Below are 144,179 nucleotides of genomic sequence, written 5' to 3'. Positions count from 1 at the left end.
GAGGAATTTTTAAAATTATTTTAAAAATATTCTGTGGTCTATTTGCCCAGCAATCCCACTGCTGGGCATACACACCGAGGAAACCAGAATTGAAAGAGACACGTGTACCCCAATGTTCATCGCAGCACTGTTTATAATAGCCAGGACATGGAAACAACCTAGATGTCCATCAGCAGATGAATGGATAAGAAAGCTGTGGTACATATACACAATGGAGTATTACTCAGCCGTTAAAAAGAATTCATTTGAATCAGTTCTGATGAGATGAATGAAACTGGAGCCGATTATACAGAGTGAAGTAAGCCAGAAAGAAAAACACCAATACAGTATACTAACACATATATATGGAATTTAGAAAGATGGCAATGACGACCCTGTATGCAAGGCAGGAAAAAAGACACAGATGTGTATAATGGACTTTTGGACTCAGAGGGAGAGGGAGAGGGTGGGATGATTCGGGAGAATGGCATTCTAACATGTATACTATCATGTAAGAATTGAATCGCCAGTCTATGTCTGACGCAGGATACAGCATGCTTGGGGCTGGTGCATGGGGATGACCCAGAGAGATGTTATGGGGAGGGAGGTGGGAGGGGGGTTCATGTTTGGGAACGCATGTAAGAATTAAAGATTTTAAAATTAAAAAAATAAAAAACTTAAAAAAAAATATTCTGTGGTCTATTTGAAGTGCTCTAAAAGACAATTTTGCAATACAAGAAAGATTACTTTAAAAGTCTAGGCCAAAGCCAGCTTTGTAAAACATTGCAAGGAAAACTAGGGTAGGTATAAGTATAGACACAGATCAATGGAATAGAATTGAGAGTCCAGAAATAAACCCCCAATTTATAGTCAGTTGATTTTTGACAAGGGTGCCAAGGCAATTCAGCAGGAAAAGAGTAGTACTCTTTTCAACAGATGTGCTATGACAACTTAATACCCATATACAAAAGAATGAAGATGAACTTATAACTCATACCATATATAAAAATTAGCTCCAAATGAGTCAAAGACCTAAATTTAAGAGCTAAAAGTCTAAAGCTCTTGAAAGAAAACATAGGCATAAAGCTTCATGATGATTTCTTAGATATGACCCAAAAGCACTAGCAACCAAAGGAAAATAGGTAAGCTGAAATTCATCAAATTTAAAAATTTTGCACTTCAAAGAACACTGTCAAGATGAAAGACAACCTTCAGAATGGGAGAAAATATTTGCAAATAACATATCTGATAAGGGACTTATATTCAGCATATATAAAGAACTGTGCTGCTGTGCTGTGCTGAGTCGCTTCAGTCATGTGTGCCTCTGTGACCCTATGGGCCGTAGGCCTCCAGGCCCCTCTGTCCATGGGATTCTCAGCAAGAATACTGGAGTTGCCATGCCCTCCTCCAGGGGATCTTCCTGACCCAGGGATCAAACCCACGTCTCTGACATCTCCTGCATTGGCAAGCGGGTTCTTTACCATTAGCACCACTTGGCAGGCCCATATAAAGAGCTCCTACAACTCAATAATTAAGACAACCCAATTTTAAAATGAAAAATCTGAATAGACATTTCTCCAGAGATTTATACAAATAACCAATAAGCACCTGAAAAGATGCACAACATTAACTATCAGGGAAGTGCAAATCAAACCCACAGTGTGCTTCTACTTCACACCCGCGAGTCTGGCTATAATCAAAGAGATAGTTAACTAATTTTGACAAGAATGTGGAAAAACAGGATCCCTCATACCTTGCTGGTGGGCCACAATGTAAAATAGTACAGCCACTTTGGAAAACAGTCTGGAAGTTTCTCAAAAAGTTAAAGTTGTCATATGACTCAGCAATTCCACTCCTATGTATGTTCTCAAAAAAACTGAAAACACTCATCTACACAAAAACTTCCGCACAGATGTCCATAGCATCATTATTTATAATAGTCAAAAAGTGGAAACAACCCAAACATTCAACAACTGATGAATAAACAAAGTGATATGTATACATACACTGGAATATTATTCATCAATAAAATGAAGCATTGATTCATGCTACCACATGGATGAACCTTGAAAAAAACACTGTGTTAAGTGAGAAGGGGATGACAAAGGATGAGATGGTTGGATGGCATCACTGACTCAATGGATGTGAGTTTGAGCAAGCTCCGGGAGTTGGTGCCCTGGCCTGCTGCAGTCCATGGGGTTGCAAAGAGTCGGACACGACTGAGCGACTGAACTGAACTGACGTGAAAGAAGTCAGACATAAAGACCACATATTATATTAGTCCCCTTATATGAAATTTCAGAATAGGCAAATCCAGAGAAACAGAACGTAGATTGGTGGGGCTGGAAGGAAAACGGGAGGAGATAAGAGCGGACTACTATTGGGTTTGCAGTATCTTACTGGGGTGATGAAACTGTTCTAAAATTGATTGTGATGATGGCTATACAACTCTATGAATAAACATAAAGCCACTATTATACTGTTTAAATGGATGAATTGTATGACATGTGAATTTTCTCAATAAAGTTTTTTTAAAGAAAAGTTAATTTATTAAGCTGCAGAGGTAAATTTAACACATAAGTAAATTATAGCTTAAAAGGTAAGGGGAAAAAAATCATTACCAAAAAAAAGGTAAGGGAAAGGAAGAAAAGGAAAATGGAAGCGGAGGTGACAGGGAGAAGTGGCTTCCTGATTGGGTTGAGATAAATGTAACAAATAGGTGGTTGTGATTTTTCCTACTCTGCTCTCTCCAGAGAAAAAATTAGAAGGAAGCAGGAGTATTCAGAGTGCTAGCTGATAAAGAAACAGAAAAGCTGAACTAAGGACTTGCCCGTAATTCATAAAGCACAGTCATCAGTGAAAACCGCAGAAGAAACTGGAGCATCGGAGGAAGGTGGAGAGTACCATGAATGCTCTGTAATAAATGATAAATGGCCAAGAAGTGTTCAACTCAAATAAGGCCAGAAACAAATTAAGTTGTTGGCTTTGATAACATATACTGATTATTTTCCATCGAATTATCTCACTCAGTGTTCAGAACAGTCTACTGGCTTCATTCTAAATATAAATCAGAACATGGCACTCTTTTACTCTCCCTCTCCAGAAGCTTCTCTTATAAACACTTAGGGTAAAACCCCAAAACCTTTTACCACCACTCCTAAGACAGAGGCCAGCCCCTGGACCTCAACACCCACCCTGCTCAGCCATTCTGGCCTCCTTGCTGCTCCTTACGCCTGTTTCTATGCCAAGGGCTTGGCACTCCCAGTTCCCTCTGTCTGGAACATTTTCTCCCCAGGTATTTCCCTGGCTCACTTCCAGTTTCTGCTCAAATATCACTGCCTCAGAGAAGCCTTTCCTGACGGCCCATTCAGAGTCATCTCCATCACTCAGTACCCCCAGCAGTCTAGTCATCTACTTCACCGTTTGTCCCTCTCCTACATTATGAGTCCTATGAGAGTAGGCTCATCTTCTGTCCTGCTCTCTGCCTGGAACTGAGTCTGGCATATAGGAAGCACTCAATAAATACTTGAGTGAACATGGTCTGTCAATACCTGGGACTGAGTCTGGCGCATAGTAGGTACTCAATAAATATTTGCATAATCAGTCTATCGGTATTTTATGTGATTGTTTCCTTCTTACTTTTAGTAACGTTACTGTTGGGACCTTCTGTTCTTGTTTTGTCTCCAGGAATGTTTTGTTTGAGGGGATGGCTGAGTCTGCCACATTTGAACCAGAGCATAAAAAGGGGCCTGGCATTCCCTGAGGTCAGCATGATGGCAGCAGCAGGGACAAAAAAGAAATCGCCGCAGGTGCTGGTCCTGTGATGAATTTAAGGGCAAGAAGTTGGGCTCTAAGGGTCAGCCACCTGTCCTAGCACAGAGCCCCACATGGTTATTCTCTTTCTGCTGCCAGTTACAGGTTGTTCTGGAGGAAAACTAAGTTGGCTGTGGATTTCATCACGCCTAAGATTTGGGCTTCCCTGGTGATTCAGCTGGTAAAGAATCTTCCTGCAATGCAGGAGACCAGGGTTGATCCCCGGGTCAGGAAGATCCCCTCGAGAAGGGAACAGCTACCCACTCCAGTATTCTTACCTGGAGAACTCCATGGACAGAGGAACCTGGCTGGCTACAGTCCATGGGATCACAAAGAGTCAGACATGACTGAGCGACTAACACTTTCACAGAATTTAAAACAGTAATCTTTCTGTTTTCCCTTATTATTTCTTATAATAATCAGGAGAAACAAAGAAATCAAGGAGAGCTGGGCTTAGAGCATAACCTGGGTTGGTTCAAGGAGGATAACCACAATCTAAGTCAAAGGTTCTCCTCCATGATGGAGCATTACATTCACCTGGACTCATCTCTCAAGGTGGAGCCCAGCATCTGTAGTTCTTAAAACTCCACAGGTGATTCTCACATGCATCCTAGTTTGAGAGTGTGAAGCAAAGTTTCTCACATTTATAACTCAGATCCCCGAGGGTGTGTGCAAAATGGTAAATTCTGATGCCAGAGCTGTGGGCTGGGGTTCAAGATTTTGCACATCTGATCAGCTGCCAAATAATGCTGATGCCACTGGTCCATGGACCAGTTTTTTGTGAGGCAAATGTGAGATCAAATACTGGCATTGGCTCAGGTTCTCAATTTTCAGATCTAATGCTTGGTAATCTGGACATTATTAATCCACGTGTTCTGCTAATTCCTGGGCATTCCAGCTACTTGGCAGACATTGTTCTGTTTGCTCTTTCCAGCTAGGCCCTTGCTGGGGAAATTTAAGTCTCACCTCTTGCACCATTCTCTGCTCAATGCTGTCCCCAATGTTTCTCAGCTGCACGGCCAACTTGTGAATTGTTTCCTCCTGGTGATGGTTCTGGCCAATACTATCCTCCTTGGGCTGAGAAGGTGGATTGTGATCTACATTGATAGAAAAAAGTTCAAAGAGATAACTGCATTAACTATCACTCACCACTAGTCACTTAAAACTGTCTTAGACAATGAGAGGAATGAAATCCCATCATCATAGTGATTATTAAAAGCAAAGCCTTGCAATGGAATAAATAGCTCTGTCCAGTAGAAATATAATTCAAGCTATATATAAATTTTAATTTTTCTAGTGGTAAAATTAGGTAAAAAATAATTTTAGTAATATATTTTACTTAAGACAGTATATCCAAAGTTCAGTTCAGTTCAGTCACTCAGTCGCATCCAACTCTGCGATCCCATGAACTGCAGCTCCGCCAGGCCTCCCTGTCCATCATCAACTCCTGGAGTTTACCCAAACTCATGTCCATTGAGTCGGTGATGCCATCCAGCCATCTCATCCTCTGTCGTCCCCTTCTCTTCCTGCCCCCAATCTCTCCCAGCATCAGGGTCTTTTCAAATGAGTCAGCTCTTCGTACCAGGTGGCCAAAGTATCGGAGATGCAGCTTCAAAATCAGTCCTACCAGTGAACACCCAGGTCTGATCTCCTTTAGGATGGACTGGTTGGATCTCCTTGCAGTCCAAGGGACTCTCAAGAGTCTTCTCCAACACCACAGTTCAAAAGCATCAATTCTTTATACACTCTCACATCCAAAGTATTATAACATATAATCAATATAAAATTATTAGTGATATGTTTTGCACTTTTTAAGCTTTCAAAATCCAGTGTTTATTTTATACTTGCAACACATCTCAATCCAGATATTAACTAATTTCATTGGAAAACCTTGTATTTTATTTCATGAAGTGTTGATTTGTATTTAGATTTAATGAAGTTTACAATTAAAAAGTAAATTCATATATCCAAGTTGTTCCACACATACCTAAAACTTGTCCAACAACTAAATCAAGTATCAGTTTTTTAAACTTAATTAAAATTTTTAAAAAACTTAAAATTCAGTTCCTCAATTGCACTGGCCACATTTCAAGTGCTCTATTATATTCCAATACTGAATTTTTAATATCCAAAAGGAAAAATTATCTCACTTTATGTTGAAAATTGTGTGGATATATATATATCCACATAAAATTCTAAAAATAAAACTGTCATCTAAATGACCTAGTGGGGAATTTGGAAAAATCTCATCGTTAATCTTTTCAAAAGAATAATTCCTTCTTAAAGCAAATAACAAGCCTCGGTGTATTGGGACTTTAAAAAATGTTCTATCAACATACAAAAGGTTCTTTCTGTTGCACTTAGGAAAACTTTCAAGCAAATATGACTTTAAGGTTTTGTAAGTGCTTTTCCACTGCCAGCTATAACGTGAATATTTTATTGTCTCAGATGATGGTCATCTTTTTATAATCTTGATTTCATTTAATAAAAAAGAGAGATCTAGGGCCTTCTGGTATAAAACTGAGCACAAGCATTGGCCTTTCCATTTCTCCTAGTCCCTCCCAAGACCTCACCAAAATGAAAGTATAAAAAAGAGTAAAACTGCAACAGTGAAAAGAATGGGAAGCAAAGTCAACAGCAGATGAGAGATCTATACGTGTTTCTAGAAGGCAGAAAGAAGAAAAGACAAGATATAGACGAGTGAGCCAGAAAGAGAAAGTGCCAAGAACCCAGGATAGGAAGCCCCTTCACTCACCAGGACGTGGAAGCTGGAAAAGGGAAGCCTGCCATTGGCTGATGAGGATCTACTGTCCCGCTTGGCGCCCTTGGCAACCCCAGCCCACTGGACCCATCAGATTTCAGGTGGAAAATCCAGACCACTCTTCTCCAACAGGAGAACGAATCTTGTGGAGAGAGCTAAAACTTCTTTATGAATGTTGGTGCCTTGTTCTGGCATTTGAGGGCTGTGGAGCCAGAAAGTCAGCTCCCCTAACTCATCACCCTAAAACTCCCCCAGTTCAGACCCCCTGTTTGAGTCCCCATTCAGTGAGGAGCCCTGGGAAGCAGTGAGGCATAGTGGTAAGATTCTGAAGCCAAATCATTTGGGTTCAAATGTAAAATCTATAGATAAAACTGTGTAACCTGGGAAAGTTATTTAATCTCTCTATGCCTTTGTTTCCTCAACTGTAAAATGGGAATGGTACTATCTTATTTTATCAATTCTAAGATTTTATAATGCCTCCAAGAATATGTTTTATAGTCTATGGCATGTCATATTCCAACAGCATTGTTTATTTCCTTAGTAGGAAACAAAATTATAGTACATTTTACAATTGATGGAATTAAACTTAATGAGCAGAGAAGGAAATGGCAACCCACTCCAGCATTCCTGCCTGGAGAATTCCATGGACAGAGGAGCATGGTGGGATACGGTCCATGGGGTCACAGAGTCAGATATGACTGAGCACACAGCACAAACTTAATAAGATACCATAGTAACTACCTTGTAGAGGGGTTGTTGAAATGATTGAGTTAATACATTTAACCTGTGCAGGACCACACCTGGAATATGGATAAATGCTATATGAGTGAGTTAACTGGTCAGTATTTTTTTTTTTTTTAAATAACAGAAGATCACCAGGCAACTGAGAAGAACCATAGTATGAAAGAGAAATACCAGATAAACAAACAAAATAGTGATCCTGAAGAAAACAGATGTAATTCAGGAAACAGAAGAGAATGTTTGCAAGTTCTAATGTATATCTTTAGAGTGATTTAAGAAAATATTACATTTAGCGACTTCCCTGGCGATCCAGTGATTAGGACTCACCTTCCCCAGGGGTTGTGGGTTTGATCCCTGGTCAGGGAGCTAGGATCCCACAGGCCTGTGGCCAAAAAACAAAACATAAAAACAGAAGCAATATCATAACAAATTCAATAAAGACGTTTAAAAAATGGTCCACATCAAAAACAAAATCTTTATTTAAAAAAAGAAAGAAAATATTACATTTAGGAAACAAAAGAAAATGCTATGAAAAAAGATTAAACCTACAACAAAATCTTTCAGTTTTTAAAAATATGATTGCTAAAATTAAAAATACAATTGACTGTCTGAGAAAAGAAAATCACTCAGAAAAAAAATCAGAATTTTTAAATAGGCGAGATAAGATAGGTGATATACAGAACCAATCTGGAAAGACCAGCACCAGATTAGTAAGAGTCACAGAAAGAAACAGAGGAGGAAAATTGTTAAACAGCATAAGACAGCTTCCCAGCACAAACTTCAGACTAGAACATCTCACCAAGAAAAAAGCCCCACCAAATTCTCAGGACAACAAAAGGGGAAATAAAATCCTCACCTCTGGACCATACTGACATTTCAAAAGATGTCATTTTGACTAAAGATGCTAAAGATCTCCAAAGAGAAACATGGGTTAGTTTGATGACTGACTTCCCATCAGTAATGGATTCTAGAATCTAGTAGAACAATTAATACCCTCAAGAATTTTTATTTTTTATTTTTTTGGTCATGCCACATGCTTTGCAAGATCTTAGTTCCCTGACCACAGAGGTTGAACCCTGGCCCTTGGCAGTGAAAGCATCAAGTCCTAACCACAACCACGAGGAATTCCCACCCTCGAGGATTTTATAAAAAATTCTCTTCAACCTAGAAGTTTCCGCCCACCTAATTCTCGATAATTTGTGAGAGGTGAATAAAGACATCTGCAGACATGCAAGGACTCAGGAAGTTGTTTTCCCATAAACAATTTCTTAGGAAGCCTCTTGAGGAGGTTTTCCAGTGAAACAGAGTATGACTAAATCAAGGGGAAAACAAAAATCACCGAAAGGTGGATCCAACGCTGGGAAGGGAAGTCCCAGGATGACAGGCCCAGATAGTGATGAGATTGGAACAAGAGAACAGCTCTAGAAGGGAAGTCCCCAAGGAAAGGGAGATTTGATCGAAAACATAGCACGATTGAAAATTTGGGAAACTTGTAGATATCATAACTACAAATCGTGTCAGCAGCGGAGGAGAGGCAGTGAGAAAGTTCAGAAAACAAAGGTAATACAGAAAGTTTATGGTGCAAATGAGAAGCCAATTAAGATGTGGCTTAAGTTTAAAGATTTCCTTTAAAGCTTTAAGCTTAATTGATAGCTCAGTTGGTAAAGAATCCGCCTGCAATGCAGGAGACCCCAGTTCGATTCCTACTAATAGCTCAGTTGGTAAAGAATCTGCCTGCAATGTAGGAGACTCCAGTTTGATTCCTCGTTTGGGAAGATCCGCCTGGAGAAGGAATAGGGTCGCAAAGAGTCGGACTCGACTGAGCAACTGTCACTTCCATGACCCACTACTTGTAGATCTGGATTATGTAAACTGTCAACAATCCATCCTTTAATGTACAGCATACTGTCTCAAAACCATACGTAACTGTGCTTTGACCTTTAATGGACAGAACAGTTCTCAGAGTTTTCTGAGAGGCTATTCCAGGGTTATAATCTTCAGTTTCAGAGAAGGCAATGGCACCCCACTCCAGTACTCTTGCCTGGAAAATCCCATGGGCGGATGAGCCTGGTAGGCTGCAGTCCGTGGGGTCGCTAAGAGTAGGACACGACTGGGCGACTTCACTTTCACTTTTCACTTTCATGCCTTGGAGAAGGAAATGACAATCCACTCCAGTGTTCTTGCTTGGAGAATCCCAGGGATGGGGGAGCCTGGTGGGCTGCCTTTTATGGGGTCACATAGAGTCGGACATGATTGAAGCGACTTAGCAGCAGTAGCAGCAGCAATCTTCAATTTGGCTCAAAATAAAATTTCTGTTTCTTTCTTAGACCAACTGATCAACTTTTTTTGTTGGCACTCAGCCTGATTTAAGCAATCACAGCTTTAATCCACTATTTCATTACTTGGAGATGTTTATTCTCAGGGAAAATCACTTCAGTACCTACGAACTTGATTGGTGGTAGCGACCACTCCTGAATCCCAGAGCCTTAGGAGAATGTGAAGAGTATTTGCATAGAAATGAATCGCCAGTCTATGTTCGATACAGGATACAGGATGCTTGGGGCTGGTGCATGGGGATGATCCAGAGACATGATATGGGGTGGAAGGTGGGAGGGGGGGTTCAGGATTGGGAACTCATGTACACCCGTGGCGGATTCATGTCAATGTATGGCAAAACCAATACAGTATTGTAAAGTAAAATAAAGTAAAAATAAAAATTTTAATAAATAAATAAATAAAAATAGAAAAAAAAAGAGTATTTGCATAACCTTTTACCTTTGTAACATAGCAAGTGGAGAGAAGAAAGGGCAACTGAGTGGGGAGACCTTCCAAATGAGTATCATCAACTTCAAAATGGGTTTAGGACCAGCCCTACCTGTGCCAATCAAAAGCATGATGATTTGCAACTATCATTTTAACTGACTGTCATCTGGGAAGTACAAAATCTAGTATCTTCAGTATGAAGATGGAATGCAAGTTGGGTAAGTTCCAGTAATGGACGCTGGGAGAAATGGAGCTATAAGAATGCTAACAAGCCTTGGGTATTTCAGCTGGGTAGACAAAGGGGCAGAGAAGGAAGGACCTAGAGATAGAACACAACAGAAGACTGTGCTCAAAGCAAGAAGTGTGTTTTGTATTCTGGAACTCAGCATAACAACTATTCGTATTTCGTGCATGTCTGAACAATTAACTGGTGAAACACTTGCAGCGTGGCAAATGCGTGTGTGCTCAGTCATGTCCAACTCTTTTTGACCCCATGGACTGTAACCTGCTGGGCTCCTCTGTCCATGGGATTTTCCAGTTGTGGATACTGGAGTGGGTTGCCATTTCCTCCTCCAGGGGATATTCCTGACCCAGGGATCAAACCCACATCTCTTGAGTCTCCTACATTGGCAGGTGTGTTCTTTACCACTAGCACCATCTGGGAAGCCCAAAATAACAGAGATGATACTGCATATGAGATGTGTGTATCAGCATACTTACCTATTGGATACACATTGTCTATGTCAGTAATTATGGGTCACCGTTACTCCCTAAGAACTTAGAATTAAAAGAAAAGAGTATTTTCTGAGAACTTAGAGGCAAGATCAGTGTATGTTTAGTGGAAATGGGTGAGATGAGCAGTCATCGAAGGGGAAAGGCTACTAGCTCTCCCTTGCCCAAGCCATTCCCTCTCCCTGCAACTTGCACCCTCCTTAACCCCCTCAGGTCTCAGTCCAGGGTTACGTCTCCAGGGAAGCCTTCTCTAACCTCCCTCCTAGGCCAAAGCCCCATTATAGCATCTGGACCTCTTAGCACCCTATCATATTACATTTAACATTGGTATATGTGATTGACTGCTATCTGCCTTCTTTACCTGACCATCTGTGCCAGGAAGGAAGGGGCTGTTGCTGTTTTTGTTTATTATTGTCACCCAAGTATGTAATGCAGTGCCTAAAATACAGTTGGCCCTAGTATTTTTTATTTTTTATTTTTGTATTTTTTAAAATGAATAAAAAAAGTCAATGTGTCCATCTAGAGGAGGAAAGAGAGAGATGGTGAGCCTTAGGAGCACCAAAAAAAGAAAAAAGCATAAATGAGCATCCAAGGGACTTTCCTGGTGGTCCAGTGGTTAAGAATCTGTCTGCCAGTGCAGGGGTCCAGGGTTGATCCCTGGTCTGGGAACTAAGATCCGACATGCCATGGAGCAACTAAGCCCATGCACCACAACTACTGAGCCCTTGTGCCCTGGAGCCCATGCTTGGCAACAAGAAGCAGGCACTGTGACCGGAAGCCCATGCACCACAACTAGAGAGTAAAAAATAAATATATTATATATATATATTATATATATATATATATATATAATGAACACCCGAGTGTTGCCGGAAGGGGGACCCTGGGGGGCCCCCCTTTCTGCAATACAAGCACTCTCAGAAGCAGGAAGAAGCTGAAAACTGGACCCTCTTCTGACTTCTACAATTAATATATCCCATTTACACTACCTATATATCTATGAGTGTCTCTGTGTTAGTTGCTCAGTTGTGTCCAACTCTTTGTGACCCCATGGACTTTAGATCACCAGGCTCTTCTGTCCATGGTATTCTCCAGGCAAGAATACTGAAGTGGGTTGCCATTCCCTTCTCTGGAGAATCTTCCTGACCCAGGGGTTGAACCTGGGTCTCCTTCATTGCTGACAGACTCTTTTTCGGCCACACCCCACACCTTGTGAGATCTCAGTTCTCCGACCAGAGACTGAACCCGGGCTTCTTGCATTGGGAAGTGCAGAGTCCTGTTGGATGCCAGGAAATTTTTCTATGTGTGTGTATATATGTCTGCCCTTTCCTATCAATAGAGAAGGAAATGGCAACCCACTCCAGTATTCTTGCCTGGAAAACCCCATGGACAGAGAAGCCCGGCCAGCTGTAGTCCACAGGTCACAAAGTCGGACGTGACTGAGTGCACACACTTTTCCTATCAATACTTTTTACATTTTTAGAAGTGGGCAGGGCCTCTTTCCACTTTTAATCATTTTTGTTTTCCCAAGAGTGTCCAATTTATCTTAAACGATGTATCAGGACGGTTGCTCTGGACTTCTCCAAATCCTATGCACCTCCTCAACTTTTCTAAGTGTCTTTTAGTTGTACATGGGCTTCCCAGGTGGTGCTACTGATAAAGAATCCTGACAATGCAGGAGACCCAAGAGATGCAGGTTCGATCCCTGGGCTGGGAAGATCCCCTAAAGGAGGAAACGGCAACCTACCTATTCCAGTATTACTGCCTGGAAAAACCCCATGGACAGAGGAGCATGGTGGACTATAGTCGGGGTTGCAAAGAGTTGGACACAACTGAGCACAGGTGTATGCGTGTGCACACACACACATTCTGCATACAAATACTAAGGGTTCCTCCTCCCCCAGCACCAAACAGATATGTTCAAATGGCTAGTGTTCAGTTCAGTTGCTCAGTAGTGTCTAGCTCTTTGCGAGCCTATGGACTGCAGCATGGCCAGGCTTCCCTGTCCATCACCAACTCCTGGAGCTTGCCCAAACTCATGTCCATCCAGTCAGTGATGCCATCCAACCATCGCATCCTCTCTAGTCCCCTTCTCCTCCTGCCTTCAATCTTTCCCAGAATCAGGGTGTTTTCCAAGGAGTCAGTTCTTCGCACCAGGTGGCCAAAGTATTGGAGTTGCAGCATCAGTCCTCCCAATGACTATTCAGGACTGATTTCCTTTAGGATTGACTGGTTTGATCTCCTTGCAATCCAAGGGACTCTCAAGAATCTTCTCCAACACCACAGTTCAAAAGCATCAAATCTTTGGTGCTCAGCTTTCTTTATAGTCCAACTCTCACATCCATACCGTAGCTTTGACTAGACAGACTTTTGTCAGCAAAATAACATCTCTGCTTTTTGATATGCTGTCTAGGTTAGTCATAGCTTTTCTTCCAAGGAGCAAGCGTCTTTTACTTTCATGGCTGCAGTCACCACACGCAGTGATTTTGGAGCCCAAGAAAATAGTCTGTCACTGTTTCCATTGTTTCCCTATCTATTTGCCATGAAGTAATGGGATCAGATGCCATGATCTTAGTTTTCTGAATGTTGAGTTTTAAGCCAGCTTTTTCACTCTCCTTTTTCACTTTCATCAAGAGAATACCCCAAAGTAACAGGTAAGTTTGGGCTTTAACCGGTCACTTTCCAGCCAACAATGGCTTGTGATTTTCATTTTCAGTCTGTATTGCAGCCTGGGACAAAAGCACTAAGAGGAGAAAGGGATCTTCTCAATCAGCTTCTTCATTAAGAGTTCGCTCTATCTAATTTATCTAACCTATCTAATCTATCTTTGTCATCCGTCCATCCATCCAATCAGGTGCCCAGCAGGAGAGCTTCCCAGGGTCCTCCACGCGACCAACCACACCTGGATGACTGCGGGTTCAGGGTTCTCCTCAGACGCACTGCCCAGACCCCGTCGTCGGCCGGAAAAACCCTTGGGGCGGGGCTGGCAGTAGAGGTCACGTGAGCGGCTGTGACCAATGGGAAGTGCACACGGCGCGGTGTGCCCAGAGGGGGTCTCCGGCGCCGGGGGGTGGCGCCCCTTGTTCGTTACTACTACTAAGTCGTGTCAGTCGTGTCCGACTCTGTGCGACCCCACAGACGGCAGCCCACCAGGCTCCCCCGTCCCTGGGATCCTCCAGGCAAGAACACTGGAGTGGGTTGCCATTTCCTTCTCCAGTGCTTGAAAGTGAAAGTGAAAGCGCTCAGTCACGTCCGACTCTTCGCGACCCCATGGACTGCAGTCTACCAGGCTCCTCCGTCCATGGGATTTTCCAGGCGAACTTGTTCGCTACCTGCTTCAAATCCGATTGAGAGGGAGGGAGACTAGGTCTTCGGGGTATACCACCAGGCCCCTCCAGTGACCCTGGCTTTAGCGTTCTCGACGTCATAACAACTCAGTGTCCCTCACAATGCCCCCTTCAGTCTGCGCGTCCCCATTCCTTCAGCGATAAAAGAGGAGAAACACGACGCTTCTTGCTGAGCCTGTGAGGGAAGGAAATGGGAGCCGGGGTGGGGCGCGGCTTCTGGCCGCTACCGCCTCTGACTGGGCGGTAACCGGCGGCCGTGGCTTGCACTGTTGGCGCACCAGACAAAAATGCCAGACACAAAGATTTTACATACGTAGTAAAATGAGAACTCTATGCAAAAAAAAAAATATATATATATATATATATGCAGATTAGGCTGTTGGCTGTCACTGTAACTTAGTAGCATTAGTAATTCTTCACCCTTCTGCTTTTTTTGAGGTGAAACTAATTAGGAAAGCTTTTGGGGTAAATGTGGCAACCGCCCACAGTGCACCTCAGTTTCATAAGGATCGGTGAGGATTAAGTAATACAGTGAGTGTGAAACCATTGGAAAAGTCTTGCAGTAAAAGACAAGTTCTACAATAGTGCGCGGCTTTGTGAATATACTAAAAGCTTCTGAACTGTGTGCTTTAGAAGTGTGAACTTTACGGTACGAGTCACATCTCAACTTAGAAAAGCGAAATGTATGTTCTATAAGGTAATCATAGGTGACACAGTCTCGGGTTTGGAGATATCATTGTTGACACCTGTCCAGATGAAAATTCAAAATTTTGGTCAGTTGAGTTCTTTTTAGAAAATGGATACCATATTTGATGTGGCGGCCAGAGTCTCATTAGGATGCTTGAAATTTCCGCTTTCTTAGTGGCATGTAATTCTTTTAAAGTGGAAAATAGTTTGAGATTAATTTAAATCCTTTCAGGTGTCTAGCATGTTTTTAATCTAAAAGTCTAAAACCACATGCATTTAACTCTAACATTCTTTAATGCTTTTTCAAACACAGCACTTTAATTTTCCAACATTTTGGGACATTTAGGAATCATACATTTTTGAAAAACAAAATTTCAAGTTTATCTTTCCCTCATGTTCTTTCCTATATTGACAATATCAAGAAGGAACCTACACTGAATTTTCCCTACCTCAACAATGCAGACATTTTCAGGTCAAGTTTAAAGGTATATTTTTTATTAAAAGATGAATTTGATCTATTTTAGTGAATTTGGGATCATCTTAATTAGTTGTCACATCAGTGATTCAGAGCTAAAAGAAACTAGGAGGTTTATACCATGAAGCAAAGTCAGTTTTAGATTTTTACTATGTAAGAACTTCGATGAATAGATTTACACTACTTCTTAATGTTTAAATACTCCAGTGCCCAATTTTATATCTTCAGTACCAGGAAAAATACAAGCTAAATAGAATATTTAACTTAGTTTAATACAAATAATATCTTACCTGGGTTCCTTGACATGGCTGAAACTGGCTGGGAGCTGACAAGTTGGGTCATGTAAACATTCTGAAAACTGTATTTCACCCACAGTGATTTGCAACAATTTGTTACATTGGGAGAGGGATTCAGAAGTTCTTTAGGTTCATAAACAATGGCATCATGTTTTTTCTTCTTCATGTGTTTTTCCTGTTAAAAATATTTTCAGAGGATTTCTCCCATTTCTCAGTATATATTTGGTATGATAAATGAATACTGATATTTTAACACAAACAGCTTTTATTCCATATATAAAAAGATTTTGCATTTGGATGGAAGATGGAACAGGGTGATCTGTAAGTTCTTTTTCAACTGAAGTAAACATCTATGTTGTTTGGTCTTTAGATCTGATACATTACCCTGTATCCTCATCTCCCAGCAGTTTCTCGTCATCTTAATAGTTACATTCCATCCAGGGAACAGTCTTAAATTAGTACACATAGAAGAGAGACAAATTATTAATAGTATAGCCAAAAGAAAAATAGATTTAAAAAACCTAGACAGGTGGGGAAGATTGGAGATGGAATATATTCTTCTTCCTACTGCAGGGGGTGTGTGTGTGTGTATTTCCTCCCCAGAATGGCTCTTGCATTCCCTCTTTAATACTCCATATACACACAGTCCATCTCTGCAGACGCCAATGAAGGCTATTCTTTGCACACTCCTCCCTTTTCTTCTAATATTAAACCACCAATCGGAGAAGGCGATGGCACCCATTCCAGTACTCTTGCCTGGAAAATCTCAGGGACGGGGGAGCCTGGTGGGCTGCTGTCTGTGGGGTCACCCAGAGTCGGACACGACTGAAGCGACTTAGCAGCAGCAGCAGCAGTAAAGCACCAATCCAGTAAGTTGAAGAATGGATGATTTTCATTGTCTATCAGTGTACTTACTTATCTTATCTTAAAGGTTGGCCACAGAGTTTGACTTGCTATTTTACCTTCTAAATCTAAGCAGTTAACAGAAAATCAAAGAATGACTGAGAGGTCAAACCATAAAAAAACAACTAAAGGTAGCAGAGGAGGCCTTCTGAAGCATTGCATCAGTACTGTCCAATAAAAATATGTGAAACACATATGTAACATTAAGTTTTCTAGTAGATACATTAAAAAGTGAAAGGGAATAGGTAAAATGAATTTTAATGATATGTTTTATTTAACCAAATGTATCCCTAAATAAATTTCAGTGTTATCGTTTCCACAGGTAGTCAATATAAAACTTAATGAAATATTTTATATTCTCATTAGTGTACATCTTCAAAACCTGGTATATATTTTACAGTGCATCTCAGTTCAAATTAGCCACACTTTGGGCACTCAGTAGCTACATTTGGCCAGTGGCTACTGTATTGGACAATAAATATGATAAAGCTGTATTGCAGCTTTAGAGGAAGAAGCAAGAACTGAAAATAAATGGCTTTGAGAGAATGACAGTAAGCAGCAATCTCAGCTAGAAAAACTAAGTTGGGGGATATCATCAGGTAAAATTCTCATTTTTTAAAATTAGAGGATAATTTTAAAACATTGCTTTACAATGTTGTATTGGTTTCTGCCATACAACAATGCCATCAGGTAAAATTCTGATCTCATCATTATGCAAATGTATGACATTTTCTAGTGTAGGATGCTATTACAAATTTTGATTACTGTAATTTGGGCCAGATTTGGGGTGTGGGAGCTGTGGGATGAAGTGTAGTGTGTGCCTGGTCATTTTTGATGCCTAAGGCTGCCTGACATTTTAACTGTTCTCATCAGGCAATCTTCTAACCTTTATTTGATTTCTCAAGTTAACTTTCCACTGGGAAAAGGACATCCTCTCCAGCTAATGCCTCAGAGCCAGATCAGAACCTGGATACAATTATTAAATTGCTAAATGAGCAAAATTGACAATCAAGATATAGTTTTGGGGTGAGAGTCTTGTCTGAAAGAGCCAGCTGACAGTGTTACCCACCAGCTCATTGTGAAATTGTCATTTTGTACTGGTTGTTCTCATGACATTGCTAGATAATTGAGAATAAAGTATCTAATTATGGCCTGTTAAAGTAAATAATTGAGCATATTAGACTTCATTTTCCCCAAATAGGTTTTTATTATTATTATTTATTATAAGTAATTCTGCAGGATGTTATATTTACTGAAACATAATCAGTGCTAATTATACAGCCATCTTTTGGTATCCATGGAGGATTGATTCTAGGATCCCCTTTGGATATTACATCCACAGATATTCAAGTACCTTATATAACATGGCATAGTATTTGCATATAACCTATGCACATCCTCCCATATACTTTAAATTATCTCTGAAATGAAGTGTTAGTTGCTCAGTTGTGTCCGACTCTGCAACACCATGGAGTGTAGCCCTCAAGGCTCCTCTGTCCCTGGAATTCTCCAGGCAAGAATACGGGAGTGGGTTGCTATGCCCCCATCTCTAGACTACTTATAATACCTAATACAATGTAAATACCATGTAAATAGTTGTAAATATAATGTAAATACTATGTAAATAATTGCTGGCCTAAAACAAATTCCAAGTTTTTTTCTTTTTGAAACTTTCTGGAATTTTCTTTTCTGAATATTTTCTATCCGGTGGTGGTGGTGGTTTAGTTCCTAAGTCATGTCCGACTCTTATGACCCCATGGACTGTAGTCTGCCAGGCTCCTCTGTCCATGGGATTCTCCAGGCAAGCATACTGGAGTGGGTTGTCATTTCCTTCTCCAGGAAATCTTCCTGACCCAAGAATTAAACCCAGGTCTCCTTCATTGCAGCAGATTCTTTACAACTGAGCTCCAAGGATGCAGAACTGGTGACTACAGAGCACCAGCTACATTTTTCATCTAAAATTTATTTTTAAATATATCTAAGAAAAACACTAAACTCTTGTTAGTAACAACTATACTAACATAGTTGTTAGTATAATTGCCTTTACAAAATGCTGTGACTACCTGAAAACTTGAGGAAATCCGAGGATTCTGAAAAGCATAGTCATGGGAGGTATATGGAAGTCTAAGTAATTATTGAGCTGATATATGTTGTCTATTTAATAATCATTGGTTTACATTAGGTATCTTATTATTTCAAGGCATAGTAATGATATTTTTCATTTATTTATCTACTTTGGAGGTTGTTCTAATTTAATGTTTTAAATGTATGTGAGTCAAGTTTTTATCATTTCCTGCAGCAACTAATTCATCTGTGGGTTCATATTTTGTTGTCTCTGTGTGGTAGGCTGAATAAATGGTCCCCCTGAAGATGTCCACGTCTTCCCAGAACCAGTGAACGTTTTCCTTTATACAGCAAAATGGACTTTGCAGATGTGGTTAAAGCTATTGAAAAGCAGAAATTATTCTGGGTTATGTGAACCTGAACTAATCGTATGGGTCTTTATAAGAGGGAGGCAAGAGAGTCAGAGAAGGAGATGTAACAGTGGACGCAGAGGTCAGAGTGATATGCGAAGGAGTGCAGGCAGCCTCTAGAAGCTGAAAAAGGCGAGGAAACTGATTCCCTCCTAGAGCCTCCAGAAGGAATGCAGCCTTGCCAACCCATTTTAGATTTTCTACCTCCAAAACCATGAAATAATAAATTTGTGTTGTTTTAGGCCATCCAATCCGTGGTCATTTGAAACAGTAGGAATGGAAAACCTATACAGTATGCTGATTTGAGGGCATATTATGTTACTGCCAGCACACGATTTGCGTGTGTTAGTCACTCAGTTGTGTCTGACTCTTTTCAATCCCATGGAATGTAGCTCCCCAGGCTCCTCTGTCCGTGGGATTCTTCAGGCAAAAAAATACTGGAGTGGGTCACCATTCCCTTCTCCAGAGAATCTTTCCAACCCAGGGGCTGAACCCAGGTATCCTTCTTTACCATCTGACCTACCAGGGTCATAATTTAAAGAATGTTCATTGTACAATAAACACAAGAGTCCATATTATGGTGTTTTCATATTAATAGCTGGACTATTATAATAATGAGGATTATTGAATTAAAAATAACTACTTATTGGTAGCAGCAACTGTAAATTAAGCTACAAATCTTTATAATGAGCAATATATGTTATCAACAGTAAGAAAAACATACCGATCCCCTACTGAATGCTAAGCATTACACTAGACACTAGCAGCCAACAAGACAGAAATAGTCCCTTCCCTTGTGGAGGTTAGCAGAGGAGTTAGGCATGTACATTAGAGTCATGGCAGGTGTTATGTAAATCTACCATAGGGAGTGTACTTAACCTAGTCTGGATGGCCAGGAAGGATTCATCTATGAATGATGTTTAACTGGGACCTAAAAGATGACTTGGAATTGGCCAGGAGGGAAGATGAGGGAGAGAAAAAGAATATCTCAGAGAGCTGGAACACCAGATGTAAAAGACCAGCAGCGGTAACGAATTCAAGGCATTTGAAGAACTAAAAATAAGAAGTGAAGAGTTTTCAGTTCAAGGTTGTGAGACCTTACCCAATCCACTTCTCTCAGAAATAATAAGGAGAACAACAACAAAAAAAACCCCACAAATTTCATCTTTATTTAGAGTTGATAATCACCCTAAACTACAGCACATGAAAATGGAAAATGGATGGAGGGTGGCAAAGGACTTAGAAGACCCAAGGAAGGTCAAATCTCAGTGGTGAAGGAGAAACCACGGAGAAACAAGGCACGTCACCAGGAGGAACCCTGCAAAGGCTCCAGAATTGGAAGCAGGTAAAACACAGAAGGAAGTTAGAGGAGTGGAGATGGAAGGACTGTAGCACTGGAAAGAGAGCTTTGTTTGAAAATGTTTAAGAAAGTGATCAGATCCCCAGGTCCTGAGTCCACCTGATATAATCAGACTACTACTTTTACCATCATGTGAAACAAGAAATGTCACCTCTGGAATAAGTAAACCAAAGGAGTTCTAATATGGGGACACCAGGCATAGATTAGAGTCGGAGTGAGACATCTTAATGAAAAGAGAGGAGCCGAGTCTGAATTTGAAAAGGAGACACTAGAACTCTTCTTATTCTCATAAAGAACATCACAGCCACATTCTTATCTCTAGCAGAAAATAAAGGGTGCTTCTCAGGAAAAAATAACCATGCCAGAAAAAGACCCACAGATACTGACATTTATGAGACCCATAGGAACAGCCTACAGTGAATCCCTTCAACTGACAAGACTCAAACACACACTTGTGGCCCCTGATCAGCTTTGGGGCCTTGTCTCTTAAAATATAAGTGGACAACAATCCCTCCAGGGGCCCCTGGCGGACTGTAGCCCGCCAGGCTTCTCTGTCCGTGGAATTCTCCAGGCAAGAATACTGGAGTGGATTGCCATTCCTTCTCCAGAGAAACTTCCCAACCCAGAGATCGAACCCTAGTCTCCTGCATCGCAGGCAGATTCTTTACCTTTGGAGCTACAGGGAAGTCTGTAAATACTGGATTTATGTTGAAGATTAACTTCAACATAAAATAATTTAAAATCTCCAATACGTAAAAATCAGGGGAGAAAGGAATTGCAAGAAACAGAGGAGCATAAAAAGCTCCTTGCAAAGCGAGGAGCATAAAAATACTTCAAAAAAAAAAATCATAGTACCATCAGAAAAGCATTACATCCACGAAACAAGAACAGGATGCTAGAAGAAGAAATAATCTAAGAGCAGCTGGAAATTGCAACTACCTTAAATAATTAAAATTCAGTAAAAAAAAAATATGTACTGAAAGAGACAAATAAATCCTCAAAGTAGAATGGCCTTGGAAATTGTTACAAGTCTGAAAGAGTCATGAGAACATTCTGCAAGCTAACTGGCTGATCTGTTTTTAAAAAGTGGTATTATGGGAGATAAAATGGTGGGCAGATGGGGAGCATTGCCCTAGATTAGAAGAGGCTAAAGAAGGAAAGCAACCAGATGCTGTGTGTGAACTTTGGATCCTGGTTTTAAAAAAGAAAAAAAAAAAACAAACCTGCTATAAAAAGTATTCTGATGCAGTCAAATGCATACTTTGTGGAGTTCAAAGTAGTTAGAGGAGCAAGAGATGAGGAAGGGGCTTAGGTGTTCATTGGAAGGTAGTTTTGCTTATTAATTGCTAGTTAAGTGTGTGAAAAGCTGGGCTTCTTTGTTATGGGACTTATTTTGGCCTTTAATATGCCAAATTAAATTTGGGGTCTGAAAATGGAAATTATACTACATTACACTAACTTATTTGACTCTAGGATAGAATCATCTTTAATATCTCCTGAGATGTTCATGTTTAGAAGAACATTTTCGTGTGTGTAGGTTCCTTCAGAATAGAGACACTGTCACAATCATCATTTAGCATATGGTGTTTAGGGGCTCAATGAATGGTTATTGGATCGAAATGAATTATGAATTAGAGGCTTTTTAAAGCATTTGTCAGAGCCTAACAATTACATAAGCTTTTATTTTGTATTGGAAAAAGCATGGATGTTCCATGTGAGTGATTTATTTAGGAACTTTGGGAAAGTATCCTTGTAACTTGAACTTCCTGGGACTTTGCTGAGTACTGTCATAATTATTTCAAAGCCAGAATAATAAAGTATTATCTGAATATGAAAAAAAAAAAGTGTTCTAGAGAATTCCCTGGTGGTCCAGTGGTCAGGACTCTGCACTTCCACTGTAGAGGGCACAAGTTGGATCCCTGGTCAGAGAACTAAGATCCCGCAAGCTGCATAGTGCAGCCAAACAACAACAACAAAAACAAAATGTTTGTGGAGGAGAGGTGACTGTATAAATTGTATAAATTTGAATATGCTGAGAGTTATACCTTTTATATGATATAAAATTAAATGTAATTATTGATCTTGTTTCTTTACCCTGAATCCTACATCTCTGCCATGACTTCATGAGACAGAGGCAGGACTGACAGTGGGTTAGTTCCTAGGCCTGGTGTGTTTCTGCCTGTCCTTTTGCACCTTTGCCATCCCTATGGAAGGGTTTTCCCTGGGGAACTGCTGCCCTTCAGACTAAGCATCAGAAAGAATGGAACAGGAAAGGCAGCAAAATGGCAACAGGCTAGAATTAGACTCTCTTTTTACCCTGCCTCTCTCCCAGAGGAAGAAAATTAAGAGCTTTATCATCCAAATCTTCTGAAGAAGCATAAATTACTTTCATTCTCGGGGAGGGGGGGTGGGAGGGAAGTACTAAAGAAATGAAATAATGAACCCTTTGTGCAGTAGAGTAATTCATATTTGTTTCTTCCAAGAAACGACTATATCAGAGTGCCTTGCACACAGTGGATGGACAATAAATATTTGTAGAATGCAAAAAGAAACTCAAGTTAGCTTTCCTGACTTCTGCTGCAATTCTTTGTTCTTAGTCTTTCCTTCCCTTCTGAGACTAGCTTCCTCCCTCTCCACTCCCAGTTTCTCTCTGGCTGTCTGATTCCTCCTTCTCCTTCCCTACCTCTTTGTCATTCTCTCTTTTCCTTCTCTCCAACTCTTTTTCTTCCTATATTTCTCTGCTCTTCTTTCTTCTTTCTCTTTTTTCTTTTTAGTTTGATATTGCCTCCACCTTTCCTTCTTTCCGCTCGCCTTCTATTCCCTTGGGATTTCTCCCTCTTAGCTAAACATACTAAATAGTTATCTGTTTGTTTTTCATTATAAAGTTTCTCAGAGAGCAAAGGGACCAGGACACATGCTTTGGTAAACAAATTTTGTCCTTTTTTCATTTACTGAAAGTTTGGGGAAAGGAGAAAGTGTGATCTGAGCAAAGTAAAAGAACCTCAGGGTTTTATGTGGTGGCTCAGTGGGTGGCTGGAATCTATTCTGTGAGCCTAAATGTCACTGGTTCAAATCCTAACTGAAGAATGTATATTTGGGCACTTGCCTTTTTGTTTTCTTTTCAAAACGCAGTTTATTTAAAACCCATATAAGGTTAAAAACAAAAAACCTTCCAGCATTCTCAGTATTGAGCTTGAGAATGAGACTTGTTTGTTGGTAAACAGGGGCAGTGGTCAGAGCTGGTGGGTGGGATTGGAAGGTCTGAGTCTGTAAACTGGTAAAAAGGATAATGAGAGATAAACATATCAATGGTTTACACACAGCCTCTGCTGAAGCCTGGGCTAACGTGTATCTACATTTTTTGACTCTCCAGTCTGAGAACCCACAGGACTTATGTTTAAGACGATTGTTTGATTCTTGACTCTCAAGCTGAGCATTCTCTTCTCTGTACTTTTAAGAAGTCTTAGAATTCTGAGATGAAAGTATCTTCCAATGTAGGATAGGAAAGGGAGGGAATTCTTGCCCTCAACAAAAATCTCAGTGGGAAGTGTTAATCACTCCCCTTATCTTTATTGGAATTTAACCATTAAGCATAAATAAATTGTTCTAGTCTCCTTATGTTTCCTCATTCCATTTTACCCCTTTAACACTCAAAATACACTCCTACCTACTTGTCCATTATCTTCTAAAAACGGACAGTATCTAAATAAAATTCCCAAATTGTAATTCAACATGGAATATCTTTCAAAAGTTTTCTAAAAAGCATTTATTTTTCTTTTTAAAGTAATTTAACCTTAATATTTTCCCAGGAAACCAAGTGGATACATTTACAAATGGCTCATTGTGAAGAAAATATTATTTCTGCTCTTGGGTAGGACTGGTCTCTAGTTCCAAAGCTTTTCTTTAAAAAAAATTTTTTTATCATAAAACACAGAAACCAAAGACAAGACAAAGAAAATGTTTACCTTAATCAGTAATTCTAAGGCAAACACTATTTCAAATCCTGAAAGATGATGCTGTGAAAGTGCTGTACTCAATATGCCAGCAAATTTGGAAAATTCAGCAGTGGCCACAGGACTGGAAAAGGTCAGTTTTCATTCCAATCCCAAAGAAAGGCAGTGCCAAAAAATGCTCAAACTACCGCACAATTGCATTCATCTCAGACGCTAGTAAAGTAATGCTTAAAATTCTCCAGGCCAGGCTTCAGCAATGCACGAACCGTGAACTTCCAGATGTTCAAACTGGTTTTCAAAAAGGCAGAGGAACCAGATATCAAATTGCCAACATCCGCTGGATCATCAAAAAAGCAAGAGAGTTCCAGAAAAACATCTATTTCTGCTTTATTGACTATGCCAAAGCCTTTGACTGTGTGGATCACAATAAACTGTGGAAAATTCTGAAAGAGATGGGAATACCAGACCACTTGACCTGCCTCTTGAGAAACCTGTATGCAGGTCAGGAAGCAACAGTTAGAACTGGACATGGAACAACAGACAGGTTTCCAAATAGAAAAAGGAGTACATCAAGGCTGTATATTGTCACCCTGGTTATTTAACTTCTATGCAGAGTACATCATGAGAAACGCTGGGCTGGAAGAAGCACAGGCTGGAATCAAGATTGCCGGGAGAAATATCAATAACCTCAGATATGCAGATGACACCACCCTTATGGCAGAAAGTAAAGAAGAACTAAAGAGCCTCTTGATGAAAGTGAAAGAGGAGAGTGGAAAAGTTGGCTTAAAGCTCAGCTTTCAGAAAACTAAGATCATGGCATCTGGTCCCATCACTTCATGGCAAATAGATGGGGAAACAGTGGGAACAGTGGCTGACTTTATTTTTCTGGGCTCCAAAATCACTGCAGATGGTGATTGCAGCCATGAAATTAAAAGACGCTTACTCCTTGGAAGGAAAGTTATGACCAACCTAGACAGCATATTGAAAAGTAGAAACTATACTTTGTCAACAAAGGTCCATCGAGTCAAGGCTATGGTTTTTCCAGTGGTCACGTATGGATGCTAGAGTTGTACTGTGAAGAAAGCTGAGCACTGAAGAATCAATGCTTTTGAACTTGAGAGTCCCTTGGACTGCAAGGAGATCCAACCAGTCTATCCTAAAGGAAATCAGTCCTGAATAGTCATTGGAAGGACTGATGCTGAAGCTGAAACTGCAATACTTTGGCCACCTGATGGGAAGAGCTGACTCATTTGAAAAGACTCTGATGCTGGGAAAGATTGAGGGCAGGAGGAGAAAGGGATGACAGAGGATGAGATGGTTGGATGGCATCACCAATTCAATGGACATGGGTTCGGGTGAACTCTGGGAGTTGGTGATGGACAGGGAGGCCTGGTGTGCTGCGGTTCATGGGGTCGCAAAGAGTCAGACATGACTGAGCAACTGAATTGGAACTGGAAGGCAAACACCCTTGTAACCACCATTGAGTCAAGAAACAGAACTTCAATACCTACCCTTAGGATTCCCTTCTATCGCTTCCCAATCACAACCGTTTCACCAATGAACAGGTAACCATTATAGTAATCACTTTCACTTCCTTTTTAAAAATGATTTGACCACCCAAGTGTTCTCCCCTAGACAGTATAGGTTTCCCCCTACACACATACATGCACTTTTGAAAAAATTGAATTTTTAAGTCTTTTTTTAACTTTACAAGTTTTCTCTTGAAGAAAAGAGGCCTTTTGACCTGTAGCCCTCTGCGGTCAGGACTTCACAGATTGTGTGATTCACAGTGCAGTTCAACATGTCCTTCTGTTCTCTGTTTCCTATAAATTGGCAACTATATCTCAAGTCTAGACCCACTTTAGGTTCCGTCCGTCCAGCAGCATTTTAGGTGGTGGGGTGGTCTCGGGAGGCATATAATATCGAATTCTCTCTTTTTATAATTTTAGGACCTATTGATGCATAATACCTATATCTATTAATTCACAGCGGACTGAAAAATTAGGATATTCTGTCATTTCTTTTTTACTTCATAGTGGAATATTCTGATGTAGGTTCACTTCCCTTTATCTCCTATTTTGGTTACCAAAATAACCAAACTTAACTTTTTAAAGTTCCCTTAGAGAAAAGACCCTGTGGTTATCATCTTTGTAATTCTCTTGGGGTTCTACACCTTTGGACTATGGCTATATGTTTATTGAATTTGCAGATGAAACATAGTCCTATAAATGAGACTAAATGGCATACTGAAAGTTGTATGTAAAGCATATGTACGTTAATAAAGATTTAGTAGCAAATTCTAGTCACCAGGAACTTAAAATTCTTGTTTCTCTGGTTGATTATGTACTTAAGGTCCAGTCTGTTTCCTGTTGGTCATAAGCCTTTGTGACTTTCATGAAGAGATTGTTACTGAAGGTGAACAGATGAAAGTGAAGTACAAAAGATTCTTGTGAATCTACTTTGGGTCAGTATGCAGGGTTCCGGCCCCCTCTAAAAAGTCAGAAATTAAATAGTCATTTGCATCTATATTTGAGCCCAGTTTTGGACTCCCAAACAAAAGTGATTATTCTTTCATAGAGACTCATAAAGACTTTATTCTTTCATAAAGTCTCATTTGATATGTCTGCAGATCTAGAGATTATACAACCTAAAGCATTTAAAGAAATTGTTTTTGCAAACGTAAGTCTTTTGAGTGAATTAAAAAATCTTGGCATTTGGGGGTTTGTTTTTATATTTACTACATACAATGTAGTATGTAGAAAAGATAATTAGTTTCTTATATGATTAATTGATAATAGCTATTACTTTAAAATATTTTCATTCTAAGAGTCAACCTTAATTTATTTGGTTTTAACAGTTGAAGGCCTTTAGGGTGCCATCTAGAAGTGCTCCGGAGTTCACCTAGAAGCAGGTGGAGCTGCCACTCACTCAAGGAATGTCAAGCAAGAACTTTGGGGTCAGCTGGTCTGAGTTTTCAGCCCACCAGAACCACTTAGTAGTTAAATGACCTTAGATATTTTACTTGTTTATGTCTTGTTTTCCTTGTTTATGAATTTGAGTAGTAAAATCTGTCTCTCAGGTGTCAACCAAAAGCTTATGCAGGAGGCTACAAATAAGAAAAGTTTACTTAGGTCTAAAGAACTGTAACTGGGAACACATAGATTTGGGTAACCCTGAAGGAGTGTTCCTGGTAAGAAAAAGAATCAGAGGCTTATAAACACAAAAAGCCATGAGGTTGTTAAAAGTTGTCTGGCAAAAAATGGTGATTAACTCCAATGCAAGTCAGAAAATATTTGTCTTTAAGGAATCATGAGTTTTTTAGAGTGAGAGTCCAATCAGTAGATAGACTGTCAGCAGTTTCTGGCAAATGTTCTGGATTACTTCATCAGATCAAAAGGTCAGATTCCTTCCAGACTGAGCACGTGTAAATCACTTTGCCTCAGTGGCCTCCTGGCTCCATTTTAGAGAGCTGTCTTAGCAATACCAGCTTCATTTTTATTTTTCTTTCACACAAGGCTTTTGAGAAGTTGTCATGAGAAATACTGTGGAAAGTGCTTTGTAATATTTACTGGTAGTAGATGTTATATTTCGGAGAAGGCAAAGGCAACCCACTCCAGTACTCTTGCCTGGAAAATCTCATGGATGGAGGAGCCTGGTGGGCTGCCGTCTATGGGGTTGCACAGAGTCGGACACGACTGAAGTGACTTAGCAGCAGCAGCAGCAGATGTTATATTTAAGGAACTTAAAAAATACAATAGAACTGTATTGCCTTTTGAACTGGCCATTGTGATAATCGAAAATTTCTGGTATGCCAATTTGACATTAGAAATGTTTCAACTCCAGATACAAACACATCTGAGAGATTCAGGTTTTGGAGATTCATTAAATTAGAAATAAATTGATAAACATCAGCTTTCTGTGATCATACAGTTTTCATACTCCATCTCCTTAAAGTCTACCCCTAAAATATCAGATCTGATATGCTATCCGTTATATGAAATTTGTTTCTGTTGTTTACTTGCTCAGTCATGTCCGACTCTTCGTGACCCCATGGACACTCATTAACAGTATATGAAATTAGAAGCAAAAATAGAATAATTTACTCTTAACTCCTAATTAAAAGACACAATAGTTAGCCTAATTCTCCAATGTTGGGGTCAGAGTTTTGTAATATATTACAAATTTGCTGAGAGAAACCTTTCCATAAAGGGAGAATTTGTTTCAGGAACCGCCTTACGTGAACATCAGAGAAGTTTTTTCTTTCTTTTCACTCAAAGGACATGAGAAGTGAAATATTTCCTGCCATATCAGTAAACAAGGATGTCACAGTTATCAGCAATTGCAGCCCTCAGTGTAAGCCAGTGAGCTTTGAGGACCCTCAGGAAGGAGAAGAATACCTGCTATCTAGCAGCCATCAGACAATGGCCACTTCCCACAATGAGCCCTGAGGAAAGGAAGCTCAAGACATGTAGACCTTGGATACTAGCCCCAGGTGCTGAGGTGCGTATGAAAGGAATGATTTCAGTGAGCCCAGACTCTTGGATCTTCCCATACAGAGAAAAGTGCTAAATTCCTTAACTTGGAATATTTGGTTTTCTTTAATTAACAATAATCATTTGATGTTCAGACTGCCTGCCCTTTGTTGCAAAAAACATATAACCTGGCTTGTCTCCCTCACCTCCTCACTCAGCAGTAACCCTAACATCTCAAGTAACCCTAACATCTCAGGGTTACTTGAGATGCTTGCTGTCTCCTGGGTTTGAAGTCCTAAAACTTCCCACCGAATAAAACATAACTCTCAACTTGCAGGTTGTGAATTTTTTTTTTAAGTCAACAGACATAACACTATACTATATAGAAATGGAAATAAAGGCTTTAGTTTGAACAGTTCTCTATGTTACTCTGGTTGTAAAGCTTGGATCCTGTAACACTTTCAAATTGGTTTATATTTATCTTTACTATTGAACATTTTGAGAGAGACAATGCTGTGTTTACCAAATCTTTTTTTCTTGTTCCTTTTCCCCAGCACACAGGAAGTTGTATCTCCCAGCCTTCTTGGAGTCAAGTCAGGTTTGGGCATGTGACTAGCTCAGGCCAATGAAAGGTCAGCAGAAATGAAACGTCCATATCTGGAGGAGGCAAAGAAAAGCCTTTGCAGGATCCTCCAGTGTAGCTCTTCTGCCGTCTCTGATGTGGAACCTCACATTGGGTTGGCAGAGCCAGAGATGGAAGCAGCTGGAAATGCTGAGTCACCACATGGAGATGAGCTGCCTCTAGAGTCACCTGACCTACAGGTGACTGAAGGGGTGAAGGGTAAAGTCGCTCAGTCGTGTCCGACTCTTTGCGACCCCATGGACTGTAGCCTACCAGGCTTCTCTGTCCATGGGATTCTCCAGGCAAGAATACTGGAGTGGGTTACCATTTCCTTCTCCAGGGGATCTTCCCGACCCAGGGATTGAACCTGGGTCTCCCGCTTTGGAGGCAGACCCTTTAACCTCTGAGCCACTAGTGCAGTACTATAACCTATCCCATCCTGATTCAAACACATTTGTTGTTCAGTTGCTAAGTTGTGCCCAACTCTTTGCGACCCCATGCCAGGGGACTGCAGCATGCCAGGCTCCTCTTTCCTTCATTATCTCCCGGAATTCGCTCAAATTCATGTCCACTGAGTTGGTGATGCTATCTAACCACCTCATTCTCTGCCACCCTCTTCTCCTTTTGCCTTCAATCACTCCCAGCATTAAGGTCTTTTCCAGTGAGTCGGCTCTTTGCATCAGGTGGCCAAAGTATTGGAGTGTCAGCTTCAACATCAGTCCTTCCAGTGAATTTTCAGGGTTGATTTCCTTTAGGATTGACTGGTTTGATCTTGCTGTCCAAGGGATTCTCCAGAGTCTTCTCCAACACCACAATTCAAAAGCATCAGTTCTTTAGTGCTCAGCCTTCTTTATGGTCCAACTCTCTCATCTATATATGACTACTGGAAAAACCATAGCTTTGACTGGACGGACCTTTGTCAGCAAAGTATAGTCTCTGCTTTTTAACATGCTGTCTAGGTTTGTCTCGGAGAAGGCAACGGCAACCCACTCCAGTACTCTTGCCTGGAAAATCCCATGGATGGAGGAGCCTGGTGGGCTGCAGTCCATAGGGTCACGAAGAGTCAGAGGCAACTGAGTGACTTCACTTTCACTTTTCACTTTCATGCCTTGGAGAAGGAAATGGCAACCCACTCCAGTGTTCTTGCCTGGAGAAGCCCAGGGACGGGGGAGCCTGGTGGGCTGCCGTCTATGGGGTCGCACAGAGTTGGACACGACTGAAGTGACTTAGCAGCAGCAGGTTTGTCTAGCTTTCCTCCCAAGGAGCAAACATCTTTTAATTTCATGGCTGCTCTCACCCTCCACAGTGATATTGGAGCCCAGGAAAATAAAATCTGTCACTGCTTCTACGTTTCCACTTCTATTTGCCATGAAGTGATGGAACTGGATGCCATGACCTTAGTTTTTTGAATATCGAACACAATGCTGGATGCTTTACAGTCATTATAAGTGAAGTGAAAGAACAGAATTCGGTAATGATCCTCTCTACACCTCTAAGATAAAATTATAATGAACAAACTATAGCTTCGACTTTTTAAAGTTGTTGCCCTTAATGAGGCAGTGTTGCTATACAAGTATCCAGCAACACTGCAAGCTACTAGAATGAGATATTTTCTATTATTCCTTCCACTGCAACTCTAACCCTAACCAGCAGCCCTAAACTAGTTCTTAGACTCTTAAGTAACAAAAAAAGTGCACTCAAAATTTAAGAAATTGTGCCATTATTAACTTAACTGGTTTCTGACAATTTTAAAATAATACTTTGATAATCAGTATAACTTTTATTAACTTTTAAAAGTGTAGAGCATGGGAACCCACTACAGTATTCTTGCCTGCAGAATCCCATGGTCAGAGGAGCCTGGCGGGCTACAGTCCATGGCGTCGCAGGGTTCGACATGACTCAACGACTTAGCACACAGCATGCACTCAGTAGAAAGCACGACAGAAAGGACTGACGCTATTTCTGTCCTTTATAGGTCATGGAGTATACATAGATTTTTTGAGTGTTTAAGTATTTTACTCATAACACAGTTTTCCAATAATTTGCTTTAGGGTGAATAAAAATTTGTAATTCAGCTCTGTTTTCCATAGTATGTAGTTTCATTAAACTCAAGATTTGAGAAGAACGTGGAACTTTTCACCCTCCTTTCGGTCAGAATGCATATCCAGTATAGGGATTTCCAAGCAAAACGTGTTTTAAAGAACTTCAAAGGAAATGGCAGTCCACTCCAGCACTCTTGCCTGGAAAATCCCATGGACGGAGGAGCCTGATAGGCTACAGTCCATGGGGTCGCAAAAAGTCGGACACGACTGAGCGACTTCTGTTTCTTATTATTTTATAAACTTCTCCTTCCAGATGTTATGTAAAGATCCAGGCTTCACAATTTTCTAAAAGTGTTGGCTGTCCTCGGTTCGATCCCCGGGTTGGGAAAGTCCCCTGGGGAAGGAACCGGCTGCCCACTCCAGTATTCAGGTCCGGAGAATCCCAGGGACAGTATGGTCCAGGGGGTCGCAAAGAGCCGGACACGACTGCGCGACCTTCACACCCACTCACACATTGGCTGTCCCGGGGCTGCGCGCGCTTATTTTTCAATTTAGATAACTACTAACTTTTCCGTTTCAGACTTTCAGTAATTGAAACGGCATCCGCAGCTCAGAAATTGACCTCTGGTGGCTGTGCAAGCTGGGGGAGCGCCCTCCCTGGCGCCGTGGAGCGTGTCGGGAAGGAAAGGGGACACCCCAAGGCCTGCGGCCCAGGGGGCGGGCCGGAGCCCGGCCTTCCCGGCGTGCCCCGCGCGGCGAGGGGGACTCTTAACGTGAAGCGCCGGGTGACTCAGCCGCGTGGCCGCGCGGGCCGGGGGGTTCGGGGCGCGCGCCGCTGCGGCACGGCCGGTCCCCGCGGCGGCTGCTGGCGGCGCCGTGAGCGCGCGCGCCTCCCGGGCGGATTCGGGCCCCGGGCTCCGGAGCGCGGCGGGAGCGTTAGGTGAGTGGTCCGACGCGAAGAACCGGCGGGGTGAGTGCGGCGGCGGGCCTGGCCCGGGGAAGTGCCTTTGTGTCGGGGGGTAAGGGGACCCGCTCCTCAGGTCGGCGCTCGGGCGGCAGCCCTCCGGGTCGTACCCCCATAGAAAGGCCGCGGCGCTGCAATCATCTCGAGGAAAAACGTTGGCAAACGGGTTCCGGGCGCCGGTTTTCGTGCTGAGGGTAAAGCCTGGTAATCTGGGGAAGAAGGGGGGATCGCTTTGCGTGGATATACGTCTACAGAGTCGGGGGACCCCTGAAGTATAACTTGACTTTCCCGCAGGCCTTTGGTGTTTTTATCCCAAAGGAGGAGAAATAATGAGAACCCGGGAGTGTTTATTGATAAAACACTTGCCTACGTGTTTTTGTTTTTGTTTCCTGGCAGTTCATTGAATTCACTAAAAATTAGGTAGTTGGGTCGACTTCTCGCTCTTTGTACCCCTTCAAAGTCCTCCTTCTCTGCCACCCACAAATTACCAGCTTTCATCGGTGCTGAAGAGCTGGGGGAGACTGAACTGGTAATTTTCTTTTAAATAAAACCTTACTTTTTATAGCGTTGACTGTCTTCAGTTCTGCACTATTCAGAAGAGCTCTTCTCTTTTGGAGTTTGTGATTCTTTCTGAAAATTCCGGGATTAATCCGATTTATTTTTAAATGAGAAACCAGTGAATAAACTAACAAGATAAACAGGCGGCAAGGAATTGTTAAACCCGGTTATGAAAATGCATTTTTCAGGCCCTTTAATTGTCCCCCTGTTAGCTGTTAAACAACTAGCAGCAGCTGTTACCTGAGAAATTAAGAGTTTTTAATGGTCCCCAAACAGTGCTGTTATCACAGCTGAATTTGATTAATCCAGTCAAAAGAACTTCATCCTCAACTTATTCTCACCCTCCCCGCAACGTCTTGGACATTTCTTAAACATGAATTTGCACCTTGAAAATGTAAATACCGCCCCCCAAAATGTAAATACCCGTCTCCCAATTTTTTGTATATATTAAAATTGTTTATATAATTTTAAAGATTACTTTCCACTTGCAATTATTACAAAATATTGGCTATATTCCCTGTGTTGTACAATACATCCTTGAACCTATCTTACACTTGGTAGTTCGTACTTCCCACTCCCCACTGCCACCCTGTGATCACTAGTTTTTTCGCTATATCTGTGAGTTGGCTTCTTTTTTGTTATATATTGGTTGTTTTGGTTTTTTTTTTACATTCCACATATCAGTGATAACATACAGTATTTCTGTTTCTCTGTCAGACATTTCACTTAGCATAATGCCCTCCGAATCCATCCATGTTGTTGCAAATGGCAAAATTTTGTTTTTCATTTTTAGTTGAGTATTAGTCCATGGCATATATTTACTACCTGTTTATCCATACATCTGTTGATTGACATTTAGATTCCTTCCATATCTTAGCAATTGTAAATAATGCTGCTATGAACATTAGGGTACATGTATCTTTTCCGATTAGTGATTTTGTTTTTTTTTTTTCAGATGTATAGCCAGGAGTGGAATTGCTGGGTCACATAGTAGATCTGATTTTAGTTTTGAGAAACTTCCATGCTGTTTTCTATAGTGAGTGCACCAGTTTACATTCTGACCAATAGTGTAAGATGATTCTCTTTTCTCCACATCCTTGCCAACATTTGTTTGTGTTCTTTTTGATGCCAGCCGTTCTGAGAGGTGTGCGGTGATAACTCATGTGGGTTTTATTTGTACTACTCTCAGAAATTTGATTCTGGAAATCAGTGATGGGTCCTGAGTCTGCATGTTAAGCAAGCACCCGCTCTCTTGGTCTGTTATTGGTGATCCAGGGACCACACTTAGAGAAACAGCAAAATAGACTGGCCTGAGAATTTTTAGAACTGGCCAGCTTTCTTATCCTTTTGCTGATTTTTATTCTCCTTTGCCCCCTAACCAATCATAAGCCAAGAAGGTCTGAGTCTTTAGAAGGAAACTAAAGAGTGCTCTCTTGGGCTCTGCCATCAGGGTGAGTGTGTGAAAGTCACTCAGTTGTGTCTGACTCTTCGAGACCCCATGAACTATACAGTCCATGGAATTCTCCAGGCCAGAATACTGGAGTGGGTAGCTGTTCCCTTCTCCAGGGGATCTTTCCAACCCAGGGATCAAACCCAGGTCTCCCGAATTTCAGGCAGCTTTTTTGCTGTCTGAGCTACCAGGACATTGGGGTAGGAAATACATATTCTAATGCCTTAGAGATGTGTACTGTGTACCAAGTTGCTTCAGTCATGTCCAACTCTTTGCGACCTGATGGGCTGTAACCTGCCGGGCTCCTCTTCATGGGATTCTCCAGGCAAGAATATTGGAATGGGTTGCCATGCCCTCCAGGGGATCTTCCTAACCCAGGGATCAAACCTGCCTCTCTGACGTCTCTTGCATTGGTAGGTAGGTTCTTTACCACTAGCCCCACGTTGGAAGCCTGCCTTGGAGATAATCAGTGCCTATTAATCTGTCCTTTTATCTTTCAGGGGCCTGCTTCCAATATCATCAGCTTATTAGAAATGCCGTTAGGCTAAATCTCCCCCCTCCCAACTAATATCAGTCGTCTTCCCTTTAGAACCAGGACAGCTAATGCTGTGTAATTCTCATGGCCTTGAACTCAGATTTCCTGTTATGTAGCAGTACCAGTAGCATTTAAGAGGGCTTTCAGTTCATCTGAACATTAATTCAGGCATCAGATACCCCAGTAATGCCTATTTTGTAGTAGGCCATTTTAGCAACAACATTACAAAGATGTCACAGAGTTGCATTGCTCCCTTGAGGCAAATATGAAGGCTGGATAATCTCTGCTGCTTTTTCTGTTTCTTCGTCCTTCAGATATTAATAGGTGTGTAGGGATGAGGTTAGAGTTAGGCTATGTGTTTTCCGACTTTTTTTTTTTGGTCTTTGGTTTCTTCTTAGTGTCTCACTTTTCTTGCTAACCTATTTCTGTTGATTCACAAAATACTGTTGTCTTTCCTGCTATAACCCTGGGCTTCCTGATTATTGCGCCTTCCGCTGCCCCTGAATCTGTGCATGCCTCCTCCTCCTTAGCTAACTGGGGTAAAAAGCGTAGGGAAATTGCTGGAGTGCTGCGTGATTTCTAGCTGGAAGGCCCAGAGTCATGGGACTGTGAGGCTTAGAGATATAAAGGAACCTATTACAAATTTATGTGGTGCAGTCCTCTTGCTTTTTTTCCCCCCACCTCTTGGCTTTTAAGATGAGGAATCTAAAATGAGATGGCAGAGTGAGGACCCCTGGCTCCTAGCCCAGTGTTCTTCCCACTAAATCATTTCAAGAAAAATGCTTCAAAAATGAAAACAGTTTAGAGAAATTCAATTATAAGTAGGTGAAGAAAACTGAGACTTTCACATGAATACAAAAGCAATATTTGGAAAAATGGAGATGGAAGGAGAGCGTGTTCTAACCACATAAACCACGAAGAGTAGGAATACTAAAATAAGGAATTCTGAAGCTTGAAATAATGAGCAAATAGTTCTCTTGTAATCCCAAGAAATGTTATGAAGTTGGTATTTTTTTTTTTTGATTCAGTAAAGATTAAGATAAGTACACTGAATTTTTATTAAATGTTGGATGTTTAAGCAAAGTCCAGAATTTTTTGAACTTGCTATGTAACTATACTGTTGTCTTTACCCAAATTATTAGGTATCTCTGTTGGAGACAGAAAGTAAGACTGATCCAACTGCTAATCTGATTCCATATACCTCTTATGAGAAATGAGATTATTGGAATAGTATATGCATTTCTGGAATAGTAGGAAGGAAAGAAGTACAGATGAAAGAAGAGAACCCCATGCTATTTTTTCTTAGAGTCCCCAAAGTAGACATTTTGGGGTTGTTCTTGTATATTCATGAAAGTAGAATGAGAAATAGTAAGGATTTGGAACTTTCCTGGCGTCTTCACTTCCCCAGCAGGGAGTGAGGGTTTCATCCTTGGTGGGGAAACTTAAGATTCAGCTTGCACCAGGGTGTGGCCAAAAAAAGAAATAATAAGGACTTATTAATTAGTAGACATTGTTATGTACCAGATTGATTAGTAGACATTGTTTTGTACCAGACACTTCGCTCAACGTGTCTACATTTCTCATTTAATTTCCTCCATTTTATAGCCAACGAATCTAAGACATAAAGAGCTTACGTTTGCCCAAGTCACACCTTGTGAGTGGCTGAGCCAGCATTCAAGCTTAGACGGACTCCATCAATTAATATTTATGCTCAGTAGTGCCCTCCTTATTCTTCACTGGGCAGTGGTTAAGAATGTGGGCTTTGGAGCCAGTTTTTCCTGGGTTTAAATCCTAGCTCTTTCATTTACTAGCTTGGATATTCATCAGTTTCTTTCTCTGAAATAGAGGTTGTAATAGTAGCTACCTCAGAGGGTTATTAGGATTGAGTTAATTCATGTAAAATGCTTTGATCTATACCTGACTATTGGGAGTTCTCAGGAGATGCTGACTGTTAATTGGTTTTTAAAAAATAATTTAAGATACTGTTGATATTTTCTTTAGATTTAGATTGTCCTTTCCAGTGTTAAAATGCTAAGGCTTTTATAGTGTAGATATAAATTAACTTTATCTCTTTTCTGTAACATGGGGGAGGCAGGGCTTACTAAAATTTTGGAAAGCACTGGGGTGTAGTAGAAAGATCTGTGACATGATTTGGTTAAGGTTACTAGAGAAAGTTCACCTTAGAATAAAACAACTAATGATCTTTACTTCTGTAGGAAAGCCACAGTATACCTTAAAACCATGTAAGACTCCTTCAGTGTATTTGCCTTAAATCTCTTTTGGTGGGAAAGGATAAAATTTTAATTTTTGCAGTTATATCTGTGTATTAGTTTGCTGGGACTACCATAACAAAGTACCACAAACCGTGTGGTTTAAACAATAGAATTTCCAGAGGCTGGAAGCTCAAGTTCAAGGTGTTGGTGGGGTTGGCTTCTTCTTAGGACTTGCTCCTTTGCGTGTAGGTGGCTGCTTTCTCCCTGTCTTCACATGGTCGGTCTTCCCTCTGCACCTCTCTTGTCCTCATCTCTGCTTAAAAGGACACCAGTTGTATTGGATTAGGGCCCACTGATGACTTCATTTAATCTTGAAAAGTGGGTGTTAAGTCACTCAGTCATGTCCACTCTTTTAAAGAGCCACCACCTCTTTAGAAGCCACATTCTGAGGATTTAGGATAACAGACTTCAACATACAAATTTTGAAGGAAACACGATGTAATTTAGCTCATGACAGTCTGTTTAGGGGGTTGAATGCTGGGTAATTTAAATGCCAGGTAATCTGTCCCTGGTGGCTCAGCCAGTAAAGAATCTGCCTGCAGTGCAGATCCCTGGGTGGGGGAGATCCCCTGGAGAAGGGCATGGCAACGCACTCCAGTGTTCCTGCCTGGAGAACTCCAGAGGAGCCCGGTGGGCTACAGCCCATGGGGTCGCAGAGAGTCGGACACGGCTGAGCAGCTAGCAGAGTCTGAGCCTTCTGTTGCGCTTGTCACTGAGCACCCTCCGCCTTGGGACCTGAGGGTCACGTTTTATCCTGTGCCTACCCACATGCCCTGCCTTCCGCCTGTTCCTTAGAGCTTGCTGTTGAGTCCCCTAAGAAGCGTATCACGCCTCCAGTTAAGTCCTTGTGTTGGATTTAAAGCTATCAAGATTATTCTGTCATCCTATTGAGTAATCTGCTTGAGAAACTATTTCATGTATTTAACCTAAATTCCTAATTTGTCTGGTATTCCTAATATTTCTTCTTGAATCTAGATGGAAAAAATGTCAAGATCTCTTAAGTAGTGATATGTCATTTTCTTCTTAAACTTCAAAAAATTTAAAGTATTGTAAGATTTTTTTTTAAAACTTCAACCATTTTCTCAAAGAGTTCCCTGTTTTTAGAGGTACATTTTCCTTTTTTTTCCTCTCGTTTTAAAAGTAGTTAACACATTCATTTTAGAGACTTTGGCATATTCAACAAAACAGTTTTTTAAAAATCACATGATAAGCCTGTAGTTAAGGTGGAATATTAATATCTTTAATCTTTTTCTATGACTAGGTTTTTTCAAATTGCCTTTTTAAAATCTAGTTTATCAGTACTATTTCATGCTATTTTAGTTATTATAAAACATTTTTTAGTCTGTTCATGTGATGAATTATATTAATTTTTAGAATGTTAAGCCAACCTTTGTATTATCCTTTTATATATATATATGGGTTTGATTTTTTTTTTAAATAATTGGTGTAGGATTTTTGTGCTTATGAGAAAAAGTGGTCCATACTGCTTTTTGGTAGTGCTCTAGTGAAGTTTTGAGTCAGTGTTGTTATATGCTGGCCTCAGAAAACGAATTGGGATGTATGCCCTGTTTTCCTGTTCTCTGTAAGAGTTTATATTGTTAAGATTGATATAATTTCTTCCTTTAAAGATGTGGAAGAATTTACTAGTCAAGCCACTTGGTCCTGGAATTTTTTCTAAAGGATGGTTTTAATTGTGGATTATGGTTCTGTGTACTATTTATATACTATCAAAATAATCTATATCATCTATTTGTATATAAATACAGGCACAAATATATTAAGCTATTTGTTGAAGGGTGTTAGTGTATACCATGTGGGGATTGGACTAGGGCATTAGGAAGGGCAGGCTGGGACTCTGGGCAGGAGTGGAAGCAGTGTTCCAGTCAAATTTTTTCTTTATCAGAGAACTTCAGTTCTGCTCTTAAAGCCTTAGAATTGGTTGGATCAGGCTCACCCACATTATCTGGATAATCATCCTTATTTAACCTAAAATGGTTAAATACTTTAATCACATCTACCAAAACCCATTACAGTAACACCTAGATTAGCATTTGATTGAATAACTGGGACTGTAGCCTGTGGGTTGACATATAAAACTGACCATCACAGCCTTTCCACAGTCTTGGCTCTCTTGCTAGTTGCCTAATGCCTTCAAACAGATGTGGGGTTTCTGTTTTTTTCTTTTTTGGCTTCACCCATCCCATTCTGATGGATGCATTATTCTAGGGGATAGGACTTACCAGTGCATAGAAGTCGTGGTGGGAACAGGGAGGAAGGCAGACTTAACTGGGCACAAAGGGAAAAAAAAAAATTTTTCCCCCCAAAGCATTAGTGGCCAACAATAGGGTGAGCTAATAATAAGAGATTCTTTATTTTGGAATATTTTTTAGTTAGACTGGACTGAACTAATAGTGTTTTTGTAGTCCTAGAGGGAAGGTGATTTGGACCCCAGATCTTTTTGAGATTTATGATTGTGGGGGTAAAATTGGGAGCCCATCATCAGGTGACCAGCATTTAAAAAAAAAAAAAAAAACACCTATCATTTTCTGTCACCATTATTTTATAAAAGAAAAGACATTTAATATAAAAAACGAAGTAAAATTTAGTTTAGGTACCAAGAAAGCATTAAACTAACACCTGCCACAATTCTTTAGTTCACATTTTAATATTTTTTAAATCAGGCCATGTCTTAAAATCAGGGGTGTGTTAATATAGTACTTTCTTGAAACAGTGTTATTCGGTTGATGTCTTAGTCCATGTCAGTTGTCTCAGAATTGGGATAGTAATTGTGTTTGTATGTTTGTGTGCGTGCGTGACATTATCTCCATTGCCCTCATTTTTGCTGTCAGTGAAAACTTTCAACACTGATTAAGACTGACGCTGGTGAATACTGGCCCTTGAATCATCTTCTGACACAGTGACTGTGGACTGTCTCCAGAATTCTCAGCATTTGTTCTATTGCTACAGTGCTGCTTTATAGATCTGTCCCCTAAGACCTTCAGATCTTGCCGTACAAGAACTTAGCCTTTCTTATCAAATGGCCTGCTATGTTGAATAAGACATTTAAAATTAAAAAAAATTGTACTCCCTTGTACTGTTTAAGACATCATTGCTAAAAGTATAGATCTTGGAAATTTCCTGGAAGTTTGCCAGTGAGTAATCTTAACTTCAGTGTCTCTTCCTGTTATATACCTTGGATTGTTCGTAGCTTAAAGTTGTCATTAGAATGAGCATAAGTAGTTGAATCCATCAAAAGATAGAAGCACCCTGTGTGGAAATTACAGAATTTGATCTACTCTGGTTTTAGGTAATAAAGTTGAGAGTTATAACAGAATTAAGTAAGGTCTTAAATTGAACTCTGAACTCAAGATTGTAAAATCAACCACTATCTGGAGTTCACTGATTTAGAGGTTGTTTCAAAGCAACTATCTAAACAGAAAAGGTGCTAGGAGTGTTCATTACTGGTACAGAAAGGTCATATGTCTTGGCTCCAGATCTTTGGCTTGAGATCATATCTCCAAACTTGGGAAACTTAACATAGAATTCATGAAGGTAAATCAGAAGTAAATCTCCGATAGGCAGAGATAACACAGCTTAAGGGTAACGTGTTTGACTACGAAGCCAGAAGCCTGTGTTTGAAGCCTGGCTATACTATTAGCTGTGCGACTGTGAGAACTTCTCTTAACTTCTTTATTCCTCAGTTTCCGTATCTGTAAATGAGGATAATAATAGCAGCTACTTCATAAAGGTTTTTTTGTTGTTTTTGTTAGTATTAAGTTAAATAACATTTATAAAGTACTTAGAATAACATGTAGCAAATGATATATGTTAAAATCAACAAAGGTTAGTCCATCTAGACTTAAGATGGACTGTTTGTGGTAATTTGGCATATTGAATCTCAACTGATTAATTAGTGATTCTAATGTAGAATATGTTCTTGAGTAATTGGGTTTAGATTTGGTTATTTAAGGATGTAAGAAAACTGCATCTTGAAAGGGGTTGCAGTATTTAAAAACTTCTTTAGATAAATTAATGAATCTAAGTTTAAGGATTTACTGAAGGTTTTTTGAGTACTTTAAGATTGGCTTGATAGGCAGTTGAAGTACTAAAACAAAAAAAGAACATGTTAAAAGATTATAAGTATCATTAAAAATGAAATATCAAACTTAGGATACTGGGGATTCAACTATATTTGTCTCTTTTTTGTCTTATTTTATATTTTAAACTGAGTAGTGAGTAAAAAAGTTATTCTCTAAATCCTTTTGTGTAATAGTTCTTTTAATTAGGTGATTTGATAAAGTTGTAGAGGAAATTGTTTAAAGGTCTTTAGACAGTTATAAGGGAGAAGGCAATGGCACCCCACTCCAGTACTCTTGTCTGGAAAATCCCATGGACGGAGGAGCCTGGGAGGCTGCAGTCCAAGGGATCGTGAAGAGTCGGACACGACTGAGTGACTTCACTTTGACTTTCCACTTTCTTGCATTGGAGAAGGAAATGGCAACCCACTCCAGTGTTCTTGCCTGGAGAATCCCAGGGACGGGGGAGCCTAGTGGCCTGCCGTCTATGGAGTTGCACAGAGTCGGACACAACTGAAGCGACTTAGCAGCAGCAGCAGACAGTTACAAATTGAATGTAAGGTCTTTAAGTCTTAATTTAAATTCAAGTAACTGTAGTATAGTCTCTTCTGGTACAAAAGCTGTTTTTGGACCTAAGTTTATTGATAGAAAGGTTATCAGAGCAGTAAGTTAGGAAAGTCAAGTAGAGAAGACAGGGAAATGTATCTAGGCAGTGATAATCTCGTCTCTACCATCCTTGTGCTTTCATCCGCCAGTCTGCCAGCCTGGCCTCTGCTAGCAGCTCATACACGAAAATGAAGGAAGGCGTGTGGACTCGGAGGCGCTGCCTTTCTCTCCTGCATCTCCTAGGTGCTCCCCTTCTTGCTGTCAACCCACTGAGATGCTGTCACACCTAGACAGTTCCAGTAGCCTCTTACTCCACTTGTCCATCTGTGGTTATATTTATTTTAAAGCAACATGTTGAATATGAAACTTCTCTATGTAAAAACTTCACCTACAAGACAAAGTCCTTCACTCTACTTGACTTTATAATTCAAGGCCTCTGTAAACCAGCTGCAGCTTGTTTTTCACCTGCTGTTCTGCACAGCCATCTAAGTTGTGTGTTGCATAGCTCCTTAAGGGGTGGTGTGCGTGGGGTTAGCTGTATGGTATGATGGTTGCTCTGTTTTCTCCCACCCTTTTGTATTAATCCTTCACTCTAACCTGGCTGGTCTGCCCCTCCACGCCTTTCTTACAATAAAGCGCCTTTTCACTCTTACTTTTCTACCTGTTATACATCATTCACCCTGTTTTATGCCCTCTCTTTTCTTTAATAGGTAGAACCAAAGAGTGGAGTATTAAACAGCCATTAAAAGAATGAGGAAGATTTCCAGTCACTCCTATGGGGTGAATTTGAGATATATTGTTAAGAAAAATAGCAAAGTACAGAACTGGATATGGTATTTCATCTTTTGTATGAGAAACAGAAGAATTAAGAATTTATATGTATAGACACACATTATCTATAAAGAGAAACATGAAGGATATACAGATTAATAAAACTAGTTATATGTAGGGAATAGATAGGAAAATATTGGAGGGGAAGGGAGAGATATCTCTGAGCATTCCTTTTTTGTAATACTAACTTTAGAACCATGTAAATGTTTTACATAATCAAAAGTTAAAATAATGAAAAATAAGCTATAATTGAGTGATTAAAAAACAAAAATGAACCTAAATTACAGGACATACAGAATAAAATAACTAAAAATAAAATAATATAACTAAAAATAAACATAGTATGCTGAATATACATCCCTAGTGAAATGTAATTCAAGGACAAAAAGAATTAGCCCCCAAAAGACACTTAAACTTAGTGGGTTTAAATGTTAGTAACATTAATGTTATAGTTTTATTTATCTATTTATTTTTAATTTTTATTTTTACTTTATTATTTTGCTTTACAATACTGTATTGGTTTTGCCACACATTGACATGAATCAGCCACGGGTGTACATGAGTTCCCAATCCTGAACCCACCTCCCACCCAATGTTATAGTTTTAAAACTGAATTATGAACCAAGATTTTCATTGTGAGAGAAAAGATACAGTACTAATAGAAAATAAGTAAAGAAAAACCATAATGTCGAATTTGAAGTGAAAATATCAGTATAAACTCTGTTTGTGTTTTAAAAAAGCTCCAGGTTTGCTTCTAAACCATTTCAGTAGACTGTGACACCCCAATATATAAGACACCTGGTGTTCAGATCTTGATTTATAAATGCTTTTGTCCACTAAAAAGAAGAAAGGCTTCTGGAGAATTGGCTGATTGTAAGTCAAGGTCAGAGATGGTGAAAGGTGAGCTTAGAAAACATATAGGAAGTAGCCTCAAAAAACCAATAGCTGCTGCTGCTGCTAAGTTGCTTCAGTCGTATCCAACTCTGTGCGACCCCATAGACAGCAGCCCACCAGGCTCCCCCCGTCCCTGGGATCCTCCAGGCAAGAACACTGGAGTGGATTGCCATTTCCTTCTCCAATGCATGAAAGTGAAAAGTGAAAGTGAAGTTGCTCAGTTGTGCCCAACTCTTAGGGACCACATGGACTGCAGCCCACCAGGCTCCTCTGTCCATGGGATTTTCCAGGCAAGAGTACTGGAGTGGGTTGCCACTGCCTTCTCCAAAAACCAATAGAATTGTGTTTAAATGACAGATGAACGCTTGAAGGGAATCCCACTAGCCGTACCTGGGACAGTTTGAACCAATAATTGGAGAAGTTAAAAAAAAAAAAAAGATGGTAATGGATCATTTTAATACATTAGATTAAAACAAATCTTTGACTTCATAATTAAACTTAAAAAGGAAGATACAGGGAGAGTGAAGTAGGAGTTCTACTTAACAGAAGAATGCTAGACAGTAAATGTAGGAAGAATGATAAAATTAGAAAGTCCTCATTTTGTAGTCCCCAGTGTATTAATAATTGGTTCGGGCAAGAATCTTCAATAGATGCTGAAACCACTGGATGAAAAGTTATTGGGAGATAGGATATCAGATCTCTCTTTACAACAGAAAGACCTGTTGTCACCACTTTAAGCACATAATCAGACATTCCCTGTAGTGGGGTAGCCTGGCATTATGTGCCTCTGATGGGATGGCAGTTTCAAGGACACAACTGTATTCTTGTTTTAAAAAAATTTAACTTGTATTTCATCACATGGAAACAATGAGATGGATGTTAAAACTGACCTAGACTTTTTAATTTAAAATAATTTTTATTGAAGTATAGTTGATTTATAATATTTTATTAGCATAGCAAAGTGATTCAGTTATATATTTTTTCAGATTATTTTCCATTGTAATTATTATCGGCTACTGAATGTAGTTATGTGTTAGATGGTGAATCCTCGTTGCTTATCTATTTTATGTGTAGTAGTTTGTATTTGTTAATCCCATTCTCCTAATTTGTCACCCCTCCTCTTTCTGCTTCCATAACCAAAGTTTGTTTTCCATGTCTGGCAGTCTGCTTCTGTTTTGTATATAGGTTCATTTGTATTATTTTTCAGATTCCACATGTAAGTGGTATCATAATTGTCTTTCTCTGACTTAGTATGAAATTCTCTAGGTCTGTCCTCCATGTTCTGCAGATGGCAATATTTCATTCTTTTTTATGGCTGAGGAGTATTCTTGTGTGTGTGTGTGCGCACATCTGTATGTATATATCACATTTTCTTAAGTCAGTCATCTGTTATGGTCCCCTGGGTTTCATGTCTTTGCTGTTGTACATAGTGCTTCTGTGAACACTGGGGTACGTGTATGTTTTTGAGTTAGTGTTTTTGTCTTTTCTGGATATGTGCTCAGGAGTGGGATTGCTAGATCATATGATATCTCTATTTTTAGTTTAAGGAACCTCCATACTGTTTTTTTTTGTAGTTGGCTGTGCTAATTTATATTCCCACCAACAGTGTAGGAGGGTTCCCTTCTCTGACCAAGACTTTTTTTAAAAAGTCAATTTCATGTAAAACAACTGTCCCCCAAATTGGGGGGGTAGGGACAGCAGGGTGCAGAATATGAAAGATTCAGAACAGCCAAATGTAAGGAATGAGCCTGATTGACTTATGGATCCAAAAAAAGATTATGCAGGAAAATATTAGGCCAATTGAGTAAATTTGATTATTGGTTATATATTAGTATTATGCAAATGTTCATTTTCTTAGATGTGAGAGCAATACTGCTGTGTGATTTTTTAAGAGAATGTTCTCATTCTTAGAATGGGCTTGCTGAAGTAACTTGGGTGAAGTGTTGTAATGTTAACTTTTAAGTGATTCAGAAAAACTTGTGTGGTGGGGGAGCAGATGATCATTGGTAAATCTGAAGGATATATAAGATTTTACTGGTTATAATGATTTTTTCAATTTTCTATAGATTTGAAAAGTTTCGGAAAAAAAAAGAAAATCTGCTTCAGAGCCCAGCTCAGATTTTATCTCATATGAAGGCTTCCTTTTCCCAACCACACTGTCTAGAGGTGATTTTCGCTCCAACTTTTGTGTTTATTTTATAATCCCCAAACCTGAGTGCCGAATAAGAGCTGCCTAAGAAGTTGACTGTTTAATTTTTAATTACAAATTCCAGACTCGTTGTAAGAATAGGCCCAAGAATCTGGAACCACTGGTTTGAACCACCTGTTCTGTATTTATTACCTAAAGTTGCTTGTCTTTTTCATATAGCTCTACCTACTCAGTGGGAGCTTGGGGCCAACCCTTGAGAGCATTGCTCAGTCCTTTGTGTTGCTCAGTGCTGTGTGCCTTCCACACAGTAGGGGTTTGGTAAGTATGTGCTGACTATAATATATAGGTTGGGACTAATTTGTTGATCATCTGAAGAGATTACCAGAAACTTCTCCATGGTTTTGAGAGGTTTTTAAAAAAAAGAAACCTAGCTGATAAAAGCACTTAGTACAAAAGGTCCATTAAAAAGATGTATAGTTTTTAGTTCTAAAACTACAGGTTTGGTTTATAGAAATAACATGTTTGTTACCAGCAAATGTTTGGAATTAAAGAGTTAACAATGGTATCATAGTTGAGTTTTATTACCTCTGCAAATGGATATATAAAGACTCTAGTACTTGATCTCTATAAAAATACAGATACCCAGAGATACAGTTTTCTCCCTTCTACACTTATTGATATGATTGACACATGGCACTGTATATGTTTAAGATGTACAACATAATTTGACTTACATACATAATGACATGACAATAGGTTTAGTAAACATAGCTCTCATATAGAAACATGACAAAAATAGAAAAAAGATTTCTTTCTCCCTTGTGATAAGAACTCTTAGGATTTACTCCCTTAACAGCCTTCATAGGTAAGGTAAAGAAAGCAGTGTTAATTATCTGTATCATGTTGTATATCTCCAGTACTTATTTATCTTATAACTCGAAATGTGTACCTTTTTTTTAATGCTAAGATGATTTTTTTTCATTGGATAATTGGAATTGAGATAATGAATGAAGATTGAGGTTAGGTGTTAATGCAGGAAAGAAGAAACAATTAGATTTAAAAAATAAAGTCTTTGAAGATTTTTATAGGCTTGAAGCTGGTTTTGAGTATATAAAAAGGAATAATGGCTAACTTTTTTTTTTTTTTAGTGTTTACACATGCCATAGATTGCGTTGGCTGAAGTATCCATAATCCCTAAAACAGTTCTTCCAAGTGGATATTGATGTATAGATGAGAAAATTGAGTCTCAGAGAAGTTTGTCATGTGCCTAGACTCACAGCTAGTACGTGGTGGAATCAAGAACCAAACCAGGCAGTGTGGGTTCCAAAACACTTGCTGGTAAATATGGGAAGCAGGATAGCTTATCACTAAATGTAGCTTCCCTTAATTTGAGACTTAATGAGTATGGGAAATGGGAGAACATTTCATAGCATTAGTTCTTTGGAAAGAAAAAAAAGAGAGAGAAAGGAGTTAGGGGAAGGGAACTGATCTTTACCAGGGATTAATTATACAGTTGCTTAGACCCACAGGAAGAGTATATTAAAAAGGCAGGTGTATGAACCTTGACCAGTATTCAAGAAGAGCAAAATCTTGCACAGAAGAGTATTCTAGTATAGCTGCATTAACCTAGCCTATCTTTAAAGTATATAATGTATTTATGTGTATTAAAATAGCTGAAATAGGACTTCCCTGGTGGTCCAGTGGTTAAGAGTCTGCCTGCCAATGCAGGGGACAGGAGTTCGATCCTTGGTCGGGGAAGATTCCACAGAACACAACTACCAAAGCCCATGCGCCCTAGAGCCTGCGCTTCGCAACGGGAAAACCCACTGCAGTAAGAAGCGCGAGTGCCACAGCTAGCGAGTACACCCACTCGCTGCACTAGAGAGAGGCCTACGCAGCAGCGAAAGCCCAGTGCAGCCAAAATAAGTCAATAATTGACAAAATAATAAAACAGCTGAAATAAACATTTTTGCTTTGAATTAAAAACTTGATTCAACACTCTTAAAAAGAAATAGTAAAAATGCTCTAGTATTAATATATCTAATTATCCACACATTTAAAAAATATTTCATTGGAATGAATTATGGCAGTAATATTTTTGGGTAAAGCAAATTTTTACTTCCATATAGTAAGAGAGCAAACAAAGCTACATTCTGAATAATAAACTGGTATGTGTGCAACTGCCATCTCCATTAAATTTAATGCTTTATGAGATTTAATTATTCTAAACTAGCAATCGTTGCAGAAAAAAAATGAGTGGTTAAGATATAATTTTAAAGATTAAAAGAAAAAATTTCCCTGTTGACAACTTAAAACCATTCTAGAAGTTCTAGATAAATGACATAGAGAAATGATGTCAAGATTGTTAAATTAGACATTGTATTGACAAAGAAATAAGATTACTCAGTGGAACAGAGTTTAAAAACCAGACCAAGCATAAATTATGTTAGTATTTGATTAAAGTGCCATCTCAAATCAGTGTGGGAAAAAAACAGACTCTTCAGAATATATTAAGGGAGTTAGTTGGTTAGCCATTTGGATTTTGTTAGATCTATACTGACTGGGCTTCCCTGCTGGCTCAGCCTGCCAATGGTGGGAGACAACAGTTCAGTCCCTGGGTCGAGGAGATCCCCTGGAGAAGGAAATGGCAACCCACTCCAGTATTCTTGCCTGGGAAATCCCATGGACAGAGGAGCCTGGTGGGCTATAGTCCATGGGGTCACAAAGAGTTGGACAGGACTTAGCAACTAAACAACAACAAATTCCTGAGGGAAAAGTGGAAAGACACAAAAGGTCAGGTTCAAAGGGCAAGTTAGGCAACTGAGGCAAAAAATAATTCAGAGAATTCTAAAAGCAGCAGTTGTTTAACCTCTGTCATGTCCAACTCTTGTGACTCCATGGGCTACAGACTGCCAGGCTCCTCCTCTGTCCATGGGATTTCCCAGGCAAGAGTACTAGAATGGGTTGCTGGTTTCTTCCCTAGGGGGTCTTCCCAACCTGGCGATCAAACCCACATCGCCTGCGTTGCAGGTGGGTTCCTTTCTGCTGAGCCACTGGGAAGCCCTAAAAGCAGTACCATGGGTCATTTTGCTGAATCAAGAAGAGAGCTGTAGCTGAAGTCAGTAGAGCCATACAACAGAGCGTAAAAGGTATGTTCAGAAGTGGAGGGCGACATGCTTCAAGAGCCCAGTCAGTGGGAGCTAAGCAGTTGCATAAGGGAGGCTCAGGTAACAGACGTGTCTCTTGCTTTTGTATAGCACTGCGTGCTTTCTTCCCCGTACATCTTAATTGAGAAAAAACTAGCTAGCTTTGTAGTGGCTGATATCATCCCATTTTTATGGATGAAAACACTGACGCTTTAAGAATTATCAATAGTAACAGTGCCAAAGCCAGAAACTGCTTTGCCTCAGTCTAGTGGGTGGTCCTGTCATTTATACTCCAGGGAGATGAGAGCAAGCCATGGAAACATCCAGTGATTCTCGTCAAGCCCGACAAACTTGACATGAATAAATCGCTGCTATTACCCAATGTTTATCCCGCATGGGGTTTTTTCCCCTGCCTACTGAAATCTTGTAAGGCTCTTAAAGGTGAAATTTTCCAAATGTTGATGAAAATGAATGACTTTTTTTGCTTTGTGACAACCTAGAGAGGTGAGATGGGGTGGGGGGTAGGAGGAAAGTTCAAGAGGGAGGGGATATATGTATTCCTCTGGCTGATTTATGTTGATGTATGGCAGAAGCCAGCACAATATTGTAAAGCAATTATCTTCCAATTAAAAATTTTAAAAAGAATGAATGACTTTTCAATGACCACACTAAAATGAGCTGTCATATTTCACTCTATCTAACTAGCAAAGATGAGGAAGATTGATATACTGTTAGCCAGAGTTCCATGCTGCCAGAAGGAGTATAAATTGGTATGTTTATAAAGGACAGTCTGGCAGTATACATCAAAACTTATTTATGTTTTTCCATAGCAATTTTATCTCTAGGAGTTTATTCCAAGGATATAATGGAATATGTGCCCAAAGATATGTGTGCATGTATTTTACCACAGCTTTGATTTTTTAAAGTATTTATATCTTCCTATATTGATTTTTTTTTATTGAGCATAGATTGCTTTTTACAAGCAGTAAAACACTGATGCTATTTTATATGGAAAAATACAATTATTCTATCACAGGATTCTCAGATTATGACTATAACTCCTATTTGATAAGAACTACAGCCAACAATTACCCTGGAAACTACTGATTTTCTCTTTAATTTCTGACAAACAATAGAAGGAAAAACTTCTAGAATCATTACTGGATGAAAGGCAGGATGATTTGGGGGAAGCAGTATGATTAGATGAAAAGAATATGGGAATCAAAAGACCTAGATTTGAAATCTATCCTTGCTTCTTAGCTGCAGTTGTGATTTAGGCAAAGCTGCTAACCTTTCTAAAGCCTGTTGTGAAGATAATTACTGTCTTTCTCTGAGGGTTGTTTCAGTTTCAAATAAGATTAGATTTCTGAAAGTCTCTGCAGATTCTATGGCTTGGGAATAACGATAGTCAACTTTATTGAGTACTGTGTGCCATGCATTGTACTAAGCACTATAAGAAATTGCCTCATTTCATCACTTGTATCAGCCCTGTGTGGTTAATGATTATCATCCTCTCTTACAAGTGAGGAAGTTGAGACACAGACCTAGAAGCCTGCCCAGGGCAACAGCTGTAAGAAGTGGACCCATGATAGAGAATCATATTTGGGGAGCAGTGTAGCCAGAGGTCTCTAAGAAGTGTTCATCTCAGCAGTCTGCCAGATTTCTTTGATGAAGACAGCAAGTGTGAGGGAAGGGAGAACCCAGTGGAAATAACTTAGCAACAGAGGTCTCTTTTCTTTGTTAAATTATTATGGGTTTGGGAACATACTGTAGGGAAACTATAAGATTTAGAAATCATACGGATAGATTTTATATGGGCTTATTAATACTGGAGTGGTCTCGCTCGATATTTTTAGAAATAATCTAGAAAAACCAGAAAACAGAATTTCTTCTGAGATTTGAACATTAAGAATACACATGCAAAGGAAGTGAACAGAAAGTCTTCAGCGGAGTTGGGTTAAACATATATCCACCCCGAGCCCATCGTGAAGATGGCAGGCTCTTGGCTATCAGTAACACCCTAGAAGGAGATCTTGTGGATATTTTCGATCGTATCTATCACTTCTGTTGTCTCTCCCCTCACCTTTACCCCTTTTTAGCCTATTCCCAGAGATCCTGGGTATCATCACCAGAGAGCATATGTGAAGCAAAACTGGAAAACCTATTCCCCTTTAATAGAACACATTAGCAGAGTTCTCCTTACCGTGAAGTAAGAAAAAAGCATAATGGAACTAGACCAAAGTCAGTGATAAGCAGTTAACATAGTTCAACAAATGTAGTGGTTTTCACATAAGAACAGACTGAAAGGACTAGGATTTGTCAGTCTGGAGTGAAGGTTGGCAAAGACGCAATTACTTGCTAAAATTTAAGTGTGGAGTATAGATGAAGGGTAGATTGGTTTGTTTACCAAATTCTGTGGGATCTTGCCTCATCTTTACCATCCAGCTTTTACATAGAGAGGAGGCACGGTCCTGAAGTATAAAAGGATCCTATTCTGTAAAAGATCATACCCTTGTATCATTAGCAGTCTGAAAGCATTAGGCTTTTGAGATCTATCCGTGTGAAGTTTGGTCCCATAGGCATTCCAACTACATTTTCAAAATCTGAATAGTTCAGTTGCAAGATCTGAACTCAGTTACGTAAATCACGTTTCCATAATCTTGTTTTCTTCATAAACAATTGATTAGAGGGAATTGCAAGTAAAAAGAAGAAAATAGATAGACTCATTATGGATTAAACTTGAGATGACTGTGTTCTAGGGAGAAACCAACATGTCATTTTTTTAATGTGCAAAGACTATATGGAGAAAATTCCACTATCAAAGACTGCACACAAATTTTCCAAGGTGGGGAGATTATAATAAAGGGTTTGCTGTTCTGGGTCAGCTAGAGCAGCACTGTACAAAATAGGGGCCTTCACAGGAGGCCTATGAGATAGATAAATAATACAGAATAGATAGATAATAAAGTAGGTAAATATGTATGCTTGTGTAGCTCTTTAGAGTGTTTAAAAAATGCTTTCACATACTGTGTGGAAGTGATGCTTGAGATGGCTTGCTGAATGTTTGTTTTGTTTCACAGCTATACAGTCGGAGTTCCATTATTTATATATCTGTAAGTCCTAGTCCTTTTCTGAAGCAGTCTCTTCAGTTACTGTTAGGTGTGCCAGGGGTGTGTCATGATCCTTTGGCTCTTGTTGTACACTGCTATGACTTGTAGATCTCTGTTGGCCACAGATAGTTTTGTAGCAATGGAGAGCTATACTGTTCAAGTGCTTTGCTTATTTCTTTCTTTCTTTTCTTTTTTTCCTTAGATCTGTTCTGAGGACCAAGATGCATTTGGGGGATGGTTACAGAAATGAGCCATGGTAGGCAATAAAAATATACATTCAAAGTTGAATGAAACATCCATCCTGGAAGGGGAGCAGACCCTTACCGTAATGTTGAAACTCATTGCTTTCTTTGTTGAAGAATTCAGTGTCTGTCCGTTTGCTTCTTAGGTTTCATAGATCAAGAGTGTTTCCTTCTATCATTCTAGGATTATAGAAGAATTAGTTTATAGGGGACTCTGAGAAATGATGGTGGTCTTTTAAAGTGTGTGCCACTAAGCATTAATCCTGCGATGGTTTCTTGGAGGAAAAAAGTGTTTTGAGGCCAGATTCTTTTGGGGAAGCTGCAAATTGGGTCCTCTCTTGGAATTTCATGGTACACTCTGATCCTATTTATTGAAACATTGTAATAGTTAGAAACAACTTAATTCATAGATAGGAAAGCAGAATCAGAATATTACACAGCAGTTAACTAGATAGGTGTGTCTTCTAACATGGATGGATTTTAGAATGTTAATTTCAAAAAGCATATTACGGAGAATGTATAGTTGGTATGTTTTTTACAAATGATATGCTTTTATAGTATACCTGTATAAGGCTTGAATTCTTTTGCTGCTGCTGCTATGTCGCTTCAGTTGTGTCTGACTGTGCGACCCCATAGACGGCAGCCCACCAGGCTCGGCTCCCCCATCCCTGGGATTCTCCAGGCAATAACACTGGAGTGGGTTGCCATTTCCTTCTCCAATGCATGAAAGTGAAAAGTGAAAGTGAACTCGCTTAGTCATGTCCGACTCTGCGATCCCATGGACTGCAGCCCACCAGGCTCCTAAGAGGGAAAATTTTCATGTTTTATTTATAATACAAATTAAATACAAATAAAATGCTTGTCAAGTGCTCAGCAGTTACTTTCTTTTTCCTCATTGGAGACATCTGCCCCTGCTAATTTTCAAGCATATCTTTCTGTTTATTAATTCATTGTTGTAAGTTAAACTGAATTTTGAGCCCTGGTATTATTCATAGACTGGGAAGAAAATGTTTTCATTATAGTCTATTATAATGAAACTTTTTCACACATTGGAAGGAATAAATGAAGTAACTTATATAATGGTCTAGTCTGTGCAGATTCTCAAGAAATCTGTTTATTCAAAGTTGTTTTGTTCCAAGAGATATTTTGGAGAGCAATAAAAAGAAGTTTGAACTTGGTTTTGGAGCAGCTAGTGAAGAGTTAAGCAGAGCAAGTACACAGAGTAGAACATGGTTCAAAACCAGTTAAGCTGACAGAAGCAAACTGCCTTTTGGTCCTTCCCATGTTAGTAATGCTTTGTCCAGTTTCATGGATCTTCTTTATCTTACTCTCTAGACTTGATTTTCATTTTGACATCTTCTGAGTCAAACCTGAAAGCGGTGGTGATTCTATTTGACTTTACCATTTGCTAGGGATCACTTTTAAGGGGCCACATGTTTTGTATAAATACATAAATACGTTTTTCTTTAAGAAAGAGTAATCTGGAAAAAGCTGTAGCCATATGTCAGGTCTTCCAACAGAACGTTCACTTTATCTCCTCAGTGTGCTTTACGTTGTAAGAGCTATTGTCTGAGAATTTAATATTTCATCAACTGTGAAAGTGTCTCTTTAAAATTATTTGCTTTCAGGCATCTGTACTGGCTCCTTTCTTAAAAAGGGCTCATTGTTATATGGATATTTCGTGCAAGTTAAAACAGGACTAAATGCTCAATCAACTTTATGCTCAAAAATGTACTAATATAGATTATGAAGTTACTCAAAATTGAATGCACATTTTAAGTGTTTATTGGCACCTCTACATGCTTGCATGTCAGGAAATTTCAGAGTTATTATTAAAACATGTTCCTGATCTTAGTGACGAAACTTCTTCCTAAAACATGACTTCTTCCACCTGTCTTGTTTTCGTGTAATCCTTACGCATAAACATTGCTAGTAATATGCTGCTTCTACCAGAACACCTAGTGGGACCTAGCAGAGTACAGACTGTGAAAGTGCTAAGGGGGATGAATTTCAGGGATGTTTTCGACAGTTGGGCAGCCCTGGAGGGTGGAAAGGCTGCGGGGCAGGATGGTCACCTAGAAGAGAGGTGTGAGGTGGCCATTCTGCCCAAGCAGTGGCTGCGTGGCACACGGCTTTCCCTCGGGAGGTGGTGTTCACCACGGTTGTGCACTGCTGGAGAGAGTTAGGCTTATAACCAGTGACATCTTGCTGTAATTTTGAGATAGGGGTCAAGCAAAAGGTACAGAAAGTGAAAGAGAGAACTTACAAAGGAGAACTTGAGCACCATACATAAATTTATTATCTAAAAAAATTAGTTTTAGTGCCCATGACTTCCAGTTTCAGCTGTCCTACTAACATTGTAGTTGTGATTCTCATTTCCTAGTGCTTAACTGTTGCGGAATGTATATCTCAAGTTTTTGAGACATATGGGCTGGTTTTCTTTCATTGACAATTTGAACTCTCTGTCCCTTATGTGAATCTGTGGTATAAACACCACCAAGTTATTTTACCACCAGTTAATATGCAGAATTGAATGTGAATATGGGCAAAGTCAGTGGGCTTGATGTCTGTTTATAAATAAAGTTTAAAATTATTCCCTAGGAACAAGTTTATCAGTGTTCTTTGTGATCTGGTAAAGACAACTTAAGTCAGCCCAGTTCCTCTCAGTACAAAATCACAGAAATGTTTAAGATGTCACTTCTTCTCAAAACAAGAATAAGAACTCTGAGAGTTCTCTAGTCAGTTCTAAATCGTGCATATTGCTGTCTTCCAGGGTTTCCCTGTGATGAAGCAGACAGTTCAGGACACACAGTCCAAGGATGGACGTTCCCCGCAGCACTGAGAGCGACAGGTTACTGCGGCAGGAGGCCAGCTGCCTGACGGGTGAAGCTTCGGCTGCAGCTCCAGAAAAAGACGCACACAGTCCAGCTGCTTCTGGTCTTCAAAATCTTACTTATCCTCTAGGTCCCAGGAATGATGGTATGATGAGTAGCTCTTGATCTAGTCTGGAGGGCTTTCTGACACCTGAGCACCTATTCTCCCAGAAGGCATAAATGTTCTTAATCTGAATAACATGTCCAGTTAATTGGCTTAGCTTACATATCACAATTATATAAAGCTATTACCAAAAAATCTCTACTTTAAAAAAAAATTTATTTGGCTGTGCCATGTGGCACATGGAATCTTAGTTTCCTAACCAGGGATGGAACCTGGATTGGAAGCATGGAGTCATAACCCGGGGACAGCTAGAGAAGTCCTTTTTTAAATCAGAGTATAGTTGCTTTAAAATCTCCATTTACTTAGTTTAGCACATCTGACTTGGTGATAGTAGTGTAAGAAAAGTGGTCTCGGGTTTGGAGATCCACATTCTAGCTGTAGTCATAAATGAGCGCCTTACGCTTTCTGAGCCTTGCTTTCTTAATCTAGACAACAAGCATGTTAATATTCTCCTTACCTCACAAGGCTAGAAGATACTGAGTTAATGGATGTCAAGGCTCTTGATAAATTGTTTGGTTCTTTTTAACTTTTAATAAAAACAGTAGCAACAATAATAATAGCAGTTACCATTTATTGAGCACTCACTGTGCTAAAAGTTTATTTTTTTAAATCAAGGGTGGCAAACTGATCAACTCTGAACCACTACCTGTTTTTATAAATAAAAATTTGAAACACAGCCGTCATGCCCCTTCGTTTACGTACTGTCTGTGGCTCCTTTCCTGCGTTGTGGCAGAGCCCGTGACCCACAAAGCCAAACAATTACTTTTTAGCTCTTCACAGAAAGTTTGCTGATCCCTGCTTAGATTAATCTTTTCACCGATGGGGAAGCTGAGGCTTCAGAGGTTATTAGTAACTTGCTCAGGTTCACACTGCTGAGAGGTGGGGGACTGGGATTTAAACCTGTATCTTTCTGGCCAGCCTTTGCTGACAGAAAAGCAGAGTGTACCTGCCACCCTAGAGTGCCCATTACAGAGAATTTATGCAGCGAATCTCCTCCTGCTCACCTATTTAAGTAGGATGGAACCTGAGGCATCCTTTGGGAATCAGCCCAATTTAATTACTTCTTTGCTGGGGAAAAAGTCAAGTATTCTGCAGAACTGAGTTAATAAATTAGGTACCTAGTTTCATTTTTAAAAACAGCACTTACAGTGTTGAAAGCCTGGCTTGGTGATTAAAGTTTTTCTTGCTACAGGCTTGCCCAAGGATTGTGTAGAAACTTAGCTCTTGGAATCCAACAGAAGGCCACACTGAACATTTACCAGAGGCTATAGGATGTGAACCCAAAACAGGTTTTTGGTCTAAATTTTGGCTTCCTTTTCTCTAGAAGCAAATGTGGAGAAGGAAATGGCAACCCACTCCAGAATTCTTGCCTAGAGAATCCCGTGGACAGAGGGAGCCTGGTGTCTGTCCATAGGGTCACACAGTCAGACACAACTGAAGCAACTAGCATGCATGCATGCATTGGAGAAGGAAATGGCAACCCACTCCAGTGTTCTTGCCTGGAGAATCCCAGGGACGGAGGAGCCTGGTGGGCTGCTGTCGATGGGGTCACACAGAGTCGGACACGACTGAAGCGACTTAGCAGCAGCAGAAGCAAATGGGGAAAAATCAAGTATACTCTAGCTAACAGTTTATTTGATTATCTTAAGTGCCTGAAATAAAACTAATTTCTCAGAGGTCATGGGCAGTAATCCTGTTCATGAATTATTGTAAACAAATTTAAAAGACATGATGGGTGGGAGTGAGATATTAAATTGTACCTATAACATTTCATTTCTTTCTAAAAAAGTTTGAAGAAAATTTAGGAAAATGTTAACTAGCCAAATTCAGGTGATGTATACATACTGTGTTAACTCTAGGTTTTGATATATTTGAAATTTTTCATTAAAAAAAAAAAAAACCACATTATTTTCCATTAACATAAAATATACTAGGAGACGGAGGGAGGTGGGAGGGGGGTTCATGTTTGGGAACACATGTAAGAATTAAAGATTTTAAAATTAAAAAAATAAATAAAATAAAAAAATGTAAAAAGAAAAAAAAAATATACTAGGAGAACTCCCTATTTAAAAGAATCTTCTGGGACTTGCCCAGCCATCCAGTGGTTAAGACTCCACACGCCCACTGCAAGGGGGTGTGGGTTCGATACCTGGTCAGGAAGCTTAAGATCCCAAATGCTGCATGCTGTGGCCAAAAAAATTTAAAAACCAATCTTCTGGTAATCCTTTTGAAAATATTTTCTCCTTATCATCTTCTGTATGCAGCCAGATCTCAGACGGTGTGGAATTACACATTTTTAAGTGCTGTCGCAGACTTTATTTCAGTTGATAGTCAAACCAATCCTGTGAGGTAGGTGGAGTGAACGTTATTTTCACTTTACAGATAACGAATCAGGTTTAGAAAAGTCAAATTCTTTACGGAAATGGCTCTTTGGTGATACTAAAACAAAAATTTTGATTCCATGAATGAATTCTAATCCAAGACCATTTGCATTGGAACGTTTCCATTGAGAGCAAGACCTGTCTGTTCAGAAAATGGTGTTGGTGATGTTAGGATTCCCCTATGCATAATGAACATGCATTTTTAAATGCATTTCTAGGAAAAGTGGGGCAATCAGAGACTTACCACTATCCTTTTTGGAAAATAAAATTTAGAAATGTTTTTTAAGAATGTAGAAAACTAATAGTGTTGACTAATGAAGTTATCAAGTTTCTTAAATAAAATGCAGGAAATATGGTCGGTATTTAGAGATAGAAGTGAAAATGAAAATAAAGTGCCTGTGAAACAAGACTCGGGGAGGTTTAAAAATATGGCAGAGGGTTGCTTGTTTTCCACAGAAATTCTTCTCCAGTGTTCAATGATTTTATTTTTTGGCCATGCCCCATGGCTTGCGAGATCTTCCTTCCCTGAACGGGGATCAAACTTGGGCCCCCAGCAGTGGAAGCAGTGAGTCCTAACCACTGGACCTCCAGGGAGTTCCCCCATAGTTATATTTTTAGAGTGCGGGCATTACTGCCTTCATTGCCCTCTCCCCAGTGCACAAAAACATGCGCAACGCAGAAGAAAAAGCTCCTGGGCGTCCAGTGTGAGTCTAGTTTGTTTTTCCTTTATGTGCTCTAGACAAGAGTTTTTGCTTTTGGCTACCTCAAGTTTGGGGATTTTTTTGTTTAATGTTTTTTGTTCTTGTTTTTTTAAAAGGACAAGGTTTATTTTTCTCCCGAGGCTTTTTGCTGTCAAGTTACTTTGGTTTGTTTGTATCGTATGATCTTTTAGACCTTCCACTTGACTCTGCCTCTCAGCCAGCAAATCTTCCATTCCCTCACATGATGTCACTTCCTGAAGATGTCAAAGGCTCTTGCTTCCAGAGTGGGAATAAACGGAATCATGAACCCTTCATTGCTCCGGAGCGATTTGGAAACAGCGCAGTGGGCTTTGGCTGTAACGTTCACCCTCAGGCGCCAGAGAAAGTGACACTTCTCGTAGATGGCACACGCTTTGTGGTCAACCCACAAATTTTCACTGCTCATCCGGATACCATGTTGGGCAGGTAATTGATGATAATTTCCTTCCAAATTCACTCTCTTTTCTATGAATAGAAATACCTGCTGTTTGCCTTGCATTAGATGTGAGAATGAAAACATTGAATTGCTTACTTTTCTACCTTGATACTTTTGTGAAACAGCATAAGAACCTTACAGGTGTTGGTGATTTTGGGGGGTAGGTACTTTCGAGCCCCCACAAAGGGGAGTGCAAAAGGTCCAGGTGGCATCAGTTTCTAAGACCTCCATCACTAATCAGGCTTTCTGAAACTAGGTCTTTGTAGCTGGCTGTTCTCTATGATGGTGGCTCTCTCTGCGGTCAGGTTCCATTCTCTGTGCTGCTTAATTCAGAATATAGTCGTATTCTCCCCTCCGCATCTCCTGCCTCCAGCTTTTTATGACTCGAGTTTAGGAAAAGGAAAGCGTCTACTGAGGGGGATTACCGTCCCAGAAGTATTCTTAGAGCCTGGGCTGGGAGTGAGGAGCTCTCCTTCTAGCCAGCTGTACACACCTTAACGTGTAGAGCAGACTGGGTTAAGAGGAAAATAATGTGAGTGTATACACACAAACATTTGGCTTTTCATCTAGTACTTAATAGTGGATCTTATCTAAAGATATAACCTCTCTCCAGACTTTGAACTGATTTTAACTGAATTAGAAATCAGAATGGACCACACCATTTGCTGAATTTTAGGCTAAGTGAAATCTAAGCTATTCAAATATGTGTCTACTTACATATATACAAATGATGAACTGGCTGATGAACCCACCAGTTTTAACTGGAGCCAAACCTATATATTTCTTAAACATATGACTTAAGATTAAGCTAGAACGTTAAAACATTTTCTAAATTGGCCCTGTCTTAGACTTGACTTCATGTCTTCAGTCTTGGTATCTCCACCACCACTTCTCCTCAGGTGCCCCAAAAAGGTGCTTCTTAGGGTAGGCTATCTGTGTGAAGTAGGCTACCTCCGAAAGTAGTGCTCAAGAAAAGAAAGGCAAGCGTTTTCTGGGTAATAGATCCCTTTATCTAGGTGGTTCATCATTGAGTCAGCCGAGGTCATGAATTCGGAGAGTTTGTGGGTTTGTTCTGTCCTGTGGCTACATAAAGTATTCATATCCCTGGCCACTGAGCATACAGATGCGGGCCACTAGCCACAGGGCACAAGCTGAGAAACAGAATGCTAACGCAGATCCATGCCACTCCTGACGGACGGCTCTGAGGTGCAGTCATGTTTATGGCATGTTGTTCACTATTTTGATTGATTGCTGTCTCAGCTACACTTCACCCAAAACATTCCAGAAAAAAGTCAGCATTCTTTGAAGACTACTTTTATCAGATGGATTTTTTATGTACAGTGCAGGGATTTGGAGGGCACGTGACTTTTTTTCAGACCTTGGAAAGCAGCCAGTTCAGGGTGGAGCATAACAGTTTTGAACAGCTGGACAGCAGGGCTTCCCAACAGGTTAAGGAAGGAAAAGGCAGTGAGTCCCTGTTAGGCTGACCGACAGTACCGTCCACCTGCCCTGTCCTTTGTGCTGGCTTCTCCTTCCACAGTTCCTGCACATACGTGTAGCAGAGGTAGTAGGAGTCATGGGGCCAGTTTTTCTGGAAGGGATCTGAGAGAGGGAGGAGGGGTGGGAATGGATGAGTATAAAAGCAGGGTTTCCTCCTTGTGCCTTCATGACCTCTGAAGTCAGCCCAGAGCAGGCCTGCCTCTCTGAAATATGTCAAACTGTTGATAATCCAGTTCTTCCCCTCCTTTTTGGCTTGACCTGAAATTCCCACCATTGGTTACTCCTTGGATTGAGGAAGGGCATTTTTTCCAGAGCTCAGCTGTAAAATGTACCAGGAAAGGGAAAGCATTAACATCTACACGAACTAACACAGATTGATCTATCAGATGTTGAAAAGCGAAACTCAGAAACATCGAGGATGGCGTGCTGGACGGGTACATGGTGGTGGGTGAGGAGGAGGAACCGAAAGGCTCAGGGCAGGAGACACTGTCATCCAGGATGCCGGTGCTCCGGAGACGTTCCAGGCACAGCTCCACAGGTGCCGCTGTGCGCCACAGAAGTTCACTGCCGGTGACCAGGGGAGGCTGCTTTGTTCCTCGTTGCACTCAAACACTGAAAGCATTGCTGCCTTCTTTTTCTGTCTGAAGGGAGTTTCCTAAGACTTAAGTGTGTCTTAAGAGGGGTTGAGGCCTGGTGCTCTGTTTTAAAATTATATTGTGAGAGGGGATTGGAGTCTTCCAGGAAAAGGTGAAAAAGGGAGAAGTTTCATCTGCGGAGAATCCTGCTGGAGAGGGTAACACTGTTGCCTGGGTATCTTTCAGGATGTTTGGGCCAGGAAGAGAGTACAACTTCACGCGTCCCAACGAGAAGGGCGAGTATGAGATTGCAGAAGGAATCAGTGCAACTGTGTTCCGAACGGTGCTGGTGTGTAGTGACCTCTGGTTCCATCCTCTTTCCTGGGGGCGTGCGTAGTCAGAAGCCTTCAGAGTTCCATCAGACTGTGCTCTGACTTCAGGGTTTGCCATTTCTAGTTATTGCCTTTCCTGCTTTATTTTCTCTTCCTGTAATCTTAAGTCCTTCTTGCTTGTGTGAGCGCAGTCAGGTGTCAAGTTGTGATTAAACGTGTCAAGATGGCCAGGAGTCACTTTGCTGTCTGATGAATCACCAACTTGGTGATAGTTCTAGTAACCCAGCACTTAACCTGGACCAGGAATGAGTGAGTCAGAGCTGAAGAGGGACGTTTCCATCTTGTTCTTTGACTACATTTCCTCTTGTCAATCTCTTTATAGGATTACTACAAAACTGGTATCATCAATTGTCCTGATGGCATCTCTATACCAGACCTTAGAGATACGTGTGATTATCTCTGCATTAACTTTGACTTCAACACTATCCGATGTCAAGATCTGAGTGAGTACAGGAGAAGCTGCCAACTGCATTTGAGCAGCTAACCTTTGAATTTGCTTAGGATTGACATTTTTATCACTGAACAGAAAGCCTTTTAAGTGTGGGTTGAGGATCATCTGCAGAGAAGAGACACGGTACTAACCATTCCCTCTGTTGCTTCAAAACTCTGAGGAAGTAAACACGAGACCACAAGCGGGCTCTAAGGCTAGCTTGACCCCGTGAGTCACCAAGCTAGTTGCGTCCTCTCTTGGGACCTTGGGATCTCAAATCTTTAACAAATAAGGATACTGACCCTCAGATATGAGGTAAGATTCACTCAGAGTCACAGGACCTAAATTGGCTGGGTACTTCTCACAGTTTATCATTAACTTAGTGTTTGTTAAGTGCTTTGTAGATGTGAACTTGCATTAATTTTCACAATTAACCCTTGAAAGATGGGTGATAATCTCACTTAACAAAGGAAAAGATGGAGAAATTGGCTTGTTCAGAGCTCTAAACTTTAAAGCTGGGATAACTGATTGAATACAGACTCCATGCTCTTACCATTACCTAAGCTTTGTGAAATGATTTAAGAATTCTTTAAAGTTCATGATACATTTTCCTTCATATTCCATGACGTTCTCTGGATGTGTGGTTTCTCCACTGAGTCTAGTACCCACTTAGAGAAAGTCCCTTGGTGTCTCCAAACCTTAGATTATCCCTCTCCTGTGGTACTCTAAATTGCAGTCCAGAGCATCTTCAGAAGAGGTGCTATAAAGAGTCATCCCCAAATGATGGTTCTCTCTTGTAGAATTAATGTTTATGTTCTGATATTGCATGTTGAAAAAACCTCAACTGATCAGAATGCTTGGGGTTTATTAAACAGGAGACTGGTAGAATGTGTAAAGCATGTAACAGATCCAGCTTAATTATCACCTCAGAGCAGGAAACATTCTCTGCCTTGAAGCGAGCCACTTTTCTGGGCCTTACCAATGATAACAGCCATGTACCTCACAGTCTTTTCACTGCAGTAACGCCTGCATTTGGGCAGAGAGGATGCTCACTGGCCTTTTGTCTCCCAGGTGCTTTACTGCATGAACTGTCTAACGATGGTGCTCACAAGCAGTTTGATCACTACCTCGAAGAGCTGATCCTGCCCATCATGGTGGGCTGTGCCAAGAAAGGGGAGAGAGAATGCCACATTGTCGTGCTGACGGATGAGGATTCTGTGGACTGGGACGAAGACCACCCTCCACCCATGGGAGAGGAATATTCTCAAAGTAGGAGCCCCCTGCACGATGTCAATGTTTTCAGCAAGAAACGTGCTGCCCAGAGTCGTAGCTAGACCTTAGAACCAGTGGCTGTCACTGGTGAGCTGGTGGGCAGCACACTCACCTGGATGATGCGGGTCTTTCATGCTGGGGAGCACTGTGAGCGTGCCTGTGCTTCCCACACCTGCCCCTGGCATGCCTGCTGGGTCAGCACTGAGGCCGCTGTTAAGTGGTGCTGTCATTTCTGTTTCATTTTTAAATCCTTTTGAATTGGTAGTAATTCAAAGTTCAGAAAAGACAAAAGGATATACATTGAAAATCTTCCCACACCTGCATCTACCTAGTTTTCCTCTTCGGTTTCTTTTATATTCTTCCAGATTTATTCAGTGCACATACATAAGCAATTGTGTGCCTGTTTTTTTCCCTAAATGATACCATATTGTAGAGGCTATTCTATATCATGTCTTACATTAAAAGCTTCCACCATCTTTTTAATGGCTGTGTAGTATTCCATTGCATGACTGCCATAATTGATTTAACCAGCCCTTTTGATGACCATTTAAGCTATAAATTATGGCTAATGCTCCAGTGAATTATCTTTTTAAAGAAAGTCTTTTCACACATGTATATCTCTGTAGAATAATATCCCTAGAAATGGAATTTCTGTGTCAAAACCTTTTGTGCTTTTATGATTTTAATAGAATTTGCCAAATTTTATCTTCTCTAAAGGTTGAGCCAGTTTATAACTCACAAAACAGTATATGATGAGTTTATTTCCCATTTTTCACCAAGACAGTTTTACTGAAATTTAATATTTGCCACTCTGGTAGGTGAAAAACGGCATCTTGCTGGAGTTTTAATTTGCATTTCTTATTCCATGAATGAGACTGAACATCTTTTAAAAAACCGTTTTAATTTCCTTTTCTGTTAACTGTAATCATGCCTTTTGCCCATTACAAAGTTGGATTGTTAGTCTTTGACTTAGTGGTTTGCAAAAGCTCTCTTTGTGACTACTCTCTATAGATACCAAGGAAATTAGCCCTTTGTTAAAAGAGTGGCAGGTATTTTTCTCAGCTCGTTGTCTTGTTAGCTTTGTTTGGATTGGGGTGAGCAGAGATGTTTTAGTTTTCCCTTTATGAATTTATGTCATATCCAGAAAGTCTTCCCTACCCTGAGACTACGAAAGTTTCTTAACATGGTTTCTTAAACGGTTGATTTATCATTTAACATTTACTCTGTGATCCATATGAATTTTTTGGCATCAGGGCTCAGGTCATTCATTAGTCTGAATCTGTTAGCTCATCTCCTTTCTCTTACAAAGGTATTCACTCCATGGTTAACCCCAGACTTACTTTTTCTTTTCCAGTTCTTTATAGTTCTAAGCTCTACAGATTTTTCAAATACATTGAGAATCGGGATGTTGCTAAAACAGTGTTAAAGGAACGGGGCCTGAAAAACATTCGCATTGGAATTGAAGGTAAAGAACAACCCCGTCGGTATCCAGCTTGCATGGCCTGTGGGTATAGCTGGATCTGTGGCCATATCTTATGTCCTTAAAACCTGGTTGCTGAGGGCCTAGAGAATAGAGACGCACATGGAAACTACATTCCTACCCAAGTTTCAAATTCCAGTTTTTGTTTTGCCTGTACATTTTCTTTTCATTTCCAATTGAAAATGTTTTAAAGCAGCTGTAGGAATAAGTTCCAGTTGACTGCCTCAGGATACAGAGCAGTCAGGGTGAAGGACACTGGAGGGAAATGCAGGGCTCGTGGGCTCGCCACATGGGAGGGTCGTCTTGTTTAGTCAGCTGTCCTGGTGAGGACCTTTCTGGGACCTGGAAGGGTCCTGCTGACAGCTACCTGGGAGACTCATTTTATTCCCTGCAAACCTCTGAGGAATGTCTGGGTGTATTGACAGAACTGCTTTAAATGGTTTGAGCAGTGGCTCCCAACCTGCGATCTGCATGGAAGCGTACTGGAGACTGACTCTCGGGAGAGCGCGGAAACCATCCTGGTCTCCCCGCCGCGGGTCTTTTGACACCTGCGTTTTGCTGCTGTAGTGCCTCAGTGTTGCCCACAGAACCTGTCACTGTGTCTGACTTAGGTTGGAACTTAAAGTTGGAAGAGATTTTTGAGATCATCTATTAAACCTCTTTCTACTTCGTCCTCCTTTATCTCTTTGATAACCATAGGGACAGAGGGAGAGGGGTCACTCCATTTTGCAGAGTAGCCCATCAGACATGAGAACATTCTTCCACAGTTAGTAGACGACCTTCTCCCTCTTCCGTCTTCCTTCTGGTCTGCGAAGGTGAATACGATTTCTCCCATTTCCGTGTGACAGCCTTTTAGATACTGTAGGCAGCATCCCAGTTTTTCCTTTAGGCTTAAACATTTCACATTTCCTTACCTATTCACACGGGATGCCCTGTAGGCAATAGAATTAGAGGGCCACAGTAGCCATGCCACCGTAGGATGTGTGTCCTGTAGTTTTGAAGCCAGTAAAAGAAAGACTTGTGAAATTAGTAAGAGGCTTCTCCCCCTCCATTAGAAGGAATACAGTTTTTTGTTACTTCCCTTTCAGGGACGAGACCTACTAACCTGGGCAGGAGGGCAGCGGGCTGTGGGCAGCAGGGGCTGGAGAACATGGTCTCCTCCCTGTGGTTTCACAGCCTTGAGATTTGGGAGGAAACGGATGCAGTTAGAAAGAAGTATGAGAACCCGAGTGATCGATTTTCTGGGGTTATGATGGCCTTTTTTCCCTGTTTCAGGTTATCCTACCTGTAAAGAAAAAATTAAGAGGAGACCTGGCGGCCGGTCGGAAGTAATCTATAATTATGTGCAGCGCCCCTTTATCCAGATGTCCTGGGAAAAAGAAGAAGGGAAGAGTCGCCATGTGGATTTCCAGTGTGTTAGAAGCAAGTCCCTCACAAATCTAGTCGCTGCTGGAGAAGATGTCTTGGAGGACCAAGAAATATTAATGCACCATCCACCCCAAGTGGATGAACTTGACCGGCTGAACGCCCCACTTTCTCAGATGGCTTCTAATGACTTTCAGGATTAGGGCCGGCTGTGGGTCTGTCCCTCTGCAGGCCTTGTCTCTGTGTGGGATGCCCAGCCAGTCCTCCCCTGGTGTGTCTCACTGAGCAGGAGACATGCTTCTCCCCCGTCCTTTCCTCTTCTCCCATAGTTAATCTTTGTCCTTTTCAGTAAGCCTGTGCCTCCAGCAGGGGATGAAAAAGCACTCGCTGGTAATTAAACTACCAGCTTTGCAGCAGCCCTGGAAACTTGAAGATTTGGGGTCTGGTGCTGTTCACCAAGTCTGCATAACTGCAGAAGCAGAAAAGAAGTCAGGACTCCTGTTGCCTCATGTTCAGCAAAGCCATTCTCATCCTTCACACTCTGTTCTTGGTTGTTTATTTTGTTTTATACCAGGCAAATTACTTAGCAGCAAAGGGACCAAACTTAAAAGGAGACAATCTATACCTTCTACAAGCAAACACTGATGGGATGCTCATTAGAGGTTAGTGACGGTACCATTCTGGTGGCATCTGTGCCCCGGCTGCATCTGGGAAGAAATAGGCTCTTATTCAAAATGTCCAAAAGGAAATTCTTAAGAGCTTCAATTCAGTTTTGTTTTTCATTATTGCAGTGAACAATCTAAAACCTCACGGATTCTTTGACAGGAAGGATAATGCATAACAGTGTTCATGAAACCTTTTTAGCTGCAAGGTTTTTGAGCCTAAACAGATTATTATTCATTTGGAATGAAATTCACAACCCAAGTTGAAGAAGCTCTCCAGATCAGGCCACTTTGATTCTCCTGGCTTGGAATCTGGTGTGAAGCTGTAGTCTTCACCCTAGGCTAACATGTTGCCCTGGGTGTGTCTGGGAGACCTCAGATATGGCGTAACAGGCTTTTAAGATGTGAGCAGTAAGTTTCCAAAAGTGCCGTTTCTCAGTAGAAAGACCAGTAAGAGCTCGGAAAGAAGGACTAGGGCTGGATCTGAGTGGGGAAATGTCACCTGGTTAGGCTCTGTCCCAGTGTAGGATTTTTCATTGTATGTTCATTTCATACTATGGAATATTTTAGGTATCAGGGTATTTTGATTTTTTAAATAGCTTGTCAGTTGCTTACACACTAGGTAAGAAAACTATACTAATGTCAACCCCAAAGGAAGAACGGGCAGAAGGGAATCCAGCTTAGTGAACTCATTGCTGTCGGCTCTGTGTTAACAGCACGTGGTCACTCCTGTCTGTACTGATGTCCCCATGGCTGTGAACAGCAGAGCTCGCTTCAGAGTTAACAGCCAGACGCATCTTGAGGCTTTCTCCCATTTTGTGGTAGGGGTTGGCCTTCCAGTCACCGAGCCTGAGCATTTAAGAAGGGACACAGTTTCCTTCAAGTTCTTTAAGAACAGGCCTGGTTTTCTTAAATTCCATATGATACCGTGTCTCATATTTCCGTAAGATACTGTAGGGAAGCTCCTCAGCGCCATTTTATGACTGCCCTAGCCACAGTCCTCCAAAGGGAAAGTCAGGAGTGTGCTGACAGCTGCTCCTCCCAGGCTTGATGAACAAGAGCGTTCTTAAGGTGTGTGTTCCGTGCATGTGACCAGGGGCAGTGTCCCAAGGCACATGGATGCTCTGCTCTTACTCAGAGAAGTTAGCAGCAAGGGGTTCAACTGAGCCAACCTACGAGTTGCTCTGATGAACACTTGTATGGCTGATGGCCAGGGTTGCCATTGAGGGTTAGTGCTGTGTTGTAGCCCAGAGGGTAGGTTTAATTCTATGAAAAGAACTGGCTCATATTTGAGGTCAGGTTTGGCTTTGACCTTACTGGTACTTCACCCATGAGTAGCTGACCAGCCCAGATTGTTTAATGGTGCTTCCTTTACACTTTTCAGTTACTTCCATGCCATCACAAAGGAAACTGGAGTTAAACTTTTGTGTCGTCTGTAGTATGTGTAATTTCTGTTTTATAGCTTATATATTAACATTTAGGGGTAAATATGTCTTAGCTAACACAGTTAGTCCTTGCTTAGGTACAAAGCTAGGTATGAAAGTATGGCTTGTACTCTGTTCTGTGTAAATAATTTAACTTCCTCAGGCTTTCAAAAACTAGGTCTTTTTTCCCCCCAGAATTGGGTTGACATGCTTTTGGACCCAGCGCTTGGGGTTTGAGCGAGCTGGAAATGCATGGTGTCGTCACCAGGCACTGGTGGCTGGGAGGCAAGCTGGGCCTGCAGGCTCCCTCTGGTGGAGAGGCGTATCTTCGGCGGCCCCTCCCCTCTGGCCTGGAGTGAAGCATCGCTCTAATTTGGTGGCTCCTCTCAGCCACAGCTGCTGTCCCCAGGGCCAGGACATTCCGCAGTGGTAGGACCTCACAGTTCTCACAGGGTCAAGAGCTGGGTTACAGTCACTCCCATCAGGAGTCAGCTACTGGCCAGCTGGGCAAGAGGTGTTTCTCATGAAAAAGGTAGCACTCAGGTTTGGTGTTTTTTTTCCTAAGTGCCTAAATAAGAAAGCCAGGCTGTTTGTACAGAAACATTTTCATAAGAAAATGGTTTTGCCCAGACTGTCTTATTCAGAGGTATCTGCGTCAGCAAGCAGATAAACCTGAATTGAGGTCTAGGATCTGAATCTGTGCACATCAGGTCATAGATAGCTGATGAGGAAGCAGTTGCCATTAAGGAACTGGATGCAGGCATGGAGACAGTGTTAAAATGTGTCTGAGACGACGTAATGGTTTCTCCAAAGTGGAGAAAAGGTATTAAAAGAAGGACAGAAGAAAGGGCAAGGACGCTAGAAAGCAGCTCGATTTCTTGCACAATATGCAGTAGCCGGTGCTGTGTGAGCTGAATTCTGTGTGGCAACCTAACGTGTGCAGGCCTGTGGAAACACTGTGGAATAAGCCAGGAAGGGTGGATAGTGTTCCAGCTGATCCTCCTCAGAGGAAACACAGCCAGAGTGTGCTGGGAGCCTTTACTGATAATAGTCAATAGAAGGTTAGGAGTCAGTCTTGGTGACTCACTCAGTGCCACTTCTTGCCATCATTTTGAAATTGTTAAGCTGGGCATAGTTCAGAAAGCAGACCTGAGGCCTTGGTGGGAGATGGAGCTGCGTCCATGCTCTGGCGGGATACTGTCTGCAGAACATGACTTTCCTCTTTAAGGCAAAAGGCTCGTAGGTTTTGCCTCTTCATTTTGTATTTACGTTTAAAGTTGCACTTGCTCAGCTCCCAGTGTTTACGAAGCCCTTACGTTTGGGATGCTTTTCTATAATAAAATGTTACCACTTGTGTCCATGTTGTTTTGTTGTTGCTGTTTCTAGCAGAGTAGGTTTGGAGCGGCAGCGGCTCCGGAGGGTCTCTTCTTTTCCACGGCCGCTGGGAGCTCACCTGGAGTGCATGCGCGCTCTCCCCGCCCTGCAGCTCCTTGTGATTCCCAGGTTCCGGAGCCTTAACCGTCTGCCTTCTTAAGTGTCTGGTTAACTTGCATTCAAGACCTCTTGAACCCTCAAATCCAACTAAGTGGGACCCCACAAAGCCAAATGTAAAGTAAGTTCAGACAGCTCATTTCTCTATGTTCTAGTTTTGGTTTAGAGCAAGTGAGGAAACACGGCAGGAGTGAAAGGCAGGTGAGAAGGTGGGTCCCTGGAAAGCACTGCTGTGGGCGCCTCGCTCCTCTGCTTGGGTCCTCCTGGACTCCCTCTGCTCACTTCGCCTGGGAGCTTATTGGTGATACAACTTCAAGGCTGCTAAACAAGCTGGCCTCCCTGGCAGGCCTGCCCTTAACAGCACAGAGGTCAAGAACATGCTCTGAAGACATGGCCTGTTGAGGATGTTCAAGGCCAAACACTGCTTAATCATGGGGACACGCTGCCTAGGACGCAATTCTTCCCTTTAGAGGGCTTTTATAATTGCATGGAGAAGACAGATCCATAAATAGTTGAGGTCACTTGGGAATCCCAAAAGGGTACAGTAGCCAGTTCTTACTGTGAGGATTAGAGGAGAGTTCACGAGAAGACTATACATGACACGTGAACCAAACTGTGAAAGACAAAACAGTGGTTTTGGATCCATGAATCTAAAAGGAAGAATTCCAGACCAGTTCAACTCTATAATCAAAGATGCGAAGGTGAAATAGTTGCCTACTGTCATGAGGGAAGAGGACGGGGGCATGCCAAAATGAGGTGAGTAAGGAAGGACCCCTGTGCCTCAGACAAGGTGTTTGGTCTCACTGCATAAGCTATTGGGAGCCTTAAGGGTTTTATCAATAACCTCAGATACACAGATAACACCACCCTGAAGGAAGAAAGTGAAGAGGAACTAAAGAGCCTTCTTCGATGAAGGTGAAAGTGAAAAAGCTGGCTTAAAACTCAACATTCAAAAACCTTAAATCATGGTATCCGGTCCCACCACTTCATGGCAAATAGATGGGGAAACAATGGAATCAGTGACAGACTATTTTCTTGGGCTTCAAAATCACTGCAGATGGTGACTGCAGCCATGAAATTTAAAGATGCTCTTGGGAAGAAAAGCAGAGACATTACTTTGCCCACAAAGGTCTGTATGGTTTTTCCAGTAGTCATGTATGGATGTGAGAGGTGGACCATAAAGAAGGCTGAGCACTGAAGAATTAGTGGTTTTGAACTGTGGTGTTGGAGAAGACTCTTGAGAGTCCCCTTGGACTGCAAGATCAAACCAGTCAATCCTAAAAGGAATCAATCCTGAATATTCAGTGGAAGGACTGAAGCTGAAACTCCAATACTCTGGCCACCTGATGCGAAAAGCCAACTCATTGGAAAAGACCCTGATGCTGGGAAAGATTGAAGGCAGGAGAAGGGGATGACAGAGGATGAGACAGTTGCATGGCATCACTGACTGGATGGACCTGAGTTTGAGCAAGCTCTGGAGTTGGTGATGGACAGGGAGCCTGGCATGCTGCTATCCATGGGGTCACAAAGAGTGAACAACGGGTTTTATGCAGGAAAACGACATGACCAGATCTGGAATTTTAAAGAATTTCTTTGGCAGCAGGGAGAACAACAGACTTGAAACGGGCAGGAATAAGAACAGAGGCCAGCAAAGAGACCACAACGATGGATTCAGCAAGGAATGATGAAAACGGGCAGGATGGACGAGCACGCCCAAGAATTATACATGTTCACTGATGGGAGTTGTGTAAGACATTTCTGGCTTGGACGGCAGGAAGAATGAGCTAGAAAGGTGGTGGAAGCAAGAGAAGCTCCCTAAACAGTTTGCGCTGGTAAGAGGCCTTCCGGGTGGTAGTTTCTGATAGGCACTTGTTATGTGGGATCTAGAGTTCTGGGGAGATATTCTGGGCAGGATGGTCATTTTGAAGATCTTGCCGCAGAAATGGCATTTGAAGCCACAGTATGGGGGAAGTCACAGGAGTGAAAAGAAGGCGAAGGCACTGTTCTAAGGAGCCCCAGCACTTGGGCGGCAGTTGTTTTTAAGTCAGCAGTGAGTGCCGCAGAGTGGTCAGGTAGATGGGGGCTGGAGGAACCAGTGGACACGGCAGTTAGGACACCAGTGACCAGAGGAATGATTAAGAAAATTAGTAGCATGTTTGCACGTGGGACAATTAATCCTAACACATTTAATACAAGGAAGAAGCCAGAAGCAAGAGGGAAATGGAGTAACACTGAGACGTGTGCTTTAGAAAGTAATACTTATTCGAAGCTCCATGCCTCCGTCACTGCAGGGGAGCATACTGGTCTGCACTTTCCCCTCTGCTAAATCACTGCTACTTGTAAACATCTCTAAGAAGTGCCCTCAACCTTCCCAGGAACTCAGGGTTGGCTTAACAGTCCTGTTAACAGCAACACTAACAGAGTAATAACTTTATAGTTGATGCCACAATTCCGTTAAGCCAACTTGCTGGCTGGGAACTCTTTCCTCACACTGATCTGTGGTTCAGAACCACAGTGGGCTCCCTACTGCTCCCTTGAGTGCCTGGGATTGAACTCTGTATGTTATGGATGCTTAAGTATTAGGTGAGCAAGATGTTTATCTCTGAAAATATGCCTGAAACGCATCATAGAGCCTTGTTTTTAAGTCAGTGTTGGCTTTGATAGACGATTCCAGGGAAATGTTTGCTAACTAGGAAAGGAAAATACCATTCACTGAATCCTTTTTGCATTCAATTAAAAACACCATTTGGGTAACACGCAGAGGCCCAGGAGAGAGTAACAGAAGGTGATCCAGGAAATGTATTTTCCAAGGAAATGATTCAGAGTATTAGCAATCAGTGGCAGAGGATTCTTATGTTATATAGAGGAGCACTAAAATTAGCCATCTGCTATTCAGTGCCTATTAATCCCAAAGGAATTTGCCTCTTACTTTTGAAAGTAATTCTTAAATAGGTACTGAAGACAATTCTGATGTACTCCTGAACCAAGGAGACTGAATGGCATCAGTATTCAGTTTCACTTTAGTACATGATACAGTTAAGTTCTGTTATTTTCTAAGAGACAGAACCCAGAGACAATGGTTCCCGACATTTCTTGAAACTCATGAGCCACGGGAAGACAACACATTCTGTTTAGGCTGCATTTAAACAGATGCCTGAATTTAAACAGACTGCGACCCTGCTTGGTCTTTGCCCGAAGCTCCTTTCTGGGACCCAGAGAAGGCTCCTCACATACTTGCCCCAAGCAGAGCCCTGCTCTGGTGGACATCAGGAGCTGAGTGTCCATCTTGGCAGCTTGTGGGAAAGATGGGGCTGAGCTTCAAACAGTTGTACGAAGGGCCCACCAGCTGACAGCACTTTCGTCAGCAGGTCTCCCCTCGGACTTGCTGCACTGAACTGCAGGGGCGCCCGCTGCCCTGTGACTGAGCCAGGTAGAAGGAGCAGAGGCGTGGGGCTGACAGAAGGAGGGGCTCCCATCCCTGACACAGTAAAGCATTCTGCCTAAGGTTGGCATTCACTGTTGCAATGCTTTGCAGACAAAGGGGTTTAGAAGAAGCCACCAGAACTCTGCCTCTTGGTATTACAAGCCACATTTGCTTTAAAACACAAATTTATACAACTGTTTTCACACAGTTTATTCAGAAGTTTAGAAGTTAAAATGTGGGCATTCCCCCACACCCCACAAAAAATCATCCCATGCCACTTTCCAGCATACAGACTATCACCCTCCTATTCTCATTACCCATGCTTACCACACACTCTTGCAAAACACACAGGGGTCGAGGCCCCAAATATTTGGTAATCCAAAGAAACTACATAGTTACACAAAAGACTCTCACTTCCTTTTCACCAGCAAACCATGAATGAAAGAATAACGGGCAAACACATGATCTTCATCCGGAGTTAATATTTCCCTAAAATTCTTTTTCCTTTCTCTTAAGTCATTAAAACCCAAAGCAGTTTTACTTACTACTGTTACTTTGATACTACTTTTTTTTTCCTGAATGGCTAAGCTAGGACATACTTTCCTTTCATAGCTGATGTTTACAACCTCAAGACTGGCAGGAAGCAGTCTCCCAGTTGTGACTTGGCCACGACACTCTGCAATATGCAAAGTTATCACGTAGGTGCAAATGACGCTTTAAGAGTCATCAAAATTTTTTAAAGCAATAATGCATTAATATGGAGCCTCCACATTTTTCTGATGCAGCAAAAGTTCTCTAAAGGTGGTGGCAGCTGTGAAAGAAAAGGCACTTCGTGCTAAAATTCAGAGGGTCTCTCTTCAGAGACCACCCCAGCAGAGAGGCCTGGTCAGCCCAGGCCTGCAGGTGACCCTTAAGGGTGGAGAGGACCATCCCCCAGGAAGGCATCTGCAAAGGAAAAATTTGTAATGATTCCAAGGCAAAATGGTTACTTAAAGTTGGGAGAGGAGAAACACTGAGAATACAAATACGGTCAAATACGGTCGCACCAGGGACTGAGGCGTGAGCTGTACAAGCATCTGCAGGCTGGCCCTGCGCTGTGTACTGGGCTGGTTCCCTCACCGCTCCAGGAGGTCCTGGAGACACAACAGGAGCAGCACCTTAGCCAAGAGGGTTCCCGGCCACCTGCTGTGTTCCCAGGAAGGAGCTGAGGTTCTGTTGGCAGCACTTGTGAGTACTGCTGGTCCGTGGCAATATCCAAAGGGATTTTTCTGATACAGTCGTGAAGAGAAGGTGAGGATTTTCCACGCAATCTGAGACTCCTTGCTGATGGCCAGCAGCCTTTGGGCCTTCTAAGAGCAACGATGGACCAAGCTGGCCTCCTCCATCAACACTCAGAAAAGCAGCAGGAGTATTTTAGATGGGCAGGAGCAAATAAATCAAAATGGATTGAGTCTTTATCCTAGTACCATAAATAAAGTGCACCATGACTGGAGGCTATAAAAAGCCACTTGCCAGAGGCTGAGGTCTGGGGAGAAACCACCATAACCACCCATTCAGAATGGCAGGTCATTTTCTTCAGCCAGAACGCTGGCTGCCGACACTCTTTATTGCTTTATTTCCTTTAGTACTACGAACTTTAAGCCATAAAAAAAAAAATACTTGGTGGGCTTGACAGGAAGCATGTCACAGAAACCCAGAACTGGCTGATAATAAGTTTATGTTACAGTCTCAAAGTTGGATGATGGCTGTTTTTCCCCCTTCGTTCTGATGAACTTAGGAAAATTTGAGGTTTTTTTAAAACATCAGATTGGCTCATGATGCTTCTAAAGAAGCAGGACAGCCGTTCATGGCCAGCATAGTAGAAACGGTTGTCTTTGTTCCACCGGTCATCAGATGTTATGCAGGAGAATCCACTTACTATCACCACATTCACCACGTTGGTGGGTTCCATAAACTTCCTGGAAACTCTTTCAAAAGAGTATGTGAGAAGAAAACCACGATGTTGTACAAAGAACTCTGCTCGATTTAGGATCCCTTTCCAAGGAGAACTATTTTGCTGCTTTCATGTAGGAAGGTATCGCCCCCCGTGCAGTCAGGCCTTCAAAGCGCTTGTAGGTGTAATTGATGAAGACCCAGTCTTTGTTCTTGTAGTCTGTCTCAGGGTGATTACTTGTTGCCACTGGGAAAGAAACAGATGTGAGAGTTGATTCACAGCCTCACCCTGATGGACTACTCAGTAATGAAGACGTGACATTCTGGAGAACATTCTGCAGATTTTCTCCATTTGCTTGCCTATGTTCCTTGAACCTCATATTTTTCACAGTATTTTTAAAGTTTTATTTTCCCACTTCTGTCATTTCAGGTTACCTAACCTTTAATTTAATAAACAAGAGAGTAAATCTTTGTGGTTGAGCTGTCTAAATGTGGGCATTTGTATTCACATTCCATTTGGCAAGGTGTCACTTGCTGCCCAGCATTAACACTGGAAATATACTTACTAAGAGCCTGAAGAACTGAAGTTCCTCTCCGTGTTCTCTGCCCTGATTTGTAAACATCACACCCAAATTTGGGGGACATAATGCACTGATAAGGCAGCCTGAGGTGGTGGAGGTATTACCTGTTGGCTTAAGAATATCAGATTCTGGAAACTCATCAAAGTTTGAGGTATCATCAATGCTTTTGATTTCAATAGATATTGCAGCAGGTCTCTCTCTGCCAAGAACAGACATGCCAAAAATTACTATGGTTAGTAATCATATGGGTCACAACTAACAAGTCCGGGAAAGACCCCTGATCTGACTGACAGGGCAACACTGTCCACTGACAGGCAGCCTTTATTTCCTTTGAAAAGCTGTGACCACTGACAATGACACTAGCTGGCTAAATCCAAACAAAATTGTGATGAAAAAATATAACAATTATCTATAGCTAGGAAGAAAGACAAGAAAAATAAGGTGAAATTAAAATTCAAAGTTAGCATGCTCCTGACAGCCTGCCCTGTCTGCTGCAAAGGGAAACCCAGCCTCTACACGCCCCTTCGTGCAGGGCTCTGCCCTCTTCTACCAGAAGTGCCACCGAGTAGAGAGGCTAAAGGGCAAAGGTAAAAATCACAAGCATGCAGATTAGGGACAATTATGAAACAGACACAACAGATACAATTCCCTGTTTAGCAACCAGGGAATGCTGGCTATAGCGGTGCGGGCAGAACACTGACAGCGCTCTACGACCCACCCCCCACGACAATTTCATGCTCCCCTGCCTCCCCCCGACTCCTTTCTTCCTTCTCTACCCCCCAATAACAGCCTCCACCTGTGGGCACAGACTGTCCGGCTGGTGGCCCCCAACACTAGAGAGACTGGTGTGTCCGAGGTAAAAAGCAAGTGAAACACGATGCTCAGGCAGTCCTTTCACCATGGAATCCAAAGGTGTTTCACTTTGGAAACAACTGCTGGCTTAAACAAATCCTGTGGCACATGGCCGACAGGAAGTCCCAACTCCCAATCCTTAACAGGAATGAAAATCAGGACAAGACCCTGAATTTCTAAGAAGCTCTCTTCCCATACTTGGCATGCCAGTAATGGCTTCTAAATTAGTATTAAGCAAACTATAGACTCAAATTATCCTGAAAGCTTTTATATGGATATACCTGATATGTTCCCAGTCAACACCTTCAAAAAAAGAATTATTTTTGATTTCCTCAACTCCAGGGGCTCCAATTCTATGTTCCCATTCACAGCAGAATCTGGAAAAGAGAGGCCTTTCAGCACACCTCAAGCAGTCTCAGAAAAAGAAAAGCAATAACCTCCCCCTTTTTTAAAAAAAGAGAAATGGGAGGAAGCAGAGGGCAGACCTAAGAAATGATGAAATTTCTAAAAAAAACAAAAAAAAAGGATTCATTCATCTCAAAAGGCCTAGGTGGGGGACAGGGGAAATGTTCTCTGATACCTCAAAATTAGATCCTTGGCTTTGTCAGAAATAGGCACTTCTGGAGGAAAAATCAAAGTTTCTTTCCAGTTCATCACCTTCTTATATGTCTCTTGAGGGGTCTCAGAACAGAAAGGTGGGTAGCCTGTAATGAAAAGGGAACTTCGGAGCCTTCACATCCCAGAACTCTTGAATCTGAGTGAGATTATTCCACTTGATTCTAACAGAATTTTAATGATCCTATATGTCCTTTCCTATGTGACATGGACAGGATTCCCACTCATCCCAGAAAACAACTAAACCAATTGTTCATTTCCCCCCAAATCCAAAGTGAAGTTGTGCTTCTGATACCACTTGGGAGCCAGCTACTAGCTGGGGCTCAAGAGGAAGGACAGAAGCCGAGCTGTGGACACGGGGCTCCCTGGAAAAGAAAGGATGTGGCCCTAAGAAACAACCCCTTCCGGGAACATCCTTATTTGGGAAAAGTGACCCCACGCCTGAGAACTGCAGGGGAGAGGGCAGTCACAGCGTGTTACTCCACCTGCCCCCCGCACGGATCACATCTGCCTCCACAGGCACCCATCCCACGCTCCGAAGACAGCAGCCAGACGCTGCCACACCGTCATTCCCACGGACTCGCTCTGGGCCACCATGGCCAGGGCTCTCCTAGTGGTCAGGCGTATGGTAACCCCCCAGACGCGTCCCCTAAATACACAGATACACCAAGCAAGAGGGAGAGAGGTCAGAGCGGTCCATGCTTTGAAGGCTTTGAGAGAGAAGGGGGACAGCTAGTAAGAGTGCTTCTAATACTGCCCAGTGAAGGCTCTCTGAATACAGTGGGTGTTTAATAAATGCCAGTGAATGAAAGAGCTGCCAGATGGAGAGGATGGAAAAGTCAGAGAAAACCATGATCAATGATGAGCAAAGCCACGACAGGGTGCCCGTGAGCCCAAATACAGTGGGATTCATTTGATGACCCAGAGTTTTCTACCCAGGAAACTTCACAGTGAAAGACATGGGGGGAGAAGTGCTCACTGAGATGCCCCAACTGAAACAGTCTTATCCACGCACGGCTCCTTCCTGACCCCACAGAAAAAGTTCCCTGAAAGCACGCGACTTACCAATGAGCATTTCATACATGATCACCCCCAGCGACCACCAATCACAGAGCTTGTTGTACCCGGTCTGCATGAACACCTCAGGAGCAATGTAGTCAGGAGTGCCTACTGTGGAGAAGGCCTGAAACACGCACCACAGGTCAGGGAGGCCTGGCAAGAAGGCGGACACCCAGAGTTCTGTCCTAGAGACCAGAGGCTAGAGACCACCTGGAGCTCCCCACAGACTACATAAGCAGGAAGACCTCTCCACAGCACTTCCAAAATGAAAATAAAGCCTTGTCAGTGAAGTGAGAGGCCATTCACTCAAAGGCAGAGGTCAAAGGTATCTGCCAGGTGTAACAGTACCGTAATAGACTGAGTGCCCAGTGTATGCCAGGCTCTGATCCTTCTATGCTTATGAGCCTATGACAAAACTCAGCAGCGAGGACTCTAGATAAAACTCTGACGCCCAAAACAGCTTTGCCTAAGGCCTCAGAACTAGTCAGGCAGTAGACCCCCGTTTGGAAATTAAAGGTAAAGTTACAAACTATTGGTCAAAAGTTTACAAATATCTACTTACCAAACTGAAACATGCATGTAATAGTTCTTAGGCGGTTATTTTCTAAATTCAAATAATCTACTCTCTTACACCAGGACTGCAATACCAGGCGAAGCCCAGTCACAGGCTTCCTGTGCTCAGCGTTTGAGAGCTTACCAGAGGTGAAAGCTCAGATCTAAGTGCTTTACACATTATACAACTTGTAAAGTTAAAAGCCACAGCTGTGTGGTGTTTTAAAAAATATTATGAAACAGTGAAAATGTAGAAAAAAAAAGCACAGACAATACAACATCCATGTACCCATTACCTATATTAAAGAAAAGTTAATAACCTGTGATATTTTTCTCTCAGGTCATTTGTCTTTTTAAAAGAAACTATGTAAACGAGAAAAGTAAGACTCCTTCCCTCTTCACTGAAGTCATAACAATCTGACGTTGCTGTGTTAGGACTGTATAGAAATTTGCATAAATGACATATTACTCCTTGCATATTTCAACTCTTAATAAAGGGTTTCATACTGTGCTGTATTATTCTACAATACTACAGCTTGCTTTTTTTCTTCCACATTATGACTGAGATTTATTCATGTAGTTCTTAGTTCACCCATTTCGCTGCTGTACACTGCTGTGACATTATACAAGTGACACAATGGTTTTTATCCATTCTTCTGTAAATGGACACTTATGCTGCTTCCAGTGTTTCACTCTAACAAGTAACACCTGAATAAACATTCTTGTAACACCTCCTGGGCACTGGGAGTATTGCTGGGTCTTCCATTATGAGCATCTTCAACTCAATGAGACATCTTCCAGTTGTCCTCCAAGGTGGACAAGTTGTCCTCCTCTTTAAACATGTCCAGTGAGGATAGCTCTTGGCGATCCACTTTCACCAACACTTGGCTTAGCCAGACTCTTCAATTTTTACCAATCTGATGAATATGAAATAGGATCTTGCTGTTTTCATTTGCAAGATCTCTAGTAAGGCTGAGTGCATATTCATCTGTTAATCAGACATTCAGTTTTCTTTTTTTTTCAGTGAATTATTGTTCAGATCCTTTGACTATTAGCTTTTTTTCCAGTTGCATCACCTTTTATCACTGACTCATTGGAATTCTTTTTTAACTTAAAAAAACAAACAAACAAACAAACCTTTTTTGGCCTCACAGTTTGTGGAATCTTAGTTCCCCGACCAGGGACTGAACTCTGAGTCTGGCAGTGAAAGCTCAGAATCCTAACCACTGAACCGACATGGAATTCCATTCCTCTGATTTTAAAAAGTAATTTTGCCACGAGTCTCTCAAACTGAGATCTTAGTTTTGTTTTTGAGCTTTGTAAAAATGGTATCATTCTACATGCAATCTTCTGCTTGCTATTTGATTTTTCCTCTATTTTGTTTTTAAATTTGACCCATGATGTCACATGTGGCCGTTGTTCAATTATTTTCACTGCTAAACAATATTCTATTCCAGAATGTAACCATTTTCCTGTTGATGGACACTGGGTTATTTCCAGTTTTCTGCTATTATGAATATGCAATAAAACATTCTTATAGATATCTCCTGGTTCAGAGGTGCAAGAGTTTCTCCAGGGCATCTGACTAAGGGTAGGTACGCACATGAACTGGAAGATAATTCCAAAGGAGTTGGACCATGTGGCTTGCCTCTTAATTTTGCTTATATTTTTCAATATATAAATTATTTTTCTTTAAAGTAGTAAAATACACTAAGTATTCCTTCACGATTTGTACTTCTTAATTATCTGCATTATTTCTCAGTATGTTATTTAAGAAACTCTTCCTTACTGAAGTCATACACATATTGACTTGTATTTTCTTCTAAAATTTGTAAAGTTTTATTTTCCATCTATAATTTTTTTGTGTATATTGTAAGGTAGGAATTCATTTTTTCCATATGAATAACTGTACATTGTTTTCTTTCAAATATCCATGTTAAATAACATAAATGCCACTTTTTTAATCTTTCAAGTTTGAAATATGGATTGGGCTTTCCCCAAGAAGCATTAATATTTTAATTCTAATTATAAAAGTTAAGAAACTTTAGAAACCCATCAAATTAGTCTAAATATATTCCAGCAAAGCTGGATGTTAAGTAAATCCTATTTGTCCGAAGATTTCCATTATAAAACTGAGATCTCTTGCTACAAAAAAAGGAACTTCAAGATACTAAGGTATAAAAAAAAATCAGAGCCCCTCCTTGGGAGCCCACGCTCACTGCCCCACCTGGTAAGTCCAGGTAATCAGGGACCGCCCCCTTCCCAAACCTCTGTTTTCCACGCTGACCTGACGTGTCCTCCAACTTCAAGCTCTTAATACCTCAAATCTGTACTTTTTTTTTCCTTTTGTTGTCTGAGTGTTGTTTACAGTGTCAATTGAGGCTGTGCTAAAAAGTTTTGTTCATTGTTAAGAGTAATTTCAGATGTGTTGCAACTTACTATTTCATTTAGCATTTTAGGGGAAATAGCAATTTAATTTCTTTCTTAATCACTTCTGTAAATTTTACACTTTAAAAAAATTAACTGACAAAGGTTAGACGCATAAATGTACTTCAACTTTTACCTCCGTTTAATAAATAAATTAAGGTTGACTCATACCTTGTGGCTCAGTTGGTAAAGAATCCGCCTGCAATACAGGAGCCCTGGGTTTGCTCCCTGGGTTGGGAAGAGCCCCTGGAGAAGGGAAAGGCTACCCACTCCAGTATTCTGGCCTGGAGAATTCCATGGACTGTACGGACATGACTGAGCGACTTTCACTCATACCTATGTCCTGATCGGTTACTGGTCTAACAATCACCCAGGACCATGCTGGCACTACAAATATTAGAATGGAATTTAAGCCGCCAAAGATGAAGGTAAAGCCTCCACTTGTTTTCTGTGATTTTCAACAGACAGAAAAGTAACAGGCTGGGTGAACAACTACATGTGTTACGCTTACCCTACTAAGCATTAACTTATATTAACCTTCCACTAGCAGAATGGAATCACTTACGAAAGGTCAAAAGCACAGGGTTAAATGACCTTTTGAAGACTGACTAAACGCAGCTTTATTTCCAAGTTATCAAAGGAGGTAATATGAGGATGACCACTTCTACTGTAGATAAAAAGGCAGGAACCTTAACCAGAGCATGAGAACCTAAGTTTATTCAAATTAAAGAATAGTAAATATTAAAGGTCATTTAACTCCAAATGTAGAACTTGTGGAACCTCCTTCCTTAGAGACCTATAAGGCATTCCTAGTAAGTTTGACATGACTCTCTGGTTTATGTCAAAGAGCATAAAGCTTCTCAGAGTATGAGGATAATTTAAGGTATTTAAGATTAATTACCCCCCAAATAAAAGTGGCCAAAGATAAAATCTTAGTTTGCTTTAAAAATTTTTTTTTTAATCACAGAAGATTCCTTACCTTTTGTTACCTTCCAAAACACAGATAAATATCAGTCTCCCAGTAACGGAGGAGCTACTAAGAAACAGTTTCTTAGGTAGAGGGTCTCAACTTTGACTGCACAGCAGAATCACCCAGAGCCCTTTTAAAAAACCAGATACCCAGACTATATACCCCAAACCAACTGCATCACAATCTCCTGGGGTGGGACCCAGACCAGACATCAGTATGTTCTTAAGTTTCCCAGGTGATTCTGGTGAGCAGCCAAGGCAAAGATCTACCGCTCTGGGACAAAAAACAGAAGCATCTGAAAAGATTTGTTCCCAATGTTCCCTAATCCTTAACAACCTATGTAAACGGTGCTTCAACCACCTATAACATTTAAACATTTAAAGAGTATCAGAATTCCTAAGAAGGCTATGATGTGGTTAGGTATACCGAACTTTAGTATCCCCAAATAAATGTTAGAAAAGATATCAAAGATTAATCTCATTTACTACATTTCCAAAAATGTTTGGTTTAGGTTAATGCCTCTCCCAGGGCCCAGGTTTAACAAAAACATCATAATATTCAAAACATGGTCTTAAATGGACCTCAAATGAATCCAAAAAATGCAAGCCTTTCCTTTGATTCTTTCTTAATCCTAAGGCTTCCAACTTTCACATATGACTAATAGGTACTTACTAGCAACCTATTAAATGAATTATTAGAAATACCACAGAGAACCCTAATTCAGTGTTTTAGTAAGGACTCTAGCCAAAACACAGTATTTGGCACACCTGCCAAGTTACAACTGTGTACACCAATAAGCAGAAATGCCACTATTTCTAGAAATACACAAACATGATCATCATTCCAAGTTAGTCAGTTTCCCGTCCTTGCCATTCTTATTTTCTAATGACCCACTGCCAATTTAGCTGTATTATTTTCAATTTGCTATTGGGTTTCTTGCAAAGCCTAATATGTAGGGATATACATTCCTACTACATCTGGTCAATAATTTTCCATAACTAGACACTGGGATATGTGCATTTTAATTTATGAACCAATGAATCAGAATAAAAGTTTGCCTAGACAGAACATTTCACTGATAAATTTGCACTATTTAAATAAGTTCCACCATGTTACTGAGGTAATGCAATAATGTTATTTACTTTTAAGCTTAGGGGGCATAATTTTGTGTATATATACATGAATTATTAAAATAACCATTTCCCTTAAATTTCTCTCCAATTTTTAATCACCAAGTTCTTTTTTCTGCCATAACATAGGAAAGGGTGGGGCAGGCGAACTGACTAAGTGAATCACACGCTTGAGAACCACAGCCTTGAGGTTCTGGGTAGGTATTTGTACTTAGTTTCAGTTTGAGAGAACTCCACCTCAAATATAACCTTTACCACCATAAACAGAGGGAAAAGATAGAAGAGGAAGGAAAGCAGCTGTCACCAATGTAAAAGGTCAGAATGAGGTCATCCACTGAAAATGTCACGACCAAAACAACCTCATTTTATATCTGCCCTCCTTCAAAATACAACTTTTGGTGCTGCCAATGTGACAGGCCTCCCTTAAGGTAATTTAAAACAAGGAACAGGTAAGCTGCAAACATTTATCAAACGCAAATTTCTGTGCATATTTCTAAACTGGTTCATACTTGGTTTGTAGCATTTAAGAAGCCACAGATATTACTTACTAGCTGACGTCTATTTCTTTTCCAGGTTTCTGCTTTCCTTTTGGAGTTCATGTTCTGAAAAGCTAAAAGTAGAGAAAACAAGTTCTAATAAGCAAAGTTCAGCAATGTTTACTACTTTTTTAGGCTCTGGTTCAAGCCACAGGAGACCCTCAAGTCTCGCTTTTCTCCCCACACACCAAGAACTCTGCACGATACTGCTGCTGCTACGTCACTTCCGTCGTGTCCGACTCTGTGCGACCCCATAGACGGCAGCCCACCAGGCTCCCTCGTCCCTGGGATTCTCCAGGCAAGAACACTGGAGTGGGTTGCCATTTCCTTCTCCAGTGCATGAAAGTGAAGTCGCTCAGTCGTGTCCGACTCTTAGCGACTCCATGGACTGCAGCCCACCAGGCTCCTCTGTCCATAGGATTTTCCAGGCAAGAGTACTGGAGTGGGGTGCCGTTGCCTTCTCCTCTGCATGATACATTTCCCAGCAAATCCGTAAGCCCCAGAGGCGCTAAAGCATTAATTCAAAATATCATGCAGAAAGTTGTAAGCCACACTTCCCTGGAGATAATATGACCAGAGAGGAGGACAGGCCTTAAACAGAATTACAGGGAACTGAATCAGAATCACAGGGAATTCAGTCTCATCAGAGAGAGGCGAAGGTCCCAAAGTGGACCTAAAACATGCACATTTCAAATTACTATCAAATTTCCAAGAGTAGTAACTCTTACATAATCAGAGACTTCTGTATATATTATATACTACAGACATAGCTTCCCAAGGATGAACTGTAATTTTACTACACAGTTTCAGTGGTGTGGGGCTTCCCTCGTGGCTCAGCTGGTAAAGAATCTGCCTGCAATGCAGGAGACCTGGGTTCGATCCCCGGGTCGGGAAGATCTCCTGAAGAAGGGAATGGCAACCCACTCCAGTATTCTCATCTGGAGAAGTCCATGAACAGAGAAGCCTGGTAGGCTACAATCCATGGGGTCACAGAGAGTTGGACAGGGCTGAGCAACTAACCCTTTCACTTTCACTTTTCAACAGTCTGGCAGAGTGAAAGTAACTTGCAAGCTCCTTTCTGCCGTGACAGAAAGAAGCCAGTGGCAAATCTAACCTGGAGTTGTTCCCAGGATTTTTTCCTCTACTATTTTTGTCTGCCCGTTCCTTGTTCATCCCTTGTAACCTTCTCCAGATAGCTCCAAAGAATGCTTGTTGGGACATCTGCCTTAACACATTTGGTGGCCTTCATCTTCTCTCACCACACAGTACAAATCACAAGCAAACCTGGGAAGGTATTTTTATTCTCGAAAGACTTGAACTGTGAGAATCTCCTACTCCATCCTGCATATTCTGGTTACCAGGGGGAATAGCTCTTCCAGGGATAAAAAGGCTACCATCACTATTAACACTTACTGAAATCACTGGGGAGGCTGTGGTTCAGATTCCTATAAAATTCTGTCCTATGTGCTTTTTTCAGTCCTGTGCAAAGCCCAAAGTCAGAAAGCTTCACATGGCCCTATGGAGAAGAAACAAGGGAAAGAACAGATGAACATTCACGGATGTGGAAGAGAACGTTATCTTCTCCAGCTCCATGCACCTTGTGGAAGAGAACGTTATCCTCTCCAGCTCTGTGCATTACCCATTACGGCTCCACAACCAAAGGTTGCTGCTGCTGCTTTGATTATGGGGAGAAATATATACTAGCAAACGAATAAAAGATTACTCCAAATCCTATTATACAAATATTATATGTTTTGGGTGTATCCACAGCATCTAATTTTACCTCTTAAACTATCTCAATCAATATTCTGTTTCTTCAAAATTGTTTTTAACGTCTATATAATATTCAAATGACTCAGTATATCACTGTCTGCCTATCCCCACAATGCTACTTAATCCAATCTCAAGTCACGTGGATTACAATAAGCATCCCCCTGCCAGAGAGGGCCCGTGTTCCCAACCTAGTCAGGCATGATACAGAGGATGGTCTTTATAGAAGGCTGTTTGAGCAAGTCTTTATTCACATAGCTTTTTCTCCACTTGAATTATTTTATTGAGATAAATTCCAAGGAGTAAACTGTTCCAAAGACAAAGGGAACCGACTTCACTGTACAGTTCTTGGTAAGTGTTGCCGTACTGGTTTCCAATCCTAAGTCTCTGCCTTCACCATTCTCCTCACACCTCCTATGAGCCAGGCACCATGCCTTTACAGGTGTTGTCTCATTTATAATTCTCAAGCCACCTTTCATAGACTCAGAGTCATTAAACGACTTGCTGGTGAAATGGCAGCACCAAAGCCAGTAGTCAAAGCTCTTTCTCTCCAGACCAGGATTATTTAACCTCTCCAACCCCTCATTTCATCTGGAAAATGCAAATCATGGTATCTTCCTGGCACGAATGGTGAGAATTAAGGCTTGTAAGGCTCCTTCCCTGGTTCTCTAAGGTAGAAGAGGGTGTTCTAGGGGTGGTGAGATTTTGCATTGCAGGACATTTGGTCCAAAAAGTCCTTGGTATTTAGTTCTGTCTAAAATGGATGTTTTGGATTGGACCAGATTTCAAGGAACTTTTGTCACGATCCAAATGGCCACAGTCAGGACCAAATGTCCACCTACCAAAAGTTTAGGTAGATAAGGAGGTAAAACCGAAACTAGGGAAGCAACTCTTGCTGCTGGGAGCAACTCTACACTGCTCAAGGTCACACAATCAGGAGTGATGTGGCCAAGGACTGAGCCCTGGCGGCTTCCCCATCTGTGGCCTTTGGTCCCTAACATATAAACATCCCAGGGCACAAGGCTACAGAAGCCTTGCTCAAGAGTAGCTTTCTGTGCTGTTTTGGTTTCTTCAATTTCATTAGGTTTGGCTCTGTGTGCACACACACAGGCACAAGCATAAGAAGTAAACTACCAAAGATGGCTTTGAGCCTACTAACCTGCTACTTTCCTTTCAGATTTGCAAATAACCTGTTCTACAAGCCAAGGAAGTGTTTCACAGTTTTAATTACATGTTTTACCTAGACAACTCCAGAAGAGTCTTAAAAAACAGTGCCTGGAGCAAATGCTGCTCAAACCTAGATTTTCAGAGAACTCTGTAGCACTTCTCAGTATACAGCAGGAACTCAAAATGTCTACATTTTCACTTTTACAACCAATATGGCTAAACACATAAATGAGCCCTCCTCTACACGTCTGGGCGGGCATATTGTAGAGAGCATGTCTGCACCAAACAGGTGTCGCCAGTCCTCCTCAGCTAGACTAAGTCCCCAGCTCTTGGTCTTCAGTGTGTTTGCTGGCGTTGAACACAGACTTAGCCTACAATGAAGCCAGCACTAAGGCACTGGGTACAGGACCAAGGCATCTGAACCCAAGACAACACAGACTAGAGCTACTACTTTATTAAAATATATCTGAACTTAAGGACAGAAAAATAATCTCATACACGTTACCATTTTAAAAGCAGAATATCAAGCTATTTACTTTGAGGATGCTAACTGTACATAAACTGACATAAAGAGAAAGCTACTGAAGCTATTATACTAAAATAGTTGTTACTGGGACTCCCCTGTGGTCCAGTGGTTAAGAGTCTGCCTACTAACATAGCGCACACGAGTTCAATCCCTGGCCGGGGAGGGGTCCACATGTCACGGGGCAGCTAAGCCTGCGCGCCACAACTGCTAGGCCTGCATGCTGCAGCTGCTGAAGTCTGCCCCATGGAGCCTGTGCCCCGCAAGAGAAGCCACCACAGGGAGAAGCCCCACATCCCAAGTGGTGAACAGATTCCACTTGCTGCAACGAGAGAAAGCCCGAGCACCAAACAAACACCCAGCACGGCCAAAAGTACTTTATTTATTTAAATAAAAAATAATAAAATATTTTGAACAATGACATTACATTTTTCTTCTTTATAGCTCTCTGTATTATTCAAATTTTCCACTATGTTTGTATATTATTATAATGAAGAAAAAAACTATTAACCAGAAGAAATTATTGGACAAATCTCCTACTCTCTCGAAACAGCAAGATTGAGGTTTTCAAAGGAAGTAGACTAAAACTTCAGATTTTTTCCAAAGACTGTTACCAAAAGACAGTAAGAAAGGAAAATACCCTATGAATTAAATTTACTTTCCTACTTAAAAGAATTCAATCTAGACAACAATTCTATGTACCAGAACACAACAATCTAGAATTTTAAAGCTGGAAGGGACTTGGGAGCGTTTCCCAATCAATATATTCACTTCATAGATGAGTGAGGTCCAGAAGGTGAAGGAACTTGTCAAGCAGCATCAACAACACAGCAGCACAGGGATTCTCTTCCGATGTGTTGAAAGTTTAAGAATCAGGCAACTCAGTTCATGTGCATGTCTAAAGATAACTACAAAGAGGCCATCACAGAGGCTGAGCAGGACTCTGCTTTACGCACAGGGCACAGGGTTTGGAAGCTGAGCTTTGTGACAGATTACTGTTGCTGTTGCCGTACTTCCTAGAACTTCCTAGTTCTAGGCTGGGATCCTCAACAGAGGGGTTCTTGACAGGGGATGCATTAGTGTAGTTAATCATATGAGAAGATGACCATCTTTGGCTTCATTATAAAACAACTTAATTTTATGCTTAATAATTTTTCAAAATGTTCTTTAAGAGGAAAATTCAATCAAATTATGGAATTCATAAGCCTTTCTTACCTTTAAAAAAAAGAAGAAGAAAATACACCAGGGAGCTCACAGCTCCCCTACTGTGATTACAAGTCATGCAGGGGTTAAGGCAGAGGCTGCTCAGACAGATAAAGACACACTGGTCAGCCTGAACCCCTCACAGTACCTTGCTGTCCAGGAGAAGGTTGTCTGGTTTGATGTCTCTGTGGATGAATCCAAGCTGGTGAATAGAGTCTATGGCTAACACTGTTTCTGCTATATAAAACTGAGTCTCCTCTTCCGTCAGCGTGTCTTTCTTCATCAACAGGGTCATCATGTCCCCTGGAAACAAGAAGATACAAAGTACACACACACACACACACACACACAAAACAGTATGAGTAACAGCCAGTTTTCAGATATGTCCTTCCTACCTGCCACCATAAGGCAGTGCTAAATAGGCCTCTGCTGTGTCCCAGAGATGACCTACTATGGGCGGAAATGCCTGACATGAGCAGAAATGGTAAGCAGTTTCTAACACTTAAAAGATAAAATTCACAGCCACGGATGGCAAAACACTTTCACTAAGCTAACTGATGCTGACCCCTGAGCAGTGATTCCCACTTTACTGTGGAGAGAGAAAGGAAATTTCTCCCACACTAAAATAATAAACCAATCAATCAATAAATTGGCTTAAGACAATTTTTTGGACTGGGGAAAGAGCTACTTTACTTTTCACTTGGCACAAATACCTACAAACTTCTCTAAGGCGTTACCACATTCTAACAATGGCTGTACTGCCATCATTAGACAGGCTGAGTGAAGTGAAAGTCACTCAGTCATGTCCGACTCTTTGCGATCCCATGGACTATACAGTCCATGGAATTCTCTAGGCCAGAATACTGGAATGGGTAGCCTATACCTTCTCCAGCAGATCTTCCTGACCCAGAAATCGAACCGGGGTCTCCTGCATTGCAGGTGGATTCTTTACCAACTGAGCTATCAGGGAAGCCCAAACAAAAACGTAAAAATCTGGGGAGGCTGAAAACAAGCTTTCCACTGTCTATTCACAGAACACTAGAACATATATGAAAAGGTAGGATTTAGGTAGCAAAGTGTTAGTCAACAAAAGCTGTTGTAAATATGAACAGTAAATGCTACAGACTAGGATGTGTAATAACTGCCTCCCAAACGTGCATAGTGAACACCTCCCAAGATCAGGGGGTTTGTTCTCCAGTGCTTATTTGTGGGTACAAAATGCTTTATGCAACTTTTACAACACAATGTCAGTATTTTAGCAGTTAAACAGTAACTTCATTAGTTTTCTGCAAAGTCAAAATTTAAGTATTTCTGCTTAATACCATCAACATACAATGGTGGAAAAAAAGATTCTGATCCAACAGTCAGATGAAAGCAAAGCAAATATGAATAAACAGTTTAAAGGTAAAAGAAACAGGAAAGATTCAGTTCACATTGCATAGAAAGCCATTTATGTTAGAAAATGGAAAAGAGACAGAAACCTCGGATTTTAATAGTGTATCATGCTGCTTATTTCTAACTTTGAAGGAAGGAGAAAAGTGGGTATTTTCCCCTCGGGCAAAAATTAAGGCACTTATTAAGATGCTCCCAAAACTTGAAAAACATGATTTCCTAATCACTCCTGGAAGCCACACATTCAACCTGGAGGCACATCAGTGGGGCCAGCTCTGAGGTACCTGTGTGGCCGTAGTGCAGCGGCCCAGGAGAGCAGGCAGTGGCCTCACCTGTGCGAGCGCGCCCACAAGATCAGAGCGCTCAGGCCAGCCCCACCGAGTGCAAAGGGCAGGGTCCAGGGGACACAGGAAGCTACGGAAGATGGTGCAGGTAAGGTTGCGGAGACGCATGTCAAGGGGCTGGCTGGTTCCTGAGCTGGTTCTTACTCCTATTTAACAACTGACATCTAAATGTTAAAAAGTTTCTCCTCATTCTGTCATATAGATTCTTTCCTAACCTTCATCAGCTGTTAATAAAAAGTACCGATGACCCTAGATCTAACTAAAGGTTGTCACCAGATCAAATATTATGCCACAATTAGATTAGCTTTGGTATAAAAGCAAAAAAGAGAAAGTTTTCTTTTTTTCCTTCCAGTGTGCTCACAGTTTATCTGCTCACTGGGAAACAAACCGTGTTCCCCAGAACAGATGCATGTTCTATTCTGGGTTTACTTTGGAGCTGTCTTACAAGATGCACATGCCAAGTTACCAAAAACTTTAAATTTCAGAAATAAGAAACAGATTGTGACTACTAATATATGTAACGAGAAATTCACTCTTTACAAATTACAAGGGGAAAAAAAAAGTTGAAGCAAAGAATGTAATAGCTTCAATATTGTCACTGGGTAAACAGACTGACAGAAGGACAGGCAAAGCTCCTAGTTTATTTCTATATATTTAAAAAGAAAATAAATATCCATCTGAAATCATGAGAATGAATGAGAAGGTTACTAAAGCTGTAGAAAGGCACTCAGCACAGACAGATTACTGACCTCCTTTACAGACCTAAAAAGATACAGAAAGCAACTTTGTGAGCACGGTTAAAAGTAGAAACGAGGGTTAATCCATGTAAGAGAGAAACCACAAAACAAAAAGGAAAAATGACCTTTCATCATCAAGTAATTACCTCCAGGCAGGAACTCCATGATTAGGTAGAGGTTTAGCTTATCCTGAAAACTATAGAACATTTTCACAACCCACAAACTGTCTGCCTCCACTAGAATGTCACGCTCCGCACGAATGTGGCCAACCTGGAGGTACACGCATTGGATTAATGACAAGCCTTGCTCTGCTTTATCAGACTGCATATTTGCTTAAACAACTTAAATACTGTTGAGTATTAAATTGTGATGATGCAAAAGATACAGCTTATGCTTAGGCAAACCTACGAACTCAAAATTGACAACATTTGACTTGAAGGTATTCAGTAGTGGAAACCTGAGTGATGAAAGGCTTGAAAATTGCAAAAATCAAGGGCTTTAATGCAAACGGAAACTTTAACAGTGCTATAAAGTGAACCTCTGATTAGTTAAAATTACCATTCTTTTCATATCTTTTGTTCTAATAATTCTTTTTTGATAAAAGTAAGTCCCCAAGATGAGACTCTAAGCAAATCCTGTCTCAGGCCTTCAGAGACATCTGCGAAGACGCTGCCTTGACAATCCCAGATGCTGTGATGCCACAGTACTCGGTCACAGCTGTGCACACGGGAGGTACTCAGTTCTTTTATTATTTTACTTTACAATACTGTATTGGTTTTGCCATACATTGACATGAATCCACCACGGGTGTACATGAGTTCCCAATCCTGAACCCCCCTCCCACCACCCTCCCCATATCCTCTCTCTGGGTCATCCCAGTGCACCAGCCCCAAGCATCCTGTATCAAACCTAGACTGGCGATTCATTTCTTACATGATAGTATACATGTTTCAATGCCATTCTCCCAAATCATCCCACCCTCTCCCTCTCCCACAGAGTCCAAAAGTCTATTCTATACATCTGTGTCTCTTTTGCTGTCTCGCATACAGGGTTATCATTACCATCTTTCTAAATTCCATATATATGCGTTAGTATACTGTATTGGTGTTTTTCTTTCTGGCTTACTTCACTCTGTATAATCGGCTCCAATTTCATCCACCTCAGTAGAACGGATTCAAATGTATTCTTTTTAATGACTGAGTAATAGGTACTCAGTTCTTACTGAACTGAAACATGAGAACAGCTAAGAAGAGTTGTAGATTCATTTATGACACTGCCAGTTTTCTATTTTTACTGAAATATTTAGCTAGGGAGACCAAGTTGCCAAAGGTTTGGGAGGATTACTTTATTAATTTATTATAATCAAGTTGACTTCATCTACTTTAAATATACAGTAATAATCAAAACACTACTGCATATCACCAAGTCCCACCCCTTTTCTTCTTGTATAAGTGCTGTTAAGTTGCAAGACTGGGTTGAATCAGATCTAAATTTATTAAGACTCAGGCTGATCCTTGAGTAGAGGTTTTTATCTTAACATGTGCTCCAGGGTGGGACCTCCTACAGTGTTTGGAGGTGAAGATATACCAAGTTTACAAACTGGTACTTCCACTGGCAAACTCAGCCCCTGGTTGTTGTTTTGTTTGATAGGATGTTCTGCATGCTTGTCTTAATGGAATGTCTTCAGCAAAGCCAGGCGCTCTCTATTCTATTCAGACACAGACCCCAGAGCCTTCTCTCCTGTCTTACACCTAACCTGCCTCATCTTTCCATGCTCACTCCTATGGGCCTAAAACGCCTACTGAGTTTTCAGTTTCTACTAAAACTGTTTTCAAGGAAATTTCTAACTTTAGTGTTTTAGAAATTTTACATTTTTACATCTCTACTTATGGCATGAGGGTGGGAAAAACGGGAGAAGGTAACGGTGATAAGGAATGGCGCTATAGAACTAGGATGAACCCCAGTAAAGATCCGAGGAAACGCTCACGCCACTTGCTGGCTCTGACCCAGTCAGTTACTACACAAAGACTGCACGAAGCTGACTTCACCCCCCTGTTCCGTTGGCTCCTGTGAAGGCCTCTGCCTACTGCAGGGACACATGGAAAAGGACAGGCGTGACCACTGTTGCTTGTCACTCACCTTAGAGGGCAGGACCGTGACTGCAACATTCCCAGTTTGTCACAGGGAAAGCTGCAGGCACGGTGACCACACCCTGCCCTTTTCTCCTGGGGCTGAACAGCAAGTCAAGAACTCAAGGTCTAGGGGTGGAGTCAGGCGATTTTACGGGAGGGGTGGGCTCTGGATTCCCTTTCCCCTGCTCCATAAACACTGAGTGGGGTGGAGATTATGTGCCAGCTGTGACCCAGGGCACTAGGAGAGCAGACAGAACAGTCTTTGGGTTCATCCTACCTCTACACGGGCATCACAACCAGAGACTGCCCTTTTGCACAGGAAGAGAAATGGGAAGAGACTAGCTAAACACTGGTCTCTTATCCTCTAGAATTCATTTTCCAGATAGCAGAAACGTCCATCTTCTGAGACAGAATAACAACCAGAACTCTAAATAGGCAGCTGTAATTCCTGCTCAGTTTTGTAAAAGCAAATAAGATTTTTTCCTCTGGAGAGGGCACCTATACCTATAAGAAGTCAGGCTCTGAATCTGTACTTTGTCAGCCCCACTCAGAAGTGATGGATTTGCCCCACAAAGCTGCTGCCTGCTTTAAGACAGCTGCCCCAGGTCAAGTCTGTGGCCGGAAACTTTAACTGGACCATGCTGAGATCAACCCTAGGGAGCTGAGTCCATCAGCAAGAGGATCTAATGATTTAATTTATTTAAACTCCTAATTCAAACAGACACTTCCTTTATTTTCACGTAGTAAGTCTTTAGAAACTGATTTTGAAGAAGGTACAGTACTTGACAGAATGTCTTTAAACAGTGTTTGGATCATCCTCTGTTACCACCTGTTACCTCTATGAAGGATTCGTAAGTGGAAGTTATGACGTGTACTTCTCTTTACAATTTTACTCTACTATTCATTTGATAAAGAAATACTGTGAGTCTTGGTTAAAACTACAGGAAATATATCTTGTAAAAATAAAATTTACTTGTGACATACAAACTATACAGACTAATCAATACAGCTTCACATTCTCCTTTTCAAGATTAACTGAAGCTCCTACAGTGTCAATACCCTTATCACACTGATTTTTAGATACATTAATAGGACTGGTGTGCATTTTGAATAAGGTTGGTGTTAACATATAATGTCTGAAGAACTACTGCCAGGATATTTGCTACTTCTGACCAAAATTCCTGGGAGTCTAAAGCTTCTGGGTAACAGGAAAATTAAAGAGAAAATTAAAATCCCAAATTTTGAGCTAGCACTTAAATGAAGGGCAGAAAAGCCTTGGTGATTATAGCTCCTCTCAAGCGACTGGAAGGATTGGGTGTGGGGCCAGCCTCCATCCTGGCTCTGAGGTTCTGTATCTGGAGCTCTCCTTTCCAGGAGGGTCTTTCTGCCCTCCTATAGCAACTGGTATTTTACAGGATATTTGCAGGCATTGCCCACTACAATCTGTTCTGCTAAATTAAACCAGATTTATAGAAAATCTGCATTCTCACTTTTAATATATACCGTCTAATATTTAAAATCTTACTTATTCTGCATAAAGTACTGGATGCAGCTTATAAATCTATTTGCAAAGTAGACTTGAAGTTATATAAAATATTCTTAATCATTAAATGAGAGTCTGCACTACTGTGCCACCTTCATTATATTTTTTCAAATTCATTCCCAAAGAAGACTGGCCTCTCTCACATAGTGATAAGCCACTCAGAAGATCCAAACTGGGTTTGCATGAATTTACAGAATGAAGCACGTTAAGGCCTATTTTGGATCAAACGCCAAATTTTAATTTCTAAGTCTCAGTTCCAAGGTATAATACACAACTTTCTTTAACATTCTGTAAGGAACATGCTACCATACTAAGTACAACCTCAAAAAACAGCTCCGAATGATAAGGACAGCTTGTGATCAACTGCGAAACACAAATAGCAGATGTTTCTCTAGATTTTCAACTTTAAAAAGACTGTGCATAATATCTTAGGCATTATTTGTACCTAAAATACATGTAACTGGTTCTATGGTGGGTGGAGAAAGAAAGTAATATTATATGACAGGGCTAAAGAAAACTAAAAGAGGAATATACCCTTCAATTAAGCAAAAAGAACAGTTTTAGAAGACAAAAATTTGTCAGATGACTAAAATCACTGCTACAATTGTGCCTTACCTGCTCTTTTTCAAGCATATCTGCTTTACGAAGTATTTTCATTGCATACACATGGCCCGTATCTTTCTTCTGAACAAGCCGCACCTAAACATTATTAGAGAAACACCAAGAGTTCACGATGCCAAACTAATGCTTTCATGTGTAATAAGAAATCACATTTAAACTGGAAAAGTACTGCAATTTTTATATAAGCAATAACAAAGCAGAAGAAAACGGTTTTCAATGTTTCAAAATGGATAATACACAGTGAGGTCAGTGCCGAAACACCCTCAGATATCTATCTCCACCTCTGAACAGCTCTGGCTCCCTAGCTGAACAGATCAAGCTAATTCAAAATCCTCACTTTGGACTCATTAAACCCATGACACATGTCATCCAGTCAGCTCAAAAACACCTAAGGAAATGTTTACAACAATGTCTAAAACAACAGCAAAAGCTAAGGCACAGGAAAAAAATGCCTGGCAGTGGGGGAGGAACTAAAATGTATAATTAGGGAAATAAGAGTTTTCTGTAGCTCTCCTTTCTCTTTTTTATTTTCCTTTTTTTCTTTTTTAGAGAGAGAGAACAGATAATTTATGATGAAAAGAAATGGTCTGCAAACCCAAACACAACTCCTCAGCAAGTCCCTGCACATCCCCACCTCCTCCCACAAGACAAGTATGTTTTCTTCTCCCTAAAACACTCTTATTTTGCTCGAGTCCCACGTCCCCTCCTCATTGAACATAAAGCTCTTTTAGACGTGGTCCTGTACCTTTTCCTCTCTCAAGAGGCCAACAGGGATTCTGAACACTGAGGGATCAATTTAATCTTTCACCTGTGCCTCTGAACATGCACTCACATTTCCCCTAGGTGCTGGTTTTTAATAATCTGCTGCTCCTTTTGTATTTACAATGATGGTGAAACTACTGCATCAGCAGGTCGTTCACTTCGGGTGTTTTCCACAAATGGGGAGGATCTTGCACAGGCTCATTCAAACCGTCCCCAGCAGACTGCTCTTGTGACCAAGCAGGACGCACTTGGACAACCAGCTGGGACAAAGCTACAAACGCTTTCATTCTCTACCACCACCCACATTAACTTATTTCTATAAATTGTTTCCCAGGGCTATCTTTTCCGAGCTGTACCAATCTGGCAGGAAGAAATAAAGGGTGGAAATATGCTGCAAGTTTGCTCTTGGAAAGGCAGTGTAACGGGAAAAGCAACAGCTTTGAGATCAGGAAGACCTAGGCCCCGCTTTGGTACCATTGCCCGGTGGATGTGTGACACTGGAACATTATATATCCCCTCAGGTTTAACCACATCATGTATAAAATATTAGTCATGATTCTAGGAAAGAAGCACTCACTAAGCAATAAATATTGATTTCTTTCTACCTATCAACTCTCCCTCTAGATGAATACTTAAAGCATCAACATCATCTCTAGCAAAACAGAGAAGAACAAGCAGATCCCTGGGACAGTGAGAGGGCAAGAAAAAGAGGAGAGCGAGCAGGTAAGACTCAGGGCTCAAAGCCGGGCCCACCCACTCCGTGCTACAGTTCTATCAGCCAGCGCAAGCTCACGTTACGCTAGTAGCTTCGATGTGCTGTGGGATTCCTGTATTTGATAAGTAGCTCTGGTGTTTTTACCTCACCAAAGGCTCCTCTGCCTATTACTTTTAAAGACTCAAAATCTTCCAGTCCAAGTCTTGTTCTCTTCAAACGAAGAAACTCTGTCTCCTTCCGAGCATGCGCTGATCTCCGGAGTCGTTTCTAATGTTTAAATAGAGAGGGAGAGAGGTGGGAAGGGACTCTGCAACAAATCTTATTTGTGGTTTAGCCCACCCGGAAAGCAGGGCCCCGCCAAACTAAGCACCATCTGTTCACACAGGATAGCACAGCAGAAGGGCCCTTAGGAGGTCAGCCCTGCCTCCCAGCCCTCAGACACAATAACCACACTGAACAGAGGACGCCTCCTCTGTGGACGTGGATGAACCTTCTTCACAGCCCGCTACTCTACTATTCCTAAAGTGGAAGGATAAACTATCAACATTTTCCTTTAACTTTTCTTATATACAAGTATGGTTTTAAAATTTCTCTCTGGATTTTTTACACATTATGGTTCATTTTATGCATTAACTTTCTATTGTTCCTACAAGTCTTGGGTATTTTTCACCATTTTCCTGGGTTCTATGATTCATTCCTCCCTTTGAGAACACTTCCATAGCCATTTCAGTTCTTTTCACAATTTCTTATTTATTTTCTGCCACATCTGTGGGCACTGGGGGGAAAGGCTGATTCGAGAGGTATTTCACCTTGACAAAAATTTCAGAAATTTGCTCCACTTCTATGGAGCGTTTTCAGTGAATTAAAAATGCTAATTTGCTTTTTAAAATTTTAAATTTTATTTCATGTCTTCCTTACCTTGGAATTCTAAAGCTCATTAATTTACTACTACAGAGCCTAGAAGTCATCCTTCCTGGTATTTAATAATCAACTTCTCCCTGTGCATGAGTACCCAAATCCAGAAGCACACCAGCCCTCATAATTTCCTGTTAAAAGTCAAAACCCTTCCTCCATGCGCCAATGCTTGCTACACAAGACATGATCTGCCAGGCTTGGTTTCAAGGAAAATTTTCCAATATTAATTACCTCTTCATCTTTGAGACCTTCTTCTTCCATCACTTTTTCTAACTTCTTTTGTCTAAAAATAAAGACATATGAAATTAACATTTGAATGATAACTTTCTGTTAATTTATGCACAATTTTTCTTAACTGACAGAAACGGGTAAAACTCAAAATGCTTCATTAAATCAACAAATTACAGTTACTAAGGCAAGTGAAAAAATTCTCATCTTTTGTTAGTTCTACATTTTGACAAAAATTGTTTAAGATGTTAATGCAACAAAGAATCTAATTTCAAAATGTAAAGTTCTCTCTCTCTGGGTGCGGTAGTTCCTCCTTAACAAACCACCAACAGCTGGTGTCTGATAACCTCTTCTATCAGGGTGTTTTTCTCCCTGCCCCAGACTGAAATCTACTTCCTTTATTTTCACATCTTCCTCCTCCTCCCTGCCACAAGCACAGTAGTAACAAAGGTGAACACAGAATTTGGAGATTTAAGGGGGGGGAATGTTCAAAAAAGGTAATCAGTCGCACTGATAAAACTTAAAAGACTCAAAACCACAAGGAACAGACAAAACAAACAAACAACAACAAAACAATACCAAAAAGCACCAAAAAAAAAAAACCTTGAGATTCTAAATCCTTGGAGTGTGATACCTTAGAAACTGCATCCAAGAATATTTTTGACTTATAGATTCATACTGACCTGATAAAACTAAGAGAAATAAGTAAAATTTCCTTATAACTAGTTCCACACATCTGTTATTTATTCCGCATAATAAATGAAAGCACAGGGGCTGAAATCTCCTCTATCCCTGTCAGCATCCCAGATAACAGGCCAGCTGAGCAGGGCAGGGAAGAACAGACATATAGGGCAGACGAAGCACCGTCATGTGGTCTAGGCCAGCTGAGGCACCCTGCACCTCGAACACCACACGAGGATGGTTGACTCTTAGTCTGTACACAACTAGTAGCTACTAGAGGCGTGTGCACAACGGAATGGTGTGATGAGGTTTCTCTTTGAGAATGGCAGCCTGTAGTAATGAGCTGATGGACTATCAGGAAAAGCAACAGACAGAGGAGAGAGGAGACAGGGGACAGAAGTGGGAAGGGACTCTGGAACAAAAAAAGCTATCATGAGTCAGATGGACAATAAAGACCTGGAACTAGGGCTGGAAACTCAAAATGATGTGAACAGAATCACTGCAAAGATGACCAGTTGCCAGAGGAGTCAAGCAAACAGTCTTTGAATTTCTTGTGTGAGAGGATAATGATGCCAGTAACTACAGGGAACACACAGAGAGGAACATGGGACAATAATGAGTTTTATTTTAGTCAGTGAATATTTACTGCAATACCAGTATTTAGTGAAAATGAATACTTTTATTTAATGATATTTATTTACTATTAGAAATCATATTACAGTACAAATCCACAGGCTCGGATGATAAACAAGAATTTGTGTCCAAACTCCCAGGAAGTGAAAAGATCTACTGCAACTCTGAAGGATGAAGAAAGTATCCGCACGCCTCCCAGTCTGCCCACTCCTCTTCTCCTGGTTCCCAGAATGTCTGCGGATATGCGTCTACGTGTGCATACACATCGGGGAGAGAAGGCCGTACCACTGGTAACTTCAGGAGTGAAAATTAATTCCATTTTTGTGGTTAAATAGTTGAAATTGGGAAGAGTAAGAAGAGTAAACGCAAAAAAAAAAAGAAAAAAAGAGTAAACTCACGGTAAGAACTATAAGAACTCAACCCTGGTCAGCTACTTTTGGGCCCTGAGTATCAAACACCATCATACTGACTACATGTTCTCTGAATGATCACGCCAGACGGTGACAACAGTCTTAACATGCTATCACACAATGTGTGTTACAGAGACAGCTCCTTCTGAATTTTAAATCTAAATTGAAACTGTAAAGTATTCTACACTGCCGCTGCAAGTGTAACTAAACTGGTCTCAGTAGGTAATCTGCCTGAGAGTAAAGTATTCAGCAGCATCAACATCTTGAACACCACCAGCTTCTTTTCTTTTCTGGCCACTGCGTGCAATTGGTGAAATATGAAATCTTAGTTCCCCGACCAGGGATCAAACTTTTGGGCCCTCAGGCAGTGAGAGCTTGGAGTCTTAAAACTGGACTGCCAAGGAATTCCTCTCAGATTCTTTTATTAGAGAAAATATCCAGAAAAAACCTACCATCCAAAATGATCCATGGTAATGATTCACTGGGACCAAGTCAAAGATCTTGAAGACACCAAAAATGGCATAAAACAGTGACATCTTACAAAAGGCTTATGAATCACATCCTCTGTGAGACAATACCACAGAGTTACTAACTTGTTAGACTCATGTTGGCACTGTGATATACGAAAATGGCCAGGCTTTTGGAGATGCATATTGAAGCAGACAGGACTAAAAAGACAGATGTTTCAAATTTGCTTTAAAACACAAGCAAGAAAAAATAAAATGGAATAGATGAAACAAATTTAGCAAAGTCCTGACAATCACTGAACCTAAGGGCTGACTGTATGAACAAAGGCGGGCTCCTCCACTACACGTCTCTGGTTGCAGGGCCAGGGAGCTTAACACCCCAGCCTCTGGTGAGGTCACTCCAGCTCAGCTCCAGTGTTCCTAACCAGGACCCTGAGGGGGAGAGGCACTTCCACACAGAGGCCACACCCAACCCCACCCAGCAAGGCTTCCATGAGCTCCCTTTATTAGGGTGTGAGACCATTTTCCACATGAGACAGTAAGTTCTTTTGAAGACAAGGACCACATCTGAATCCTCCTTCTCCACTAAGAATAGTGCTTTGTACATAGCAACTTTTTTAAGATGTCTGTTGTTAGTTGCTTAGTCGGGTGTCCAACTCTTTGCGACCCCACGGACTGTAGTCCACCAGCCCATGAAGTTTTCCAGGAAAGAATATAGGAGTGGGTTGCCATTTCCTTCTCCAAGGGATCTTCCCCACCCAGGGATTGAACTCGGGTCTCCTGCACTGCAGGCAGATTCTATACTCTGAGACACCAGGAAAGCCCAAGGTGTATTTACTAAATTAAAAAAAGAAGCATCACAATGTAAACACACATATTCATGACTACTTCTTGTAATCAGCCCCCCTTACTATACCTAATTTAGACTCGCCTCCAACACAGCTTGATTCAGAGGCAACAGGGATGGGAGGAAAGGCTAGTCCACTCTACAAGCGAGTTGAGTGGACAATATTTCTAATTTCTGCAGATGAGTCACTTAAAACCAGGGAAATGGTACAGAAATAAACAGTGGGTATCGCTATGACCAGAGCTGAGAATTATCCAGAATTACTCTAAAAATGAGTATTACAGAAATCTTTGAATATCTCAACAAATTAGTTTGACCGATATCTAGTCAGTTCAGTTGCTCAGTCATGTCCGTCTCTTTGCGACCTCAGGGACTGCTGCACGCTAGGCTTCCCTGTCCATCACCAACTCCTGGAGCTTGCTCAAACTCATGTCCATCCAGTCCGTGATTCCATCCAACCATCTCATCCTCTGTCGTCCCCTTCCCACCTTCAATCTTTCCCAGCATCAGGGTCTTTTCAATGAGTCAGTTCTTCGCATCAGGTGGCCAAAGTATTGGAGTTTCAGCTTCAGCACCACTCCTTCCAATGAATATTCAGGACTGATTTCCTTTAGGACGGACTGGTTGGATCTCCTTGCAGTCCAAGGGACTCTCAAGAGTCTTCTCCAACACCACAGTTCAAAAGCATTAGTGCTTCGGCGCTCAGCTTTCTTCACAGTCCAACTCTCACATCCATATATGACCACTGGAAAAACCATAGCCTTGACTAGACGGACCTTAGTCGGCAAAGTAATGTGTCTGCTTTTTAATATGCTGTCTAGCTTGGTCACAGCATTTCTTCCAAAGAGCAAGCGTCTTTTAATTTCATGGCTGCAGTCACCATCTACAGTGATTTTGGAGCCCAAGAAAATAAAGTCTGTCACTGTTTCTATTGTTTCTCCATCTTCTTGCCATGGATTGATGGAACTGGATGCCATGATCTTAGTTTCTGAATGTTGGGTTTTAAGCCAGTTTTTTCACACTCCTCTTTCACTTTCATCAAGATGCTCTTTAGTTCTTCACTTTCTGCCGTAAGGGTGGTGTCATCTGCATATCTGAGGTTGTTGATATTTCTCCCACAAATCTTGATTCCATATTGTGCTTCATCTAGCCTGGCATTTCACATGATGTACTCTGCATATAAGTTAAATAAGCAGGGTGACAACATACAGCCTTGACATATTCCTTTCCCAATTTGGAACCAGTCTGTTGTTCCTTTCTGGTTCTAACTGTTGCTTCCTGACCTGCATACATATTTCTCAGGAAGCAGGGAAGGTGGTCTAGTATTCCCATCTCTTGAAGAATTTTCCACAGTTTGTTGTGATCTACACAGTCAAAAGCTCTGGCATAGTCAATAAAGCAGAAGTAGATGTTTCTCTGGAATTCTCTTGCTTTTTCTATGATCCAATGGATATTGGCAATTTGATCTCTGGTTCTACCTTTCTTAAATCCAGCTTGAACATCTGGAAGTTCACGGTTCACATACTATTGAAGCTTGGCTTGGAGAATTTTGAGTATTACTTCGCTAGTGGGTGAGATGAGTGCAATTGTGCGGTAGTTTGACCATTCTTTGGCATTGCCTTTCTTTGAGATTGGAATGAAAACTGATCTTTTCCAGTCCTATGGCCACGGCTGAGTTTTCCAGATTTGCTGGCATACTGAGTGCAGTACTTTCACAGCATCATCTTTTAAGGACTCGAAATAGCTCAACTGGAATTCCATCACCTCCACTGGCTTTGTTCATAGTGATGCTTCCTAAGGTCCACTTGACTTTGCATTCCAAGATGCCTGGCTCTAGGTGAGTGATCACACTATTGTGGTTATCTGAGTCATGAAGACCCTTTTTGTATAGTTCTTCTGTGTATTTCTGCCACCTCTTCTTAATATATAAGTCTAGACTCACCCACTCCTGGGGCCCAAATAAAACTGACACTTGCTCACTAGTAATAGTCAAACATTGTACTTGTTCACTATAATAACCAGACATTGCAAAACTCATTATCAGATCAGACTAAAAGCAAACAGAAAAACCTGAGTAAGAATATGGAAGAGAAGTAGCAGCAGATGCTGGTTCTCAGAGGGTAAAATGTAGAAGAATTCTTATATGATTTAGGGGGAAGAAAGAGGAAAGCACAAAATTATTGCCTATTAAATTAGGCTTTTGTGGCTTTAATTAATCCACCAAAATAATATTCATAAAGAACAGAAACAACACAGATCATTTTGTAAGAAGAAATGCCAGTTGCCTCAGTTTTCATTTCAAACTGCTACAAATTAGCCAAACCATTAATTTTCTATGAACAACTAGGTGATTATTAATACCTATCTCTCTTTATGGACACCTAGGATGACATGAGAGAACAGGAGAACTGCTACTGCTAGAGAAGCTTAACACAGAGGCCAAAAGCAAAAGACAAATTAAAAAAATACGAATTTGCATTATTGGATGTATTCAGTTTGCCATCTATAAGGAGCTTCAATAAGCATTCTGCCACACTAGACTCAGGGAATTTAACTGTTTAAACCAATATGTAGGATCACTGAAGTGTTTCTATGAAATAGCCCAATGTTCTCATATTCTACTTTTATACAGGAGACAATTTCCAAATGATTTTCCATCTTTCCTTCTGCCTTTCAGCTTTGATCTCATTTCCCTCTGCAGTAAACCCTTTGTTCAAATACAACCAGTGCTGGACTTCCCTGGTGGTCCAGTGGTTAAGAATCCACCTGCCAATGCAGGGGACACAGGTTCCATCCCTGGTCTGGGAAGATCCCAATGCGGAGGAGCAACTAAGGCCGCGCACCACAACTCCGGGGGCCACATGCCTAGCTCTGCAACAAGAGAAGCCACCACAATGAGAAGCCCCATACTTGCCGCAACTAGAGAAAGCCCATATGCACCAATGGAGACCCAGTGCAGCCATAAATAAATAAAAAAAAATAAAAAGTTGCAAATATAACCCAGTGCTTCACTATAAACAGAATGGCAGAAAAGTTGCATATAAGTGGGAGAAAAACTAGAGATTTTAAAGACAACAAGGCATATACAAACAAAAATTTGTATTACAACCTGATCTCTGTTATTAGCCCCCAAATTTACCAGCCCAATACTTATTATTTCAAACTGCTCATCATATGTTGGAGAAGGCAATGGCAACTCACTCCAGTACTCTTGCCTGGAGAATTCCATGGACAGAGGAGTCTGGTGGGAGGCCGTCTATGGGGTCACTAAGAGTTGGACAGAACTAAGCGACTTCACTTTCACTTTTCACTTTCATGCACTGGAGAAGGAAATGGCAACCCACTCCAGTATTCTTGCCTGGAGAATCCCAAGGATAGCGGAGCCTGGTGGGAGGCCATCTATGGGGTCGCACAGAGTCGGACACAACCGAAGCGACTTAGCAGCAGCAGCAGCAGCATCATATGTTAGCCACATATTCATAATTAAATGTTTCTTAACCATCAATTGTCTCATATCATTAAAACTCTGCTTATTTTTCAAGGTTCTGTGATGTTGCCCCCGTAACATCAAAACTCTTGAAAATCTATCTCTGACAATTCCAATTGGAGTTTACTTACTACTGTAGTAGCTCCTGCCAATCACTGTATTTTTTTAATTTTTCAAATTTTCATAGTTTTTAAAGGTTACAATCCATTTACAAATATCACAAAATACTGGCTATATTTCCTATGTTGTACAATTCATCCTTGTAGCCTTTCTTACATCCAATAGTTTGTAGCTCCCACTCCACTACCCCTTTGTGACCCCTCCCCGTTACTGGTAACCACTAGTTTGTTCTCTGTGAGTCTGCTTCTTTGATATATTTACTGGTTTGTGGTATGTTTTAAATTCTACATATAAATGATGTCACACAGTATTTGTCTTTCTCCGTCTGGCTTACTTCATTTAGCGATAATGCCCTGTAAGTCCATTCATGTTGTTGAAATGGTAAAAATTTCATTCTTTTTTATGGCTTAGTAATAGTCTACAGGACTGGAAAAGGTCAGTTTTTATTCCAATCCCAAAGAAAGGCAACGCCAAAGAATGCTCAAACTACTGCACAATTGCACTCATCTCACATGCTAGTAAAGTCATGCTCAAAATTCTCCAAGCTAGGCTTCAGCAATACGTGAACCATGAACTTCCAGATATTTAAGCTGGTTTTAGAAAAGGCAGAGGAACCAGAGATCAAATTCCCAACATCTGCTGGATCATGGAAAAAGCAAGAGAGTTCCAGAAAAATATCTATTTCTGCTTTATTGACTATGCCAAAGCCTTGACCATGTGGATCACAATAAACTGTGGAAAATTCTGAAAGAGATGGGAATACTAGACCACCTGACCTGCCTCTTGAGAAACCTGTATGCAGGTCAGGAAGCAACTGTCAGTTAGAACTGGACATGGAACAACAGACTGGTTCCAAATAGAAAAGGAGTACATCAAGGCTGTATATTGTCACCCTGCTTATTTAACTTCTATGCAGAGTACATCATGAGAAACGCTGGGCTGGAAGAAGCACAAGCTGGAATCAAGATTGCTGGGAGAAATATCAATAACCTCAGATATGCAGATGACACCACCCTTATGGCAGAAAGTGAAGAGGAACTAAAAAGCCTCTTGATGAAAGTGAAAGTGGAGAGTGAAAAAGTTGGCTTAAAGCTCAACATTCAGAAAACGAAGAACATGGCATCTGGTCCCATCACTTCATGGGAAATAGATGGGAAACAGTGGAAACAGTGTCAGACTTTATTTTTAGGGGGCTCCAAAATCACTGCAGATGGTGACTACAGCCATGAAATTAAAAGACGCTTACTCTTTGGAAGAAAAGTTATGACCAACCTAGATAGCAGAGACATTTACTTTGCTGACTAAGGTCTGTCCAGTCAAGGCTATGGTTTTTGCAGTGGTCAAGTATGGATGTGAGAGTTGGACTGTGAAGAAAGTTGAGCCCCGAAGAATTGATGCTTTTGAACTATGGTGTTGGAAAAGACTCTTGAGAGTCCCTCAGACTGCAAGGAGATCCAACCAGTCCATTCTGAAGGAGATCAGCCCTGGATTTCTTTGGAAGGAATGATGCCAAAGCTGAAACTCCAGTACTTCGGCCACCTCATGCGAAGAGTTGATTCACTGGAAAAAGACTCTGATGCTGGGAGGGACTGGGGGTAGGAGGAGAAGGGGACAACTGAGGATGAGATAGCTGGACAGCATCACTGACTCGATGGACGTGAGTCTAAGTGAACTCCAGGAGTCGGAGATGGACAGGGAGGCCTAGCGTGCTGCCAGGGGGTCGCAAAGAGTCGGACACGACTGAGCGACTGAACTGAACTGAATATTCCATTGTGTGTGTGTGTACACATACACACATCTTCTTTACGTAATCCTCTATTGATGGACACTTAGGTTGCTTCCATATCTTGTTAACTGTAAATAATGCTACTATGAACGCTGGGTACAAAGCTTCCTGAACTAGTGATTCTGGTTTTTTCTAATATATACCCAGGAACAGAATTGCTGGATCATACGGTAACTCTATTTTTAGTTGCTTGAGAAACTTCCATTCTGTTTTCCTCAGTAGCTCCATCAATTTACATTCACACTGACCATGCAGGAGGGTTCTCTTTTCTCTATATGCTTGCCAACAATTGTTATGTGTGTTCTTTTTGGTGACAGCCACTCTGACAGGTGTGAGGTGATACAGTGGCTTTGATTTGCATTTCCCTGATGATTAGTGAGGCTGAGCATCTTTTCATGTGGCTGCTGGCCATCTGTGTTTCCTCTTTGGGAAAATGTCTATTCAGCTCTTCTGCCCAGTTTTCAATCGCATTGTTTGATTTTCTGATGTTGAGTTATATGAGCTATTTATAACTTGCTTTTTAAAAAAAATTGTCTTGGAGTGATAAAACCCAGAATCAAACAGTCTTACCAAAATGTATCAACAAACTTAACACCAAATATCAACTCAAGTGCAAAAACGAGGACACTGCTGCTGCTGCTGCTAAGCTGCTTCAGTCGTGTCCAACTCTTTGCGACCCCATGGACTGCAGCCCACCAGGCTCCTCTGTCCACGGGATTTTCCAGGCAAGATTACTGGAGAGGCTATGGGAGAAAAGGGAACCCTCCTACACTGCTGGTAGGAATGTAAACTGGTACAACCATTATGGAGAAAAGTATGGAGCTTCCTTAAAAAACTAAACACAGAACCACCATATTATCCAGCAATCTCACTCCTGGGCTTGTACCTGGAGAAAATCATAATTCAAAAAGATACATGCACCCCAATATTCATTGAAGCAGTATGTACAGTAGCCAAGACATGGAAGCAACCTAAATCTCCATCAACAGAGGAACAGACAAAAAAGATGTGATATATATATGCAATGGAATATGACTCAGCCATAAAAAAGCAGAAAATAATGCCATTGGCAGCAACATGGATGGACCTGGAAATTATCGTTCTAAGTGATGTAAATCAGTTAGAGGAAGGCAAATCATATGGTATCACTTATATGTAGAATCTGTTTCCCTTGTGGCTCAGCTGGTAAAGAATCCATCTGCAATGCGGGAGACATGGGTTCAATCCCCAGGTTGGGAAGATCCCTAAGAGAAGGGAAAGGCTACTCGCTCCAGTATTCTAGCCTGGAGAATTCCATGGACTGTATAGTCCGTGGGGTCACAAAGAGTCAGACACAACTGACTGACTTTCACATATGTGGAATCTAATTTAAAAATGATACAAATGAACTTATTTACAAAAACAGAAATAGACTCACAGATCTTGAAATCAAACTTACTGTTACCAAAGGGGAAACATGGAGGGAAGTGATAAATTAGGAGATTGGGATTAACATACACACACTACTGTAAATAAAATAGGTAACAAGTACCAACTGACTATTATCAAATAAAATAAGTAACTTAATCAGAACTCAAACATTTCTCTGTAACTGCAACACCAGAAGTTCTGATTTCAACAGAGCAGTTGTATTTGAAAATAACCACCCCCAACAGGTTTCACATGCCTAGAGCGTGCAAATTTATTTTTGAATGCCCCATGATCCTAACAAAGCGCTGTACAGGCTCTTATTTGTCCCAGTGAACAAAGCTAGCCACCACCACGTATAAAGTATCTTGCTATTCTGCATACAGAGCTGCATATTTAAAATCAAATCATATATCCCATGTAAATTATTATTTCTACCCTCCTGAAGAAAACAATTGCAAAAATCCTTACCCATACCTTAGCACACCGAATCCAGCAATATATAAAGAGAGTAATGCATTTTGACCAAGAGGGTTTTACCCCAGGAATGGAAGGCGAGTTTAACATTCAAAACCCAGTTCATGTAACTCACCATAGTGTGAAAGAATAAAGAAAACACAAGACGATCATCTCAAAGATGAGAAAAAGCATTTGACAAAATTCAACACCCACTCATGATAAAAATTCTCAAACAGGAACATAAGGAAACTTTCCCAATCAATGAAGAGCATCTTTGAAAAACCTACCTTAACATCATAACAAACAGAGAAATAGTGCTTTCCCCTGTAAATAGGGAACAAAAGATGTCTACTCCCATCACTTACATTCCACACTGCACCTGAAATCCTAGTCAATGTGAAAAGGTAAAAAGAAAGAAAATGTGTACAGACTGGAAAGGAAGATGTAAAACTCTATCTGGGTATGATTCTTTACAAAGAAAATTCTAAGGAATCTACAAAAAGGCTACTATGAAAGTAAATTAGCAAGTTACAAGGTTTAAGGTCAATATGCAAAATTCAGTTATAGTTCTATATGCTAGCAACAAAGAAGTGGAAAATGAAATTTCAAATACCCACTTATATAACAGCATTAAAAAAAAAAAATTAGTAATAGACAAACAAAAGACATGAAATGCCTCCACCCTAAAACTACAAAATATTGCTAAGAAAAATTAAAGACTGAACAAAAATGGATTGATATGCATCAAAAAATTCAATGTTGTAAAGATGTCAACTCTCCCTCAAACTGACCCACAGATTCAATACAACTACAACCATAATTCCACTAGGCTTTTCTGCAGAAACTGATAAGCTGATTTTAAAATGTATATGTAAATTCAAAAAACCTAGAAAATCCAAACTAACCTTGAAAAAAACAAGAACCACCACCAAGTTGAGGGCTTACACTGACTTTAAAACTTACTACAAAGCTCTGATAATCAAGACAATCTGATACTGGCATACAGACAGATAGATAAATGAAACAGAGCAAAGAGCCCAGACAGATTCACAATTATATGGTATTTGATTTTCAAAAGTGCCAAAGCAATTTAGTGGGTAAAAGAAAGTCTTTGCAACAAAGAGTGCTAAAATAACTGGATATCCATATGGAAAATAAATTTCAAACCCCACCTCATACCCCACACACTTATCAATTCAAGACTGATCACATAAATATAAAAACTAAGCCTATAAAACTTCCAGAAGAAAACATAAGAGAATTATCTTCATGACTGAGGAGGAGTAGGCAAAGGTTTCTTAGAGGTCACAGAATGAAATAACCACAAAAGAAAAAAAAAAAAAAAGCCAAATTAGATGAACAGGAAAGCCACAGACTGGTAGAAACTTTGCAAAACACATCTACAACAAAGGATCATTATCTAAGATATATAAAGAAATTCCAAAACTCAATAGTCAAAAAATTTGAACAAACACTTCACAATGGAAAATATGGCCAAAAGGCATAGAAAGAAAAATGCTGAACATCATTCAATCATCAGGGAAATGCAAATTAAAAAAACAATCAAATACCACTGAGCATCCATAAAAACAGCTAGTTAAAAGACTGATAATACAATGTTTAAAATATATATATATAAAGCAACTACAACTCTCATACATCATTGGGAATATTTTACAAAAATGTCTAGCAACTCCTCATAAAACTAAACATATACTTATGTATATTTATGAGCCAAGAGCCAGCTATTCCATTCCTAAATATTTACCTAAGAACTGAAAACAAATGTTCGCAAAAAGATCTATACATAAATGTTCGGACCAACTTACTCAGAACAGCCAGAAACTTTAAAAAGCCTAAATTTTTATCAATAAAAGAACATATAAGCAAACTATGGTATAGTCAGAAAACAGAATGGTATTCAGCAATATAAAGGAACAAACTATGGACACAATAGCAAAATGGATGAACTTTTAAAACATTAGGCTGAGTGCAAGATGCTTTATTCAAATGAATCTATTTACCTGTTCCATTTGTATGGAACATATAATATTAATCTATGGTAAAAACAAAACCACAACAGCAGTGGCCAGGGGTTGAAGAAGAATCTCCAGGAAAGACCAGGTATATGTTTTTATCAAAACTCATTGAAATGTACCCTTAAGGTGGTGCATTTCATTGTATGCAAACTTTGAACTCCCTTAAGAAATATATATATCAAACTCATTATACAAGCAGAAATATTCAGAAGTAAAACATACAGACATCTGCAACATACTTTGAAGCAAAAAGACTAAGATGAATTAATGAACGTATTAAGGGATGGACAGATCAATATGTGATAAATGATAAATGCAGAATCTATATGATGTCTGTATGGGTATTTATTTTATTGAAAACAATTCTTTCAACTTTTCTGTGCTTCTGAATATTTTCTTAATAAAATACTGGAAAAAAATTTTAAATAATGAGTTACTACATGGATAGTACACAATACCTTGATCAGTAACAATACCTGCCACTCTAATAGGGAAGACCCTTTATATTCTATTACAAGTTAATCACTTAACAGATGTTGCCTATAAACTTAAATTATACGTAATGACCCATCTCTGGTAACCCTGCCTCTCAAGTAATGAGCATTAAGCTAAAAGACCTTTGTTTAGCTCATAGGAACAATCACCAGGAGGCCCACCTGTGAATGATTGCAGGGAGGAAGAAATTAAAACCACCCCTCTGGAGGCTGACAGGAACCAGGGAATGTCTGATTTTACTCCCTCTCCTGTTAGCGGAAGAAAAGCCTTAGGCAAGGTGGTTCTTTAGAGGCATGAGTCCACCATCCTCTCAGTTTTCTCACTTTCAGAATAAAGTCACTATTCCTTACCCCAACAACTCGTCTCTCAATTTACTGGTCTGTCAGTGCAGCGAGCAGCATGAGCTTGGACTCAGTAACACTACTACCACCGTTCATGTGATTACTAGGTGTGACGCACTTTGGTGGGTACTCATATGTGTTACATCCAATACCCATAGCAATTCTGAAAGGCAAGTAGTACTCTCCTCATTTTCCAGATAGGAGAACTGATGTGCAGAAAGACTAAAAATCTGTTCTAACCTCATACATCGACCAGATGGTAAAGGTAGGATTCTAAACCCAGACCTGGCTCCATAATCCTGCTCTTTCCATTATATCACAGTGCTTTAACGATGAACTCCAAGGTTTTGGTCCAATTAACTTCTTATAGTACCATGGAATTTTATGTTCTTGACCAGTAAACAGAAATAGAAATAAGTGGGTTAATAGCAAGGACCTTGGAAATCAACGACACTGTTATTCCATCGTAATGGAATTGGTTAGAACAAGGTTGCTGCTACTCGTCTCCTTTCAATCATATTACAAATGTGATTCATGATAAAGAGAAGGAACCCAAAACCATGACTCGATTTTCTCAAAATTCTTTACCTCATTTCTCGTTCTTCATGTTGAGCAATAAGGTTGCTATAAAAATTCTCCAGTGTCACTTTGGTCATTGTCACCCTTTCCTTTGTGTGACTACTCATGGACGAGCAAGGTGTTGAACCTGTCATTGCCATGGCTGCTAGAAACAACGAAAAAAAAGAGGTATTAGTTTTGGAGATAGAATCCACCAGTTCTGCACTCTCTTACCCTACTGGTAGGAATGTAAACTGATCTAAGTTTTCTGGAATACAAACAGTATGAAACAAAACCCAGACAAACAGAATACTTGGTGAAAACAAGTATACATTAAAGTTTTTTGACACAGAAATACTATGCCTAGGTATAAGGCCTAGAGAAACTATCACACATGTTCCTTTTTTATTTTTCTTATGCTGATGGAACCCGTGCCCCCTGCAGTGGAAGCACAGAGTCGAAACCACCAGAGTGCCAGGGAACTCCCCACTCCGCACAGGCTCTTAAGGGAACATGAACAAGATGTGCGCTACAGAAAATGGTCCTTACGCCATCAACTGTGTTAGGAGAAACTGGAAGCAATTCAGTAAGCAAATCAACAAGTAAAATGTTGTGGAGACATACAAAGAAATTACCATATAGCAAAAGCAACATGAATATATCCTTAAGGAAGAGCGTTGCATTTTTCAGAAAGAAGGGAACAAGACCACAATACCAGACACATATATTAAGAACATGTAACACAGACAGTACCACTCTTTGCCATCTAGAAATCTACCTCGAAAGAATCAAAAACCCACAAGCATTCACACACAAGGGGATTCAATGCAACATTGTAATGACAAAGAAAAACTACAAGTAACTTGAATAACCGAGAACAGAACTGATTTAATCATGGAAAAGTCCTACAATGAAATAACATGCAGAGAATTAAAATATGTTTAAATATTTGTCAGGCAAGCCTTTAAAGAATAAAACAAACAAAAAACATTTTTCAGGAAAAATATTTCCAATCTAATTGAAAATAATAGGTTATAAAACAGAACATATACCATTTCACTTTTATGTGTTTACTGTGTATGTACAGAATTATTAGAAACATATATCAAAATGTTACCAGTGGGGAAAAATATTATTAGTGGTTTAACTCCACAGTTAGAAATGGACATGGGCTTTCCGCCATCTTTCCGTGCCGCCATAATGGTGCGCATGAATGTCCTGGCTGATGCTCTCAAGAGTATCAATAATGCCGAGAAGAGAGGCAAACGCCAGGTCCTTATTAGGCCGTGCTCCAAAGTCATCGTCAGGTTTCTAACAGTGATGATGAAGCATGGTTACATTGGCGAATTTGAAATCATTGATGATCACAGGGCTGGGAAAATTGTTGTGAACCTCACAGGCAGGCTAAATAAGTGTGGAGTGATCAGCCCCAGATTTGATGTACAACTCAAAGATCTAGAAAAATGGCAGAATAACCTGCTCCCATCCCGTCAGTTTGGTTTCATTGTACTGACAACCTCAGCTGGCATCATGGATCATGAAGAAGCAAGACGAAAACATATAGGAGGGAAAATCCTTGGATTCTTTTTCTAGGGATGTAATACATACAAATAAAATGCCTCAGAGGAAAAAAAAAAAAAGAAATGGACATGGAACAACAGACTGGTTCCAAACAGGAAAAGGAGTACGTCAAGGCTGTATATTGTCACCCTGCTTATTTAACTTCTATGCAGAGTACATCATGAGAAACGCTGGTCTGGAGGAAGCACAAGCTGGAATCAAGATGGCCAGGAGAAATATCAATAACCTCAGATATGCAGATGACACCACTCTTATGGCAGAAAGTGAAGAGGAACTAAAAAGCCTCTTGATGAAAGTAAAAGAGGAGAGTGGAAAAGTTGGCTTAAAGCTCAATATTCAGAAAACGAAGATCATGGCATCCGGTCCCATCACTCCATGGGAAACAGATGGAGAAACAGTGGAAACAGTGTCAGACTTTATTTTTGGGGGCTCCAAAATCACTGCAGATGGTGACTGCAGCCATGAAATTAAACGACGCTTACTCCTTGGAAGAAAAGTTATGACCAACCTAGATAGCATATTCAAAAGCAGAGACATTACTTTGCCGACTAAGGTTCGTCTAGTCAAGGCTATGGTTTTTCCAGTAGTCATGTATGGATGTGAGAGTTGGACTGTGAAGAAAGCTGAGCACCGAACCATTGATGCTTTTGAACTGTGGTGTTGGAGAAGACTCTTGAGAGTCCCTTGGACTGCAAGGAGATCCAACCAGTCCATTCTGAAGATCAGCCCTGGGATTTCTTTGGAAGGACTGATGCTAAAGCTGAAACTCCAGTACTTTGGCCACCTTATGGAAGAGTTGACTCATTGGAAAAGACTCTGATGCTGGGAGGGATTGGGGGCAGGAGGAGAAGGGGACGACTGAGGATGAGATGGCTGGATGGCATCACTGACTCGATGGACATGAGTCTGAGTGAACTCCGGAAGTTGGTAATGGACAGGGAGGCCTGGCGTGCTGCAATTCATGGGGTCGCAAAGAGTCGGACACGATTGACCGACTGAACTGAACTGAACTCTAGGCAGTGAGAATACAATAGATCATTTTCTTGTTTGTGCTTTTCCACATTTTCTTCAATGAGTGTGTACTATTCACATTAAGTTACCAAGAACTTTTAAATTTATAATTTCTATAATTTAAAATCTATGACTAAAATCTTCACCTATAGGTATAAATGTACTGTGACATGGCTTATGGTATTCGACAGATGTCTGCTATCTATTTGAGTTGACAAGTTAAAACAAAGACCTATGATGGAAACAATACAAAAGAAAAAAACCTGAGTCATAACTTTGGTGATGAACAATATCTTAAATACAAGAGGCCCTAACTTCCTAGTTTTACATATTTGAAAACTTGATACCAACAAGGTTTAAGTAGCTTTGTTGTTGCTCAGTCACTCAGTCGTGTCCGCCTCTTTGCGACCCCATGGACTGCAGCACGCCAGGCTTGCCTGCCTTCACCATCTCCCTGAGTTTGCTCAAACTCATGTCCATTGAATCGAGGATGCCATCCAACCATCTCATCTTCTGTTGACCCCTCCTCCGCCTGCCCTCAATCTTACCCAGCATTGAGGTCTTTTCCAATGACTTGGCTCTTCACACAAGGTAGCCAAAGTATTGGAGCTTCAGCATCAGTCCTTCCAATGAATATTCAGGGTTGACTGGTTTGATCTCCTTGCAGTCCAAGGGATTCTCAAGAGTATCCTCCATCCAGCACCACAATTCAAAAGCATCAATTCTTTGGCATTCAGCCTTCCTTATGGTCCAACTCTCACATCAGTACATGACTACTAGAAAAACCCTAGCATTGCTATATAGGCCTTTGTTGGCAAAGTGATGTCTCTGCTTTTTAATACACTGTCTAGGTTTGTCATAGCTTTCCTTCCAAGGAGCAAGCATCTTTTAATTTCGAAAATTTTCTTAAGGTTCTCCTCTTGATACTTAGCAGCTTTTAAAACTGTTTTGGAGATTAAATGTAGCCTTTTAAGAAATGTGTAAACATATTATTACTAAGAAAAAAGACTTAACATTAAGCAATTTTATAGAAAAATACTGGGGGGAAAATCACATAAAGAATAATTTTTTCAGAGAAGAGATTCAAAATCAAGGTTCTACTTCAGTCATTCACGATGTGCTAAAATGATCAGTAATCACAAATTCAAGACACTGAAATCTCAATCTTACTATAAAATGTTATTTTTTATGGGGAAGTTTCTGCTAACATCAAAGCAAACTCAAATGTTTTTAGGATATCAGAATTCTTTTTAAACCTCTGTCTGGTTTATGAAGCTTGGGTGTGGTTCCTTATTTGTCAGCCTGTACCCCCTCCACCCACAATGAAAACCACATGCTCTCTAAGTTTGGTGAGGAAATTTTAAAACCAGATTTAAAAACAAGTCTGAAGCAAGAGAGTGCTTAGTACTCCTCCCTTGTCTGAAAATTTCCGGAGAATGTTCTTGTCTGTCTGTCTCTCTCTCTCTCTCTCTCTCTCTCTATATATATATATACACATTTTAACAAATGAAATTATTTCCACATAAAAACACAACTAGAGAGTATTTAAGCCTAAGAAAACAATGCCTTCCATATAACAGGCAGTTAGTAAACATAGATTGAGCAAATTAATGATTTTCAGTTTTCAACAAAGGTAAAGAACAAAATTACATTTGTATTAATGGGTATATAAAAATTGGAGAACAAACATTTTGACCCATTTAAGTTGCTAGCATGTCTTCCTAAACTTTGTACAAGATCAACAGATTAAGTGCACTCAAAGATACTCCTATAAAAGGCCAACAATGCTCTAACAGAATGGTTTTCAACCTTCATTCAGTCTCTAATGCAATGGCTAAGGTTACACTGTCCTTCCCTTTGGCCTTTCTTCAAACCCTCCCCTCCATCCTTTTCCTCTGCTCATAAATTCATAATTGATAATTCTAATAACTTTTCATCAAAAGTTACTATTGCCCTATAGCAATTTACAGGTTTTCTGGGTCAACCAAGTACTTTACATAAAACAACTTTCCCTCAAGCTTTGACAACTCAAGCCTTCTTGTCCTGACCTGTAGGCCACTGGAGGCCCTTGCCCTATTTGTTTCATTCTCCAACTCAGAATTAAGAAATGATAGGTAAGCAAGAAACTCTTTTTTTTTTTTTCTGTTTATATATTTTATTTATTTATTTATTTATTTTTACAATGTTTTTTAATTAATTAATTAATTTTTTAAATAGTTTTTTATTTTTTTAATTTAAAATCTTTAATTCTTACATGTGTTCCCAAACATGAACCCCCCTCCCACCTCCCTCCCCATAACATCTCTGTGGGTCATCCCCATGCACCAGCCCCAAGCATGCTGTATCCTGCGTCAGACATAGACTGGCGGCAAGAAACTCTTAAAAGTTAAAAAAGAAATGTAACAGCAGAATGTGATCTTCACAAGTCGGGGCAAAGATTAAAAGGAGATCAAATGAAAACTATCATTGTATCTAGAGTTATGCACGGTTAACTGACTGACTTTACAAAAGTACCCTGTGAACTCCATAAATATCCCCTTTTCTCACCAATTCTTTCTTTCTTTGTGACTGACAACCTACTATTTTTCATTTGGACAATTCAACACCGGAGCTGAGACTATTCCTTAATAGTCACATATCTACTTTTTCCTCCTGGAACTGTAACTCACTGGAAGGCAAGCACCCTGACTTACAATGTTTTTAATATTCTTCCCCATATCGGGTACAATGCTACGCACTTAGTTGAGTATCTTATAAAAGATTTGCTAGGAAAAACAAATGCCCATTACAAGGAGCAGAAAATATGTATGTATGACGGGGTGGGGTTAGAACATGGAATGGTTTTCTATACCAAGCAGAATAGAGTTGACCTCATCCCCTTAAGAGGAAGCTGCCATCTCCTCTTGCCTGGGGGGAGACTGGAGCCTGTGGTTGTGGAGGCGGTTGTTTTACGCTTAGGGAAACCACATCCAATGCCTGGCTAATTCTAACTCAGAGCCAAAGTGCGCTGAAACGGAGAAGAAAGGCAGTGGTCTCCACTCCAGCCTTCCCCTACACTTCAAAAAGAACAAGATTATCTTTGGGTCTGTTCGTCTAGTGGGAGCTCTGGTCTCTCTACCTGCCATTCTGCACACTTGAAGTCTTTCTGCACAGACTCTGCCCCAAGTCCTTACTTTCCTTCTCCACTCTCTTCTTTAAAAAAGGCTTCACTACATTTTCCTGTGGTTTTCGGCTGGATTATCTGAAGGCCGGTACCCTAAGATTAACCATAGGGAAGGAGACGCAAAGGTACCGCCGGCCCCCAAGGTCGGGGAGGGGGGTGGTTTTCGACAACTGCCTCAGACAACATCTCTCAGATTCTTAAGACTCCAGAAAAGAGAAGAAAAGGAGGTGAAAATTGGTAACGACCGACAGACATCCTGGAGGGGACTGAGCGGTGGCAGCGAGGAGACAAAGCAGGCGACATGGAAAGAAGAGAGCCTGGCACCCCGCCCCAACAGCACGCGAAGACAGAGAAAGGACGGGGTGCGGAGCCTGGGAAACCATGTGGAGGACCGGCCAGGAGCCTCTGGAAGCCGGGAGGAAAAGCGCTGACAGGAGGGGCCGAAAGGGCAGGGCTGGAAAGAAGACGCCGGCGGGAAAGGGAGAACCCCAAAAAAGAGTCAGGGAAAGAGGAGAGAAGGGAAAAGGCCGGGATGGACGGAAGACAACGGCAGCAAGACACTCACCGGAGCCCCGGGCTGAGGGGAGAGGCAGGGCTGGGGGCGGCGAGCAGCCGCAGACGCCAGCCGGGCCAGCGGTCTCGAAGTGAGGAAAGGCGAAAGCCCCGCAGCAGCTGCCAGCCGACCGGAGGAGGGGAGGGGACGCGTTAGGCACTCTGCAGTAGGGGGCCGCGGGGCGGTTGCGGGTGTGAAGACGACAGGAAGAGCCCCAACTGCCGGAAAAGACGGCAAGCGCAGGGGCCGAGGCTGCCCAGTCCCCCACGGCGGAGACGGGCTGGCGCGGCTGCCAGGGCAACGGACTGCGCAAGCGTGACTTCCCGGAGTCGCGGCGCGGGTTCCGGGTCTGCGCGTGCGCTCCCCTCCCCGCCCCGCCCCGCCCCGCCCCTCCCCGCCCCGCCCCTCCCCGCCTCATTCCGGCCGGAGAAGTCTGAGGGGTGGGTCCTTTTCGGGGTGGGCGGGACCGGGCTGGGTTCGCGGGGAGGGTCGTTTTGGTTTTTTGTTTTCCATTTTGAAATAATTATAAACTCCCCCCAAAGTGACAGAATTAGTACAAAAAGGTCCCTTTTACCCATCACCCACCCAGCTTCTCTCAACATCTTACCTAACTACACTCCATTATCAAGACCAGGAAATTAATATCGGCGGAGTACAGTGGACTAGACCGATGCAATTAACTAGACGACAAACCTCAGATTTAACCACTCGGGCTTGCACTCATTTTTGCGTGTGCGCGCGTACTCGCGCCCATCTGTGTAGTTCCATGAAGTCTTTTCACCTGTGTAGTCATGATCCCCTACCAACTCAATTTCCATCATAAATAGGTCCGCCCCCCGCCCCCAGCCCTTCCCTCCGCATCTACACTACCTTAAAGTAAGGATTAGCGTACTCTGCCTTGGATGGGGTGAGCTCTCATAGGTTTGGACGTCTGATACCGGATACGGGGAGGGCACCCCAGTGTGCACAGAACCTGCTTTTCAAGGCTACCCAGCTGCGGAGTCTGTCCCATCCCTTGGGTTAGCGAGGACCCAAGACTTTTGGACGCCCACTGGTTCCTTGAGAATGGAGCGCAGTGCCCTTGAGCAGAAATTATCAGGCTCCCGGAAACAAAGACGACAGTGCCCCTGCCTGCCTTCAACAGAGGCCATCTAGACAGCGAAAGAAGCATGTGTGCGAGTCATTCATTACCGTTTTGTGGTATTACGGTGCCCCCAGGCTCTTGTGTATCTGCGTAAGACCATAAGGCTTGGTTTTAATCCTTCAAGCTTGGGGTCCTAGGCTTTATTTCCTTAATGGTCTTAAAAACATAGGCTTTCCTTGACTGCTTTCATCTTGCTAGACTTCAAAGCCCAGTTTCCTTTAGTCTCAGCACACAAAAACCACTTTGCTTTTCATTCTCCCCGCCCAGAGGCCCTTCTTCCCCTGTGCCTTTTGTTAAAGTCCTCCCTATACTTAACGACTTAGATACAGTGCCAGACTTTTGCATAGCACTTTTCAGTGTATGAACCACATGCAAGAATTTAATCTCAGGTGATCCTCACAACTCTTATTTTTTCTTTTTCCATAATTATTGAGGTATAATTAACATATAGCACTGTATAAATTTAAGGTGCCCAAAATAATAATTTGACCTATCTCACGAAATGACTATGACAATAAGCTTAGTAAACATCCATCATCTCATATAAATACAAAGTCAAGAAACAAAACTTTAGGGCTTCCCTTGTGGCTCAACTGGTAAAGAATGCACCTGCAATGCAGGAGACTCCAGTTCAATCCCTGGGTCGGGAAGATCCCCTGGAGAAGGAAACAGCAACCCACTTCAGTATTCTTGCCTGGAAAATCCCATGGTCCTAGGAGCCTGGAGGGCTACAGTCCGTGGGATCACAAGAGTCAGTCACAACTTAGCAACTAAGGGATAACAACTTTAGTGAGGAGGCAGTGACTGCTTATTCTTCACAGTGATTGGTTACAATATTAGACTTTTCTTAAATGATAGGGAGTTGGTTAGTGGTTACCTAAGGCAATGGCACCCCACTCCAGTACTCTTGCCTGGAGAATCCCATGGACGGAGGAGCCTGGTGGGCTGCAGTCCATGGGGTCGCTATAAGTCAGACACGACTGAGCGACTTCACTTTCGCTTTTCGCTTTCATGCATTGGAGAAGGAAATGGCAACCCACTCCAGTGTTCTTGCCTGGAGAATCCCAGGGACAGGGGATCCTGGTGGGCTGCCGTCTATGGGGTCGCACAGAGTCGGACACGACTGAAGCAACTTAGCAGCAGCAGCAGCATAAAAATATTGGTGAAGAGTTTAAGTTGTGCCCATGATTTCCAGAGGCATAAGCAAGAAGTGACCAAGTCAAGTTAGTCTCCCTTGTCTTGCAAAATAAGATAAGTTTTTTTGATAATTTTTTTTAAAAAGAAAACTTTCATATATAGTATACAGCAGTGTTAATTATATTTATCACAGTGTCCATTACATTCCTAGTACTGAAATCTGGAAGTTTGTACCTTCTGACCACCTTCATTTAACTTCCCCTCCCCGATCTGGTAATCACAAATTTGATACCCTCTTCTATAAGTTGAACTTCCCTGGTGGCTCAGACGATAAAGTGTCTGTCTACAATGCGGGAGACCTGGGTTCGATCCCTGGGTTAGGAAGATTCTCTGGAGAAGGAAAGGGCAACCCACTCCAGTACGCTTGCCTAGAAAATCCCATGGATGGAGGAGCCTGGTGTCCATGCGGTCGCAGAGTCGGACACGACTGAGTGACTTCACTTTCACTTTCACTTTCTATAAGTTGAGTTCATTTATTTGTTTTTGATGTATAATTTATCTACAACTTTGGTTCCTGTTCTACAGCATACTGTCTCAATATTTCTATACATCTCAAAACACGTGTGTGCATGCGTGTTCAGCCATGTCTGACTCTTTGCGACCCTGCCAGGCTCCTCTGTCCATGGGCTTCTCCAGGCAAGAATCCTGGAGTGAGTTGACATGCCCTCCTCCAGGAGATCTTCCCAAACCAGGAATCAAACCTGTGTCTCCTGCGTCTCCTGCGTTGCAGGTGGGTTCTTTACCACTGAGCCACGGGGGAAGCCCTCATTTCAAAATGATGTGAGTCTATTTACTAGTGTCACCATACAAAGATATTACATAGTTATTGACTATATTCTCCACACTGTACATTTCAGACCTGTGACTCATTTATTTTGTAAGTAGAAGCTTGTACTTTTAATCTCCCTTACCTGTGTCCCCCACCATTCTTACCTGCCTCCCCTCTAGCAACCACCAATTTGGTCTCTGTATCTATAACTGTTTCTCTTTTATGTTTGTTCATTTACATTTATTTTAGATTCCACATATAAGTGAAATCATATGGCATTTGTCTTTCTCCGTCCGACTAACTTTACTTAGCGTAATATGGACCTCTAGGTCCATCCATGTTGTCACAAATGGCAAAATTTTGTTCTTTTTCATGGCTGAGTAATATTCATATATGAATATTATATGTATATATATTACATCTTTATTCATATATGAATATTATATGTGTATATATATATTACATCTTTATTCATTCATCTATTGTTGGGTACTTAGGTTGCTTCCGTAACCTGGTTATTTCAACTAATGCTGCAATGAACATAGGAATGCATATATCTTTTCTAATTGGTGTTCTTGTTTTCTTCGGATAAATACGCAAGAGTAGAAGCTGAATCAAATAGTGGTTCTATTTTTAATTTTTTATCATAGTAGTTGCACCAGTTTCCATTCTCACCGATAGAGCGTGAGGATTCTCCTCTCCACATCTTGTTATCTTTTTGATAACTGCCATTCTGATCTTCACATCTCTTTGGCAAGTCACAAAGGTTAAGCTGCTGTTGTTTTACTTTTTAAGATCAAGTCCTTGCCTTTTATTTTTATTTTTTTCTAACATTTACTTTTTAACTTTTATCAGTCAGTCACTCAGTCGTGTCCAACTCTTTGTGACCCCATGAATTGCAGCACGCCAGGCCTCCCTGTCCATCACCAATTCCTGGAGTTCACTCAGACTCACGTCCATCGAGTCTGTGATGCCATCCAGCCATCTCATCCTCTGTCGTCCCCTTCTCCTCCTGCCCCCAATCCCTCCCAGCATCAGAGTCTTTCCCAATGAGTCAACTCTTCGCATGAGGTGGACAAAGTACTGGAGTTTCAGCTTTAGCATCAGTCCTTCCAAAGAACACCCAGGACTGATCTCCTTTAGAATGGACTGGTGGGATGTCCTTGCAGTCCAAGGGACTCTCAAGAGTCTTCTCCAACACCACAGTTCAAAAGCATCAATTCTTCGGTGCTCAGCCTTCTTCACAGTCCAACTCTCACATCCATACATGACCACAGGAAAAACCATAGCCTTGACTAGATGGACCTTTGTTGGCAAAGTAATGTGTCTGCTTTTGAATATGCTATCTAGATTGGTCATAACTTTTCTTCCAAGGAGTAAGTGTCTTTTAATTTCATGGCTGCAGTCACCATCTGCAGTGATTTGGAGCCCAAAAGAATAAAGTCTGACACAGTTTCCACTGTTTCCCCATCTATTCCCCATGAAGTGATGGGACCGGATGCCATGATCTTAGTTTTCTGAATGTTGAGCTTTAAGCCAACTTTTTCACTCTCCTCTTTCAATTTCATCAAGAGACTTTTTAGTTCCTCTTCACTTTCTGCCATAAGGGTGGTGTCATCTGCATATCTGAGGTTATTGATATTTCTCCCGGCAATCTTGATTCCAGCTTGTGCTTCTTCCAGCCCAGTGTTTTATTTTATAGTGGACTATATTTGATTTACAATGTTGTGTTAGTTTCAGCTGTACAGCAAAGTGATTCATTTATACATATAAATATATCTATTCGTTTAAAAATTCTTTTCCCACTTAGATTATTATAGAATATTGAGCAGAGTTCCCTGTACTATACAGTAGGGCCTTTTTGGTTACAAAGGGTAAGTTTGTAGTGTTAAAAAGGAAACCATAGGCCCAAAATGGCATCATTTATGCTGAACCCGATTATAACAAACTTAGATTTAATAGCTTATCTAATTGCAGTTTTTACTTTCCCTGGGGAATGTAGTCTCAGTCATTCATCCTGGAATTTTCTGATAAGCACCAACAAGGTAATCTGTCATTTGGACCCTCTCCATCCCACCCTCCACAGCCCCTGCAAAGGAAGAAGATGGCACCTGCATGATTCAGCCTCCCCCTTTCCCCACATAAGGTGATCCGGTCTAAAACAATCCTTTCCTTTCATTTGCTAATTGCTTCCTTGCCCACCTTCCTCCTGCCTGTAAAAACCATCCATTCTGCACAAGGTGTTCAAGCACCTTTCTCTGTACTAGCTGGGATACTGCCTGATTCATGAAGACTGAACAAAGCCGATTACAACTTAAAATTTACTTGGTGGAATTTTTGTTTTTTAACAACAGATAACTGGGCTATGTGCCTTATGGACAGTGCCAATATATAATTTCCCTGGAAGATAAAGATTCATACAGAGTAGACTAAGTCAGATGACCTGGGATATACTGGGCTACATCTAATGGCAGTTCTTAACTCAAGTCTTACTTATGACTTTACTAATACTGCTGGCTGTATTATTTGTATTTCATCTGTTTTACAAAATTGCTGTTTCTTACACTGCCAAATGTGTGACTGAGGCCTCTGATAAAATAATATGTAGTTCCATGTGAGATCAATGAGGGTAACAGTGTAACTCTAGATATGGGAAGAAACAACAAGAGGGAATGTTTTCCTGGACCAAGAGGCTAGTAAGACAGGTATTCCAGAGAATTTTGGATACTATTTTATGGTCTAGCACATTGACTGGCCTGTCAACAAAATCTTTGCCAAACCTGAGAATGGACATTCTCAGCACCATGGGATAAAATGGTCATGAAATGCCCCCCTCAGAATCATGGTCAAATTTATGAATGAAAAGGGGCTCTGCCAACTGAAAACTGACACTTGCCATCTACATCCACAAAGATTAAATCATGGCCACTCCAACAGCTGACCTTCAACTCCCCTGAAAGGAGTTCAGGGTGAAAATAAGAAATGAGGCACTCTGTGCTCTGGGAAAAACTGGCAGAACAGGTCTTCAGATAGTTAGATCTTTTTAGGAGAAGATTTTATGAGTCTCAATTCTTGCAGCTTCTCATACCTAGAGAAACACCGACATCATTAATGGTGACATCTGCTTTGGCTGTTAAGGAAAATTTTACAATTAAAAGTCAAAATAGAGTAGCTATGGTTCAGATATCCTGGGAAATAACTAGGTGCTGCTATGGGCATACTTTCAGATTAGATTTTGTATTGCTAAACACTTGAGTTTTCTGAGTCATGTCAGGCTTGGATGCCACCATTCTCAAAACAATGTCTGCTGAAGCTAGTAACTGCAACCTTACTTTTTATAAAACTAGGCAACTGGCTACCTGGCTACAAGTCTCCCTGAAGTACTAAGTCCAGACTGGGTTTCAGGCCTATTCTTCTAAAAAGAAATGAGATTTATTTTTTCTATTAAAATTCCAGTTATCACTCCTCCAACTACTTCTAATTGGGTATGTTACACCAAAATGGCAGACCAAGGAATTGAGATTTTAATCATGCAAGACTCAGATCTCGAACTTGGAACTCAGGAATACTTCCAATTCAGTGTCTATTCTCTAAGCTGAGGCAGTCCTATGCCCCGTTTTGACAGGAAGTTATCATAATCATAGTTGCCTAGTTCCCTAAATTAAAACTGAGAAGAACTCTGTGGGGCTCTGGAGTAGAGATCTGTTCTGTGTTCTCCATTTCTTGTCTGTCAGCTATAGGCTTCATTCAGCCTCCTTGACCTTGCCTGAGTTCTAAAGGGTGGGTTTAAACAATTGCAAATCAGGGAAGGGAGGGGATACAGAAACAGAGGAGAAACAATCAAAGGTTGGTACAGCCTCCAGACATGGTCCCGGTTCCTACTCAAAGAAATATGCATAACAATGTCTTTGAGTTCTTCTACAGAACTGGAGCCCTGACCCAAGTGGAGGATGGTAACTTCAGACTAAACACAAGATTCTGGGAGCATAGCTCTGTTGCCTCACCACCAACCATTCAAAAAAAAAGTCACAAACCCAGCAGCCGTCACCCCAAACGTTGCCTCCTGCTTCTGGGGACCAGTGATGACCATCCTGCTCCAAACGTTGCCTCCTGCTTCTGGGGACCAGTGATGACCATCCTGCTCCAAACGTTGCCTCCTGCTTCTGGGGACCAGTAATGACCATCCTGCTAGGCCTCCTGTTTGGCCCCAGTCTATTCCATCTCTGAGAGGAGCCAACAGTTTCTAACTAAATTGCTGTTATTACAAGGGTGAGTGCTGGTTTCAAGCAAAATATACCTTGGCTTAAATCAGGTAGAGAGAGACTTCTGCTCTGCTAGGCAGGCCTACACCCATGCACAGCAGGAACAAGTTACAGAAGAAAGACCTCTGCCCCAATTCCCAAGAAGTATCTTGAGTATGAAGTCTCTCAGGGGAGAGTTGTTAGGGGAAGCACACTGATTGAAACCACCCACGCTGGCCAGGCACCATAGTAGCCATTTGCATGAGTTGTTTTTGACAGGAGGTCCTGGTAAGGAACACAGAACTGATAAGCCACCACCAACTGGAAGAGTTCGGGAAAGGTCAAAAGGAGACACCGCATGTCCGACCACCTCCCAGAATCCTTCTCGCTGGCATCCATCTTGGCTGAACAAGGCATGCACCACCAGGAAGGACTCTGAGTCAGAATGATTGGCTAAAGACAACCCAGAAAATAATCCCATCACCATAAAACCCAAGACTGCAAGCCAGTTCTGCAGAGCTGTTCTCCAGGGTTCCCTTATCCTGCTGCTCTCCGCCAGGGTGCTCTTTCCCAATAAAATCTCTTGCTTTGTCAGCACGTGTGTCTCCTCGGACAATTCATTTCTGAGTGTTAGACAAGAGCCCGATTTGGGGCCCTGGAAGGGGTCCTCCTTCCTGCAACACTTCAAGCTAGGCTTCAACAGTATATGAGCTTCTAGCTGTACAAGCTGGATTTAGAAAAGGCAGAGGAACCAGAGATCAAATTGCCAACATCCACTGGATCATAGAAAAAGCAAGGGAATTCCAGAAAGACATCTACTTTTGCTTCATTGACTACACTAAAGAGATGGGAATACTAGACCACCTTACCTGCCTCCTGAGAAACCTGATTGGTGATCTAGCCGTGCATGGACCCAAATGGTGACACTTTACCACGACTCCAGTAAGTGTAGTGGACACGTCATTCTTTTTGACCATCAAGCTCCTGAATCCTTTCCTGTATTTCCCGCTTCTTCCTCTCAAAACTGAAAATTACAGATAACCTCTTTTTTTTTAGGTTCCATTGCAGCTAGAGAGTAGGCACAAAGCCTAACTGCCACCAATCACTTATTCACCTTGACCCTCACCCTCGACCCTCGACCCCCGACCCTGCCCTCACCTGTGACTTGGGAATTAGGGTAATCTGATCCTACTCATAATACTGAGCTTCATTTGCCTCACCCTGAAACTCTAGTATTGTCAGATCCGGCCTTTATTTCAAATGTTATTTCATTCATTATGAATCTTTTTTGCATTAACTGGTATTTTTTTAAAATATTGCATTGAAGTATTACTTTGATTACTGATTTTTTGCCACCCTTATAAATCTTATGCCAAGGTGAGTGTCTTGCTCACCTCACCTTAACCCGACTTCAGGCCCTGGAACAATCACTCTGAATCCATTCTGGTAAGAGTGGTGATGGCTCCATGTAATTTCTAGAGACGTTCACAGAGGTCTCATTGGCCAGAATTACATCACATGGTCATCCTTCCTGGGAAAGCAATCTCAGCTCTTTATGATCTTCTAGAGAGGCAGGCAAAGAGGAAAGAGGTTAGTGAGGAATGAATATTGGCTCACACAGCCAATAATATTTGCCATGGAAGTATATATTTCTTTGCTGTTCTCTTTTAATCTATTTTACTAATCTAAATGGAGAAACAGACTTCCCTCGTATCTCAGTCAGTAAAGAAACTGCCTACAATGCAGGAGACCTAGATTTGATTTCTGCTTCAAGAAGGTCCCCTGGAGAAGGAAATGGCAACCCACTCCAGTATTCTTGCCTGGAGAATCCCCTGGACAGAGGAGCCTGGTAGGCTACAGTCTGTGGGATTGCAAGAGTCAAACAGGCCTTAGGACTAAACCATCAAACGGAGAAAGACATATAGCAGGACCCTTACTAATTGACTTCTGGTTAATGGGAACACTGAACAGATTCATTCCCTTTGTATTTTCTATTCTATATTATCTCTGCCTTTTTATAATTTTGATATAATTCACCAAATCCAAGTTTCTGTTTTATAACAGTTTTCTCTAATAAACTCTTGGATAAACAACCTTATAGTATATTGTCATTCTTCATCTCCGTGGGACTTGAATTACCTGGTTCGAATATTAGCACCTTTTTTTTTTTCTGTCTTGCTCCTTTTCCCAGTTTCACACCCATTAACCTTTTCCTTCTCTTTAAACATTGCTTTGAATTGTTCTTTGTCCCAAAGGTAATACCTGCTCTTCCCCCGTCAAGCTGACCTGTGATTGTATCACCAGCTGAAGCTCAGCCTCTTGGCAAAGACCACAGTTCCTCAGGGAATAGGCATCTTATCCCTGGCAGTGTGTATCCGACCCTCTGGTGGCCATGACATCAACTGCCTCTGAATATTCCCTCCAGCTGCGGGCAGGAACCGTGTGTGGTGCCTACTAGCCCAGTGTTTCTCAGACTTAAACGTGCAAACAAATCCCCTGGGATTCCGTTAAAATGCAGATTCTGGACTTCCCTGGTGGTCCAAGGGTTAAGACTTCTGGCTTCCACTGGAGGGGGCACGGGTTCTCTCGCTGGTCAGGGAAGTTCAGCATGCTTCGTGGTATAGCCAGAAAGGAAAAAATAAAATAAAATGCAGTTTCTGATTCAGAAACTCTGGGGCAGAGCTAAGATCTTGAATTACAAACAAGTTCCCAGGTAGTTCTAATGCCACTGGCCCACACACCCCGGAGCAATAAGGAATTTAAACATATATCTGAGTGAAAAAAAAGGAGGAAGTGCCCACAATCCAGCAGCTCTTGGTCCCCATCAGGGCAAAGACAGAGGCAAGGGAGGCATCTAGGGATGTCTCTGCAGCACTGAGGAAGGCCCTCGAGTTCAGGTACAGCCCCTGCACTCGCATGCTCTTGCCCCTGCGAGTGTGTTTCCTTACACTGTGAGTCCTAACACCTCACTTGCCCACCCTACTTTCAATCCCAGCCCCAGTCACTGCCAAGCAACATTTTGGTAGGTATTCCTCCAGAGTACTTCCTTCCTTCCCTCCTTCCCTTTTCTTTTCTTTCCTTCTAATATTTTGTGCATTCTGCTGTAGCCCTGAGAGGTTGCTCCCAAAATGGGCAAGTTTATGATACCCAGAATGTGATGCTGGTCCTGGCTGGTCACCACTCCGAACGCAAAGCAGTCATCATGAAGAACATTGATGATGGCACCTCGGACAGAATCTACAATCATGTTCTGGTGGCTGGAAGTGATTGCTATCCCTGCAAAGTGACAAGGGCCATAGGCAAGAAGAAAACTGCCAAGAAGTCAAAGATCAAGTCTTCTGTGAAAGTTTATCATTCCAATCAACTCAGGCCCACAAAGTACTCTGTGGATAACCCCTTGGACAAAGCTGTAATCAACAAGGACGTCTTCAGAGAACCTGTTCTCAAATGCAAGCCCAAACGAGAGGCCAAGTTCAAGTCTGAGCAGAGGTACAAGACTGGCAAGAACAGATGGTTCTCCCAAAAGCTGCAGTTTTAGGTCTGTCTTGTTTCAGCCCCTATAAATAACCGCCTCCCCCTAATTATGTTTTATTTATTTCAATGAACTCCTTTTAAGCAACTAGATGGCCTCAACTGGCTGAAAGTTATCATCGCAGATAATAATGTTTATTGTATGTTGAGTAGTGTATTGGGAATCACAAATTTCAGCAGAATAAATTAACTGCCAAGTGGTTAGCAATTTTCCTTTTTCTGTATATCAGTTTCAGGTGCACAGATTACTTTCTAATACACACATAAACACATATGGGATCATACTGTATATGATTATACTGTATGTAATTATACCTGCAATATTTTACATACAGTATTGTACTCATTTTAAAAATATTTATTTCTTTCTTTGGCCGTGCCGAGTCTTAGTTGTGGCCTGTGGGACCTTTGGGTCTAAATCCCCTGACCAAAGGTTGAACCCAAGCCCCCTGCATTGGAAGCCTTAGCCACTGGACCACCAGGGAAGTCTCTAATATTGTACTTTCGTTATAGCATTTGCCCATTTATATCTAATTTATGATAGTTTAAAATCCTCAAATTAAATCCTCAAATTTAAAAGCTTTATATCAAATTCATTTAATAATCCTATTCCTCAAATATGTACATAGTTACTTTCTCTCTTTCTTATACTTTCCTATACTTTCCAAATTTTTCACATTGGACTTGTGTAACTTTTAATTTCGTTTTTGTTTTTATCGAAGCAGTATGGACGTGAAAAACACAAAATTATCTACAATATTATAATGATAAATAGCAGTTCCTTGCCCCACCCACTGCCACTGGAGTTAATCAGCAAGCAGCTGCTTTCAATGCTTTTAGTTGTTTGTTTCTTCTGTTATTTATCACCTTGTTTCTAAATAACATTGCTTTTTCTTAAATAATTTCAATTTTAGATATTTTTTAACTTCCTCAGTGAAGATGAAGATTTTACTTAGTTGCACCCAACTTCCATATAACTTCTTCCACCACCATCATTTTCCTTAAATCAATATTTTATTCCCCAAAGAAGACATATAGATGGCCAACAGCATGTGAAAAGATGCCTGACTTTGCTAATTATTAAAAAAATGTAAATCAAAAGTACAATAAGGTATCACCTCACACCAGTCAGAATGGCCATCTTCTAAAAGTCTATGAATAATAGATGCTGGAGAGGGTATGGAGAAAAGGGAACTCTCCTACACTGTTGATGGGAATGTAAATTGGTACAGCCACTATGGAGAACAGTATGGAGGTCCGTTAAAAAACTAAAACTAGAGTTACCACGTGATCCAGCAGTCACACTCCTAGGTACATATCTGGAAAAAACAGAAACTCTAGTGCAAAAACATATGCATATCTTTTTGCTATGAAAACCCCAGTTTCATAGCAGCACTATTTACAATAGCCAAGACATGGAAGCAACCTGAGTGTCCACTGATAGCAGAATATTACTGAGCCGTGAAAAGAAATAATGCCATTTGCAAATCACAGATAGATCGAGGGATTATCATACTAAGTGAAGTAAATCAGAGAAAGAGAAATATCATGTGATATTGCTGATGCTGGGAGGGATTGGGGGCAGGAGGAAAAGGGGACGACAGAGGATGAGATGGCTAGATGGCATCACCGACTCTATGGACGTGAGTTTGAGTGAACTCTGGGAGTTGGTGATGGACAGGAAGGCCTGGCATGCTGCGATTCATGGGGTCGCAAAGAATCGGACACGACTGAGCAACTGAACAGAACTGAACTGAACTGAACTGATTGCTTATATGTGGAGTTTAACAAAATGATACAAATGAACTTATTTACAAAACAGAAGCAGACTCACGGACATAGAAAACCAATTTATGGTTACCACAGAGGAAAGGAGAGGAATAAATTAGGAGCTTGAGATTACCAGACGCATACTACTATAGAAAAAATAGATAAAACAAGGAGCTACTGTATAACACAGCCAAGTATATTCAATATCTTGTAATAATCTATAATGGAAAATAATCTGAAAAAGAATATATGTGTATTTCTTATATATATGTAAAGCTGAATCACTTTGCTGTACACCTGAAACTAACACAACATTGTTTATCAACTGTACTTCAATTATAAAAAATTTTTAACTCAGAGTTTATAACTGAACCAAATGAGGCATTATAATTACCCTGTCTTTTTTAAAAAAGTATTTATTTATTTATTTGGCTCCACTGGGTCTTAGTTGAGGCACTCAGGATCTTAGATCTCTGTTGCAGCATGCAGGATCCTTAGTTGTGACATGCAGTATCTTTTAATTACAGCATGCAAACTCTTAGTTGCAGCATGTGGGATCTATTTCCCTGACCAGGGATCGAACCCAGGCCCCTGGCATTGGGAATGCTGTCTTAACCACTGGACCACCAGGGAAGTCCCATTACCCTATCTTCTTAAGCCATTTTTTTGTTTTCCTTGCAGTTAACAGTTGCTTCAATCTTTTCCCTTGCATAGTTTTGTTTTAAGATATCTGTCACTGATTTATCTGCAAGTTCTCTGTCAAACTGGATAGCTTTTATCAGATTATGATCAAACAGCTCTTTTTTTTCCTGTAGGATCGTCTTTCCTAGAGTTCTCTGTGTTAGCCAGTGTTCTCCAGAGAAACAGGCAATAGAGTAGAGAGAGAAACAGATATTTTTTAAATATCAGAGCTGGGGCTGCTGCTGCTGCTAAATCACTTCAGTCGTGTCCAACTCTGTGCGACCCCATAGTCGGCAGCCCACCAGGCTCCCCTGTCCCTGGGATTTTCCAGGCAAGAGCACTGGAGTGGGTTGCCAGTTCCTTCTCCAAGGCATGAAAGTGAAAAGTGAAAGTGAAGTTGCTCAGTCATGCCCGACTCTTTGCGACCCCATGGACTGCAGCCTACCAGGCTCCTCTGTCCATGAGATTCTCCACGCAAGAGTACTGGAGTGGGGTGCCACTGCCTTCTCCATGTTGGGGAGAGCCAGCAAATTCTAAATCTGTATAACAGGCTGGAAACTCAGGCAAGGGTTTGCAGTCTTAAGTCTGAAATCCACAGGGTAGGCAAGTAAGCTGGAAACTCAGGCAGGATTTCTATCATCTTGAGGCAAAATTCCTTCTCCCTTGGCAAACCTGAGCCTTTGCTCATAAGGCTTTCAACTGAATGGATGAGGCCCACACACATTATGAAGGGTAGTCTGCTTAATTTAACAGTCAAGTGATTATACATGTTAATGATTCTAAAATATACCTTCACAGCAATATCTGGAATGTTTGACCAAACAAGACACCGTAAACTAACCAAGTTGACACATAAAATTAACCACCACACCCTCTATTATCCTAAGTAATCTCTTTCCCATCATGTTTACTTTTTTTCTTTTTGGTACTTCCCTCCCAGTTAATTTCATGGCCTTCTCTTTAAAATTCAACCACATCTTTCAGTAAATATGTCCCAGGTGAATTAAGACAACCCACCAAAGAGACGTTCCTGGTGGTCCGGTGGTTAAAAATCCACCTTGCTGGGCTTCCCTCATGGCTCATTGGTGAAGAATCCTCCTGCCAGGGCAGGAGACACAAGTTCGATCCCTGATCCAGGGAGATCCCACATGCTGCGGGACAGCTAAGCCTGTGCGCCACAGCTACTGAGACTGTCCTCTAGAGCCCGAGAGCCACAGCTACTGAGCCCACACATTGCAGCTTCTGAAGCCCGAGCACCTAGAGCCTGTGCCCGGCATCAGGGGAAGCCACTGCAATGAGGAGCCCACGCACCGCAGCTAGAGAGTAGACCCTGCTCACCGCAACTAGCCAGCAACGAAGGCCCAGCACAGCGGGAAATAGTTATTAGAATTATATGCATATTACAAAAAAAGAATCCTCCTTGCAATGCAGAGGATGTGGGTGTGATTCTTGGTCAGGGAACTAAGAGTCCACGAGCTACAAACCCCATGCACCCGATTACCGAGCCACATGATACAACAAAGATCTCACGTGCCGCAACTGAGACCCAACGCAGCCAAATAAATAAATGACAACCCATCAAAGAACTGGTGCTAAGGTAGACAGAGTGGGAGAGTTAGTGGGTATCTCCTCCACCCCCATCCAGCTGCCTTCTCATTTCCATGTCTTTCCCACTGTCCCAGGAGAGCGCAGGGGACAGCATACACTATGTGGTAACTGCCAGTAATAAAGGCTGGTCAGAAAAGAATTTACTTTCAGCTGCAGTTCTTCAGGGAAGCCTGAACAGCCACCTGGTCATTTTTACCTTAATGCTTAGGGTACAAACCTGAAACCTAAAAAAAAAAAAAAAAAAGCACTAAATGCAAAAGTAACTTCATATTGCTTCTTGGTTTCAGACTTCTAGATATGCCATCAATACACTGTACAATGATAGCTTTGGACATGATTTTGCCTGCCTAGAGTTTTTATTGTCTTTAAACTGAATGCTTAGTGATGGGGCCAAAATAATTGAGAAGTCTTAAGAAAAACAGATTTTAAATTAATTTTTTCCAAATGACTCTGTGTGTGTGTGTGTGTGTGTGTGTGTGTGTGTGTGTGTGTGTGTGTGTGATTATGAGTCAGTGTTTCTTTGGGAATTGAGGGCAAAAAATCTCAAAAACAAATGTAGGATGTGAAGTGTGGCACAGTGTGTACACTTTTCCTACCTGTCTGTTTTGAGAGTGAAAACATTCGGAGGGAGAGAATTAAACCTTTAGCAGCAAGGAGAGAAAGAGAACTATAATATCTGAACAAAAAGGGTGACAGAAGCAAGTTCCCCAAAGAAAAAATAAATCTGAAAGTCAGAAGTGAATAGGAAAAGATGTCCACTGATCTCTTTGTACTTAGATGGGAACCTTCCTATAAAATGAGTGAGTTTCTGAGGCTCCCATTGTTGAAAGATTTTCTTTCAGTTGGTGGGGTGGAGAGCTCTGTGAATCACAAGACTCTCAGGCTCCCTTAGGAATGTGTTCAATCTTCCCATGTTTGCAGAAGCCTCAGAACTGTCCTAACTGCCAGATGATAGCTGATCTCATGTATTCCCTAAAAATAGAGGCATGTGAATCCCAGTTGTTCTAAACAGAAGTAATAGGTCACACTAAAGTGTTTCATATACGTAAGTTTGGAAAATGCTGGGTTAAGTAAAATTATGTGAGTTTCTTTTTTCCACTTTTTCTTTTATTTATTTATTTGTGGGGGGTGGGGGCACGCCACACAGCTTGTGGGATTTCAGGTGCCCAACCAGGGATTGAACCTGTGCCACAGCAGTGAAAGCACCAGGTCCTACCCACTGATGGGCATGCGTGCTAAGTCGTTTCAGTCACGTCCAACTCTACGCAACCCTATGAACTGTAGACCACCCAGCTCCTCTGTCCAGTGGGATTCTCCAGGCAAGAGTACTGGAGTGGGTTGCTATGCCCTCCTCCAGGGGATCTTCCCAACCCAGGGATCGAACCTGCGTCTCTTATGCCTCCCGCACTGGCAGGTGGGTTCTTTACCACTAGCGCCACCTGGGAAGTCCCCCTACCCACTGGACCGCCAGGGAATTCCCTATATGAGTTTCTTTATTGCAGGACTTCTTAGGTCCTTAAATATCACTGTGACTCTCCATAAGAAATGTTTGTTGAATAGTGAAGAACACAGATCTAACTAGTGATCACGGTGGGGGGTGGGGGATGTGTAGGAGAAAAGGGCCAAGAGGATCATTTGCTCATTCTTGTAGCTTCAAGTCAGAAGAACAAAGTTCTCATGAATTCCCCCTTTGTTCTAAATTGCTAAGATCTATTTCAGACTTCAGCTTTATCAGAGTTAGAGATCATTTCATCTAATCCTTCCATGTTACAGATGTGAAAACTGGCCTAAGGAGAGTTGCCTGAAGTCATAGGTGAATTGAACTGCAAAGTCCGGTTAGGCCCAGCTTTCCTGACTTGCTGTTTATTGATCTTTGTCCTGCTCTGCGGTGTATCTCCATGAGAGTCAGTCCAGACTAGTAAGGAGCTGCTACTGCATGGCTTTGACATGATCTAAACAAGATCTAAGCTAAGCTGCTGGCCCATGTTATTTCAAACAAATCTCAACATGGAAAAGTAAGTCCTACTGCCACGGGCATTTGAAGCAGCAGGATTTGACATGTGATTTCAACACCAGATTCTTCATTTATCTCTGAGCCCATTGCCTCAGGATGTCTTCTTTGAAAACTGAATTGTAAGTCATAGAGATATCATGGTCCATCTGTCTTTGAAAGTGTTAGTTGTTCAGTCTAATCCAGCTTTTTGCGACCCCGTGGACTGTAGTCCACCAGGTTCCTCTGTCCATGGGATTCTCCCGGCAAGAATACTGGAGTGAGTTGCCATTTCCTCCTCCAGGGGGTCTTCCTGACCTAGGGATCAAACCTGGGTCTTCTGCATTGCAGGAAGATTCTTTACCATCTGAACCACCAGGAAAGCCCCCATCTCTCTTTACAAAGCTTTTATATTTTTAATAAAAATTTTTAAATTAGTTTTGGCCATGCTATGCAGCATGCAGGATATTATTTCCCTGACCAGGGATGGAACCTATGACACCTCAGTGGGACTGTGGAGCCCTAACCACTAGACCACACGGGATGTCCTTACACAGCTTTTAACAAGATTTGTGTTGTTCAAAAACTAGTTCAAGGATTATGAAAGGTTCAAAGTAAAAAATCTCATTCCACCTCTGTCTCCTACCCTCCCATTTCTCACCTTCCCTCTCCACATAGTTAGCTGCTGCTATTAGTGTTCTGTGTATCCTTTTTGAGTTCTTCACGCAGATATGGACAGAGATGGTTTTTTCTCCCATATTTATAAAGTCACAAAATGGCTTCTCTTTATTAGGCAAGACTCTTCCTCTTCAGCCTCTTTAGAAAAACGAGCATTGTACCAATTCTCTCCAAGGGCCCTTCTCTCTGACTTTCTCAGAGGCTGGGAATGCTTTAAGCCCCCTGCTGCTTGACGCTGTTTGGCCTTTTGGAAAATCACACTTGCATGGCTGGTTTGTTGGTGACCTCAAATTTAGGGCATTCAGGGTGTGGCTTGCAGACTCTGGTATTTAAGAAAATCCAATACACAAATGTCAACATTTCCAAAGCAAATTAGGGAGTGGCTGGTTGCATTAAAAACGAAACTTGCAAAATGATTCACCAAAGGCATCTTTTACATGTTTACATATATTTGCTTATTAAATAAATAGCACTTGGTACAACATTCAGAAAAATATACAATGAAAACTCTCTGCCTTGATCCCAGGTCATCAAGCTCCCCTCCCCACAGGCCACCTTTGTCTCCAGTTTCTTGCTTTTTCCATCTTCTTTGTATATGCAAAACATATCCATATAGATCCTTTTCTGAACAGAGCACGCCAAACGCACTGCTTTGTACCTTTGTATTTTTCACTGAAAAAGATATCTAAAAATCCTTCCACATATGGACAAGTGGAACTGCCTCATTTTATAATTTTTCAATGATAGATATACCAAAATAAATTAATCTAAAATGGGTCATTTGGGAATTCCCTGGAGGTTCAGTGGTTAGGCCTGGGCACTTTCATTTCAGGCCCAGGTTCAATTCCTGGTGGAGGAACTAAGATCCCACAAACTGCACAGCATGATCAAGCAAAAAAAAAAAAGAAATAATAATGAAAGGGGTCTTCCTTTTTTAACAGTGAACTCCATTCCTCCATGGATAATCTGATTTAATCCCTAACATCCTGTTTTCAGTTGCACTCTGTTACGGAAAGGAGATTCTCTCAGGGTGCTTCCCTTTCTGCACATCAGAACAGGCATCAGTGCGTATGGACGTCCCTGAGTCCCTGCTCAGTCTAGTCCAACTCTCTGTGACCCCATGGACTGTAGCCTGCCCGGCTCCTCAATCCATGGAATTTTCCAGGCAGGAATGTGGGAGTTGGTAGCCATTTTCTACTGCAGGGCATCTTCCTGACCCAGGGGTTGTACCTGCGTCTCTTGAGTCTCCTGTATTAGCAGCGGGCAGATTCTTGACCACTGCACCACCTGTGGAAGCCCCGCCTGGAGGTGAACTTGTTCCAATCAGAAACTCACAGTTTTCACCTCCTAAATCTTTTTTTTTTTTTAATTGACAAAAGTTCTCACATATTTATTACTGAGAATAATTAGTTGATTACTCAATCAACTAAGAGAAAAATCATTTTCTCAAGAAAGCACATCTAGCTTTCCCGAGACTGATGTTTTCAGTGATATGGTAGAAAACAAGTGATTTGATACAGAATAAATGTGTTCATCTCCTTGTGCGATTCCTTATAGACCCAGCTTGCTCTTGGAGTTCTATCTAATTCAGTTTTTAGCCAAATCCACTGCCGAATGGGACGACTCTGCTTTTGTTTCTTGGCCAGGAATTGCTGATCCTGAATGTCTTGTGAGAAGACATGGTGATGAACAGAGTCCTCACTTCCTAAATCTTAAGGTTGAATCTCAGACTGCTTCAGGACCCTCGGATCTTAATCTCTTTTTTCTCCCTTTGGCTATGCCATGTCACATATGGGATCCTAGTTCCCAGACCAGGGATTGAAACTGTACCCCCACTGCAGTGGAAGGATGAAGCCTGGACTGCCCAGGAACTCCTCTCAAAGTTTAATCTTCATACTTTTTGGAATAAGCTGCTTTCTCTCTCGCTGTCTCTCCACCTGTTCCTCATTACTGAAGCTGAACAAACTGGTGTAGCATTTTCTTTAAGCACTGAGCTTTTGACATCTGCCTCGTTCTCTGAGACTCTGTAACCACTAGCAGCACTTCTCTGGGTGGTCCCCAGCTCTGCCCTCATAACAATAAAACTCCTCTACAGCGGTTAATATATGATTGGTTAGTTGAATGACGAAATCAGGCACTATGTACTCTATAAATAGTAGGTACTATGATTATTGGAGAAGGAAATGGCAACCCACTCCAGTACTCCTGCCTGGAAAATTCCATGGATGAAGGAACCTGGTAGGCTACAGTCCATGGGGTTGCAAAGAGTTGGACACAACTGAGTGACTTCACTTTCTTTCTTTCTATAGTTCCTTTTGGAGAAGGAGACGGCAACCCACTCCAGTGTTCTTGCCTGAAGAATCCCATGGACAGAGGGGCCTGGTGTGCTACAGTCCACGGGGTTGCAAAGAGTCGGACACGACTGAGCAACTAACACACACATATATACACTATGATTATATCTTCTGTCTTTCATGTCCCAACCCAAAGAAGACATGATACCGACGAATATTTTATAAACCTAGTCCAGGTTGACCTCTTATTTCACTTAAAGTATTCACTTCCCTTAGTTCTGTGACATGACATTCTCCTGCTTCTCTTCCTACCTTCTCAGTTTCCTTTGCTGATTTTTCTTCCTCTACCGGGTCTTTCCCCCAAGCGTCAAGCTTTGTCCCCTTCGCTCTCCTTGAGGCATGTCCATGACTTCTGGGGCCCCAGAGATGAACCCTGTGTTCTGATCAACCCCAAAGGGATGTTTACAGCCCCCATCTCTTCTCTGAGTTCCAGGCTCCTGAACGCTCCCTGCCATCTCTTCTTGAATTGACTGAGATGAAGCCTCTGCCACCTAGAGGAATCAGAGCTCAAAACAGAAATACAGGTACAGAGACAGAAGGCTTTGCTTGTGTGTCTGGAATTCGTACCGATTCTACTGGCTGTTTCAGATCTGCTTTCTCCAATTCTTTGATTTCACTAACCCTTCCCACCCACTGACCCACCCCAGTTAGCCTCTAGACGCACTTGTCCAGGCTTTTCTCCACCTATTTAGGCCAGTTTCCTACATGGGCTTCGGCTTGTGTTACTTCCTACCTCCCATTTGCTATTGAAGGCCAGCCCCGGTCTCCATCCTCTCTCCTTTACCTGCTCTCTCGACTTGGGCTTCCTATCAATGTCTATTAAAGTTCCCCAGCCTGAAAGCCTCTCCTTTGACCTCCTATCCAGCTCCCACTACTGCCCTTTTACTATTCTCTTCACAGCCAAGTTTCATGAAAATCTGTCTGTTTCTACCATCTTTATTTCTACACCTCCTACATCTCAGCCTCCCGCAATTTTTCTTTCTTCCCTCAATCTGCTGAAACTACTCTTGACAAAGGCAACACAAAGTCTCCTGTATTTAATCCAACAGTCCTCGTGTTGCTTTGACCTCTCTGAAGCATTTGCCACTATTGACCTCAATCCTCCATGATCCCCCTTCCCTTACGGTTTTCCTCGTGACACTCTTTCATAAGTGGTTCTGGGTGGCTCACTGGGTAATTGCCAGTCCAGGGACTGTATTGCCTTTCTACCTTCACAAACAACTAACTCTAACTCACCCTTCAGGTCTCAGCTCAGGGCGTCTTTCCCTGTCCCCCAGACCAGTCTGCAGGGCTTCCTGTGCTTTGCCAGAGTAGCAATTATCACAGATTACAATTAGATGTGAGGGTCATTCTACACCAGTGGCTATTCCCCTGAGTTGTATCTAATTTCCAGGGACTCCTGTAGTGACAAGACATGAGGGAGAGTGACTTTCTGCTCCTGAATATCACCTGTGATGCTGGCCAGGCTGAAATGTACTGAGGGTTCATGGTCCTTGTGAATCCTAGTTTTTAAAGGGATCTGAATGTTTCCCTTCATCCTCCTCATGTATTTACATTTTTCCCCCTATGTTTTTCCAGACTTTGTCCAAACCGATCATTGGGAATGATTAAAGCAGCAGGGCGCCCTGATAGTGGCCACACAGCCTCTTTGTGTGAAATTTTGCCTAGCAACCATTGAAGACGCCGAAACAGTTATCAGGGAGTTCTTCTCATCTCATTTCCAAGTCCACCCCAGAAGGCCTGGTCTGGTAATGTGGGCACAGCACCGGGCCTTGTGTGGAATGCTCTAGCTCCTGAGTTCCCCAGTCACCCTCTCCTCGGTCTGGGGACCCTGAGCTTATCCAGAGGTCAAGTCAACTCTGACCAACCTTCTGTGTTGCCTCCGCAGAGTAGTCCTTTTTTCTGTTTCTCAAAGCCAGGAAAAGACTCCTCTTTCAGTGGGGTACACCCTTCCCTGAGTTGAGACAACAAACATTTAGTTCACCAAATGGGGGGAATGGCCAGGGAGAAAAGAAGATGCCGGGGACAAAAGCCACCATTTAATACTGCAAAGCAGCCTCCTGACATAGGTGCTGTGGATGAGAGTCAAGGGAAACAGGGATTTGGAGGCAATAGATGAATCCAGAATTGCCTGATGCCTTCAGTAAATAAATAGACATGGTGGCTCAGATGGGAAAGACTCTGCCCGCAATGTGGGAGACTGAGGTTTGATCCCTGGGTCGGGAAGATCCCCTGGAGAAGGGAATGGCAACCCACTCCAGTATTCTTGTCTTGGGAATTCCTTGGAGAGAGGAGCCTAGTGGGCTTACTGTCCATGGGTCACAGAGAGTCGGACATGACTGAGTGACTAACACTTTGAGACATGAGAAAAGGAAAGAAATCATTTTGCCAGAGAGTAGGAAAGGGGCTGTTTCATCTTCAGTGTTACACAGAGGAATTTTTGGGGGGAAGTGTGAAGAGTTTGTGATGGTTGAATCACAAAGGGTATGAGTCATCGTAACTATTAAGGAAAATAAAACGTGCTTATGCCTAAATGTAGCTAGCCAGAAACTTAATAATCACCCACATATCTCCCCTTAATTACCTAATTAATCTAATTACCTCCTACCATCTTTTGACTTTTCTCTTCCCACACATCCCCACTTATTAGTTATTACCTAAGTGACACAACAGTCACCTAAACAAAAAAACCCTACACAGGTTGCCAAGAGAAGCCACACGTTTGAGAAAGACTCCCGTTATATTTTCTTGTAACTCTATGTTAACATACCTCCTTTTTTTAGAATCTCAAACTCTGAAAGGAGAATATAAGATGTAAGTGGAAGGCAGAATGACCTCATGCTTTTTTGCAAATACTGTTGGTTCTCTAGGGGCAGGAAGCTGACTCCAGGGGCCTCTTGCTTTTTGATAATCCCTCAGGACACAGCAGAACAAGCATAAAGTGTCTGAATACAGGTGACAAAAACTTAACTCTGCCAGCACAGAATGTGTCCAGCTGCCTGCTCTCTCAGTACCAAAATGCATCTTGAAATCCTCCCTTTTTGGTTTATTGAGAAAGATTTTTTTTAAATGTTGTTTTTGGCCAAGTCGCAAAGCATACAGAATCTTAGTTCCTTGACCAGGCATCAAACCTGCACCCCCTGCAGTGGAAGCCTGCAGGCCTTAACCACAGGAACCATCAGGGAAGTCCTGGATTATTGAGAAAGACTTTAAACAGTTAAATAATTTTTCTTCTTATTGACACCCACGCCTTGGAAATCTGGCCTTCAGGGACCCCTGCTGCTGACTTTCTCCCCTGATACCCTTCTCTATTTCTACCTTTGTTTTTTGGATGCTCTGCTTTCTTATTTTTACTTATACCTCTCTTTGGAGAGAGAGCTTTGGAAAAACCAAAATAATTGGACTCCAGGGAGAGCTGAGCTGCAGAGCTGAGGCTTAAATGAATCGAGAAAATAATTTTTCTCCAAATCATGTTTTTATTTTGAAACCTTGCTTAAAAACTGGTTTCTAAATGAAGTATTCTTTTATTTTTTATTATTATTGTTACTATTAACAAGTACTTATTGAGTACCTAATCAGCGAATATTGTACTAGGTTCTTCAGCTGGGTTTTTTCAGCTTATCATCTGGCACTCAAGAGAAATAGGAATCCTTACTCCTATCTCAGAGACTATAAAACTGAGTGTAAGAAACAAGGGGCTGATAAAGGGCAGACAGAGGCGAATAAACAGGAAGCTAAGGAAGCTTAAGCCCCAGAGCCTTCTCTTGCATGGGTCACTTTCAAAGTACTGCTCTTAATTCTGAATCCATGAGCTCTATTCTTCTCCTTAGGAAGAGATCTCAAAATTGCATAAAGCTTTGGTCCCCACTGGGAGAGAATTCTCCTGCAATTCGGGAGACCTGGGTTTGATCCCTGGGTTGGGAAGATCCCCTGGAGAACGGAATGGCTATTCACTCCAGTATCCTGGCCTGGAGAATTCTATGGACTAGTATAGTCCATGGGGTCACAGAGTAGGACATAACTGAGCGACTTTCACTTTTCGGCCCCCAAAAGTCTGGATCTGTCCCTGGTGTGGAGTAGGTATTTGAACCCAGAATTATGTGCCTGGGAAGTCTATGCTCTTCACACAGAGCTACTGTTCATCGTGACATATGAGTCAGAAAATACAACTGCTGCTTCCTAAATCTGCTGTAACCTTGAATGCTCCAATAATCTTAACAGAACACTCTGTTCAAATATAACTTGAATCACTCCTTTGGAGGAGCAGAGACTTCTATCAGCAGATACTTAACACCATGTGGCAGGCGGGGTGAGAGAGGCCCTGTAAGAGAGTAGTTCAGACGATTGTCTTTGAAGCTGGCAACCTGGGTTAGAATCTGGATTCTCCCACTTTATCCCTAGCTTAGTGTGCTTAGGCAAGTTATCAAACCTCTCCCTGCCAGAATTTTCTCTTCTGAAAAAAATGGATACAATAACAGCTTTTACCTCAGAGGAGTGTGTATGTGCCTGTGTGTACATGTATTAAATAAACTAAAAGGGTTTCCAAACTGTAGGTCAAGACTTGTCAATGGGTCATGAAATCAACTTAATGGGTTAACCGTATTTTTAAAAAATGAAGTAGAATCAGAATATAGCCTAACAGCATATCAGAATGCACTGCCCACAGTCAGGACAGGCAAATTATCTTCTGAAATCTTTAGTCTCCATCGTGTATGGATGAATACTGTGTGTGTGCTCAGTTGCTGCAGTCGTGTCCGACTCTTTGCAACCCTATGGCCTGTAGCCCTCCAGGCTCCTCTGTCCATGGGATTCTCCAGGCAAGAATACTGGAGTGGGTTGCCATGCCCTCCTCCAGCGGATCTTCTGACCCAGGGATCAAACCTGTGTCTCTTATGTCACCTGCATTGGCAGGCAGGCTCATTACCACTAGAGCCACTGGGAAGCCCCAGGCAGCTTGTGAACCCTCAGTAAATATAAGTTGTCATCACAGCCCTAGACCTTGTGAAGTAGCCACAATTGTGCTTAATATACTTCAAATGCTATATTTATCTGTTGTCTCACATAATTCTAATATTCTTTATTGTAAAATAACTTATTACTACAAAACCATGCATGTATAGAGTAGAAAGTTAGAAAATCCAGGTAGGGGGACTTCCTTGATGATCCAATGGTTAAGACCCCACGTTTCCACTGCAGAGGGTACAAGTTCAATCCCTGGTCGTGGAACTAACATTCTACATGCCATGTAGAATGCACACCACCTCCCCCCAACCCCGGCCACACACACAAAAAAAGTCCAAGTAAGCACAAATAAATATTTTTATAAAATACTTTATTTTAATAAAATAAAATATTATCATCCCATTACCAGAGATGACCACTGTTAACATCTTAGTGAATATCCATCTGGATCTTTTCCTACACACACACTTTTAAACTCAAAATTAAATCCTTTGTATTTTCCTTTTTTCAGTCAACATTTTTTTCCATTCCACTCTCATATATTTTCATTTTATCTACAGGCCATATTCAAATTTCCCTCCGAAATGTACTTCTTAGCAAATTTGCTGCAAGCAGTATTGGTGCAGAACTGTTCATTGATCTGGCTCTGACAGCCCTCTGTGCCTTCTGATCCTTTTGTCATGACTTTGAGAGAAACCAGGCCAACTGTAGAATGTTCCATTTGCTGATGTGTCTGTCCACTTCCTTGTGGCAGTGTTTATCTTGTGCCCTGCATTTACTGTAAACTAAAAGTTCTATTTAGGGACTTCCCTGGTGAGCCAGTGGTTAAGAATCCACCTGCCAATGCAGGGGACACATAGGGTTCTATACCTGCTCTGAGAAAGTCCCACAAGCCATGGTGTAACTAAGCCTGCGCACCGCTAATTAGCCAGGTGCTCTAGGACCTGTGCTCCTCAACAGGAGAGGCCCCTGCAGGGAGAGACCTGCACACAGCGACTAGAAAAAGCCTGTGAGCAGCAACAGAGACCCAGGGCAGCCAAAAGTAAATAAACAGATGAACTTTGAAAAGTTATATTTAAAGGCGTAAGAGACTCACTTCAACCGTTCTGGCTAGACAGCAGCTTAAGTAGTGTTGTGTGTTCATATTATTTCATCAGAAAGTTTAGATTCATTCTGAATCAACCAGTCTTCGGGGAATGACAGATTCTCCCATTACATCCACCTCACCCTCAATGGGAAACTAAAAGTGAACCGGTGTGGTATTAATTGGCACTATTTGTGTGTCCAGCTCTCTGTCAACATTCGTTTAATTTTTAACATCTTGGTTTAGGTGTAACTGACATGTAATAAATGGCACACCTTAAAAGGGTATGCTATTGATCTGTTGTTGCCGTAACAAATTATCATAAGCTTAGTGGTTTAAAACAACACAAAAGTAGGTATCCTACCGTCGTGTAGAAGTTCAACATTTGTCTCACCAGGTTTAAATCAAGGTGTAAGCAGGGCTGTGTTCCTGTGTGGAAGCTCTGGGGGCAAATCCAGGTCATTATCTTTTCCAGCATCCAGAGATTGCCCGCATTTCTTGGCTCGTGGTTCGCTTTGTCCATCTGAAAAGCCAGCAATGTTGCATCTCTCTTGTTGACCCTTCTTCATAGTTGTCTCTCACTCTCTGACTTTCCCATTTTTA

At 41.3% G+C, this 144,179-nt stretch overlaps 4 protein-coding genes and 1 pseudogene across 9 annotated transcripts in view; 3 read left to right on the top strand and 2 right to left on the bottom strand.

Annotated features, from left to right (window-relative positions):
• The window catches only part of PXT1 (peroxisomal testis enriched protein 1), a 17,998-nt gene extending 2,238 nt beyond the window's left edge, over positions 1 to 15,760 (bottom strand). Inside the window, exons 1-2 of the mRNA XM_052648211.1 lie at positions 15,589 to 15,760; positions 4,759 to 4,889 (exon numbers count right to left, since the gene is read on the bottom strand). Coding sequence (XP_052504171.1) covers positions 4,759 to 4,889; positions 15,589 to 15,760 — 303 coding nt within the window. The remainder of the gene's footprint in view (positions 1 to 4,758; positions 4,890 to 15,588) is intronic.
• Positions 15,761 to 32,274: 16,514 nt separating this feature from the next.
• Positions 32,275 to 69,260, top strand: KCTD20 (potassium channel tetramerization domain containing 20). 5 transcript variants are annotated; one of them, XM_052647534.1, is made up of 9 exons: positions 32,275 to 32,360; positions 52,215 to 52,268; positions 55,028 to 55,233; positions 58,525 to 58,798; positions 61,130 to 61,232; positions 61,598 to 61,718; positions 62,777 to 62,974; positions 64,332 to 64,442; positions 65,733 to 69,260. In XM_052647534.1, the coding sequence occupies exons 3-9, from the start codon at positions 55,074 to 55,076 to the stop codon at positions 66,023 to 66,025; spliced, it is 1,260 nt and encodes a 419-aa protein (XP_052503494.1). In that variant the 5' UTR covers positions 32,275 to 32,360; positions 52,215 to 52,268; positions 55,028 to 55,073; the 3' UTR covers positions 66,026 to 69,260. The 5 variants fall into 5 exon arrangements, with proteins under 5 accessions (XP_052503494.1, XP_052503495.1, XP_052503496.1 ...); XM_052647535.1 differs by lacking the exon at positions 32,275 to 32,360 and adding an exon at positions 32,779 to 32,913; XM_052647536.1 differs by lacking the exon at positions 32,275 to 32,360 and adding an exon at positions 45,751 to 45,773.
• Positions 69,261 to 73,018: 3,758 nt separating this feature from the next.
• STK38 (serine/threonine kinase 38) lies at positions 73,019 to 117,774 on the bottom strand. 2 transcript variants are annotated; one of them, XM_052647532.1, is made up of 14 exons: positions 117,580 to 117,774; positions 111,290 to 111,425; positions 97,533 to 97,584; positions 96,531 to 96,653; positions 94,904 to 94,987; positions 90,760 to 90,883; positions 88,289 to 88,443; positions 84,891 to 84,993; positions 83,490 to 83,551; positions 77,869 to 77,986; positions 76,769 to 76,892; positions 76,470 to 76,565; positions 75,441 to 75,535; positions 73,019 to 75,002 (listed from the first exon to the last, which is right to left on the bottom strand). In XM_052647532.1, the coding sequence occupies exons 2-14, from the start codon at positions 111,418 to 111,420 to the stop codon at positions 74,872 to 74,874; spliced, it is 1,398 nt and encodes a 465-aa protein (XP_052503492.1). In that variant the 5' UTR covers positions 111,421 to 111,425; positions 117,580 to 117,774; the 3' UTR covers positions 73,019 to 74,871. The 2 variants fall into 2 exon arrangements, with proteins under 2 accessions (XP_052503492.1, XP_052503491.1); XM_052647531.1 differs by having other exon boundaries at positions 111,290 to 111,422.
• Positions 112,427 to 112,873, top strand: LOC128055143 (40S ribosomal protein S15a-like). Its single transcript, XM_052647540.1, has one exon. It carries the CDS (start codon positions 112,427 to 112,429, stop codon positions 112,850 to 112,852), a length of 426 nt encoding a protein of 141 aa, XP_052503500.1. The 3' UTR covers positions 112,853 to 112,873.
• Positions 117,775 to 128,046: 10,272 nt separating the features above from the next.
• LOC128055144 (60S ribosomal protein L27-like) lies at positions 128,047 to 128,456 on the top strand (annotated as a pseudogene).
• Positions 128,457 to 144,179: the final 15,723 nt, after the last annotated feature.

The sequence above is a fragment of the Budorcas taxicolor genome, chromosome 11 (assembly GCF_023091745.1).
Source record: "Budorcas taxicolor isolate Tak-1 chromosome 11, Takin1.1, whole genome shotgun sequence".
Lineage (NCBI taxonomy): Eukaryota > Metazoa > Chordata > Mammalia > Artiodactyla > Bovidae > Budorcas > Budorcas taxicolor.
This window is presented reverse-complemented; position numbering and strand designations above follow the sequence as displayed.

Excerpts from the sequence above, each read along its gene's own strand:
- KCTD20 (XM_052647534.1), top strand. The coding sequence starts at position 55,074 with ATGGACGTTCCCCGCAGCACTGAGAGCGACAGGTTACTGCGGCAGGAG. Across the intron at positions 58,799-61,129 it reads CCGGATACCATGTTGGGCAG|GATGTTTGGGCCAGGAAGAG; the intron begins GTAATTGATGAT and ends GGTATCTTTCAG. Across the intron at positions 64,443-65,732 it reads CATTCGCATTGGAATTGAAG|GTTATCCTACCTGTAAAGAA; the intron begins GTAAAGAACAAC and ends TCCCTGTTTCAG.
- STK38 (XM_052647532.1), bottom strand. The coding sequence starts at position 111,420 with ATGGCAATGACAGGTTCAACACCTTGCTCGTCCATGAGTAGTCACACA. Across the intron at positions 84,994-88,288 it reads ACCTTCTCCTGGACAGCAAG|GGCCATGTGAAGCTTTCTGA; the intron begins GTACTGTGAGGG and ends TCTTCTCCATAG. Across the intron at positions 77,987-83,489 it reads AAAGAAATAGACGTCAGCTA|GCCTTCTCCACAGTAGGCAC; the intron begins GTAAGTAATATC and ends TGCGTGTTTCAG.
- LOC128055143 (XM_052647540.1), top strand. The coding sequence starts at position 112,427 with ATGGGCTTTCCGCCATCTTTCCGTGCCGCCATAATGGTGCGCATGAAT.